We start from the raw sequence: 132,428 nt of genomic DNA, 5'->3' as shown, positions 1-132,428 counted from the left end.
CCTCTAACCCACCTGCTTTCATTTCATTTAAGCCATCAAATAGTTTGCCTTTTCGGCCAAAAGCCTTTCAATTTGTTGCCGTTGTTAACTGCTCGAGGCGAATGTTTGTGCCCCACAAAAAAGGAAGGGAAAAGTCGTGGATAATGGCGGGGAAAAATGCTTATACGAGTATATGTACATGCATGTGTATTTTCTATTGCAGACAAACTCTTAAACTTTACAAACAGCAAGCAAACAGAAGCATAATGTAAACAAAAACGTGTGTTTAAAATCAGACAAAACTTAAGTAAAATAAAAACCTGCTCCATGCCGTTGATGTAGTATATCAAAGGAGCTGCTTAATATATATATAAATATTTACCGACAAAAAAAATACAACAACGAACCATCAACGATGGAAACTTTATTAATTGCCAGCAAGTTTCCAACTCTTCTCTGGAATTTTTGGTTTGTTTAGGTAATTTAAATTATGACCGTGCGTTCTTTACTTTTGATTAACACAGTTTTATGTTGTTTTGTTTTCATTTAAGTTAGTTTTGCTTCGCTAGAGCAATTAAAGCAGTTTTATGTAATCCCCATCCCAATTTAGCATGGCAACTTCGCGGCCGAGGGCCTAATTCATTCCCTATTCCCAGAATCGACTTACATAAGAAGGAACTCGGACCCAAAGCAGGGCATCTGGCCAACAGAAAAGCAAAGCAAAGCTATTGCCATAGCCATAGCATTTGGCCACTCGAGCAGCTGAGCAGCCCAGCATATGTGACTGTGTCCTGGATTGACACAATTGTCGACCAATGTCAATGCCTACGAGTTTGTGCACAGTGGTTCAAGGTTCGTAAAAAGCCAAGCTTATTTTCCCAACCAACACACGGTGTATACAATCTTACAATTGACTTTGTTGACTTTTTTTTTTACCTTTTTATCGTTTTATTTCAGCCATGTTTTGTATTTGAGTTGCCTTTATCGGCGTTTACTACTGGACCATTTTACATTAAAAAATATTCTTTATTGGTCATTAAGAATGATTTATTTTGTGGAAAGCTTACAACTTGAAGTCAGTGTGCCTCTTTTGTAATCCTGCCGCTTAGATTGTCCTGCCGGCCCGGCCCATTCTCTCTGCCACCGCCCACTGCGCAGGCGTTTCGCCCTCTCTTTCTCTCCGGCGCTTTCTTTGTATTTGTATGTGAGTTCCGCTCAAATGAACTCACTCAACTTTTCTCAGCCCGCTCTGGTCCTTCACCGTTATTTGCTTCGTTCGTTGCCCTTGTAACGGCGGGCTTCTCAGCTCCAGCCGCCTTTGCACTGAGAAAAATAATACTCATATGAAACAGGCAAGCAAACCTGTATTTTTCTCATCTGTATGACATTCTTCGATTGGCCAACACAAATACATATTTTGGTCCAAGCTCGGAAAATCATGGCTAGCAAATCTCTTACTTAAATTACCCATTGATTTCTATTTTTCGAAAAAGAAACGTGAAAATTAAGAAAAATGATGCAAAAACTAGTAGAAAAATGTGTTGATTCAACTTTGCTGTCCTTCTGTGTCCTTTTCTCGGTGTTCTTTCGTTGTGTTGCTTTTATGTAATTACATACAGAAGAGAGCAATTTTCCGTCCATTTTTGTTTTTTACTTTTGCCATTTTGACCCCATTCGACTGCCGCTTACCTTTTCGTAACTCATACATTCTTGTTGTTGCCCCACCGGCAAACTTGAAGCATCCATAAATTGTAATTAAAGCAAAATAGAGTCCAGGAAAGGGCTGATTAAAATGGGGTTGGCGCCAAAATTCGCTAGGCGTGACATTATTAAAAAACAAGTTGCAACAAACTTTTAATTAGATTACTCAACGCCAACGTCAGCTGTTGCATGTGTTTATACTTTTTTCCTATACTATTTTCTTGTTTGTTTATTGTTTTTTTTTTTTTTTTCGTGGGCAGGGTGGTGGCAGCTCCGAAAAGGGGAATGGCTCCATATTCTGTGCATCCCACACACATTCCTTGGAAAACTTTTACTTCGACTTGCACTTGTCTAGCTTGCGAAAGTTTTCGAGCTCTGTTTTCCAAACTTTAAAATTGCTGTCATCACAGCAGGATATTGGGCAGCGTACCGAAATCTGACGGCTGCGACACTTAATAGCGGGAAAATCAAGGAAAATTAAGTATTAAGGCTTTAAAATTGTAATTAAAACTTGCGGATAAACTTTTATTGAGTTTGCACAATATGTGATAACCAAATCATAAAATGCACAGTTTGGCAAAGACTTAAACAATTAAAACTGAAAACAATTGAATTGAAACAACATTAAATTGTTTTGCTGAACGTTGATATGCTACACTAACTAAGTATGGTTTCGAATGCATTCGAAATGAAGATATAAAGTTGAGCGAAATATTGCGTAACCTTTGATAACCCATAACGACTGAAGTGGATGCGAATTGTGGGTTGCCTGGCGTCAGTGCGAAGGAATTTGGCATAAATTCACTCTATTCGCCCGTCTATTTCGCTATATTCCCGCTGCTGTCAACCAGCCAGCGCTGCTTTGGGGCAATGGCATTGGGGAAGGTAGAAAATGTGGGGAAACTGGTTGGGAAAAGCGGAGTGGAAGCGGGTGAGAAAGCGGACATTGAAAGCTACATCGAAAGCGGATGCCACTTTTATTATTTTTTTCTTTTTGCTGGCCCCTTGGGCGGGAATCAACAGTTTGATTGCTACACTCGCATTCTATCACTCACACTGATACTCACACACACACACTCGCATAACCGTCCTCCAAGGAACTCACGAACATACATACATACACATTCCTTTCGCTTAGAGCTACATTTCAGTTCGTTAGCATCGAAGTTTAATGGGCGACACTTCGGCCACAAATTAAATCAATTCATTTTGCCATTCAATAACTGGAGCAACGAATCCATTCACATGGATGACTGAAGTGCGATTGTTGACTTGCTCAGCAACAAAACAAAAAATATGGTTGAGTTAATAGCAATCAACCAGACTCGGAGTGAATCGACTGTGGTGATTCGTAATGGATCAATTTAATCAGTTAAGTGAGGAATTTCTAATAACATCTAACTACAATGTCGTTTTTTGCTCTTCCAATTAAATAATGTGTTTTAATGTCTACCTTAGCTGCCAGCTACGGTTGAGAAAATCACAAATATTTATAAGCTCGCTTAAAACGAGGGGAGTGCAAAAAAAAATTTAAATAAAATTCACTCTCAGCTAACTTGGGCTAAAATAAACTCGCATTTCATTCAATTATCTGTGATCAAGCGAATTTGCCAGCTGATGGTATATCAAATTTCCTTATCTGCCTCATATTTTTTTACTTGGGTGGCAAAAAGGTCAACTTTCCTGTAGCTAACATTTGCGTTGGGTCGCGTATACTTATGTAGAATAATAATTCGCATTTCTTCCGAGAAACTCTTTAAAAATTGAACACGAAAATGGGCCAGGACCCTTTTTCGTTTTTCATACATATGTATATGTATATATTTTAGTATTTTTTCTCATGGAAACCCGTACAAGCAGACTGACAGTCAGACTGGCATATTTATATCTGTTAGTTATGCAAGGCGTTCGCCGCTATGGGCGTGGCAGAGTCAGGGGGCGGAGCCCAGACAACAGCCCATAAAGGCAACAGAAAGAAAATCTGGCGAAATAAAGGAAAGCAATGTAGCAAAGGCGGAATGCTAAAAAGTAAAGTGCAATCGAACATTTTGTTAATATACTTTATGAGTTTTTGGCCCTGACGACGACGTGTTGCTGCCAAACAAGAAAAGTTCGAAAAGGGAATGACTAAAATATGGCAAACCTTATTTTCTATATAACCAATGCGCAACTTTAATGCTCTCTACTAACTTATTATGTCTTGCAATTGTATACGAGTAGAAAATATAACGTACCAATAACATAGACTTTGAACAAATATTTAAAATAATATTTGATTCGTTCGTTTAACTGCTTTAAAACATTTCTTGTGTGTATGGTCTTTCATTGCACCGAAAAGAGCATGCACAAGTCACTTTCCCGTTTGGCAAACTCGATTTCTGACTGACAGCCGTCCATATGGACGTGGGCCTGCCACGTAAGCCCCATATCATCCCTTCTATGCTCTTCCATTTTTTATACTTTTTTATTCCATTCACCTGAAGCCACTGGGACGTTTTGCCCCCAAAGAGATTTGCGTTGGTCTGGGAAAATAAAGGAAAAACGGAGGAAGAAGGAACGTCGAGGAAGGCCAAGGAAAAATAGCAACAAGCTTTTTCAAGACATTTTCTCCCATCCACGATCCGTTGATATTATTTTTTATTTATTTATTTCAGCCCACCATGTGCAGAGTCCTTCGATTCCATTTCCCACTTTATGTTAATGGCAAGGCGAACCGCAAAGGGCTTTCCTTTTTTCGGTATGTTTGTGTGCGGAAAAATAGGAAAATTCCGCTTTGTTATTTGGGGAATTGAAAGTAAATAACGGATGACGAGCCGAAAAACCCTTTTCACGTCTCGAAACTTGTTGGGTCTTCGAGAAAAAAAGGACTTCTTTTGCTAATTGGTCATGCGATATGACCCTTAGGTGAGCGCAGGCCTGGGAGGCGGTCGTGGTGAAAGCATGGGGGCGTGGCATCCATTTCCTTGGAGTGTTCTTCCTTTCGGGTTCTGCGACTTGCAGCTTCGTGTCAATGGATTTTCCTCCTTTTAACCCATTTTCATGCTGCACAAATCAACGGATATTGTGCACTGACAATTTCCGCCCTTTTCTCTGTGCTGTCGGGGAAAATTTCAAAAACACGCCAGCAAAACTTTTTATACAAAGTGACAGCACTTCCGACTTCTTCTGCTCATTTTCCATCTTGCTACACTGGCGCGAAATTGTCGAAAGCTTAAAAATATATTTCTTTGAGCACAATTTTATCCTGGAGTTCTTAGAAACGTTTATTGTAGAAAAATTAATTATGATATTTTTTTAATTAAAAACACTTGTAGAATTTATAATTTGCACATGCCGTAGCATTTCTCGCAGTGTATGCATACAATCCAGAGCACTCACAGGATCAGAATCCACTGGGAATGGGCGTTGAATGTCAAGCGTGAGTTGTGGGCGAGGCCGTGTCATGAGCACGTCTATCTGTTAGCCCCAAGAAAAGTGGGCCACCATAAACTTGCGCATAATGAAGAATGAAGCTGCTAGTTGCCGCCTGGTAAAACATCGCTAATTGCAATGAAAACACTTGTTGGTAGCGGTGAATTCCACACGGCAAATAGTGGTTTTCAAGACATAGCCCTCACAATTTTACTCTAACGCTGAAAACAATTGAAATTTCCCACACTTGCTGTTACTTACCATGATATTGTATTTTTCAAGAACATTTGCTGTTGAAAACTTTTCCCAAACAAAATTTGCGTGGGAGCTTCACAGCAGATGATACCTTTCCTTAAAAAGAGATTGACTTGTTTAAAGTTGATAGGTTGGTAAAGATATAATGAAAATAATGTTATTTTTGCATTGTTTATATTTTGTTGCATAGCACAACTTGTTGGACAACAGAAATCCTTGTTCAGTCCGATTATCTCTGCTTAAATGCAGTTCCCTTCCAAATCCGATTTGCATTGTCAGCTAGATGTTACCCCGCACCCTTAATTCACTGTAGCCCTTAATTCCCTGGCTTCTCCGATTTCATTTCCGAAAGCATTTTACTCACTCAAAGCATCTGTGGACTGTGCACTTAAATTTGCATTTTCATTGCCGTATCAATAGAATCGATTTACAGCTGCGGACACAGATGTGTTCTAATCTCAATTAAATCAATTGCGTTCACATTTGTATATATGTGTACATTGTTCTAGTCTAGTAATTTTTTTTTGAAGCAACTCATTATACGGCAACTGAACTGATGAATCCAAAAGCGGTCATTGGGGTAAAATTTACCAAAAATCCCCAGAGCTTGCAAAACAAAAAAGTAGAAGGGAATCGAACATGAAAATACACATGGCTACATATGTCTAACGGTTAACCAACATCTCCCATCAGACACATCAATAGACCAGCTGGAGAAAATACACTTTCGCTGTGGTATAGCCTCACTTTTGTGAAGCAAGGCCAACGGCAAAAAGCTCTCAGAGTATTATCAGCTTCGTCGTGGACAGAAGATGGGAAGATGCCCTTTCGTTTGACGACTTAACAGCTCCCCGGTTGGCAATAAACGAAATTTTAATGCCAGCAAAGTAGCCAATGTAGGCAAAGTAACTAAAGTGGCCGACAGTTCCAGTTCTCGTTCCCTTTCCCGTTCCCGTTCGAAATTAGACTTTCAGATACAATATGATAAGCCTTTTCTCGGCGGCAGCAGCAGCAGAGGCAGAAGATTATTTGTTTTGGTCTTGGGACAGGCTCAAAGGGAATTTTCTATCAGTTGGGCTGCCATTGTTCCTGCAATCGATACGTGTATATAGCCGCATATATTCGAGGCATTAAAAAAGCACAATAACAGCCATAAAGTAGCTCTGAATGGAGGCAATGGAGTGGGCGATAAATACAACGGAGAATGGTCAAAGAGTTTTGTTTGAGTCTTGTCTGCAAATATTTAAAGAATGCTTCAAAGAGCCAGCTTGTCGTATACGTATTTAAATGTGTATACGCACAGTTGCCGGGCGAAAAAAGTAGTGGGCCAAATTAAGGGATATTCCATTGTAAATAATAAGACACGGAATAGTTTGGAGTGTATAATGTCAACGAAATATATGAGAATTCGTGGATATTAAAATGAAAATAAATTATTAATCCTAAATATCTGAAACTTTGTCAGCTGGTCTAACATAAATGTGAAATTTATGATGCGCACACTGTCTGGAATCATCTGCTGCCAAAACACATTATATGTATATGATCGTTTCGCTTGAAACGATAAACACTTTTTGAAAAATTTTCCATCAAAAATCTTTTTGACGTTTTTCCACACCTCTCCTCATTTTTCTCGGCCATTCCTCAAAAGCATAAAGTACTAAATTTAGTTTCGCCTCTGGATATTTCTTCAAGTTGGTTGTTTGGCTTTTGACATGGCCAGATGGTTCCATCGAGCAGTGGGCCAAGGTCACCGGAAATTGTTCCAGTGAAATTGTTCAACGCAATTGCAAATAGTTTCTTATCAGAATACAAAATCAGCATTGTAATGCGCATTTATCTCCTTATGGATCTATAGTGCTGCCATCATCATGACTTTGAGCTCTGTTCTACAGCTCTTTTTGCAGTAATTACAATACAATTAAACGGAAATTTTTTGGCGCTGTTTAAAAAGTCGGCATTTGATAGAAATCCTAATGTTATTGGGTTTTATGTAAAAAGTGAATAAAGTACTAAATAAGGACTCTAAAAGCATTTTGCTTCGAATAGTTACGAGTACAATTTACTTTGCCTAGATACAAAATTATTACTTTGAACGTGGTTGTATATCTGTGCTAGTTTCTTTCATTACGTTAATTCGTTTGTAAATATTTTCCTTAACTTTTTGCCGGGCTCTTGTCCTCTTGTTTATTTACCGATTTTCCATGTTTCCCCCTCTCCCTCTTCACCCCGCAAAACGGCGAATTTTCCGGGTGAAATTGGAAGGCGTGAGCGGGCGGGGCGGGCATGCCCCAAACAAGCCACTGAACGCTCAATTTCATTTATTTTGTTTGTCGTTCATGGCACAGTGAAATCTGTACGGGGAGGAGGATGTACTGGAGGATGTACTGTAGATATCCATTGAGAAAATTATATAATTGTCTCAGCGGGGAAACAAAAGCATCGCCCGCCCACTGTTACCAATCAAAGAACGTAAGTGATTTTGCAGCTGACTATGGAGATTTCATCTTTGAACCATTTATATTGTGTTTGGCTGACATAAGCTATTTTTAACAATTCACCTGAAGTTGTATAATTTCTGCACTACTTATGCTTGCTTGTATCATTTATTGCCATTATGATAAATATATATATATAATATATATGTATCTATTGTAACTTTCTCCTCGAGTCCCACTGTCATTTTTAGTTGTTTCGTTTTTGTTTTCCCTATGATTTAAACGTATTTACATGCCACATCGAACTCTGACCCTATCAGTCGTCGTATTTCCTGGACATCGGTATTTGCATTGACCCGCTGGCAAATTGCAATTCTTGAATTCTTATATTTTGTTTTTATTGAAGCGACGATTCCGTACATGTAGTACTAGTACTATAACATTGCAATTAAACATATAAATAATATGACCAATACCTCTCACTTATCGCGGGAGGATTTACAACAAAATGAAAAAAAGTAAAAATAGTTTTAGCAAAAGTGCAATATTTACGATTGATATTTTTGGTATAAATTGGCTAAAAATGGTCAGAAAGTTAAAAGAATAACATTTTTGTACTCCTAATTACCAATACTAACCAACCAAATCACTTTTTGACCGACTCTGTGACAATAATTTTTGGCCAAATTTTCGCAATTTTCCTAAGGGGTAACATCATCAAAAATTGCAAAAAATGTGAAAAAAATAGAATTTTATTTTGAAAACACAGTTTGATAGGAAATTTTATTACGAATTCAACGAGGTATAACATTCCATATTTGGACCAATATTTTGAATGTTCTGATCAAAAAACTGATATTTATAGTCGCAAACGATTATCGGCCAATATTCAAAAATCACCATTAAAAATTATAAAAAATATCACAAAAATTTAATTCTTTTTTTGAAAACACAGTTCGATTGGAAATTTAATTACGAACTCAAAGAGGTATGGCAAAGTGAAATTAAATTAACTCGCATTAAGTGCAGGCTAGGGCGTTTCCATTATGGGCAGTGGAAGAAGTGGCGAGTGTCTGATTTATATAAATTGGCCAAGACGCTCGGCAGCAGCAGGTCTCCTGCACATTTTTACCGTAACTTTTCCCTTCGCGAATGACGTCATAGCAGATGAGAGAGCACAAACAATAACGACGACGAATTTATTGCATTTAATTTGCATGTAAATTTGTGCAGCGAACTGCGCTTTTGCCCAGATAAGTATGCAGCGGTTTATTTCTTTCTGTCTCAAAGTCGCGGTGAAGAATTGCCAGAAAAGGAGCAAATGTTAGAAAAATGTTTACTCTCAAGGTATGAAAATAAATACCCTACATGAGGATAACTCCAGACAGACGCAAATTTTTAAATGTGTTATACCAACTACACTAAAGTTTTTAATTAAACTTATAGAAGTTATTATATAAGAATATTTTATAACTGGCATTCTTTACAATAGCGAAAGATTCGTAGGGGGATCATTAGAAATGACAAACTAACCAGTCGCATTTATTAGGCAATTCCTCAAGAAAGTCTGGACTCTCAAGCTTGCCTTCAGCTTTTCCGACTTGTTTTTCACAGCTTTTCCCGGACTATTCGATATTGGGCATGCAAAGGGGGTAGAAGAGCGGGGGATCGACTATTTATTTGCTACTTCATTATAGCGGAAGGTGGCCGAAGGACGACTAACTTCAAGTTGGTAACTGGCAGCTGTAACATTAATTTGAAATGCTGTGGACGGGCAGTGAAGTGTTTTCTTGTGGCAAGCGGGTATTTTGCATTAAGAATTTAAAAGAAAATTTTTAAGCAGATTCCGATTGTCGCGGTCCCAGCTGGAAAACCAAATGGAAAATATGGGGAAACCAGAGGACGAGATAAATATTCAAGTGCTGAATAATACAGAAATTGGTAACCGAATAAATATGTAAATTGCAAACTAAAAAATTCAGTGGCATCTACCGAAAGTACTCATAGCCAACAGAAATAATCGATTGTCCCTAAATACCTGATTTTTATTGTTTAAATGCTAGCGTTTATAAATTTATAGGTATTTTAAAGTATTTGTTCGAAACAATCCTTTTTTTTCCAAAAAACTGGCCTCGGACAGTAAATTTTCTCATAATTGTTTGTGGGAAAATGATGCGTTTCCTTTTTTTAATTAAGGCAGTGAAAGTGTAAAAAGAAGAAATCTAATTAGCAGGTAGGGAGAATAACATTTTAAGCACGAGGCCTTTTGCTTTCGTATACTTAATAAGTTGAGCATACGCCACGTGGGCTGAAAAGGAAAAATATTAATAAATTAATTGTTGGCAGCTGAGCGAGGAAAAGCAGCACACACCCATACACATAATCCTGGGCATCCTTTCGGAATCCTGTTTTACCGGTCTTGTCGCCTTTGTTCCAAGCCAACCACAAACCTGCCCATCACACTAAAAATAACAATTTCCGCTCTAATAAACATTTCCGCTTCGTGAAATTTAACATTTTACAATAAATTAAGTGAGAAGGAATAAACATAATAATATATATGTATATATATATATATATATATATATGTATATATACACCCATGCCCCTCTAACCACATGCACACATATCTTTGTGCTTTTGGGTAACTTTCTTATCGATAAAATTACGCTTCTTTGCCTTTTGGGGCATTTAAAAATGATTTCGGTTTGCCAGGGTCTTAAAAATAAAGCTCAGCTTATTGTTCGCCTTTGGGACGCATCAATTCTAAACTAAAAATGTATATTTTCGTAAGAAGAATAAATTATCTTTTACTTTGTAAAAGCAGATAGTAGTAAGGTGAGAATTATCTTTTACTTTGTAAAAGCAGATAGTAGTAAGGTGAGATATTAACTTTTTAAACTTGTTAATGCATTAATTAAAAAAAAATTTGCTTATTATTGTAAAGTAAGGCAACCATATGAGCAATTATTAAATTTAGCTTCGGCATTAAAATCAAAAAAAAACGTGGAAACCGAGCTCCCCGTTATTCAATTGGTTGGAAAAATCAATGGAAATTGCCATTCCACCGCCCTTCAAGGCACAGAGAAAATTAACATTCAACTTTAAGCATTTTGTTTCCATTTCATTTGCTCGTGCTTCGTTGCTCCTTTTGCGATTTGAGATTTGAGATTTTCCGCAAATTTGTCACTTAATGTGCCAACGTGACTTTCGACTAAGGTGCGAAAGGGAGATCCAGTCGAGACTCCAAACTGTCACGCACTTGCTAAATTAAAAACGATTACTTATTCAAAATCAAAAAGTGGAGAACAAACTCGGGGCCCTGTGCACTTAATTTAAATCGTTATTGTTATTATTTCTATATAAAGTCGTTCCGCGGTTTCGCTCTCAGCCGCTGGCTTTTACTGGGTTTTCAATTAAAAGGCTATGCGCCCAGGATTTCTGTCGGGAACACAAGAACGCGGGGACTCACTTGAGTGCCGCTGACACAAAAATGAAATTCAAAAATAATACAAAGCGAACGGGCCGAGAAAACCCAAGACAAACTCCTTGTAACACAAATGGACAAAAATGGAAAATAAAATGCAAAACTTAGCAGGAAAAAACAAAGCGATTTCGGCATAATTCGGCGCAAAAGAAAATTAAGCCCCTGCCAAAAAGATGGCAACAAAGTCAAAGACAAAGGGAAATAACCGCAGTTTATAAATTGTGTTGGACCATGAAATTGCTTTTCTTTAATAATAATGTGACATTTAAAGGAATGTAACTGTAAAGCTAACTGAGTGAGCTAATCTTACACTCATTGATCTAAATAAATAGTAAGGCGTATTATGTTGAATTACAAATTTACCAAAAATAAGGTGTGTACAAGCATCCAAGAAAAACTTTCGTTATCATTTATTACGTTATTATTATTACGATCTCATTTTTTGCTCGTATTACATTTTATGGGTAGAAAGGGTAGGGTCTTCAACTGTGACGTCATTGCGAAGTAAATGGAAAGTTCTTTCGGCTGTATTACGTTTTTCCGCTTTTTCTGTAATAAAAATTGTGGTTTGTCATGCGATTTGGGTCTCCGCATTAAATTCGCTGGGGAGCAAAAGAAAACCTCAAATAACCTTAACCCTTTTACCCATTTTCTTTACCATTTCCCCTAATAATCAGCTACATTACTGATTACAATCTTAATCAAAGGCGAGATTTTAAGTGAAAGTTTCGGTAGTTTCGAAAACTTTTCACCGACTCTTGGGTTCAAAGCAACTCTTTTAATTGTTAATTTAATTTGAGTGGAACTTTGCTTGGCAAGACTTTTAATTCAAAACAAGATTTCCAAAATGTTTTTTGTTTTTGAAATAAATGGGGAAAAATAGATTTTCTTAAGCTATCATCTTAAGATTTAATTTGGGATTTTCTAAAATATCAAAAATTGTATTTTTAATTCAATTTTCATATGAATGCCATTTGCTGTGCGGCAATGGCGAATTGTAAAAACGATATCACTTTAATCAGCGCATAGTACACGCGTTTTATTTATTTATTATCGGCGTTCATTGAGCGAAATGAGCTTTTGTCGCCCGATTGAATCGAATGTCAATTTTGCGGTCGGAAAAGCTGTCATTAATTTTCAATTTCAACTTGTTACGTGGATGCAATTAAATGTTGACATTCGAGTGCATCATTTGTCAAGGCGCGGGGCTTTAACCCCCCAATCACCCAGCCACGTATTTAGGGTTAATCGGCCGCCGACACGTTCGAATTTCATTTAGTTAATTCCACAAAGGGTTAAAGTCCATCTCTGGGGGTTGTTTTCAGTCGATGCAAAAAAAAGGAAAGGGAAAGCTAACAACGAAACGTGACTGAAAATGTGGAATGTGGGGCTATTTTCTCGGGGGCTGACTTTTCCAGACTGCCGTCGATTGTGAAGTCATCCCCAGGTAACAACACGCACAATGTCTGAATTCAAACTGAAAATTGTTTTTGAAAAAAAAACCAAGTGGGCAGTATAAATAATTTAATATCTTTTCGCTCATGTTGACTTTAATGTAGCCATTTTCCACTCAGCGCCCAACTACTTTCGTATTCGTTTAATTTTCTTGATCTTTGGACACTTTAAAAATTTATGCCATTTTATCATCTGCTGAATTGTTGACATCCAGTTCTTCCTGGCCGCTCTTGTATTTTGCTGATTTCTGCGCTGGAGAATGCAAAGTGAAGCTGAATAATAATCCGGGGCTATTGCATTCCCTGACGGATAGATGGGAAACTTACGAAAAAGGAATATTAAAAAATTCTCGAATCGCTTTTGACAATTTAAACCCTCGGAGCTGCACCCGCCAGTCCGTTTTCTTCTGCTAAAGGGGTTGCATAACCATATTGCGTATACGCAGCGTTTTCCCAAATAATAAATGCACAAAAAAGCAACAGGCCAGTGCTACCAATGTCCAGGCCCGGCAAACCGAAGGTCAAACCACAGGATATGGCCCCCGTTAGGCCCCTCTAAAACTTCAACCTATTCCCTTGGTTTTCCACCCCGTTTTCCACCCGGTTTTCCACCATTTCCTTGCATTTCCCCCGGTTGCTCGTGGCTTTGTTTTGACCGCAACCTTCATTCAACTGCCGCTCCATGTATGCCACCGACAGTTAATAGCCCCCCTTATATAACAAGTCGGAAAATTATTATACATGAAATGGGATTGGCGTGCGGAAATTATAAAGCGAAATATAAAGTATCCCTGCCAATTAGCCGCATTAAAATGCACCATTAGAAATTATTTAAGTGCCCATCATCAAGAGTTGAATTATGCATTTGCTCGTTTTCTGTAACTGATGTTTTTTCTTGTCTTTTCAGGTATGTTGGTCCCATTCAGTGGCGAATAAAAATTAATAATGGTATGATATACATTTTAAAAGTCTAATATCAAATGGATATAATGTAAAATATTAGTTAAAAAAAACCCATTTTAGCAAGAAAAAATATAAAAGTCTTTACGAACCAGAAAAACTTGGTAACTTACAATTTTCAAATGACTATTGAAAATTTTTTAAAATGTTTTGTTTAATTTTCAAGACTATCCAGGAGTTTTTCCCAGCAGGCAATAAATTAATGAGTATCCCTCGCGCTCCGCGAAATTAATTAATTTCCGTGGATACTTCCACCCACTCCACAAACATTCATTTAATTTGCGTTTTTCTCCCTATTCTGTGGGCGAAATAGCAGGGAGGGGAAAAGACAATAAAATGGCCACAGAAAAGTGTAAATCATATAACATCAATTTTCATTAGATCTCTGGCAGGCGAATGGGCAGTTTTCGGGACTTTGGTGGCCACTTAGTTGATTTGACCCAAAGGCATCGTCAATGTGAAAATACACTGAACTGCGGCGAAAACAAAAATATAATCCGTTTTGTAATTTGGTTTCTTTTTATCACGTTGTACAAAAATAAGTATAATTATTTTATTTTATGTCAAATGCATTTCATATGCTCCTGCGAATATATAATAATTACAAGTCCCCATTTTGGTATTTTCCGCAGCCATTAATGTTGATCACCCCCTAAACCACGACTCTGGGGGTTTTTTTTTTGTTTTCTTGGTTTGTATAAATTTTGTTTTGTCTTGGCTAAGAGGCACAACAAAATTAATTGCATACAAATAGGCGTCAGCAGTTGCGTTCTAGGTAAATAAATTAGTTTTAGGAGCTGTTGCGGAGATGTATAGCTTTTGAGGGGGAGCGGGGCGGACTGCGACCGTCAGGTGGGGTGGTGGGTGCCGGTTTTTCCGGCACATGCCTAAAAGCGACAGGCAAACAAAAAGTTAAAGCTTTAACGGATGCGACCGCATTGGGTGGAAAATGCGGGGCAAACCAGCTGGGAAATGGGTGGTGAATGTAAGTGAGTACGCACTTGGAAAATCTTTTCGGGCAGATGCGCCTCGAAAAATGTCATTAAGTGGTGAAGGGCCCCAGATAAGCTAACTGGCATATTGCCATGAGGTAAAAGGTAAAATATAAAATGATATTGATAGGATAGACAGTGAAAAATCCGTACATCAGGTATATAGCTTTAAATGGAATAAATTAGTCTTTTCTTAATTCAATCAAAAATATAACTCATATTTTATGAACATGTTTACATTGTAAGGGCTATTTTAGCCGCTCCATTTTCCTGGCTGGCCAATTAGCAGGCACTCTACTTGCCCAGGTTTTATGCAATTTAGCTGTTTCAGGCAAGTGCAACAAAGTTTTCCATCACGCTCTAGAGCATTTCGAGTTCGTTAAACTTTGTTTTGAAGTTTTTCGCCTGACTTTTGTGTCAATGTCGCCAATGCTGAGATTAAAGAGCAGCTGAACTGAAACATGAAAATGATACTGGTACTGAAAGCTATGAAAGGAAAGAAACGAAGATGGAAAAGCCAGAATGTCTCTGTCATCGCTCGCCCCACTTTCCTCATTTATTTCATTTCATTCCATTTTAATTTCGCGCTCATTTCATGCATATGATTTTAATTTTAGCTAAACAGATGTATGAGTGCAAGGACATTGGCATGGTTTTCCTTGCCCCTGCCCAGATTTTCCCGCACATTTTGATTGGCTTGTAATTGAATTCGTTCTGTCGAGAAGTGAAAATGGAATTGCCAGCCCGGCAAAATGACTGTATCTGCTCATATATCAGCTAGCTTATACACTGAAAACAAGTATGAACAGGTTTTTAAAGTTACGAAATCAAAGTTTTTTTTTTTTAATTATTAATTATTTAAGTATTATTTTCTTATTGTCCATGGAAAGTAAGAGCATTATTTTGTTTTCATTTGTATTAATGACATAGTTGACTAAAATTTATTAATTGGTTGGAAAACCTGGCTGGTCTTTCTCGCGGTGCATCTCTATTTATCCGGCTACGTGTGAGCGGACATATGGACTCCCAGTGACAGCTGTCAAGCGGCAGGTGGACTCGACCCGCTCCTCAACCCAAGTCAACCAACGAAGTTGGAAGCCAACAAATCATAAATGCCATTACAAGAAGGAACATAGACGGTGTGGTCAGAACAATGGGCGGTGAATTGGAGCGGGGAAGGTGGGGGAATGTAAGAAAAGTGCCGAAAGGAGCAGCAAGGACATCGTGTTGTTGTGGCAGACTGTTGCACAAAATACCATTGCACACTTTTGCGGACAGAAGTCCAGTTCCGGCGGAATGTCGGAATCCGGACAATTCGTAAGTCCACAAAAGCGGGGCAAAAATAATTACCTAAACAAAGTAGGAAAAGAGTTTGCGGATTTTCAAAATATTTTCATTTACAAATGCTATAAATCGGTTACTTATAGAAACAATCTGCTGCACGCATTTTATATATATATATATATCTATTTGCAACAAACAGTTTTAGATTTATTTTATTCAGTTTAGTTCGGGGTTTTTACTTTTTCAGGTTTTGTTTTGCCAGTGTCTTTTTGTGATGAGAACAGGAAAACATCTTGAGAGCCGTTCCCCTAGTTGAGCAGCTAGCAGGATAATCAAGCTTAGCCAGGAGCGGGAAGAATTTACGACTGTTGACAATGTGTACGAAAGTTGCGTCACTTTTTACAGCTGCCCAGAAATGAAACGACGTGTGAAAGTTACTGACAGGGTACAGGGAAGATGGGGATATACTCGTATGTTTACATAGGGAGTGGGATACTGGGGAATTCAGAGCTCCGGAGATCCGGATCCCCACTAAATTTATGCAGACTACTTGGGAATTTACAACTATTTTTATGAAGCCAAGCGGGTGTCCTTGGACGAAACTTGAACAACTTTACGACAGCAACACGCCCGAATATCCTGAAAGGATAACTACAGCAGGAGCACCCACACATACAAATATAAAACTTGAAAGAACGGCGTACCAAGAAACGAGCTGGAACCATTGCGTTCGTCCTAAAAAGGATTAGGAAATTGATTTCGAAATCAATCAATGTGCATAAGCAGGAAATATTTTGCCAGCTGACAATTTTATTAAAACTTTTATAGGTATGTCAGAGCTACAAATTCGTTTGGTGCAAAGAAAAACGAACAGTCTAATAGCTTGGCAGTAAGTTCAAATGCAAAAAAATTCCCCAAAAAGTTATACACATAAGAGAGATGATTCTGACCCTTAAAAATAAAAGAGTTCAGGCAGCTTTTCAAATCGTATCCGTTACTTGTTTATTTAATTTGCAGAATTCATTTATTTAATTTGCAAGTGTCTGGACGCAATTTCTCGTCCTCTGTTATATTTCATCATATTATCTCTGATTTTTGCTTTCTACTCGGCATAAAAGCGATTGGATTGCCCATAAAAAAATACACCACATCGGCAAATAAAAACAAGTACTGGAATATGGGTTTCTGGTACAAAAAGTGGTTTAAGAAGATCTGGGCCACTCACATACTGCCATTTGCCAATCCCCAATCCCCGAAAAAATTTGTACACATTTAGACACGCATGCAAATGGCAAATTCGCCAGTTCGTCAAATTAAGCCATTTGTATGCCCGGCCAGGCTCTGACTCCGTTTCCATTTTCCCACCATTTCAACAGGCTTTTCAAAACACGAAAACCCTGCACTCGAAAAAACTCTCGATGTGGCAAAAACATGTAGATGTTTTTTTTCATCTGTAGGCTGACTATCATTATTGTCGAATACAGCACTCCAGCATTATAATATATTTTTTTTATATTTTTTACGAGTGTAATGATTGCCCCGCACTAGACGCGTTTTTGTTTCCATAACCTGGTCATTTGTGACAGCCTCTGGGAGACAAGATCCAGTGACATTATGATTAGGCCAAGTCAGAGTCGAAAGATGTCAAAATTTACCTCGTAAGGATGGGCAATCTGTGGGCCAAAGCAGTTGGAACATAACTCGTTTTGATTATCTTGAAAAAAATTTTATAAGGTTTGGCAGTTAGGCAGCCAGTGGAACTAAAAATATCATTTGGATGGGAACTGTGAAAATAAATTGCATTCTCAGAATCAATAACTTTCTGCAGCAACGTTGGGAAATATTTTTTATCGAAGAGTGCACTTCAAGTGCTTCAACTTGAATAACAATGATGCATCCACTCAAAATGGTAGCAATCCAGCAGTGGTAGTACTCTCTGTTACTTAGGAAAATCCCTAAAATGCAGCCCAAAGCCGCTATAATTGTGTTTCATGGGCCATGAGGGTTGGGCAAAAGGCCATTAATTTCGACCCAAAAACATGGCCAGAAGAGAGCAGTCGCATCAGCTCGATCTATTAATAGAGGGTGAGGCTTGGGCTATTGATTTTCAGTCAGCCATAAACAAATGTGGTTTACCTGGGTAAAAAACAAAAAAAAAAACACAAAAAACAAAGGAAAGAGATGGAAATTGTTTGCCTCGTGTGTGGGTTTGCGCACTAAAATAGACCAACGGTCAGGGGGTAAATGTGTGGGCGGGCAGGTGTTAATTTTAAATTATTGACCAAAATGTCGGGCTTAGCTTCTCAATTAAAAAATCGTTAAAAGGTAAATCCTTCTAGCAAACGCATGACATTGCATTTAATTGCGCATTAAGCGACATTAAATATTTAATTAAATAATTAAATCTAAATAATGCACGTGGCGCCGACTAAAGATATTGAAACAAGTTAATTATTCATTCAGGGTCGACTTGCCTACACAACGGTGGCCTTGGGGCTCGCTTAATAGATTAATTCAATAATAATTATCAATCATTAGCTGGCGTAGATTTCAATAGGACCTCTTAGGCGCGGTACTACATACTACTAAATGCTGGATATAAGTACAATATTATGCATTAATTAGCTAATTAATTGGTAAATTAATAAATATTATATATGCCACAATTTAAAATAGATAATAACTCTATTTTAAAGTTATAATTTTTCTTATTCGTTGTTTGCGAGCAGTCTAATTATACGTACACTTAAACATAGTCAACTACAATTGTTTAACGAAATGACTGGATTTTCAAGTTCCCATTTCGTATCTCCAAATTTAAACTCATTTCTGTAAATCAGAATGTGGTTTGTTTGTGGAAAAATGTCTGAGGAGCTGGGAAAATGAGGAAATAAAAGGGAGGAGCTGCCAATTTCACCTACAACTGTTGCCATCTTCCACGCAATAATACGTAGTCTTGTCAGCGAAGTTGCGTCCATTTAAAATGCTCCAAAAACTATACTACATTTTACTATAGAAGAATACAAAAGAACAAAGGAAACAACTTTGTTTGCGGTGCTTCATGCACCTTGCGGTGTTGTTGTCGTTGAAGGTCCAACTAACCCATGACCCCGGCCACGCTTACTTGTCAAAGCATTAAGTGCTTGGCATACTGACCCATCAACGTGTAAGGAAAAAGTGCCGGAAAAGCGGAAGTAAAAAGGATTGACGGATTGGCACATAATGCTATTAAAATTAATTTTATTGCTATGAAAGGAGGCCTTTAAACGGGCAATATATAGAAATACACCTGGATAAATAATTAAATATTCCATTTAAGCCTCCTGCGATAAGTTGTTGTCGAATTCCATTAAATGTGGCAGAGATTAGCCGGGGCTAAATCCACTGATGATGAACAGTTGTAAATGTCGCAATCGCTGTCAAATTGCTGGGGAAACCGAAAGATTGATGATGTTGACTGAGAGAACGGCGGTGATAAAGGGGGGAACTGGAAAATATTTAGCCCAGCTGAAAGTTATTCAACCTCTTTTTATCTTCCCCAGAATTCGGGACATGCCGTAGTCCTATTGAATTGAAGCCAAGTCAGTGTGGATAGCCCGGAAAATTGATCCTTATTGTATTGGGAGTCGGCTTATTGGGTCTGCATTTGATTGATGCATAGGCGAGGAGCTGTGCTAATTGATTGATTGATTGACATCGATTGAAATGCCACGTTAATTGGAGTCACCTTACCCAGAATTTCGAAATTTGGCGACAAATAATCGGGGCGAGAATGAAATTCTCAGTGGGTGTCTCTGGCCAAAAGACGTAAGGTTGGTTATAGAAACACAAACACACACTGAGTGGCACAATTAGGACGCAATTCAAACAGCCGGCAGACATGTCAAAAGTTCCCTTATTGGTTTAGCACATTCAGGAGATGGCAAAGGCAATGCCAGCAAAATAACATAATAAAACAGGACTAGAAAAAAAAGAAGGAAATCCTGGCAAAAAATAACTAGAACTGAACTAAGTTAAGGGTGTATTCATAGGTTGGCCAAGTAGATATTTGAGAAATGGCATTTGGGCTTAGAAATTGTTAATAAATCTATTTGCAAGAACATACTATCATTTAATTTACAGATGCAGCATTACATATAAATTACCAAGTTTCTCAGAACTGAAAACATTATTAACATTCTATTCCAAATGTTGAAGGGTATTGAAAATTTCCGAAAACCAAAGGAGGTCAGAGGAAATTTATCTACCCATCTCCTATTCTCCACTTTCGTGCCCCCATTTCCCTATTTTACCCCTCCATATCCGAATGTCTGTCTATCTGTCTATTTGTCTGTCTGCGTGTCTTTTGCCTGTCTGTGTTGGCATGTACACAACATGCGGGCTCTGAGTCTGCACCGTGAGAAATTAATCGAGGTTGCAGTGATAATTTTCATCTTTGATTTATAACGTACATTTGACTGTCACCCAATAGACTACTAACGCGCTTCGATATATCAAGAGAAATAGTTTTCTTCAACCAATATATGTACAAACATCTATTTGAGCGCTTGATTGTGAACTAATTTTCTTCGAGTGCAGAGATGCCGATGTCGTGTCCGCCTGTCTGTTTTCTGTCTTGGCCAGCACGCAGAGCCCTGACCACACCTACGACCTGACCACGCCCACCACAAACGCCCTCCTTTAGGTTGGCAAAAAGCAGAAGGACGAAGCCAGGAAAACCAAAAGAAAAACAACATTCTGCCAACTGATTTAATTTATGCGCCCTTTGCATACGAATTCGGAAGGCAAGCCAGAGAAAAAACCAAATTAGCCAAAGCAATTTGGCCAGAAGTACAAGGGTAGTGGAACGAGCTAAACTAATTGTTTATCGCAGGACCTTTTTTTAGACGACTTTAAGCAGCCTCAAGTGTAACTGAACTTGAGACAACAGTACTTCAGTAGGATTTCCAATAAAAATGGTCTTAAACTTTAGTTAATAAGCGAAATAAGGGCAGAACCATAATCTTTTTGTTTTGATTTTGAACTGCAATGTATATAAGCAATGTTTATAATATTTCAACATCTCCTGGAATTTCTACAAAGAAAGAACTGCTAAGTATTCAGTTGACTTTTGCATTATCCGTCCCAGCCGCACACTTGTTGACTTAAGACCCCCCTTTTCACTTATTTCCCCCCCACTAAGTCACTTATCTCTCGTCAGCTCTCAAATTTAAGCTTCACAGCTGGCAGCCATTGTGAGGACAAAAAAAATTAAATCTGGGGAGCTGAAGAACATAAAATTATCCACCATATCCACGGAGCTTATAGTGTGTTCAAATTCCGCGTGGGCACGCTGGTGGCCTCAAGTATTTGCAAAATAATAAGCAGTAAGCTGAATTTCAAAAGAATTGGGCGCTGATACAATAACAATAATAAGAGAGCAGAAATCCACGACAAAACCATAAAAAGTACAGAAAAACCGACATGAAAAAACAAGAAGTAATTGTATGCCCGTCTCTTTCTCCGCCCACATAGCCGTCCCTCTCTCTGGTGGGTGGTTTATGGGCGAAACACATTTATTCGTATTATTCGTGTGCATGTGCGTATGTACGTACGTACAACATACATGAGTCACGTCGAGCATATCAACATCAATGGTTGCAAAGTGCATCATATCAATATACATAAGTACAGTTTGTCCTCGGGAAAATGGACAGGATGTCCGCAAAATGAAGCAACGCAATAAATAACTTTGGTCTAGCTATATTTGAGATTATGCCAGCAATGTCAAGCCATTACCCTAAGCGCACTAATGTTTCTGACGACTCCAAAAAAGGGAAAGTTTTTAATGTATCAAACAAGTTTTGTACACTGCAGTTGCCTTTTTGCAACCACTGTGTCTAGTCCCCATCTCGCTTGCACGCATGTGGGTTTTGCGACCCTTATATTTCTGTCTCGTTTTAATGCTCCTTTATTTGCCAGAAGACGAATGTCACCATCACAATTATTCCTCTTCATTCTTCTTTCTTTCACTGCCGCTTTTTGTGCCTCCCTTTTAATACGATGAAGAACGCGGGGAGGGGGAAGAACAGCAGCAGCAGCAACAATGTTGCCCATACTCAGACACTTTCCATTTCCAAGGATATGTGTACATATGTGTGAGAATTTAAAAAAACTGAAAGTCTTCAAAACAATATAGGTGGTGTCTAAAAGTATGCGCCACATAGTATCGCCGTATTGCTTTGCAAAACGATAAACTTCTAAAGTGTATGGCGGCACAATAAGGAAAGATCGCCATAGTCGAGTTGCTCGCCTATCGGGTACCTGTTACTCGAATGGTGGGAGTGACCACGCCTGGGTCATAACCATTTATATGCGCTCGAATTGCTGATGGGGTTTCGGTGGTCGAGGTCTCCGATTCGGATTGGCAATGGGAATGAGTAGTACTGCAAATGAAAAGGGACTTCCAAGGAGGCAGCTTGTTGGCTTTTGCCTTTTGCTTGCGTGGTCTTTTAACTTGTTGCTTTTTATTGCAGGCCATGGTTGGTGGTTGGGTGGTTGGGTATGGAGTTGATTTCAGGGCGTAACTTCACCCTTTTACCCTTGGAGCAGCAACAAAAGCAATCAAGAAAACCGATTCAGTGTACTCGAATTGTGGCGTTAAATTAAAGCCTTCCTCCGAATTTCGTTGCTACCAAACACCAAATAAATATAAAGCACTTTTGAATATTTTTCATGCAATTGCTATAGACGGGAATATATTAAATTGCCGATCCGAAGATCAACAGAGAGAGAGTTTTGGAAAAAAAAATGTTGGAAGTCCAGTCCATGCCGGAATGGATTCCAGCGGATTCTCCCCTTATCAGCTTCCAGTCTAACCCCGGTTACGGGTACGTCTGTTACGCTTCCTTCTCGCCGCCCTTCTCCTGGCCCTTCTCTTGGCCCTTCTCCTGGCGGCAGCCTTCTTCTTCTTAGAGGACGAGCTGCTGGAGCTGGAGGATGAGCTAGAACTGGTGGCCGAATCGCTGCTGCTGCTGCTGGCCTCGGTGGTGTCCGAGGACGAGGACGAGGAGGCAGTGGTGGTGCTGGTGCTGGTGCTGGAATCAGTTGTTGTGGTGGTGGTGCTGGTGGTAGTGGTGCCCGAAGTGGTGTACAGGGCACAGATCAGTACGACTGCAAATAGCAGCCAGTGGAGCTTCATATTGAGTCAAAGCTATTCGTAAGACTGGATGATCTATTGCAGCCTACGCTTACCCTATTTATAGCTGCCAATGGAGCTCCTTGCGTCATTGAGGCCTAACAATGTTAACAAAACAACATACGTTAGAATAAAAACGGAGTTTTTGTTTTTTTTTTTTAAATTTTTTTATTATCATCTCGGTGACACTTGATCTGCAAAAGTTATTTGCACACATGCCGACTATTTACGCAGCCTAAAGTCGCAATTAAATTAGGCAATCGTGCGCCAACATATTTCGCGGTTTTGTTTACTAAATTTGTTTTACGGGGAATCTTCATTCATCGATTTCCCAGCCATGTTCATTGATCAAATTTCATTTGTGCATCTGCCAAAGTTGGGCCTGACCAAAAATAAAAACAAAATAAGTAAAACAAGGCGTTATGAAAAAAGGTTAATTTACGCGGCATTGAATGTGAACTTTGTTTGGAAGCAAACAATGTTATATTAGAAGAATGGAACGTTTGGAAGTGCCACATATGTTTTAAAGTTCTTCTGAATGTGTGCTTTATAAATATTGGTATATAAATATTTTAATCCACAAACATCCCAACACCAATATAATCCAATAATCGTACTAAAAAAATCAACAGAACAACATATTTCAGAAACTTTAAAGGTTACTTGCTCGCAATTCAATTAAGCTGATGAAAAATATTCGCCATTTTTTCCCAGACTTACAAATTCTTCCGAAGTAAGCAATTAAATATTTAGCTGCAGCTTCGTTCGCTTTTTGTTTTCTGTGCACATTTATGCGCTCTAACTTGTTGTTCCTTGCAAAAATGGTGGAAACGGAAGTGAAAGCATGGTCAAAATTGGAAAATGGTATTAGATATTCCCTGTACTCAACTTAGCAATGCACTTTAACTTTAACGTGTGGCCAACAACTTTGAACGTCTCAATAACGAGCTGTGGTTGCTGGGGCTGCTGACTTTCCATCTATTAGAATCAATCAATCAACCTGCATAATTAAACTGCTCATTAGGCCCAAACTAACGCCGGCAATCCATAGGCGGTCTCAAATTCCACTGACGGCTCGAAAATCAAGTGAAATTGCCACATGGCACTGCCTGGATAAATCAAACTAACTGCCACTGCCACTGCCAAGCCGACACCATATGGGTCCACGTGTCGCATTTTCCTCCTCCATGCAAGTTGGTTTTCATTCTCGTATTTGCGTATTTAATTGGCCCAAACAAACGGAGTAACTTTGCATGCAGCATGAATACACATAAAAAATCATAGATACATACCCACCATACATTTTTTTTGTATTGTATATTTTAATTATAAACAATATTTATCCCTACCTATATGTATAGTTGAATATATAAATTTGACCAATGAAACATATTCAATTCTTCAAATGACTTAACTACTACTAAATTAGGTCTATTGTAACGAATTTGTCTACCCGGCCCCTGGGTATTAGAAGTCGCCAAGCAAGACCCGAACACACACACACACACACACACTAGAAGGCAAAGGTCGGTGGGGAATTTCGAGGATGTGGCAAAAGGATACGCAGGATGTGGGCCATCGATGCCCCAATGCGTATGGCTGCATTCCCGGAGCAGATCTCGAATTATTTGCCATCAAAACGCTATTGATTTATTAATGCCGGTCATCATTCGACAAGTCGGGAAAGTTTCCCGAGTGGAAATACCCACCCGCATCATTAATTTTGCAAATGTCTCAATAAAAATCAATAACAAATATACGTACATTCTCTGCTTTATGGCTCAATCGGGCGGACTGTGTAACAAAAAAGCTCGTTTGAGGACTAGTCTTTCGATTTGTTGAAATTGCGGGCTGAGTTTTTCTGATTTAAGATATCTTTTCATGATTTCATGATTAAGCCAAAAATTTTTGTGCTAATTTTCATATGTAATTTGATATTTTGAAGTCTGTCCATTTTTTTTTTTTTTTGAGTTTTGGGGGACTACAGTTTCTTAGTATTTTAGAATGGATGCAAAATGGATGTGAGTTTATTCTTGCATATCCAAAAGGCTTCTTTTTCAGTTAGTCCGCAAACTATGCTTTAGTATCAAGACAATTATTAATTTCGGAATGGCAACTCTAAAGAGTTTAACTCGAGTGGAGTTTTATCTGCCTGTTTGCTCAGTGGTCTTCATGCTCCAAATATTTTGGCCACCACCTGACGCCTCTTTCGTTAGGAAATTCGTGGCTGTTGTTTTCGGTTTTTTCTCTTAATGTTTTTTCTCGTACATATGTACATATGTGTGTGAGTGTGCGGTATCTATGGCAACAGCTTTTCGAATTTCCCCCTTCACTTTTTTGGGCTGAAAAGTTTTTGCTTACGAGTATTTTGCCGTTTGCAAAATGTTTCTTTTGGGGCTTTTGCGGGCTTCCCCGAGTTCGGTTTTTTGCTAATGGATTTCAATGGAAACGCCACTTTAAGGCCCAGAGAAACCTTGGCGAATAAATGTTTAATGCTCGTCTGCATTTTAATCAACTTATTTAAAAGGACTTCAGATTTTGTACTGACATTTAGACGTTCATGTAAATAAAATGCTTGGACCTCAAAATAATATCGAAATATTTTCACCAATATTAATAATAAATCGCTAACTGAAATTGATGTTAAAAATAATAAAAAAGAAGAACTTACACATTGATGCACATCATATAGTTATTTATAAAGTAAAGGCATCTCGAATGTTTGAACAATTGTGCAAAAACAAGTAGTTGCTAATTTTTGTTTAGCCAATAATGGCTTCCTTGTTTGCGCTGACACAATTTGACAGAAGAGCAAAAACCCAGGTGCGAAATTTTCCTATAAAAGCTGGCTTGCGATCTTCAAACTACCATCAGTTGCAAGGCATCCAGCATTTGCTCAACATGAAGATCACCCTAGTACTCGTAATCCTCGCCACCTTCCTCGGCTGTGCGATGATCCACCAGTCGGAGGCGGCCTCATCCCCCACGACCACTTCTGCCACGGCCACCACCACTACTTCCGCCTCGGCCACCACCACTACTTCCGCCGCGGCCACCACCACTACTTCCGCTTCGGCCACCACCACAACTGCAGCCTCATCCAGCAGTGAAAAAAAGAAGAAGACTGTCAGGCACACTAGGAAGAAGACCAAGAAGTCCGATAAAATAACGAAAGTCAGGAGGAGAAGGGGTCTCAAGAGTCGCAGCAGTAGGAACCGCAGATCGAAAGAATAAGCGATCCAGGAACAATCCACGGCAATCCCGATGCTGAACCCCATGACCGAAATGTTTTTTTAGTTTATAAGCTTAATACTTTTATATGTCATCTGCAAGTCAATTAAAAAATCATAAAAAAAAATATTGCCTAGACATTGGGAAAGAAAACGCAGGATACGATGGTGTTGGTAATCAAGACGAACCGGTTTTGGTTTATTAACGTTCTTTTAAATGTTTTTGTGACTCTTTTAAGTCTCTCGTTTCCCGTGACAGTGATCAAAGATCACGAGCCTATTCAAGGAAAAATTCGATACTTATCGATAAGATAAAAGTGTATTTGAACATGTTACACAATTTGGTAACATCTAGCGTACCTGAATCTATATAACATGGTGTTCGCAGTAAAAACGTATTTGAGTACATAGTTGCACACTCTAAATATAAATTTAATATTTACATATATAATTATAACCATTATTATTAGATTTTTAAGGATGTCTTGTTTTATATATACCAATCTACTAATAAATTTCCTTAATGCATTATGGGTATAACGATTTCAATGAACGCTTAAATGGAATCACATTGAAAAAAAATAAAATATATATTTTATTTGACTGTCGCCTTGCAACTTGGGTATAATTTCATTTTCGTTACTTATAACTCCATAAATATAACCATAATCAGTGTCATTTTCTTGAAAAAAAGTTAAATCTTTTTATATTATTTTTTATATTTGCTTTTTTTATAAACAATACTTCTAATCTTATAAACTATGAAAACAGTTGGATCGACGTCATTGGCTTGGATTTGAATTGGCGTGTGTTCCTTGTTGGTCCGGGATTGCTTATTCTTCCGATCCGCGGTTCCTACTGCTGCGACTCTTGAGACCCCTTCTCCTTTTGATTATCTTGACCTTTTTGCCATGCTTGGTTTTTCGCTTAGTGTGCCTGACAGTCTTCTTTTTTTTTCACTGCTGGATGAGGCTGCAGTTGTGGTGGTGGCCGAGGCGGAAGTAGTGGTGGTGGCCGAGGCGGAAGTAGTGGTGGTGGCCGTGGCAGAAGTGGTCGTGGGGGATGAGGCCGCCTCCGACTGGTGGATCACCGCACAGCCGAGGAAGGTGGCGAGAATTACGAGTACTAGGGTGATCTTCATGGTGAGCAAATGCTGGATGCCTTGCAACTGATGGTAGTTTGAAGATCGCAAGCCAGCTTTTATAGTCAACTTCTCCAACGGGCCTATCGTCTTCGGCCAAACTGTGTCAGCCAAAGCAAAGTACATATTTTGGCCAAACAAAATTTGCTATTTTTCGTATTGGTACAATTGCTTAAACAGATTAATTTGCATACGTAGAAGAGTCATGTTAATCTACTTTTATATGAAGCTTGTTCTTTTTTTTTAAATAAAGTCGTCTCTATTTTCATTAGTTATGCCACTAACGTCAACGTAATTCCAGGTTTGTCAATGATGATGATATTTATTCGATAAAATTAAACTTCATATTCTGTCATTTAATTATTTACCCTAAGAAGTATACTATGACTTTCAAAACACGAAACAATCCAGCTTTAATCAAATTCACTTAAGCCAATAATAAAAAAATGTTAACCAATTAAAATGATTTTGCCATAAATTTGTTGCCTTCTTTTGTAGCTTGCCTGAACTTTTTACACGTACGAATTTAATATTTTGAACAAAAACTGTATAAGTAGTTTAGTAAATCGTACTTAAAAATACTTAAAATTACAATACATAGTATTTATTTTAGGAGCATGCTATGTATGCTTTTATGTATGTTTTTTTAAGTCAAATTTTAAATGGTTAAATAAGAAGTGGTATAATAACGACATAGCGACGCCTTTTCAAACGATTTCATCTAAATTATTTCTTTTTGCTTGTGCTTTGGGTGGTATTGAAAAGCAGAGTGAACTAATATGGATATTATTCAGTTTATTTGCCTTAAGTGTTTTGAACGGAAAAAACAAAAAAAAAATTATAAGTTTTCATAGAGGTCAGAATCAGATCAGTTGGCTCGGTTGCCCAATTTTTTCAATTCTACAGACGCCAGGCACGTCGGGATCTTCTGCGGCTGCTCCGACTGTTGACACTGCTACGGCTTCTGCGGCTACTGGTGCTGCCACTGCTGCTGCTGCTGCTGCGGCGACGACGACGGTTGCGTGTGCTGGTGCGATCGTCGGAGCTATCTCCGTCGGAATGGTGCCTATGGATAATGCGTTTCTTATTTCCTCTACGTATAATAGTGTTATGGCGTCTTATCCTCCTCTTTTTTTTTTTCTTTGTGGAGGAGGACGTGGTGGTTGTGGTCGCAGCTGTGGTAGTGGTTGTGGTGGCCGCGGTGGTAGTGGTGGCCGAGGCGGAAGTGGTGGTGGTAGCAGCAGTGGTAGTGGTGGTGGTGGCGCTAATCTGTGGGATCAACAGACAACAGGCAACGGTGGCCAGAAGCAAAAGGACACAGGAGTACCGCATGATGGATGGCCAGTGACTGGACAACTGATGTCTGCAGACAGAAAGCCGTGGTCTTTTATACTAATTATCACAGCTATACAATTACGTAACAAAATTACTCAAATCTTGTACGTAAAAATATAATTTGGACATTCCATAAAAGTCATATTATATATTTGCACTTCTCAAACTTGGCTGTTTGAACAATTGGGCACAATGAGCAATAGAAAATGATTCGTGGTTTTTGTCTTGCCTTAAACGTTCTCTTTGTTTTGGCCAAAACTGCTGACATAATTTGGCAAAAAAGTATTTGTGTATTTTTAGGAATTTTTGCAATTGTATTATTTTTTACTCCAGTATAATTTTCCATGTAGAAAAATGAATAAACCATTTTAAACATGAGGAACTTTGTTCATTTATAAAACGAAAGATCCAATAAACAATCTCCCCGCAAAAGTGTGCTATAAAAAGCTGCTGAAGTGCTCTGTATTATTGCTCCACATTATTCTCTTGAATAAACCAAAATAAAGATCAACGCAGTACATATCAGGCATAATTTGTTTACCTTAGTTTGTTGTAATATTCGTGTTTGAACTAAGCAAATATCCAAATGCAACAATTTGGCAAGCTGTTGCTGGAGTATAAAGATTTCGTTTTCGAGGTCGACTGCTTTCGTTTACAAATGAATACTCCATTTGGAACATTGCAAATGGGTTTTTTGTCAATTGTTTAAATATTTGATTTTATTTTGCGCGATTTTATTTTAATGCAAAAATGAATGCGAACTTTCTCGTCACTTGTTCAAAGATGCTTTGGCTTTATGGCGCAGTATAAATTTAGCTGGTCTGAAAAATTATTTACGTTAATAGACTAGTCAAAAACTACTTTGGCCTTTTCCACAAGGCTGTTTAAATATTAATAGACTGATAATAATTTTTTATACAATATATTCGTTAATATTTACCCTTTAAATATGTCATCAATTTGGTTGCTTAGCTTAAGATTTTTCCAGTTGATCGCAAACCAAACTTAAGCAAAATTATGTTTTTCATCATGACCTTCCAATCTTTTGCCTGATTTGATTATTACAGACTGAATTAATGAAAAATTCGCTGAAGAATTATTTAAAATACACAACGCTTTATTAAAGACTGTTTAACATACAAAAAAATAAACAAAAATGAAACACTAGCATACTTTCAATACTGAAAGTAGTCATGCTTCTGGAAGTCGGTAAAGGAGTCGATGTAGTCCTCCGGATGATAGTCGATGCTTTGGTAAACGACATCAGGCTCCGTAAAGTCCTCGACCTTATAAAAAACCTTGCTGACAAGCAGCCACGGCAGGACTATCAGCAGCAGTTTCCATTCCATTATCTCTCGCCCAAAATAACAGCGGCTTCTCCGATGACCGACGAGGTACTAATTAAGGGGAAACTAAAGTGGATAAAGCTGTCATATAACTATATAGCCATATATAGTAGTATAGTAATATAGCCACATAGCCAGGATGTGGGTCAGTTTGTGCAGCTGGCGTCTGTCCCTGTGCAAACTCAAATATGTGACTAACCCACTTTCATCCGCATAGCCAGCCAGGTGGAATACTTTCAGGCGGGAGAACAAGTCGAAAATGGGGGAAAGTAAGTGGCCTTTTTGGGGGGGACCGTGTAGCTTATGGCCAAGTCGAAATGCGAATTCATACGCTAATTAACACAGAAGTGCGTCGGGGAATGTCAAACCTAAAGGAATGTTAATCAAAAATGCCATGTAGAAAATATTAGAGAGGTAATTGCAGTTAAGCAAGTGGATACATGTACATATATAGATGTACATTACTAAAGGCTTTGTTAAATATTGTCGCCAAATAAGTAAATACTTTGTGCTGAATATTATATAGGAATATGGTATTTATCCTTTATTGATTTTTTCTAATTCGCTGTTTTCTCATTTGTTTCCTTACAGAACTCGGCTTGATAAAAAATAATGTTTTCGCGATACAGATAGCTCCCAATCGAAGTGGGAATGATGCGATTGGCTCGTTTTACGCAGGGTTTCTCGCGTAACAAGAATGTGGCCAAGGTGGAGGGGAAATAGGATTAACAACAGCCCTATGCTCTATTTTATTTTAAAAGTTTGGTTATCGCTACAAAATATACAAGAGAACACTTGTAAATTAAATCATTAAACAAGTTTCCATTTGATTTAATAATTGTATATTTTGTGACCAAACCACTCTTCAAAATGTTAAAAGCAAAACAAAGGTATTGATATTGGATTCGGTCTTATTGCATTTTTAGCATCGCGGCAGTGGCAGTAGCAACGGCACCGGAAACGGAAGCGGGACCGGAAACGGCCAGGGATTAGGTGGCAGCTGCAGTGCCAACGGCCTGGCAGCCAGTGGCGGCGTTGGAGGGGGCGGTGGGAGTGGCAGCGGCGGCGGTGGGTGTGGCAGCGGGAGTGGCAGTGGGAGTGGCAAGCGGAAATCAAAGGCAAGAACAAAGTGCTTCGGTGGCACAGTGTTTCGGTGTTGCCTCCCTTGTCGCGGGGGCGGCTCCGCAGCCCCCGCCACAAGTCCGCCCCAAACACCAGCCCAGACGCCGGACGAGCTCAAGGTCATTCCGGAGGATAGTAATCTGGATAAGGCCGCGGAGCAAAAGCGCGATTTGCAGGAGCGGAACAAGAAGGAGGAGGACGATCTTCTGAACCGCACCGGATCCGGATCTGGATCTCAGCTGGATCTTTACGGCGGCATCGGCGGCGGAACGAAGAAGCATTCGCTGGCTGACACCATTGATACATCGGTGACCACCCCGATCTCCCTAAAGACCCTGATCAACGACGTCGACGAGGAGCTGGACCAGCAGCTGAGTGCGGCGGATATAGCAGCCGCCAGTTTGGCCAGCGGTCTGGTTGCCCGCCGAGCGGAACCAGAAACACTGAGCGACGCCAGTGTCTCACCCACCGCGGTGGTGCAGCAGCAGCTGCAGCAACCACTCTTGCAATCACAACCACATTTTGTGCCCAGTAGCGGCAACATCCTCAGCCAGGTCACCCTGTACAGCGGCAGCAATCCCTCTACGAATCCCTGCCCGAGTGTAGTGCAAAATCAAGGCCAAAACTCCAATCCCAATCCCAATCAAAATCCGAACTCAAATCCGAACCAGAATCAGCAGCGTTGCAGTTGCCAACCGCAGACTTCACCGTTGCCGCATATCAAGGAGGAGGAGGAGTCCGATCAGGCCAACTTTAAACACCAGTCGAGCCTGAAGGACAATCAGCCTCTGCCGCCGCCAATCACCATACCCAGTGGCTACTGTGGCAGCTGCGAAAGCGTCCATCACTCATCGGCCACTTCGTCATCGGCGGGTGCAGTGCCCACTGGGGGTCAGCAAGCTCAGGAGTACATTGCAGGTAGGTCGGCGGTCAACAGAGGGTGCTAACTACACAGAAGAGAATTTAGTTGCAATATTTCAATTCACAAACCACACTAAATGTCATTTATTAATGCCGTGATTAATGTACATATTTCAATTGCCAATAGGTACCTCCTCGACGCCCTCGCCGCGCATCAAACTAAAGTTCCGCAAGCCGCACAAGTCCTGCTGGTCGCGAATCGTCCTTGCGCCCATTGGATCGGCGGGTGGCTCCTCATCGGCCACCACTGTTATCGGCAGCAACTCGAACGAGACCTTGGCCTCAAGCAGCACCACCGGCGGCACCGCGACCACCACCCAGAACAGCAGCAGCGCCAGCGTTGCCGCACACCACCGGCTGACCTCGTCGTCTGCATCCGCCCTCGCCACCTCGCACCCCAGCAACTCGCAGCTACTGCCCACCAGCAAGATGCAGGCGGAGCAGGGGTCCATCGGCGACCTGCAGAAGTACCACAGTCGGTACCTCAAGAATCGTCGTCACACTCTGGCCAACGTTCGGTGAGTACTGATATATATTACCCCCAATTGGGCCCGTTTACATGCCTACAACAGGAAATGATAGTGATTAAATGATTAATGATAGTGTTAAAAGGATTTTCAATAAATTTTAATAAAACCCGTATTTTCAGTGGAATATGATCTGCTTGTAGTGCTATAAATTTCATGTCTACATTATATATTATATACATGCTCGTGCTTGTCATTCAAAGCTTACTTTATTTTACAAGTATTGAAGTAGAATTAAAAACTAGAAAACCTTTCAACTACCACGCATTTAATACACTCTCAGCCCTTTGAAGCTCTTAATCTTTAAAATAAAATAAAAACTTGTTGAATCTTAATCATTAAAATAAAATAAAAACTTTTTGAACGGGGAAATAGAAAACAGTCGACCTTCAAGTGGGTTGTCAGCAAAGTGAATTAGAGCGAAAGCCGCAACAAAAAATACATTTTGGCGAGCCTGGAGAGCGGAGCCCAACTAATTATTTCGCTGTTTCGCAATGTTTGTACAACTGTTTGGCCAAAATAACGTATTAAAACCCCGTCGTGACCCATGCGTCATACAATATCGACTAGTGGCAACCAATTTTAAGCGGACCAACTTAAAAGTTAGGTCAATGAAGTCGGCCAATTAGCGACTTACAATGAAATCAATTTGCAGTTAGTCAACTTAATCGAATTAGAAAAGTTAGAGTGACAGAAACTTTGAGTCACCGCAGGAAGTTGGCCAACGGAGAAAAGCTGTTGATTTTCATTTTCCCAGGACCGAAGTGTGCGTGTGTATATGTGTGCTTGTGTGTGTGTTTGTGTCAGTTAAGCCTGAATAACTTATATAGCCTGGATAATTGAGTAGATTGTGGACGGTTTGAAGGCTCTAGCTTGAAAGCCAGCCATCGATAAGTCATCGACACCTGTTGAGATTTTGACAGGCATTTTCCTTCACAGCACACCACGCCACATCACAACACACCACTACACACAACACATTGTTATAAAAATATTGTTGCCTAGTTTGCGGCACATTCTATGTGCATTGTGTCCATAATATTTTGTGATTTCAAATTGAAGCTCGTCGATGGACACCTTTTGTTCTCGCTTAGAGTGCAACACATATTTGTTTTGGTTTTTATGTCTGCCTTTGTTAAAAGTGCTTGTGTTGGCAGACGTATTGTTACACTTTAAATGTATCTCTTTAAAATGAAGGCATAGTCATAGTTTTTCCCACGAACTTTTTGTGTTTACCCACACGATTCGTTCAACCAGATTGCATTTGTTAATTTCAACCGAATTGGGTTTCCTCGCCTTTTTTCCCAACCGCTTTTTTAAGCATCTCCCAAAAAAATACAGTGTTTTTTGTGTACTTTTCGAATCAGACCAATGCACCAATCAATTATTGAATCATGAAAAAAAAAAATGTATTATGCACATAGTCCTCATGTTGTTGTTTCTTCAACCATTTTCGCTCTAACCACGCCTCCTGGCGTTGTTGTTCCTGCGCCTGTTGTTGTTAGACGTTTTCTTTTTGTTGTTGCTGGATGCCCTCCTTTTGCGATTGTTGTTGCTGGCCTTCCTGTTGTTGCTGGCCTTCTTCTTGTTGTTGCTAGCACGTTTCTTGTTGTTGGCCTTCTTTTTATTGGCTTTCTTCTTTATCACTGGAGCTGTAGTAGCGGTGTCGTCATCCGTATCGGATCCGGAATCGGAATCATCCGCGGAACCATCGTCCACATCGGAGCTACTGCCAGTATCATCATCCGATGAACTGGAACTCTCCGTGGCACTGGAATCCGCGGTTGAGGTTGCTGTGGATCCGGTTGTATTCTCATCGGAATCAGCGACCGAATCCAAGTCCGTATCGGCACTCACCGCCAGGGTTACGAAAATCCCCAGGCACACGAGGAGCAGCATTAACTTTGTCAACTTCATTTCGACACTATCTCCTATCTAACTCTGAGGGATCCGAAAATGCCGTGTCAATTTATAGTAGAAGCTCTAGACCACGTTTTATTTACCCAAGCGAAGGCCAAAATAAAGTCAAATATAAAATCGCTCGGAACAAAAAACGCTGATAACAATAGAGCCGGTGATTGGTCTCTCTGCTGACGGCATTTGAATGGTAAAATATGAACTTAAATGGCAATTGGCTTATACTCTGGAAATCCTACTTAAAGTATGAGCAACAATCTTCTCCTATGCTAACTAACAAAACGATTCAGGAAAAATTTGATTTTGCACACACAAATAGCACACGTTATTCGATATTTTTCCAAAATTTGATTCAGGCCAAAAAAAAAATAAAAACAAAACTACGATCAATATGGAAGACTCGAACAGCTGCGGTTAAGCAAACTCAAGTTGGTGCTCATATTAAGTTGGTTTAAGACAGCCCGACGGGCCAAAAATGGAAAACAGACCTTTCTATCCTGTAAATATTTGTGGAAGACAAGTTCGAGGCACCCGTACTGCCATACACTCCCCAAAATATTTATAATAATTATTGATTGGATATATTGGATTGAATTTATTTCAATTTGTTCATAAAACAAATGGGCTTTAATTACAATTTGCAAGCTGAAGTATAGCTGAAGTATATTTGTACATAATTTTAGTTACCTCATATTAAACCAAAGTAATTGGTAATTTTGTTGAGTGCATCTTAAATTGTTGGAATCGTCGATGGCAAAATGCATTGGGTATATAAAGAGCATCAAGCGGCATTGGATGTCAAAATCAAGATGCGCTTTGTATTGTTGGTTGCGTTATTGGTCGGCTTGGCTGCACTTACCCCGCCATGTTCCACATGTACTTGCCATACCAATCCACCAACTTGCAAGACTGAGCCACCCGCTTGCAGGACTACGACACCAACTTGCAGGACTAAGCCTCCATGCACCACTGTGCCACCAACTTGCAAGACTGAACCACCAACCTGCAAGACTAAGCCTCCATGCACCACTGTGCCACCAACTTGCAAGACTAAGCCTCCATGCACCACTGTGCCACCAACTTGCAAGACTAAGCCACCATGCACCACTGTGCCACCAACTTGCAAGACTGAACCACCAACCTGCAAGACTAAGCCTCCATGCACCACTGTGCCACCAACTTGCAAGACTAAGCCTCCATGCACCACTGTGCCACCAACTTGCAAGACTGAACCACCAACCTGCAAGACTAAGCCTCCATGCACCACTGTGCCACCAACTTGCAAGACTGAACCACCAACCTGCAAGACTAAGCCTCCATGCACCACTGTGCCACCAACTTGCAAGACTAAGCCACCTCCATGCCCCACCACTGTGCCACCTCAGTGCACCCCCACTGAGCCAACCGCTGCACCATCTACGGTTCCCTGTGAAAAGTCCACTGTTAAACCACGCTGTACAAAGCGCACCAGGCGACCGCATGGTGGGAAGACAACCAAGTCTCGTTCGAGTAGGAAAACCAGCAGACGATCACCGTCCCGATGCACCAAAAAGATAGTTCATCGTCATCATCATCATCATTATCATCCGGCAACGAAATCAGGATCGGGATGTGGATGTGGGTCAAAAAATGAATCGGGTGGTGGAGGAATCGGGTGTATTTTGAAGGATCTGCTAACACCAAAGTGCCCCAACTCCGAACCGAAGCCTCAGGTGCCGTGCAAGCCTGCACCCAAATGTAACCCCAAACCAAAACCAAAAGCCACATCTAAACCAAAGCCAAAGCCAAACCCAAAGCCTTGTGAATCCTCCAAGAAGCCCGGAAAAGCGCAGCCAAAACCATGTGCCACCACCAAGAAAGCACGGAAGCCACAGCCACCGAAAAAAGGTTGCTAAAAACAGCAAACCTGTTCCAAATGTTGTTGAATATGAATATAGTTAAAAACCTTTTTTTTAATAGTATTAAAAAAACATCGTTTGTATGGGAGTCGCGAGAAATGGAACCTGAAACTTTAAGCGAAACGCTAGGCCTTTAGTGGCTGCAATATAGGGTGGAGCAGTTTATTGTCTGCTTTATTGTGCGAATCGCTCGCCATTTCTGCTTGGGATTCCAGAGTTTCACCTGAAATTCTTTTGTTCGGCCCACTAAACGGGGTGGTGATGGGGAGGGGGGCATGTAATTTATTTCCAGCCCACTAAACACAAATTACACATGCAATTGTCGCTGTCCAAACTCCCTCAATGCTGACAATCCCACAGATCCCGTTGAACCATGTCCACATCCACATCCCACATCGCGTGCGTTTATGTTGCCCATCAACGAGAGCACATATCTGCGTCTCTTTCTCGCCGGCGCCGGGTCTCTCTCTCCCTCTTGCACCCATTGTTTTTGCATTTTGCACGCCATTTTGTGTGGCCACAGCGGAAATGAACTTGCTGACAATGCAGTCAACGGGACACAAAGAAAATTTTTCAAAGAACTAAAAGATTTTGAAAGAACATCCTCAAAACACTGTTAGGAATATAAAAGGTGTTATAACTTTTATCTACAACCTTACGCCTTAGCTTTTTTTTGAAAATCAATCGTTGTATTTGCAAGGCTCTGATCCTTTTCATGCAGTGTACTAGGCCATCCATATGCACTTGTAGGCACTTTGTGTGTACCAGTGAGTGGAAAATGGTGTAATAATTTATCACAAGAGAACCCTTGAGGTGACTCGTACTCAATCATTCCATGCGAATTCAAAAGAACATATTTTTAATTTTATTAAAATTATGGCATTAAAAACAAACAACTATTAGGTACCTGAGAGCAACCTCTTGCAAAATTAAAAAAAAATACTATATATTTCAAAAAAATGTTATACAAAATACATATTTTAAACCAAACTTCCGGTAAAGTCGGAATATTTTCGTCTTTTTAATGTCTTTTTTCCACTTTACGCGTATTATGTCAATTAGGAAGCAATGATTCGAAAATACATAATTACTTGGCATTTTGCCAAGACCCCCAATTGCATACATGTGCATAAATTTTCCCCCATTTTAATTGCTTCCATTTGATGGCAAATTCTTCTACTACAAATTGATTTACATAATCTTCCCCGATAGCAATCAACTGTTGCGCGCACAACCCTATGACCGCAACCTCCAACCCCCAGGCATGCATTATCCAACTCTTTTGTGAATTGGTATTGGGATTGAGGATTAGGATGGGGATGGGCTCTCTCACAATAATTCACGCCTGAGTGGAGCTGTGCTGTTGCTAGTCATTGAACTTCAGCGAAATGTGGGCAGTTGTGTGTTGGGTGAATATTATTTATAAATATGGGAGAGGCCTCGAGTCTGGCCATCTTAAAATAACTCGCAATTAATCAATACACAAGCAAGACTTGAGTGTTGGTCATTTTTCGGCAATTGAACATTGTATGCTATTAAAAGGGTAAATTTGGGTAAAGGGTAAATTACCAAATAATTTAAAAAATTAAATTTAAAAAGTTTCTGTGCTGTTGCCCGTCATTACTTTAAGGGCATTAAAAACTGTAAAAAGCGTTAATTTTTATGTATAAAACATATTGTATTTCAAATAAGTTAAGCTCATAAATATACAAATAACGTATACAATCCTGCCCGCAAGACGGAACATCACGTATACGCCATGTTGAAATGTACAAAAAAAGCTTTAGTATAAAAGCAACGCCACGAACTTTTTAAAAGCTTGATAAAAGTTGCATTAGAATACTCACCATTATGAAAGCAAAACTTTGACTCAAAATAAGCTTTCACCATGATGCTTGTAGCAAGTAATTCAACCCATAATAAGCTGTTTTTTCAAATAGCCAACTATATCCTGTGATCCCCTGACGATTCCCGAGAATCGAAAGGAAGTTGCCCTTGACATTTGCCGTATACTTAAGCTCAGCGCAATCCCTGCACTTGACATCTCTGGCTGCAATAAGACATATCTAAAGAGCTCGAGGTTCCTTTCTTAGCCGTCGACCACGAAGCCTGTCAGGAAAATAGAATCTTGCCTGGAAATGGTACACAGTTGTGTGCGAATAAATAGGAGTAATAGAACTTTGGGAATACCACAAATAAATCTATAATTTTCGTGTCATCTTTAAGCTAAATCTAACAAAATACTTGCTTGTGAGATGCTAAAAAATAGTTTTGTATTTCCTACAATTTCAGTCAATATGCACCACATCTGCACCACAATATCCACCACATTCTGTTTGTTAAATATAAAGAACTTTTGATTCAAGAGTATGTTTTCAAAACATTAAATTTGATCCAAGTCTAATACTTTAGGCACTGCTGTTCCCGTACCCACAGGGCCCACTCGGTCTCGACCAAAGGTTACTCACGGGTGGTTGCTCAAGTGTGGGATATTTTACTCCGTTTGTGCCCACTTTTTGAGTGGACAGTGAGCTCTGCGGTTGTCAGCTGCCAGGTAACTTGGCTAGTACAGGATATTGTGGTCGGTAGCACCACCTACCAACAATTATTTTACGAAATCAAGTTCAAGTCTAACTTAACAGTTGCCTTGCACTTTCAGTAAACGGAGAAAGTGTACTTGCATCAACAGCCGGAAATTGTTGCTGCTCATGTTTTATGTTAATCTGAAGAACAATTATACTTAAATCTTTTTGAAGTTGAAGCGTAGGGGTACGCCGTAAGCGTGCACTCTAAATATATAAGACAAGTTTACTTACAAAACCAATTTTGCGTTGCACTGATGAAAATAAAAATTTTGCAAATAAAATATGGGCGTTTTCAAGATTTGCAAAGTCATGACTTCTATGCAAATTTCTGTGAGTATGCGAATATATCATTCATGACTCAATTATCTACCATTTCAATTTGTTTATCATAACTTTACATACGTGATGAAGTCTGAAGGTGGAGAAAATATATTTTTCGTGTTCCATATGAATTTCTTAAGAAATTCTTGAATGTACGTTACCTCGCCAACTGAATTAATAGCAATTATTTTCTTTCTTTTATTTCAGGTGAGTTTTTCATGTTTTGACAGCATTTTAATATCTAAAATGCGCTGTATAAATCGTAAGTAAGCGAAATTACAAATAGTTGTCACATCTGCGTAAACAATTTATTGCAGTTTTATGAGCTAGCCCATGTTTTATTTATATACTTTAAGAAACAACTTGACGTGGTTATGGTTATTATATAGGTTAGCTATTAACTATTTAACAATCAATGTTGTTGTTGTGTCCTTTATCAAGCACAAAGTACTAAGTGAAAATTTGTCATTTACCGTACAAAAAAAGGAAAACGAGGACATTTGCTGTGTTCATCAGGGACTCGCTGACTCTGCTTTAAATTTTCCTAGCACCTTTGCATTTCTCCCGATTCCCACGTGAACATCGCTGAACTGTCAGTCCGTCAATAATTGAGAGCAGGCAGGGATAATGCCGGCAAATAGGCGTGGATGGGGTTAAAGGTCCTTTCTCGACATGTTCAATCAATTTAACTGGCATTTTCTATCGCCCTCCTCCGCGTCTACTTATGAGTATGCAGTAGTGCATATAACCCATAAAAGAAAGCAATTATATCAAAAATGGTTCATTTTGCTGCGCCTGCAAAAACTAAATAATGCATGGGACGGTGAAACATTCCTTTTCCTTTGTTTAAAACATAACTAAGCCAATCAACAGAAGTGCAATTGCAATCAATGAAGATGAAGCGAATCAGACAAGTTATGCATATAAAACAGATCCATGCAAGGTTTCACTGAGCAGATACAACGAAATTTTTGGCATATTGGATTTTCAGGTTTTTGTTATTTTTTTATGACAACAAAGAATTTTTTTTTTGAATGCTGGTAAATAGTTTTCTCAAATATTGGTGTTGCTCGATGTACATATATACAAGTGCAATTTATCCAATTTTAAAACTAATAGTCTTTCAAAACGAACTAGAATTATGGATTTCACACATTTAAAGAGCGTTGTGTCTATGCTTATGTTAAATATCACAATAAGCTTGCATAATCGCTCAAGCTAGCTTAAGTTCATTACGAAACAGCCCAACTGGCCAAGTTAATTGCCATTTAACAAAACGAAACACTTGCACAAACTCAATTGAAATGGAAATAAAAGAAATGTAAGGAACAAAGAGCCAACAAAGAAGGCAAACAATTTCGAGTGGTGAAACAAACTGCATAACTTTAACTCCATAATGGAAGGTGGAAAATTGAAGGCGGAAGTGGGCCAGAGGCTGTGACAAACACACTTTCAATTTTTCCCTGGCTTGCAAACTGTATTATTTGATTTTAGATTCCCTGTTGCGGCTGCTAAATGTTTGCTAAGTTCGTTAATCATACGCCGCGTTGCCCATCTTCACAAAGCGAAGCAAAACCAATGTTCGGTCCATTGTTGTCTGTCGATGCCCGGGGGGGAATCCTTTCCACGGCCAGGAATTAGGAGGCACTTCTCCATCATAACACGAATCCCATTACCATTTGCAGTTCCAACTGCAGTTTCGGCCGCATTTCTGGTCTCTGTTCCCCCATTTTTCCGAGTTTTCCGTGTGATTTGAAAGCCCAGCTGGCGAACATGTTAGCCTAGTTCATTGCCAACCAACCAGCCGACAACATGTTGGCTCGGTCCCGGGCTATTTAATCGGGCACAGTGCGCCAGGGCACAGGTAAATTAAAGAAAAAATTGGAAAAAAATTGTGTACTGTTAGCGAAACCAGTAAAAATGTACTTTTAAAATATGAAAACAAAAAACCGGTAATTATCTAAATGGGAATCTACATATATGGTTATTTACATGTAGTTTCTTAAAAGAATTAAAAGATTTTTACACTATGTGATTTAGTTTGGAGTTCTCAAAATATAATCGTTAGGTCCCACTACTGTGTAAGACTATCGCCTCGCTTTGCTTTGGTTTATTTGTTTGATTGCCCTCACTCACACATTGCCTGCAATGGCCAATTTTTGGCCACCGGATCGGTAATATTTCCCGCTCTTGTCCGCAACAAGTTTGAATCGAACCACCACCACGTTTGGTGGTGCGGTGGTTCGTGGCGCAGCCGATTGCCCGTCAGAAGCGGCTTATCGCGTCGCCAGTTGCCAGTTGCGAATCAGACGTCTGAGCAGCAACAACAGCACAGCGGCAAGAGCAAAACATCGCAACATCGTAGCAGCAGTGGCAGCAGCAGCAGCAACAGCAACATCACTGTGGCAACCGCAACAGCGCAGCAGCAACATCAGCAGCACGTGTGCCCTGTGCCCCAAAGTGCGTTTCCATTTGCAAAGAGCAAAGTTTTTCTTTTTTTTTACAAGTGTTACTTTTTGTTAGTGTGTGCACCCAAAGTGCTCGAGAAAACGTAAGAATCGTAAGAATAAATACAAAATAATTGCGAAAATAATGCCGTACCACACGAAAAATAGTAAAAGCAAATCAAAGTGCACAACTGTTAAGTGAAGTGAAGTGATCGCCGTAGAAACACTTGAGACTTGAGACTCGGACTATAACTAAACCAGACTGCTTGCTGCAGGGCCCCATAAAACCTAAAAAGGTATCTCCGGAAAACAAATAATAAAAGTACGGGGGCGTCGAGTTTGTCAAATCCAGATCAAGAATAGCCAAATGACAAATTCCATAAATGGCCATCCTATGGAAATAAGAAATAAAATTAATCGCTTTTCGAGATAGTTATCATCGGTTTTCGTATAAGCGATTCGCTGATTATTCGGCTCCAAGTATTTGTTGTTAAAATCTAAAAGAAGTGTTCGGTGATTAACAATACTTGAAGGGCTAGGGGAAAATCTCTAAATGCGGCATTCCCCGAGGAAGATTTGAAGATCAAAGGGTGAGGTAGATGGGGAAGGAATAGGAAATGCAGTGGAAGAAAAGTAAATCGCGAGAGATTTCACAACACAGAAATACAAATCTGTGATGTACTTCTTAAACATTTCTATACATATCAGATATTTACCTTGTGAATCATAATTCGCTTACGATAAAGACATTTCTATACACAAAACTGTATAGCTTTAGGACCACTAAAGGAAAGTTCTTTGATCCCTTAAGTTCGATCAAAAGTTTCGATGACTCAAAAACAAATCACAATTGCTAAAAAGCAAACAAAAGACAAGAAACTAGTCAAAGTTTTGATATCACTTGCTATCGTGCGCAAACAGCAACAACAATTAGCGTAATAAACGTATAAACTGTATAAAAAATGTGTCGAATACCCGGATACCACAGAGGGTAAATCTGAAGGGGGAAAACACATATTTTAACTGAGAAGTCCACTTCTGGCAGCTTCTGTGTGTCGTTTCTCTTTAATTTGTTTTAGTTGTTTTATTCTTTGTCTTTTTCTCTTTATTATTATATTTCACTTACTTTGCCCTCACTTAGTCAGCCGAACGAAAGGCGAAATGCGGCCGTCTGTCTAAGAATTTTTGGCAGCAATCAAAATTATTAGACGTCGTCCACATAGAAAGCCCCCGATGGCAACAACTGTGCCACACAATGGGCTATGAAAATTAACACATTTTGACGAACTTATGTGCGGCTGGCAAAACAATTTAAAAATATGTCTTTTCTTTTCCTTCCCCGAGATCAAGAAAACTAAATGGGACACACCTGCAATTGAACGAATTTTAGGAATTAGGAGCTTTCTCTAACATATTATCTTCTCTAAGCTAAAAGGCCCAACTAAATAAATATTAAAGTGGTCTATAGGAAACAGAGAGATGCTGTCAAATTCCCCAAAAAATCACCCCAGAGAATTATGAAAAAGAAAGTTTTTTGCTAATCCAGTATAAAAGCCAAGATGCCCCAAGCAAAAAGGAAAAACCCAAAAAAAAAAAAAAATAATAAAATAAATGAAAACAGACAGGGAGCCAGAGGAATTCGTCAAAATTGAAATGCTTGTGGGTTTGCTGTCTAAGTGCTCGTCTCGCATAATTAACGCATTCCCTGGTGCAATAAATGCTGTATGGCAATGAGGTATCTGGTATCTCGTATCTTGAAGATATATTCCTGAGGATGTGGATGTGAATGTGGATGAGGATAAGGATGGGGGTCACATAATCACCATGTTAGCTGGGCTTAAAATTCATTTCGCTGGCAACAAAATAGCGGCGAACACAAGACCGAAAACACAGAACTTATTTATAAAACTGAGCAGTCGAGTGGATGAATATGCCGCTCCTTCCGCCCGCTCCCGTACTTTATTTATTTTGTTTGTTATTTTTTTCGTTGCGTTTGGGCCCTGAAACGAACGGAACGATAAAAATAAACCAAAAACCAAACTGCGGACGAGACAAAACTGTATTTCACCAAAAAAAAACAAAAAAAAAGAAAAGCAACCAAAAACACGAAAAGTCGCAAAGGTGTAAAATATATATTGAAAATGTTGAATTTCCCCTTTGTTTGCATTGCGCGTTAATTTCCACAGCAGCAGAGATAAATACATAAAACGCCGAGAAATTCAAGAGAAAAGGCAGAAAAAAGTTAAGGCTAAAAAGCAATTAAAACAAATTGTGCCGTAAGTCAAGTCGGTGGGCTTACAGCCCAGTCCCCCGCAAAAAAAAACAAAGAAAACTGAAAAAAAAAACTCCGAAATACACAAGGAACCACCGCAGGATCCACAGGACACAGTACCACCCACCGATCCCAAAAGGTAATCTGGAATTATTTAGTTAATATTTCATACGAAAAAGAATCTTGCCTCATTGCCGCATACTTTTGGTTCCCCGAAAACCCAGATATACAAGCCCATGTATAAATGTATACATATATTCCCCTTGAAGCGTATATTATTTTGCAGTCGATTGCATTTGATTCAAATTGCGGTTCAAATGTTGCGCAAAAATACAACTGTGTTTAAGTTAATAGTCGTACTCTCCGATTCCTGGGCAAAGAAGAAAAATACACATTAGTATACTGTATTAATAAAAGTCATTTCTTACAATTTTTAATGAATTCTCATATAAATGTTAAATCAGATTTGCCGCCACACCTATTGTGTTTCACACAGTTGTGTAAATGCCGGCGGAACATTGTTTTTGGCACGCTCCGTTGGTTTTTGGCCACAATATTGCCGGAATTGAATGCGTATTTAAATACGGTTTGACTTTTTAGGGTTGCTCGTTTCGAATCACTGCAATTTATTTTATACAAAGCCAAACTCAAAGCCAAAACTTGTTGAGCGTGATTTTATTTATTTATTTTCTCAAGAGTGGACTGGACATAATAAATGCATTTCAACGGATGAGTTGCAGCTGCGAATTTTCACAGAAGCTCGCCAATTAATTCAACATACTAGTCTTTCTCAGTAATTCATAATTAATGGCGGCGATTTTTCAACATTTGTTCGTAATTTCCCTGGTTTACAAGGAGTTGCTGGAAATCAAATGAATTACACCGTTTTTGAAGGGCACAACGAGTGTAGGGTTTGTTTTATAAAGGTCATACTTATACCTACAATTGGTTAAACTTTATTAATGTCTGCATAAAATGTGCATCATAATCTTGATAACAATGAATATTCGTTGTAGGTTAAGGATCAATTGCAAATTAAAACTAATAATACGAAAAAGGATTCAAAACAAATATAGTTTGTTAAGTGTAAATAATAACCAATCAATTAGTCTAAGGCCAGGTGTTTATTTCGCCCCGCTTTAATCAGCCATTATTCATGGTTAGTTTAATTAATATTTATTGCCGAGCTAAAGCAAACGGCTCATAGGCAAACGGCAAAGAGAGCTGTAATTAATATTTGTTAAATTTCCTTAAGGATGCTGAATCCTTAAAATTCCTTTGTCCTACACTATTTAATTAGGCATTTATGCTGCCATATCTGCTGCCAGTTCATCAATATTAACGCTCATCTGCCTGTGGGCCACACGCCAGACGCCAGACTTCGTTTTAATTGGCCGAATATATACTGTTCATTCGAACGGATCCACTCGTCTGAATGTGCCACTCTACGAGTGGCTCTTGAGGCACACCATACCGCTGCCACGCCCCTTCGCAATGGTAACCGCATCGCCGCCCCCCCGAAGGCCTATCTGAGAAATGCATCTGCTGCAATGTCTGGTATCTGGTATTCGAGGAAAGATTGAATCTTGCAGCACACTTGCAGCCTTCCCAAAAACCTGACATTCCTGAAAGGGTTTCCGCATCTCAGGGGCTTCCATTTGAATTGGGCTTAGGGCTTTTTATCAAAAGTCAGTTTTTGTTTTATTAATCAAGAATAAACCACAATAAAAATGAAAAATATAGAATAAGGAAGCGAAGACTTTCAGCGCCGAATGTGTTTCGCATCGCTTTTTCGAAATTATTCACTTGCTGATTGGCGTAGCTTATTTTTAATTCTGCCATTGCCTCGCCGCGGCAATTTTATTCAAAATTAATCACGAAACAGAAATGAGAAATGTTTCATAATGGATCGGTGGATAGGTGGTTGGATGGATGGGGGTGGTCGCTGGCCAGTCGATAAGATAAGCCCAAATGCGATAGAGACCCGACGACTTAAGGCTTGAAGTAGGTATTCCGGGGACAAGAGCTTTACAAGCCCCAAAAAAAAGAAGAGAATTATACAATTCAAACTGTAGATAGATAACGCAAAGGTTTATTCGAGCGTGTGACATAACCGGGTGTCCACTGTAGTTCGACCAAAAACTGATTGACGTGTGACTGTTCCCTGGCGACGTTGCGACTGCGAAAACCATTGGAATTTACCTACCTTATTCATATGAAAGAACCCATAAAAATCTTGACGAATAGATTGATAAGATTTGATTCTTTAGCTTTAGATATTGATTACTTGTTACTATTTCTGCTTTCACTGAAAGGGTTGCTTTCTTACCGCCTAAACCAGAGAAAAAATAGTTATTAATGTAATTGGAAAATTAAGGATATTTTGTGTACAAAAATCCATGTCTGCGACAAAAAAACAACAGGATAATTGCACAGAAAGGAAAATAAATGATATAACCCAAGGGGCTACCACATGTGTCTCCAATTTACATTTAAATGGAACAAAGTGGAAATGTTCGATCCGAACTTCTTTATGCGTCTTGGCTTTTATGAATCACATTTGCAAGGCAAATATACCAGCAAGCTATTCATTTATTTGCAGTTGGATGAAAATGCTTTCCAAATAAATTACTCACGGAATGCCAGAATCGGCGAACTCAGGGTTTTTAAAAAGCCCAATGAGTGCTCGGGTACTACTGTTAGCTGATTGTCAAAGCTGTTCAGTTTCTACATATTTTCCTATAGAATATCTACTGATACTACTCCAATTGATTGAAATGTAATTGACAGGTCCCCCCTAAGTAGCACCCCCCACTTTCACTTCTTTTCCCCCCAGTTAAGCCCCCATTCGCCATCTCCTAACCCATTTTACATCGAAACACCCACAGATATCCACGATACAAGTCGCAGCTGTTAATGCAAGGCTAGTCATGTGCTTCGATTTATCGACAGCATTTCTATTTGTACTTTTGCCACAAAATATTTACACAATTGACAGCTGCTTCTGTTCAGTGCCCATTTCCCCCGCCCCCCACCCTCCACTTGCCCACTTTCCCTCCCCTTCTCACTTTCCCCCCTGATTTCATCCCTTGGATATGTGCTGGTGAGGCAGCTTCATGTGCTTCTCTTGGCAAATGAATTATCTAAGCTTATTGTCACATAATCTCTGTCAACATGACGGGGGGAACTTGAAATACCCTCCGCGGAATGCTAAGCTTTTATTCCTTGGTTTATGGACCGGGGAAACCTGGTTTTGGGTGACATTTTAATAGGGTTTTCAGCAGAAAATTCCCAATTTAAGTTGATGAACGTGTGAACTCCAGCAATGCAAATTAAATACATACAGATTTTTTTTGGTACACTGCTTGCATAAAAATCCCTTTAAAATTGAATAGAAAAACAGGAAGGACAAAAATTTGTATATACTTGAGGAAAATGAAAAAGAATTGTTTTGTAATGTTGTTTGGATCTAAGAATGTATTGTGTATATGGTGCGTATACGTTATGTTTCAAAACACTCACAGGCTGTTCAACTATAAATACTTACGATAAACTAAAAGGACTTTTTCGTTTGGAAAAGAGTATTCTTGTTTCTTAATTAAATAATTTTTCAATTTCTCTGCCCTCTCAGTGTGTGTGCAATTGTGCGTATCCGTAATATTTCAATTTACACTTATTTCAGCGCTCGCCCCAGCGTTTTTTCCCAATTTCCCCCCGACTTTCCGTTGCTTTTATTTGTGTGCGATTATTAAGCACGCCAGGGGAATTTCATTACAGCTCTGCATTTTTTTTAAGTTGTACTTTCCACACAGAGAAGTTCGCAAAGACCGTTGCCTAACTTCAAATCAGTTGAAAAGTTTTGTAATTAAATAGCAATACAAAAGCGTTGATAAGAGCCACTTGGAGACAAGTTCAATCAATCATTGACATTCATATTCAATGTACAATTGCCGTTTTTTTTCTGTTTTCCGTTGGCCAAAACAACGGACTGTGTACCATACCTCGATGAGCAAATTTGCATCGCATGTCAAGAACAAATCGAAATTGACAAATTGTCGAACGCCACTTCCGTTTTGGCTCTGGCTAATGGTGTAAATTCTGGCCGAAATTTCTGTCAACTGGTCAGAGGCACTGAAAAATTTTGCGATTAGCATGATGGATGCCATTTAGGCTGGCAAAAGTCAAGTCCTTTATTAAAGAGTTTTAAAGATTTCATAAATCTTGGTGCGAAATAATCACTTGCCAGAGCTATTCACAATAAAAAAGTTGTGAATTACCTTTATATTTTCAATTACTTTTCTAGATTTTTCACTTCTTCATTTACACATTCTAGTACTAACATAAACATCTATAAACAATTAAGGCTTTCATCTTTTGCGTATAACCAAACATAAACAGTCATTAATAAAAAAAAATTGTGTCGAATAATCAGCACTTTATTTTAAACAATTCTGAGCCTTTTTTATTGGCCACTTAGTTTGTGTATTTCACGTTTAAAAAGTGGTTATTAAAATAAATATGGCTTACAATGGAATCCACATTTTATAAAATTCAGAAAGTCTTAAAAATGTGCATAAAGAGATTTTGAGAGGCTATTTTATCTGCCACGAAAGTGGCCATCCATCAAATGTTTATCGAGTGTTTTCCGTTTTGATTGCTAGCTGATATTGCGCATACGACCTGTTATCTGCTCGAATTAACGAAATAATTGAGTTCGATTGTTTGATTTTCCAGCTGCTATTCAATGGCGATTTTTACACCCAGCCAGAACACAGAATCTTCACCATCGATTTCTCAACGTGAAAATTGTTTGAGTTTCTTTATTTTTCTTTATTTTTCTGCCAGCCATGTCCCCCCTCTACCCCCTCACAATCCCCCCGCGCTTACTGGAAAATCGCCCCTCAGCGATTCGCTTTCCACTTGAGCCATCGATTTTCAATTTTCCAGCTGCTGGGCCTCAGTATTCCCTCGTTCCCATTTGGCTAGCCTTCCTCGCCTTTTTTTTTTGGGGTCGCTTAAAACAAATAGAAGAAATAAAAGTGGGGTATGCAGGTCATGTCACTGGTCTCTGTCTCGATTTTAATGATTAACAACCGAAAATGAAGCCAAAATAAAAATTTCTTCCATCATAAAAGTGTGCAAATTCATTTTCCTCGAGTACACAAAGGCTGCAAGTTGTTTGAGAACCAGTTTTAATAAATAACTAAATTAGAAACATTAATATTACGAAAGGTAGCGCTATACTTTATTTAAAATACGTTTATTTCGTTTAATTGTTTCCTTTTGATCACCAATTTAAAATCAATGTTGAAGGCGGTTACGTGAGGAAAGACAATGCGACACACGCAGGTTCATCAAATTTACATTAGGATTCGTCGCCCAGATTCGCATTTTGGATTTTTGTGGCTTTTGGGGCAGTGGTGCCCGCTGGTCGATTCCAAATTAAAAGGTCTTTGATTGGGCACGGTTTCTGGGCTGTTGGATTGGGGCAGCCGCGCCTAATCATATCGTTTGGGGAGAAAACCCGTCCAGAAACATGTGCAGTTGTCAGTCGATATTAATAATCGAACCTGGGAGCATGAAAACGGACCACAGCTGTCGCATGGAGCACACATTGGACCAATTGTGGCCTGATTTTGTGGCCAAAATAATTTGCGTTTATGCAACGCAATTTGCAACGCATCAAGATTCCAATTTAGCCTTAGAGTCTTAGACTTCCCCTTTTGCATGTGGCAGTTGACCTAAGCACACAAAGTCCTAATTGAATTCGAAACGAGCCTAGTTATGCCCGTTTAAAACCTCAATAATTACGATGTTGATGTGTCAATAACTCAGATGTCAATCGACGGGCATTCCAATAGAATTCAATTAATGTTTCATGTCAAGGAGTTCACTAATCGAAAGATCCCGGCCTTCAATTTTTCATTTAAAAATGTATTGGTTTGCTTTTAAAATTATTGTATTGTAATAACTTACTTTCATGTTGGGGCAAAAGGTGTGTGCAGAAAATCTTTAAAAGTATCTTAATGCCGTCCCCTGTTTTGCATAAACTTGGGACCCTTACATTCGCAAATGGCTGAAGGAAAGCGCTGTTTTTCCCTCTGTTTTGCCCACTCTGAATTCATTTTGTTTTCTGGATGAAATTTGTCAACCCTTTCCATTTAGCCGGCTGGATTTTGATTTGGCTTTCACTCAGCCTATATATATATATCAGCCTATATATATATATTTTTTCTACCTGTTGGGTATAAATTTTGAATGAGTTTTTGATTAGCTTTCGACATCCGTAAGCCAGAGACTGTAATAGAATGCAAAAGTTTTTGCTTACCACAGACTGTGTGCCAACTTTGCTTTTGGTCAGCTGCGCTGGTGGATATATGCGAAAAGATACACATGTATCATGCATATTGCAGAGTTGGACAAAGTTGTGATAATAATTAATTAGGTTGGAGTTGGTCTGTGAAAACTTTATTCTGCGGAAAAACCAACCACAGCAACAAGAGTAGGGTAAATACAATTTTATAGCGCTTAAAAGAGATTCAACGAATAGCCAACAGAAATGATGTTTTGTTAACACAACCGAGTTTACAGTGGCAAACTGCAAAATAATACGCATTTATTTAGGCAGATAGGGAACAGAAATGAATATTTCATATAAATAACTAACAGGGCAGTACAGTTGACTTTATTCTGCAAAATATTTAGTAATTTAGATTGTGTACAGTAAATATTTGAACAAATATTAAAAGAGCTGTAAACTAAACATGTGAAATGTGTCAGCAATAACACAATTTCAGGGATCTTACTCTTGGCATTATGGCGACAAAATCAGAATGAAATCCAAAGCCAAACTGGAAATGAATTATAGAAGAGATAATGCCGCACTACAGCTAATCCAGTAAGAGTTATCGCCCTCGCATTTTTGGCCTATATGCGATAGCCAGTTGATGTGCATGTTTTATTATTATTTCCCGCGTCGTTTCAGTTTTTTCTTCGGCTGCTCTCCAAATAAGCTGATAAGCAGATAAGAGCTGTACAAAAAATAAAACCAAAAACGAAACAGCAACTGCAAAAGAAGCAACGAGTACAAATAACTTGTTAACATGACTTTGATTGTGATTTATAGGACACAGACCATAAACTTATCGCAGCTAGACTGTGAAAAAAAAAGAAGAGCTAAATAAAGTAATTGTAAACTAATCGGAAACGTGTCAGCATTGACAATTGCCTATGCATATTTTTTGGGAGATATCTAAACAGTTGTTGCTTTCATTTCAAAGGTTATTGATTACAGATATAGTAACGTCAAATATAATAATTATTGACAATGTGTTTATACACACCATCGCCTGTTCTCCAACACCTTGAGCTGATTGCATTCTTTTCTTTATCTACGAATCGAGAACCAATTGGAAGCTTTAAAGGATCGGGTATTTCAGTTATTAAGTTTATTCGAGCAAAATAAAACGTTTCCCTTTTGGAAAACAATTTAATTGCACAGCACCAAAGATCGGGCCGAAATCCTTATTTATCCTTTCAATCAATCGATGAGGCGCATCCTTTCAGCTGTCTCCGCATTCTGCCACGCCCACGCAGGAGATGGCAAGTGGTGGACGTAAGTCTCGACTTTGTGATGCAAATAATAGCTAAGTTTTAGCCGCAAACAAGCATTCCGAGTACTGAAAATGCAACAAAGTCGAGTGCAACTTTCCTGCCCTAATTGAATTAAGCGAAAGTTTTGAATTATCGGGAGGGGGGAGAGGGTTGCAGTGTGAAAAGTGCCAATGGAAAATAGAAAATGAAAAAGTTGCCACTGAGTTGCCGGTGACAACAACATTACACACCGTCCATGTAATTAAGTCAGCCACTGACCAGATTCAACCAACTGTGCAACCTTTTGGTGGCACCCATAAGTAAATGCTCTATGAAATATAAACAAATTAAAACGTAAATTGCAATGCTATTTTGGGTACTTATGCGAAGAATCCTCGCAAAACATAGAAAAACGATTTTCGGCCAATATTTAAACATAATTATCAAAAATTAAAAAAAAAGTGAAAAAATTAGAATTTTTTTTGAAAACACAGTTTGATAGGAAAATTAATTACGAGCTCAACAAGGTATGACATTCCATATTTGGACCACTATTTCGAATGCTGTGATCAAATTACTGATAATAATAGTCGCAAAAAACAGAAAAACAATTTTCTCAAAATTTCAATATATATACATATGTATGAATAACTTTATTTTAATTTTAATCATTTAATATGTAGTTTTATTAATTTTTGTTTTGAGAATAAATACGTAGCCTGCATCAAAGCACACGAGAACATTAACATATAATTTAATAAACTACCTTTTAAGTTTGGAACATACCTGGTTAGGTCCATGATGCACTGCATCCAGAGTGACGACGAGTGGGTATCCACATGGCCTCTGGAACCACTATCACACACACCGACACACAAACTACTACTTTTACTATCACATCATAACTTCCGGTCAACTGATTTATGAGCTGTCAGAGCGGCTATCCTATGAGGATTGAGTCAGAACCGATTGGGAATTATAAGTACTGGTGAACGAAATTTTTTTTACATTACATTAATTATGTAAATTAAGTAAATTACAATGTATACAAAATAACTTTTGATATGTTTAATGTTTTGCGTTGAATGTTACCTATGTTTCAATGTTGCAAATTCTTTGTTGAACATTCAATGTGGCAAATTCAATGTTGCAAATCCAATGGTGCAAATTCAATGTTGCAAATTCAATGTTGCAAATTCAATGTTGCAAATTCAATATTTCATGTTCAATGTTACTTGTCACATATGTACATATGTATATATATTACTATTTGATAAATACTGCTGTTGTTTGTTGCAGTGTTGAATGTAGCAAGTCGCAAATTTTTTGTAAAATGTTGACTTTCCTTTGTTGAATATTTGTTGTTCATAGATAATTATTGAATGTAGCTATTGAATAATCGTGGGGGTGGACAACAAGCACGCAAATAAATTCGATTGCAGTTCTTTTTTTCGTACACCCGTACGGGGTTACACACATTGTTGCGATTACGAGTAAAGCACTCGGCAGATAAGAGCGCCTGAGAGCCAAGTGATAAGCATCGGAGGGCGACATCTCTGAGAACATTAATCAGATTTGTACATTCACTTAGCTTCGCCACAATATGTACATTTATTTATATATTCAGCACATCTTTAAAATCAATGTGATCTAGACAAAACCAAGTACTTAATATACGATGTTTTTTTTTTCTTGTTGAATGTATGCCTTTCACATGGCTACGTGCTAGGACGAAAGCCAATTATGAGCAGTAGCTTGGGTCTCGAGCAATTTTCCAGCGTTCATTTGCAGACAGCTGGTGGTGCTGTGGGTGTTGCTGTGGGTGGTACTGTAGGTGGAGCCTCAACCACACGTCCACAATTCCACTCAGCTGTAGTAGCTTCGCTTAGCCCGGCTTTTGGCCCTGTTTACGTGTCAATCGAAAGCAGCGGTCTGGGTTAACGGTGGTCGCAAGAGCCCCATTGTTTCGCTGGCCTTTTGCATGTTACGTTATGATTACTTTGCCACCAACCAACGTGCCACCCACCGCAACCTGCCACGCCTCCCTTTGGCAACTATAATTTCGAGGCGAGAAGAGTTTAAATGGGGAACTCTAATCAAATTCGATAATCGACTTTCACTGGTTCTTTTGAGTGAACTCGATTTCATTTCATTTTCGAGAACGGCGTAATCAGCGGGTCCTTGAATTCCGACGTTATTTCCCTTTTTAGGGGGTAGCATTAAAGGCTCCGTTCGGCTTCTATTAAATTGTTGCACAATTCGGTGGAAAATAAAGATGTTCATTTAAGCACATTTTTACATTTTACAGAGTCAAAAATAGTTTTAAACAGCTTTTAGTTAGCGTTTAAACAACGAGCGCGGCTACACTTCATATTTTCCATTAAGCAACAACTCAAATACGTTGCGCAAATGCTGTGGATTCTTCCCCTATGATAAATGAACTGCATTTGCAACTTCTTGAAAACAAAACTTTCACAAGCCGCAAATTACTTTTAGTTTCCCTGATTCTAATGGCAAAGAGCGAAGGGCTGTTAAAAAATGCATTTGCTGTATTCTTTTTTCTCTTAACGAAAGCCGAAATAAAAGTTTCCAGCAAGTGTAATTGCATTGGATTCACCTCATCGATCATTACTGGAAAGTGCAGAAAAGGTGGAAATGGAGAAAATGAATGCGTGTCAATTTGATTTAATAATGAATGGCACTTGCAGAAGTTGCGCCAAAGAGGTGAAAACTTTCCTCTGCCTAGATTTTCAATTTCGCATTTTCAATGCCGCTCTGCTCATTGGCTCACCACCGCCTCTCGTTTGTTGATTTGTGAAGCTTTTATGCCTTTTCTGTCGACATATTATTGGGCTTTCTCTCAACAAGTATACGCAACGTGGCCCGCAGGTCTTTCATCATTTTTATTCGGTTTCGTGCGGGGCATACCCCGATTCTCGTTTATTTTATTTTTGGCTGCCCGTAGCGTATTCAAAAATTTATCAATTCTTTCGGGGAGCCAAGCTATACATTACCTTTAGAGTGAAAAATCTTGTGGTATTTTTATACCCGTTACTCGTAGAGTAAAAGGGTATACTAGATTCGTTGAAAAGTATGTAACAGGCAGAAGGAAGCGTTTCCGACCATATAAAGTATATATATTCTTGATCAGGATCAATAGCCGAGTCGATTTGGCCATCTCCGTCTGTCCGTCCGTCTGTCCGTCTGTCTGTCCGTCCGTATGAACGTCGAGATCTCAGGAACTACAAAAGCTAGAAAGTTGAGATTAGGCATACAGACTCCAGGGACATAGACGCAGCGCAAGTTTGTCGATTCATGTTGCCACGCCCACTCTAACGCCCACAAACCGCCCAAAGCTGCCACGCCCACACTTTTGAGAAATGTTTTGATATTTTTTTATTTTTGTATTAGTCTTGTAAATGTCTATCTATTCGCCAAAAAACTTTTGGCCACGCCCACAAACCGCCAAAAACTGTCCTTTGCACTTACACTAGCTGAGTAACGGGTATCAGATAGTCGGGGAACTCGACTATAGCGTTCTCTCTTGTTTTTTCTTATAAACAACCATACAAGGCTTACATTGAATGCTGTAATACTCTTTATACGGCTTATGAATTTTTGACACTCCATTTTTTCGTATTCTACACTTTTATGTTAAAGAGAGAAGCTTGTTTTTCTTACATGATTAATGGTGTGTGTTCAGCTCCTGGAAAAGTTGAATTTTTCCTACCCTCTGCGGCGACATAATGAGCACTGTCATTAACTTGTTTTATGTCGCCTAATCAAGTTGCTTTTTGCCTGACCAGTGGGAGAGTAAAGCCATCACCACGGTTTTTGTAGCCTTGGGTTTGCGTTCAGCAAACAAATTAACCGGGCATGAAAGAAAAACTAAGAAAATGCGGTGGAAAATCCGGGGAAAGCTGTGCTGAATGGGCACCGTTTGTGGCTCGAGTATCGGCAATTAAAGGCACACGAAACGCCTAGCCAAATTGTACTTAACTAGCTGGGTTTTTCCAGTGACCAAATGGTAGAAAACTAACCATATATTTCTATTCAATAATGTTACTGCATAGATAGAACCAATACCCTTAAAAAAACTAATAGCAAAATAAATATATATTTTTCACTTCGCAGCAAACTTTGTTTACACACCTGGCCAACCCGAGTGCAAACAAAGCATAAGTGATTAAGATAGTAAAAACCAGGCAGCAATAAGCATATTTATTGTTTCCGGGGCGCACAGTGCGTATGAGCGATGTCCAAACAACTCGTGCACTCTTATTTATTTTCATCGTACCGAAGTGCTCCTCGTTGCTTTGCCCAGCTAAGTCCTTTCCCGGGGTCTCCTTAAGTGTCCACTTCCTAGCTGGGATCACCAAGCTCCTCGACTCTTATGCGATGTCCTTGCTGACTGTTGCCCGGAGTTTCTGAGCTGCCGGGCTACCGCCGAGCTTCTCAGTTTCTGAGCTTCTGCTGGAGCCATTAACGTTGATGCGCTTAATGCCAACGCACACATGGCCACATCCTCGCGCAGATACCAACACAGACTGGCGCACGCGGCAATCCTTTGGCCGTATTATATTTATGTGTGTGCTTATTATCCTTATCACATATTTCGTAAGAAGCTAGTGAGTGTGAGAGTGAGTGTGTTCGCCGCGTATGGCTGGCAAATGTCAAGCTACTCCAATGAAGCTACACTTACAAAAAATGGCAGACACACACACTTAAAGTAGACCAAAATCAGAATAATAATTGCGCTTGTATTGTCGCTAGCTCAGCTGCAATATACGAATACTGTTAGTGTACTCTGGTTTTTGCCTTTCGCTTTCAGTCTTCAAATGATAGCGATTGACAGAAAGTCGACAGTTTGGATGGCTGTCACTGGTTGGTCCCTCGTTCGCTGTCCTCCCCTTGGCTGCTTTTGGTTCCGTTCAATTCCAGTTCCTGTTTTGTCCTCCAGTTGGTTGTAGTTTATGCAAAATATTTGGCCTCCGCCCCACAGTCTCCCACTTTGTTGCCATGTTGACAACTTAATATCGGAGCAACAAACAAACAAAAAAAATATATAGAAAAAATACAGGAAAAAAACAAATAAAAATACTCATTCGACGACCGGAAAATCCTCAACAAAGAAAGGAAAGTGGGCGTGGAAGGAAAATGCCATTGGGTGCACTACTCGTTTGATGAGATTACATATGTCTTCGGATTCAAAAGGCCGTGAAAATGTTTTCATACTGCAACTTTAGTCTGCCAATCACTAGTTTTCCGAGAACCAAATTAAAACGTGGGCTTAAAAAGAGAAAATTTGTGAGGAATTTTTAATTTAATTTGCGACTTGTTCATAGTTGTCATGCAGTGTTCTGGATGTAACTCATTCCAAATGTCTCCTTCAACAAGCTCACTTTTTCACATTTTATTGTTGATAAAGTCCTCGAAAGAGTCGTCCAACCAGTGCAACTAGACCAAGTGCTCTAGGCTCAATTGCTGCCTCTGCATTCTGGCAGCTAATCAAGTTTACACGCTTGTTTCGGGGGTCAGGGGTTAAAAGACGGGCGGTAAATGGAGGGGATTGGCTGGTTTTCCGCGCAAGGGAAAATTGTTGACAGGAATTCTTTTACGGCTGCATGTTACGGTTACAGTTACGGCAAGGTGGGCAGATGAGAACTTTAAAAACAAAAAAAATTTTATTGAATGTAAAAAAAATTGCTTGAACCGAGGGTGATGGCTGGAATTTAAGTGGAAAATCAGAAGAAGAATATTCATGCATGTTACTCAAACTATTTTTTATGAAGAGTCAAGTATGCTGGTAAACACTTTCTTCCGCTTTTTTCGTTTTTCAGGTCCTTTCTTACTTAACTTACTTTACATACTTCATTGTAATTTGAACTCGTGTTGGAAAAAAGTATGAAAATGTAATGTGTTGCCATATTAGCTTTTGAGACATTATTCATAACGACCTATGATTCCGGGCTATACTCGAATAATCTTTTCCCTCTTACTTCACCTTAGGGTACTTTCATCCATCAGAATCTCTTTTATGTTTTTTCTAGCCATCATATTGATTTCGAAAGGAAATTGCTTCAAATAAATTGTGATGGCGGTGTTTATATATAAAATGAACAAGATGCTTCTGCAGTTTTTGTCAACAGGTTGTCTTCTGACAGCCGCCAGCATATTTGGCTTACATAAAACCTTTGTAAGTTGGCATAAAGACGGTGGTAAACACGTCCACTGTAAAAAAAAAACATTTGCTTCTCCATTTTATTTGTTCTTTTTTGCTAACTATTTTCTTTAAACAATAATTTATTTTTTACTCCAACGTTCATATGTCCCAGTTCGAAATTAAAATATTAAATTATGTTATTATTGCAAGTATGTATATGACAAGTTCGACTTAACACCTGTAGATCATATTTTCTGTGAGCCATTAAGCCGGTAGTAAACTCTTCATATTTCCTTATAATATAACCAAAAGCCGGAAAAATTCTTTATGTTTGCCTTCCTTGCGTTTTCCCGAGCACACAATAACTTTTTAATGAACATCGTTAACAATAACGAGCTCAAATCAGTTTTCATATTGTCGAATCGCCCCTGGGTTTTTAACCTGTTTTCCCTGGGTTCCACTTTCCATTTCCATTTTCCACAAGCCACCCTTACCCATCTAATGGGTCCGTTTGCTGACCCTCGAGCGTGTGTGTGTGTGTGAATTTAATTTGCCTCCTAATTTGTATGAATATTTTGTTTTTTGTTTGTGTGTGTTTTTGGGAGTGCCGCACGAGCTCTGCTCCACCCACCCCACTTTGTGCAACCCTTGCCACTTCCCCTAACAATGCTCAAACAGCTTCCGTTTCCGCTTTTTCCTGGTTATTTGTTGTTTACCTCCTGCGGAGGGAAAGTCTGGTGTATAAGTTTTCCCAGCTCGCTGAGCACACGAGCCACAGCAACTACGGAGACATAGAAAGAAATTTAGAGCTCTAACCAAAGTAATTGTTCGTTTTTTATGTTTTATAAATGGGGGAATAAAATAGGAAAAACTTTCGCCAACTTTTTAAGCGTTCCAGTTGTATAGGAATTCAAAATTTTCCTTTTTTTTTTACAAAGAAAAGTGCACTTATTTTGCTCGCCTGACATTGACACGCCGCTAAACTAGTGGTTCCGACGTGGAGGGCTGGTTAAATGTGGCAAAAAACACTTCATAATTTAATTAGTGCTGGCAGCCTCGTTCCCATTTACCAAGTAGCGCTTGCAGTTGAAGGAGCAGGCGGAAAGATGCGAAAGACACGGGGGCAAAGTCAAAGGAAGGTATCTTTTGGGATTCAGGCTTCAGGCCATATTTCTACGATTCCTGCCAGCCGACTGCGATTCGTTTTTTTCCTTTTGCACCACGTACTGTCAAGAAAAAATGAACAATTAATAATTCCAATATAAAAAATCCCGCTCACGTTCAACTGAAGCACGCACAAAACATAAAGAGCAAACAAAGAAAGCCATTCCCCTCAAGGGTTGAAGAGGAGTTCGGGGGAAATAGGGGCGTGACCAAAAAGCAAATGAAAATTCCGCTCACTGACACAGAAACATAAGCAGAAGATGGGAAAAGCAACAGAAGACCGCATAGCGCAGGAATATGAAATGTTGTCAGAGAGAAGAGTCGAGCAACAAAATGAAAGTTTGAGGCGAGGAAAATGGAAAAGCGGATTGAATGAAGCAAAATCTTATAAAAAGTACGAGTTCGAAAAAAAAAACCCAGAAAGGTAAATCATTTCACACACTTCTAATGCGAATAGTGTGGCACAAAATATCACAAAGTAAATAATAGGAAAATGTTAGATTCCAGTTAAAATAGAAGGCGGTCTTAAAAATAACGAAAATATAAACCTCAAGTGTTCCGATTTTACAGACAACTGAAAGTAAACAAACAATCTTTTTGCTGTTTTACGAATGAACAAATAAAAGCTTATTTTTTACACAAGCTGTCCATGTTTCCTTTATAATTGCTCAATTTTCCGCTTGATGGAACTTCTTAGATGTTTTTTGTTTTTGAAGGGCAGCTGTTGAGCTGTCACTGGTCGTCAAAATAAATAAATAAATACACCTACAAATGGGTGGCTACAATCTTTTATGAATACGCTCGTAGATGTAGAAAGTATTTGGGAAATCTGAGCATCTTCAATGAAGAATCTTTAACTGGGACAATTACTTTTAAGCTGAGCTGCCAATGAAACATGAGTGGCCACAAAAAAAAAACAAAAAACGAACAAAGAACAGTATCAGTTCCGCAAGTTGTACTTGAATCATAAGCCAAACGCTTCGAGTGAAACAAAAAGTGAACAAATGCGCCGGCACAGGAAAAACAGCAGCACAGGAGCAAACTTTGCCTCAGCTTTCAGCTTTCACCTTTTCCCCGTGACAGCGTTCTTCCGTCTCGTTCTTTGTCTTCGCTTTTTCTTTCATCTCGCCCGACCGCTTGTCATTCGCCTTTTTTTTTTTGGCCATCAGAGCATGCATCTTGAGCTTGCTGTGTGTGTTTGGAGTGGGAAAATGCTGGCGAATGGGAAAACTCCGTCCATCACCTGCGCATTTTCCAGCAGTATTGTTCCATATTTTCGTCAATTTCATATTTATATTTGCTGTACTCCTTGTTATTCATTGAATTACTATATGTAATTGCCTCCTGCGGGGAGCAGGACCCCCCGGGTATGCCAACGCACAATATTAAATCGCCTTAAAAAAATGTGAGCGAGATGGCAAACAATTTATCGGGTTGGTCATGTGTGAGCTTGAAGTGCCTATAAATATTTTGATAGCAGTAACTGGAAAAATGAGCAAAGCCAACGGCAGACACTCACCTGTCCATTCTCCCAGTCGTCAACCAGCCACCTGATAAGGGCACCACAGGCGGCCCTCGCTAAAAAACATTGCCTATTTATGGGGTGCCATAAATGTTGTCTATGGGAATATTGACAGCTGTCCGGTCATCGGGATGATGGAAAACAAAAAAAACGCTGGGGTTTTAAGTCTCTTGTGAATGTTTGCAAAACCGAAAATTTTGAAATTCCTTTCCGGCTTTTTTGTGGTGTCTACTGTACCTGTCCTAACCGAACAATTTGCCACAATAGCTCAGCCCCTTACTCCTGCTCATTCTTCAAGGCAAATGTTTGACTGCTTCGCTTGCATGTGTGTGCCCAGTGTGTGTGAGAGTGCTGTGTGGAGTGTTTGGAGGCGAGTGTATGTGTGTGTGTCATAGATACCAGATGCCCGCGCCCTTAGCCCTCAGACATGCCTCTTTTTGTGGAAAAGATCAACACATGCCCCCAGCGAACTTGAACCACTCGACTCTTTAAAGCTCTCTTGTTCAGGGTAAATTTCCCCAATCGATTTTGCATTTTGCTCGGCACTTTTCTGTCCCACACCCTCACCGGAGAAAAATCGCCTTTTTTTGGGGTCAGCTTTTGTGAACCCAGTGTTATTCTTTTCCCAATTGTTAACCTCCTTGCCGAAAAATGTTGCATGCCATGTTGTGACCCAACTCTCGTTCACCTACTTTTTTAAGGCAAAACTCGAAAGAACTCAATGGGGCGGGGATGAGTGACTGAATGCCTGAATGGCTGAATCACTGATTGATTAGGGGCGTGGTCGGCGAGGGGCGAAAGTTGCGTGCGAAGAAGTTGTTTTGGTTATTCCCCACAATTCCCTAAAATGTTTATATTATGGAAATTAATGGCGACCATCATGCAAGTGGCAAGTGGGTTAAAGATCGATTGGCAGACAGCAAATGGTTTAAAATAAATTTAAATTATTGCACACTTAAACCAGCATTCAATGGCACTAATTCTAAGCTACATCAATAAAATGATCATTTCGAGTGCCTGAATATTAATTAAAATAACGCCCTATACTTAATGTTTGCTGCAAAGCTCAGCATTTCCCTGATAAATAATCCTTGAACAAACACAAAAGACCACGAGGCAAATAAAGGGTAACTCGCATCGCTGTTGGGTAAATTCAAATGTGTATAAGCTGGAAAAAGAGCAATAAATAGTGGTCGAAAGGGCAGTTTTTCATGCTGACCAAAAACCAAAACTTAACCGCATCCGAGTGGCTTTAATATATTCATTGTCACTCACTAAATGGAAAAAGCACGCTGCCCCTTTTATTTACGGCATTCCGATATTGCAAATTGAACTTTGAACTTTCGCTTTTCACTAACAGCCGTAGCCGAAAGTATTCTGTACTGAGAACACTCAAACCTCGAACTCTCCGCGACCCCGTAATTTCGAAATTCCTAACCTATTTACTGCCATCAAGTGATGCTGACCTTAAAGCAACCCCAAGTCAGAATATATACCAATATACCCATACCCATTGTAATCATCAAATTGGTTTTGTGGCTTTGTGGTTCGGCGGCTCAGAGGGTCGCAAACTTCAGCTCATTGTCTTCGACCTTCCAATTTAGCGATTTTAAAGCGACGGCACGCACAAATAAATTAAGCAAATTTATGGCCGGCCGACCGACCTGCGAACTCACCCAGTCGAAAAACGCACCTAGCGAAAACCGAAAACCGAATACCTCTCGTTAACCCACCACCGCATCTTGGTCCTGTCATTTTGTGTGCTCGAAAAAGCCTTGGGCCTTGTTTGTTGTGCTTACACTAGGATGCTGTGGAAATATTACCCTGAAAGCATGATGCGTATTCTTAGAACACTGAGTAACCCCTTTGGCCAGAAGTTATGAAATTAGATGGGAAATTTTAAGAGGTATGCTCGATTCATAGCATAGAAACCTCGACGAGCTTTACGCAAAACTTTTGTTAATTTCTTGTGCTGCGAGTTGATTTTTATTTGGCTCAAGCTCTTAAAGGAAAACCACCTTGCCTTACTTGCAACTTTTCTGTTTCTCCGCTCGGCTTTTCCGCCTTTAGTTAGTTTCGTTATTGGCTTTGGATTCGGCCTTCTGTTTTGTGTCTTTGATTGTCGTCGTACTGCCCTGGGCCACGCCCCCCTGCCTACCGTACCTGCAGCTTAAATAGGCTTAAGTAATGTAGCCGGAAGTGGGCGGTAAAGGGGGTGGTTGGGTTGGAGGTGGTGGGGAAAATGGAAAATGCTTAAAGCTTCTAACATTTCAGTTTTCTTTCACTCGCATTCTATTATTAATGGAAGTTTGATTGAATTGCCGGCACAAAGTAGCCTCTGCGACCTTTTCCGACTGCCAATTTACATCGTCCCCCGTTTTTGTATTTTTTTCCCCCGCTTTATTACCCTTTTGCACATTTCACACAAAACAAAAAATTCCCATTTTTTTGACAAATTCACACAAATTAGCCGTTGAGCGTAGTGCATCCGTTTCGGCATCCATATTTTCCACCTGCGCCTCCTCGGCAAATTTGATTTTCCGCTAGGCTAGAGATGGCAAACCCGTGCCATCCATCCATCGCTATGTGGAAAATGCATTAAAATTCTCTTACACCAGCCAAATTCACTTAGCCCGGCATGATGAGCACACAATGATGCAATAAGCCCGCGAGGGCGGGGCGGGAAAACCCGGAAAAGTGGGCGGAAAATGCCGGAAAAGTGGGCGGAAAAGATGAAACACGAATTGTGATCGCAATTTGACTCGACTAACTTGACGACCAAAAGGGGTACCCATTTCAAACTAGTTTTTAAATTAATTATGTTATGTTGTTTATTTTTTAGAACTTTAACACAATTTCCAAACCATCCAGGTTGTTATGATTTTCCCCGGCGCTTAATTGTCTATAAGCAATATAACATTTTCACCGTTTTATAATTTTCACATAGTCCATGGGAAAGAACGTTGGGCCATTACATTAATTCGATTTGATTTGATTCGATCCAATTTGATCATAACAACCAATCCGTATCAATTACGCCAGTGGGAAATTGTTGCAATCATAGTGCATTATTGACGACGCTAATTGAGTTGGTTGGTTGGTTGGTTGGATAGATGGAGGATTTTCCATTTACCGTTTCCCAATGAGTATGCAATGAATCTAGAAAGGTCAGCGGTGGTTTTTTATCGTTTTTCGTTTGCTACATTATAATGCACTTTTCCGCTTGACGCCGCCGCTATCAAAGTCAATTTGAAGTACATTTCTTTTTAATGCATGTCAGCACCGACGTCCTTGGCCGTGAATTGGTTTTGATTGCAAGTACAAGTGTGTGGTTGTGTGTGGAAATTTATTTGGTAAATATAAGCTGTGCAGCCCCTAGGCCCACTGCCCAGTTTTCTTTCCATCCAACGCCTAAAATGTGAAGGGAAAAGCCAAGCCATCAGGTTGAAGGTTAATTTATTTCCCTTTCATTCGACAGCTCTTGCATAATCCTTGAAGGGAAAGGATGGCGCAGTGAATTAAATGTTTCAGCCCTTGGAAATTGCACAACATAAAATGGATCTTAGGCCTAATTCTTTTTATTAACTTAATCTAAGCGAGGGCTTTGGGCTTTATCTTTATGATAAACGAATGGAATGCTGGAAGGCGGGGCATTGTAAAAAGTGTGATTAGTTGGCTTAGATTGTAACAAATCTCTTTAGATATTTGTAAATTTAAATCCAGTTTACGCCGTCTTTCAACATGCGTTCCAAAGTCAAGAAGTCGTAAATTCTGGAAATTTTCAAGTCATAAGCCTGCCTTTTTAGCACGCCGCCCGTTAAGGAAATTCATTGGGCAGGCATTGAAAGTGAAGTTGATATATGGCTAATGATGTTGCCATGTGTATGGGTATGGGTATGGGTATGGGTATGGGTATGGGTATGGATATAGGTATCGGGGCCGCGGAGGAAAGGCTTTGTTAACTATGCCACACACACACACTGATACACTCATATACTCATACATGTGTAGCCACAAAACGAGGGCGGCGAGGGCGTGGCAATCAACACATGAAGCTTATTGCTTTCGCCTTGTTTGCCGTAAATGCAAATTGGTTTTGTTGCCGTTGTTGTTCCCCTTGCCTCGCAATTGTTTGTTGGCGGAAAGGAAAACGAGCGAAGCGGGCAAATCAAATCAAATATGCACTCTATACAGTCAAGGTGTAATAAATAACGCTGCAAATGAACAATCTAGGTAATGTGCAATCGCATCGATTGCAAAAGTATTATTATCATAGGAAATTTCTGGTGCAACTCAACCACGATTGCAGGCAATTGAGTATTGAGTTGATCGAATCAGGGTAACTAAACTCAGTTTTCTGCACGAATGGCAATTACTTTGAGTGCCAGGACTCCAAAAAAAAGCCAAATAGGCAAAGTGTCAACGGAATGCACAAAGAGATAAGTTGGGAAAAGGAATCCTGGCTGGCGAGCCTTCAGTTGGTGGTAAATTCCTATTTTACACTGAGCGAAACCAAGCCGTTCCAAGGATTTTGCATGCAGCACACGTAAATGCAGCACATTTTATCCATTCCAGCCCATTTTCTTCTCTTCTAGCTCCCAATTGCCGTTGTTATTTCCGTTCATATATTTTAGAACCGTAACGTGTTTTCTTCAGGTGTATATTGTCGTCATTGTCGTTTCCTTTCGCCGGCAACAAAGCGAGCAAAAGGTACCCATTTGCATAAAACGGCAGTAACATCCTTTCGTCCACTGTGTGTGTGTATGTGTGTGTGTGTGAGTTGCAAGCGAATTGGCCATGTGTGCGTGACTGTTGCACAAGATGTTGGTTGTTGTCCCCTACTGTTGCCCTTTTTGTTGCCATGTGACAGTCATTGCAACCTAACGAGTCCTGACCTTCAATTTTCCGACAATTTGGGTGACTTGCCGAAATAGTGAAAGGAGTTACGCAAATCGTTGACCAAATGAAATTTAAGTGGAAATGAAATTTATTATTGTTATTGTGAAGATTTTATTAAATTTATTTTAAATAGATGTTTAGTGGAAAAAAAGAACAAGAATTCTAATCGCACTCAAACTTGAAGCACACGGCCCGTTTAAAAGTAAAAGTTGTAACTAGAGAAATACTTGCGTTTTTGAATGGATTAATAGATTAAATCACATGTTCGATGACCTGTAATAATTTTTCTTTGACCGTAAGCTTCCTTTTAAATGCATTTACGCTAATGAAATCAAGTTGCATCTGATTGGTTTTCTCCGGTAAATATTGAAAAGCGGCAAGAGAACAGAAAAGAAAAAAGGAAAGGGAAAGGGAAAAGGAAATCGGAAAAGGAAAAGGACCTCAGACATTCGCGCAGAAATCCCCTGAAAAATTGCGTTTGATGCCTGTTTCCCCATTTCCTGCTTTTCATTTCTGTTTCACTGCAATCCAAATCGCAGAGAGTTGCAAACGGAATGGGGGGAAGTGAGCAGATGCCCGAATATGAAGTCGGAAAAACAAAGTCACGGCTGTAATCAATGTCAACTAATAAAGTATGCTCTGCACCAAATGACAAGGTGTGGTAAAATTCAAGCTCGAGCGCATTTCCGTTTGTTTTTGCAAAATTAAAAGCATATTGTTGTTAGTTAGCTAGGGTCACCCAAAATAATTCTTTTTTCCACGTGCACTGGTCGCTTGGAGCGTGAAGCTGGGAGCGTGGAGCTTAACAGGGGATGACCGCGACGCAGGGGCGGCGAAATTGGGGGGGGGGTGGCTCAGAGTCATGGTCACGGTTCACAGGTTAATTATGCAGCTTGTTAAGGCACACCAGCGAAAAAAGCCACGCTCCAAAAAGAACGCAAAAAACCGAACGCACGCTCGACAAAAAACAAAAAAAAAATGAGAAAACGAAAATGTTGCTGCAAAAAAATCTGAAAGAAAGAAGGTGAAAACAAGAAAATTTCGCCGACGGCAAAGGGGGATGGAACATTTTTGGGGGATGGTGAAAAAGCGAGAAAAAGCGGGGGGCACTACATGTTGCGTTCGAGTTCGAAGCCAACTTTGGCCATTCGGGAAATGCTCCACGAACTTTGCTAATGAGGTTTAACGAAATGATTTTATGCAGGAATGTGTGAAAATTGCTGCAAAGTTAAGGCCTTTGACTCTGGACAGCTAATAATGCTTTTATTATATGAGCTTTATGCTGCTGAAAAACTGGTAGAAAAGTCCTTTCCTTGGACTTCAAATACTGCACGGACTTGGTTTTGTGTTTTATAGATAATATAACTATAATGAAACATAAAGCTTTCTAATTGAATATTCTCTACACTTCTGCACTTGCAAATTCGTGCTATATTTTCAATGGAATTTAGTTGCTTAATTAAACATCACCTCCTTCATGCGGTGCCTTTGGTTGGTGGGTCAGGGGAGAACCCTGAAAAAATAACATTTTTTGCGACAGACGGAGATTCCGCTTGTGCCATTCAATTAACCCAGCTCCAAACGACCCTTAACCCAAACTATTCACCCGTGACCCCAAAAAGTATGCAATGCATTGAGGCAAGAGTGAGAGTAAGAGTTTGTCACACGCGCAGGGAAAATTAAAAGCATAAATTCTGTTCCCCAGAAGCGTACGCGAAAAACGTGAAATAAAAGGAAACCATGTCCCAGGAGAGTAATGGTGGCCAAGCAGCATCAGGAGGAGGTGGCGGAGGAGTAGGAGGCGGTGGAACTGGAGCTGGAGCAGCAGCACCACCACAATACATAATAACCACACCCAGCGAGGTGGATCCCGACGAAGTGCGCTCCATGGCCGATTTGGAGCTGGGATCCCCCGAAAAGCAGGTGCAGGTACAGAGCCAAAAGTTCTCCAGCACATCGAGCACCACCAAGGTGGCCACGCACTCCTTTTCGATGAGCAGTAGTGCCGGCACTACTGTGCAACAAAGCAAACAGGATAGCGCCCAGCAAATCCAGCAGATTCAACAGCTTCAGCAACTCCAGCAGCAGCAGCAATCCCAGAGAATCATATCCAGCTCGACGAGGAGTCAGAGCCTGCAGTCCAGCACGATTGTGGGCGAGGCCACCACCATTTCGAGCGGAGCCGCCCAGATGCTCAGTTCCTCGGCGGCGGCTTCGCTGGCCCAGCAGCTGAAGGCCCAGAGCTCCACCTCGATCATCACCAGCAGCGAGCAGAGGACCAGCACGAGCACCAGCAGCAGCAGCAGCACCCGCTACATAGCCAGCGGCTCCAGCAACCTGGCCGGCGGCAACTCCAACTCGGCCAGCAGTAAGACTCGCTTCCAGAGTTTCCTCCAGCAGCCGGAGGGTGCCCACGGATTTCTGACGGCCCACCAGAAGCACGTACGCCAGTTTGTGCGCTCCACATCGGCGCACTCGGAGGCGGCAGCCGGAATGGCTGGAACACGGCCTGAGAAGTGCATCCGAAGCGCCTCCACCCAGATCGATGATGCCAGTGTGGTTGGCGGTGTGGAATCGGCCGGCAACTTGACTGACAGCTCCGCCACCGGTGGATCCATGCAGCTGTCGATGAGCAAGCTGGGCCTGCAGCAGTCCTCCTCCATTCTGATCTCCAAGTCGGCGGAAACGATCGAGATGAAGAGCTCGTCGGCGGGCATGCGCACCCAGTTGACCTTGAGCGGTGGCTTCTTGGCGCCGCCGGGCAGTCGCAAAATTACCATCTTGAGTCCCATACACGCGCCGCCCGGTCTGCACGATATGCTCAAGCGGGCCCAAGGACGATCGCCACTCTCGCCCAGGATCAGCTTCCCCGGCAGCGATTCGGACCTCTTTGGGTGAGTTCGATGATTGAATCACATACATATAATATCCCTCTAAGTTTATGCACAGTTTTGACCATTTGAATAGTTTTACTGCGGCTCCGTCTTAATGACAGCCACACATTTCGCAGAATATTAATTTGATAGAAAGTCATTTTCCAAAAGGAAAAATACAATAAATTCATTTTCTATGCAAGTCCGCCAGCTCGTCCTCTGAATTCTGCGTAAAGCCTGCTTTAAATTTGGCCATTGTGCTGCCTTGAATTCAGTGGGGCAAAAGACTCGCTCCAGACCCTCGCTCTTAGTTTCCCCCTTTGCTAATGAACCTGTTTATATATCCTTGCCCGTGTCCTGTACTCTGATGGCACATTGAACCCGCTGCTAATTGTTGACTTGCTGTTGCAAGTTGTCGGGCAGGGGGCGTGGCTGTAGGGGGCGGCATGGCCTTTCATCAGAACGGGAATTTCTAAAGAGACGAGAAGCCTCTACGCCCGAAAACGTTGTCAAAATGCCAAAATTGTTTGTCATAGTCGTATAATTAAATTTAAATGTTTTTTATTTTTCACATCCCCTCTACATCCATCGCATCTTTGCCTGTTTCTGTTTCTCGTTCTGGCAGCGACAGCACGTATACATAGATATATATAAATATGTTAATACCAGCAGGCACGGAAAAAAATAATTTGAAAATAAAGAGAATAATTTTAATGAACCCCGAAAGAGATGAGACGCGAGACGAAGGCAGTGGCGGGTGGCGGGGTAATTGAAGCTGCCAGGCCATGAAATTTTAAAGCGCAAAGGAAATTGAGAAAGGGAAACTTAAACAATTATTGGAATTACATCCATTAAATGTATTTAAATATAATGGCAGGTGACGAAAACGAAATGCAAATAGGGCCAAGGGAAAAATGAGTTTGTATTCCGAAAATAAATCGGTATTGAAACATAATACGCGCTAATGGTTAAACACAAAGTAACTGAAGCGTAAGGAAAACGAGGGAGGGTTGTCATCAGGGGGGATTAACCAGTTGACAGTTGTTGCTCAATATTGGCATATTTGTTCTTGAAACGCAAACAAAAGTCAGTCTTGAAGTAATCTTGTTCCTTCGCCCAAATTGCAGAGATGTCCTCATCCCCAAGTTTAAACATTTAAACTACAGCCCAAAGTTATTTGGGAGGACAGCATCCCAAGTCCGTAAATAAAATCTAATAATCGTACGGATAACATGCCATTTTGCGGTGGCCTCTTATCAGTAGGCCAACAAGTCGGCCGCCCACTTTAGTCATAACATTAATTCCCAACTCAAAAATTCTCTTTGGAATTAGCCAAAAAGCGAAGTTATATAGTGGAGAAGCCAAGGAATTTTGGCTGTTTTTGTTTTTTTTTTTTTTTGAAGGGAAAGGGTGCTTTAAAAATCCACACAGATTCGCCAGCAGGCCGCAACATTTGCATAGCTTTGGCCACAAGGCACGGGGAGTATAGCTCCTGACCCCCGTTTCCCTCTACCATTCAGAGCCTGGCCCACAAGCTCTGACCCCCGACACCCCTCATAAATCCGGGGCTGAAGCTCAGGGCTCAACTTTCGGCCGGTCTCTCGGTATGCGTGACTTATGTTTACAGTTTATTTATTATTAAAAACACACAAACAAATGGTCCGAGAAGAAATGTTTATTATTGTTTCTGTTTGCCTCAGTCAAACAGGCCGAAAAAATAACAAAAAAGAAAATAACATAGCACAAAAATGTATACAGCTCTCCGGGATTTTCGGAGGTTAGAGTAGGGGCAGGACGAGAAGTCCTGGAGGGTGCTCCTCATTTATATGCCATGTCAAAGTCGGCGGTTTGGCTGGCAATGAATTGACGATGAATTTCGACGCCCCAAGCCGGCGAGCTAATGTCTATATAAATTATACTCCAATCTTTAAGCCATCAGGGGATCGGCTCGGTGACGCAGCCCGCATTTTTAACAACTTTAAAAAGGGGTATTCCCCCAAGGAAATCCGGCAATTTGGGATTGCCGTCTTGTTTGTCGTGGGTTAAAAGGCATTCAGGGATTTTCATAGCGACACAAGCTGGAACCAAAAAGATTTAAGTGGACAAAAGTTTCACAACATTTGAAGTGCGATAATTGTCGCGGCTGGAACTTCAAGAAAGATTTTAGAAAGATTTAATGTGTGAAACTTTTTACGCCCACAATATGATAAATTGTCCCTTTTATTTACTTTTTTTGCAATTGCCCCTATTTTTGGAAATTAAACAAAGTCCTTAGGGCGATTCAACGTTGTTAGCCAATATCTAGGTCAATGGGAGGGTGAAATTTCCCGTTAATATACCAAACACTTTGCCAATAGCTTTTGGGTCTTGTATCCTTGAAGCCAGGACTCAAATTTGTTGTTGTTTTGAATTTCTGTCAATCAATCAGCCCACGAAATTTGTTAATTAAGCCATTGAACTCTCGTCGACTAACCCACTAGTTAAACCTTTGGGCCATGTCCTTCCCCCAAGTACAAATTCTGAAAATCATCGAGGTATCTTCATACAATATTTTAGATACATAACTTCAAGCTACTACAGCATATTTTTCTCGTGCGTGTACGGGTCATCTAACAGTCGTTTCCCTGTGGAACTTCAAAAGTTTCCCTTTTCCAAAAATGTGAAAGATGCAGGCAGTTGGTTTTCCCACGGGAGAAAGTGTCGACAAAAAGATGTTAAAGGGGATTTAGAGGGTTAGGATACGAGTATGACTGGTTCGTCTTTAAAAACATGCCGTTGTTTGCATATTTTATTTTGAAACTCTTCGTCCAACCCACCGGTGAATATTCAGCCGAGTGCTGCCTACCTTAAGGCGCTAATGAAGGTATGTTTACGAAACAAAAGAGGAGTGCCAGAGAGCCGCCAGGACCTTCATTACTGTCAGAATATTAGTTAAAGTCCGTAAGCAGCTCATTACTTTAGACAGTTCCGATATTTAATACACAAGTTCGATGCGGCCTTCGATTTTCGAACTCATTTAGTTGAGCTTAAGCATCTTAACTCAGCCTACAGCTTACAGCTTACAGCAGTTTAATTAGGTACAAGAAACATTATTCTCATCTGTCGCAATTAAAAACTTTATGACACGTTTTTTCAAAGCTTCTAAAGCGCAATTTAGTTGTGTGATATATTTTTTGTGTCAAATTGTTTTCCCCAGAACTTTAGACGCGGGCGTATTATTAAAAAGCCCGAATTAGAAGGCATTAGATAAAGTATTAATTACGCCTCCTTGCTTCACATTCCATGTTAATTTATGACATAGCTTTGGCACATTTCAATGTTACTATTTGGGCATTGCATGAAATGAAATTCGAGCTGAGCCAATAATTAGCAAACATCATGCATTACTGTGCTCATTACCATACAGCTATTTAAATTGTTATGTTGTCTGGCAGGTTTCGCTTTCACTGCTAACATTATATAATAGCATGAATAATATTATGCATACGACACGTGTGACTTTTGCAAGTCCATTTTTAAAGGGGGAAAGGATGGCAACGGCATCTCGAATGGCCATTTGAAGTATATCCCTAAAATAAAGGCAATCCGAGATGGGAAAATGTCAGGCATGAGCGAGAAACAAAAGCAGGCAGAAAAGGTGAGCCCTCGGATGCCAAGAAATGGTAATAAACTCAAAACCATTAAAAACAAAGGAACCACGACGAAAGAGTTAAGGAATTTAATATATTTGTACTGCAAGCGGAATGAAAAAGCCAATTGAAAGGCTGTTTATATTCGGTGCAAGAAATTGACAATGCACAACATCTGTGCCCACCTTATACAATATTATTAAATTTTGCGCACCTTTTACAAGAGGTTATTTAATTTGATTTCCTAAGCAGCTTGTTCTTAATTAAACTCTGTTTGTTTTCTACATTTTCCCTTAAAATTTCTCTTTTTTTTTTTGCTAAAATACCGTGGATTGCCCAAAGGGGTAAGATTTTGGCTTTGACTGCTTTTTTTCCAGCTTTGCAGTGACTTTTGTAACAGTTCCCTTTTTCATTTTCCTCGTTTCCCTGGAGCTGCTCACCAGCTGAGCTTTAAAATCCCTGCTGCACTTTGACAAAAAGCTTCAGGATGCTAAAGGATTGTTAGTCTGTTTGAAAAATGTAATTAGTTTATTGCATTCTTGTTTACGGCAATTTTCTAGGGGAATTCCCAAAAAAAAAGCATGCAAGAGGTTAACAAAATCAAACAAATTTATTTTCTTTGAATTAGGCATTGATCTTAGCAACAATACAGGGCATGAAAAGCTCAATAGCAATGCGGCGAACCCAGAGCTTCGGAAAATTGCTCAGAACTTTTCCCACAGCTTTTCAACACACTTGAATTTTCTGAAAAAGTTGTCCAAAGCTTCGAAAGCTAAATAAAACGTGCTTAATACTATTTTTATTGCTTAAGGTCAGGATCTCAAAATAAATCTGAAAAACTTTATCCTCGAAATACAACCAAATTAAAACACGCTTGCCAAGCTCTACATTTAATATAAGAATAGAATAGTTTGATACCTATTTCATGAAATGTACTCGTCAGTAGCTATAAACCATTAATAAACCATTATAAACCACTCAAGTCGCATTTAAACTCACTAATTAAACATTTTGCTTCTTTCTCGTTACAGGTAAGTCAATTGAATGCATTTGATACGGTTTCTGATTAATGAAGCGACTTGGGTAAGCTCGATAGCATCTGATTTTTCGGTCATGGAGTATATATTTAAATTTTAAACGCTCGACAAAAAAGCTCTGGTCTTTGTGCGAGCGAATATTGCGTATACGCAGCGTGCAACTGGTTGGTGGGCGTGTCGGTCCGCCCTCTTTTCAAACGTTCACCCCCTTTCCCCCTGCCGATCCCTTTGCCAACGTCGTTTTAACAATTTGACACCCAGGAGAAAAAACAATCAGCAACACGTTGAACCTTGGCATTTTCACTCGGCGTTTTTATGATTAACTTTTCGGTATGTGCAGTGGCTAGACAAGGAAACCAAGCTGACGCACTGAAAAAACAATTTATGCCACAAAAGCAATTGGCAGCATAATAATTCTCTTTTGGATTGTAAAGTTTTGTGACAACAAATCGTTTATATTATGTGGATATAAACATGACATAATTAATTTGTATTTTAAAGTCAGTTAAGAATATTTCTCGACAATCAAAATCTTTTTTGTATATGTATGGCTTCGTTAGACGGGGCGGTGCGTTTCGCGTGGGCGTGGCAGACTGCCCACCTGGCGCTGCTGCAAGTGCAACTGTAAATGCATCAGGCAACTAAAATGGGAAATGAGAAATGAGAGACACATGCAATTTGTTTGTCCACCGGCCACGCCCACCATCCCATCGCCCAGCGCCCACGGCCCATCAGCCGCCCGCTGGCAGTACCGTTGACTGTGCGTCAATCGGGCGGCGTGGTCGTGGGCGTGGCTGTTGGTTTTGGGTACACACGCTCAGCGGGCGGGGCCAAAAATCTCTAGCGAAAGCGGGGCTCAAAGAGCAGGAAATTGAAAAATATTAAGCACGAACCAAATCGGAGCTGGAAAATAATGAAAAATGTTTTTCGGTTTTCAAACTAGCTTGCGTACGTGTGTTTAAAGTTCTCGCCAATCTATGGCAAATATGTTCAAGTTCCAAAGCCAAAGCAACCATACGACACCTTGTCTATGGCACGCAGGAATATTCTTATGTTTGTGCATCAGATGCCGACATTTATCATTTCCTACAACGAGCGCAGGTCTTTAATGCCACGCATTAATTGAACCAATAAGAGAAAGTATACAAAACACACAACAATTCAGGTAATTTAGCCCTCTCGTGAAGCCTCATGAAATTCCAGTCTCAGGCGACGAGAAACACAAAACCAGCTTTTTTATCACAAATATTTGACTCACGGCCAACGCCAAAAAATCTCGCCAATAAACAACGAACTGAGCGCCCTCCCCGGGTGTTATATATGCGTTTATATTTATATATATATATACGTATGTATATGCATATGTATAGGTATATGTATGTATATCTCCCAGATGCCCAGATAGCCAGGACCCCTGCCACGCCCCTGCCGGCTATCTCTAAAGCCAGCCCCCTTGGGTGCCATTGCCCATCCATTAGTTTTCTGCTTTTTTCCCCCGCCCCTGCATTTTTTGTTCCTTTTTTTATTGTTGCGGCTGTTTGTCAAAGCAAAAGTCGACACAGGCCAGCGGGGAAATAGATTAAGGGGGCTGCTTGACACAGGGGGTATTAATAACGTTTTTGTGAAATAGAGTTGACAGAGAGCGAGGTGCAAATAGATTAAATATCACCTTCGAATATTATAATTGACAGCACTTCTCGGATTCAACAGGAGTTAATACCCTGTATGCCTATGCCTTATCTACTATTTGTCTAAGTAAATGCTTAAATTGTTTATCAATTTAGCTGTAGGTGACCAGCTAAAACTCTGAAATCAACCCTCGTTGGTACACTAAGTTCCATTTTGGATGGATCTTCTGTACGCCGTTAATGCAAAGGACCGTAGATCTGCGATACCATCTGGTTTGGCGGCGGTCATAACCATAACGCCAAAAAGAAGGCGAAAGCTGCGCTCGTGCTCCACCTGTTCTTCCTTTTGCCGGCAAACCTTTGGAAAACCCCATCCATCGAGTTCCCGAGCAGAATGGCAGCAAAGTTTTTCATTAGAATGAGTGGCGAGCGGCATTTTTGATGGATAACTCTCGCAGGATAATTGCACTTCGAGCCCGGGGCTCATTTCAGGCCACTTTCACCGTCGCCGGCAGAAATTTGAAACTTTTAGATGGCCCCCGACCCCGGGTTCTCCTTTTTGTTTGTGCGTGCAGCACCTTGTGGCACCTTGAGGCACCTGGGCCAGTTTAAGTGCCTAATGCTGGAATGCTGGAATGGCGAAATGACGAAATGCCGGAATGCCGGCAGTGAGTAGTGCAGCTCGGGGTGTGTTTCCGTTTGCTAACCGGAGAGTTTGGGCTCAGGGGTGGGGTCAAGTCAGGGGGTCATCTAATCTGGAAATCAAAGCCGCCTCGGGTTCTCATCAGCCAAGTGTAAGTAGCTATTTCCACTTTTCACGCAAGCCCCAAAACGCGTAGTCTAGTGTTAGTGAAGACGTCAACCACTTGAGTTCGCCGTCGAACGCTGCAATTGCCCCTCTGCCGGCGTCGCTGTCACCGCGCCCATCACTTCACCACAGATTAGTTATCATTATTATTATTATTATTATTATTAATTATTTATAATTATTTATAAATTACAAAAGAGAAAAGATGCGTGAATAAAGTTTTCAAGTGCAGTGCGCAACAACAGCAAAAAGACAACAGCTAACGGGCAGCGACGTCGACGGCGCGGTTCTGATAAGAATGCACGGCGGCAGAGCAGAGGGCTGATTGGAATCAAGAGCGCGCAGCTTTCTGCGCAAAAGAGAATTTCGAAATTTCCGCTCTCTCCTGCAAACAGTAAATAATAGTTAATAGTCGAAGATAAACAATAATAATTGATGGCCAACCAAGTTTTCCTCTGTCGAAATGAGACGGAGAAATGCAATTCCTTGAAAGACTAATTACTGAGGAAAGTCTTTTAGTTGGTCCATACTTGGGATTCCGATAATGATGCTCTCTCTGCTACTATTTTGCGCACTTCATTCAGTAGAAAAGTCGGGCCATAGTCGCACCGCACCTTAAATACTCTGCAATCAGTGAGTGAGCATTAGAGAAAATCAATTGCGCATTTTGCACTATGATATATGATAGTACAATATTAATATTGCAGTTGAATACAATTGATAGATTAACCCATCTATCAAACTTGGGGAATGAAACATATTCTTAATTTAATTTAGCGGCTACTATTTTGATGAACGCGTATTTATATGCAACACTAGACAAAATAGATTCCTTCTCTTCTTACGCGCACGCGTTCATTTTGTTCATCTTCTTTTTGCTCTCTTTCGCTCTCGCTCTCGGCGGACCGAAGTCGCCGTCGCTGCCGGCGCAATTCGCCGCCACTCGGTCGCCGTTCGCTGCTCCCACTGCTTCTGCTTTTTCGCTGCCTTTCTCTGCTTTTCCGTTGCTTTTTGCGGCAGTGTAGTGCGGTCGCTGCAGCAGAGAGCATCGCATCGGCATCGCAACGCATATCGCATTTCGTGTGTGTGTGTGCGTGTGGGTGCGTGTGTGTGCGCGCGCGCCGCCTAAAAAATAATAAAATAAAGAAGCACCACATCCCATAATCATACCTAATAATAATAATAATAATAAACAATAAATACGCGTAGTGGTCGCAAGTGCTAAATATACGTTTAACCAAACAGCATTGCCCGTGAATTTTTTGTTCTTGTGCTTTACCTTTTTTTAAGTGCTCCTCGCACGTGTGTGCAAAACAACAACAAAAAGCAGAAGAAGTGGACAGAAAGAGAAGCTGTAAATTACATAAAAGAAGCAGCAGAAGTTAAGATAACAGTGTGGAATGATAAGCGGCAGAAAATAAAGCTACACAATAATACACCAAAAATATGACCAGTAATTACGGAAAATATATGCAAAAGTCGTTTAAAAGTTAGTGCAAAATAAACAAAACAAAAATCAAACAAAGGGCGGCATCAAAAAATGGAAAAAGCGTGCTAACAAAGCAAATGAACTCTAAAAACTGATAGCAACAAAAAAAACGAAATACTTGAAAACTACCAAAACTCTTCCAACTAAAATCTTAAAGCCAAGAAAATTGCCAAAGTTGCAAAAATAATAATAACTATACCAATAATCAAAACTTCGATATGTGTTGCAATAAAAACCCTCAGTGAAAATACAATAAATCAAAGTACTCCATCAAAATCCAATATAACCAAACTAATAAGTAACGAACAGTAATAACAAAGACAATACAAGAGTCACAACCGAAAATCTAAGTGTAGACTAATAAACAAAATAATACACAAAAAACAGAAAATTGTATTAGATAAACTAGACCTTTATTCAAAAGAAAAATCGAAAACACGATAACAGTAAATGCGAGTGAGTATTCAACAAAAGTTATTAATCAAAGCAAATATATTAGATTCTCAAAAAATAGGTAAAATTCCATATTGGAACTAAAGATCAAATGCAATAGTGGTAGCGACCAAAAAAATACTAAAATTCTTACAGAATAACAACAGTTGAAAAACATCGTTGAATCTATAAAGGAAGTTGACCCGATATGAAGTAAATATGTGAAAATTCGAATTACAAAACCAATATAATAAACATAAACCACCGCAAAAACTGATCTTAATATGTGTATAACGAAACCAATTTAAATTAGTGAAAGATCATGGGCCATTTGTTACAAATGTTATAATACCAAAAATAAAAAAAACAGACCGAATAACTTTGATATTCAGTTTAATATTAACGAAACTATTTAACTTTTATTAATGAAACTTTTAACAACGTTCGTAGGAGTGTGTAATTGAGCTAGAAAATATATATTTTTAGGAAAAACAAAGAACAATTTAGAAACCTAAGTATGTAAAAATAAAAATCGTTTACCACACGAATTTAATAAGCTAAAACTACCAAGAAATAAACAAAACCAAATTTCGAAAATCCCTAATGTCTTCTTAAATATAAGAGCATTCAATTAATAAATTTAAAGTTCAAATATCAAAAAATCTTAATACAAATTCGCCTGATATAACAAAAGTATCAAAAATCCGTTGTCTCTATAAAAACCAAACTTTCGTAAAATTCTAGAATGCCGCCGCCGCGACGTCGACGCAGCGCTCTGCCTGCGTGATTGTGTGCGTGCGCCTAATACCCATGTGTGTGTCCGTGTGAGCTTCTGATTCTGAACTGGCGGCCAAAAGTGACGACGCCGTCGCTGCCTCTGCCTCAGCCGCAGTCGCCGCCTCCGCAGCAACAACAACAACAACAACAACATCGAGCAGAGCCACAACAACCACACCAATTGCAACAACAGCAACACTAACAGCGCTAACAACAACATATAGATCGCGGAATCTGCTGAAAGCCACCGCCAAGGTGAAGAAGAAGAAAAAGTGGAAGCAAATCTCCTTCGTCGACGATCAGCAACGCTTGAAGCAAGCAGCGACGTCGGCGGAGCGCAAACGTTCCACCAGCAGCGCCCCGCCCGCCCTCGAAAGCAACACACCTGCTGCTGCACCACCGCACCTGGGACGCTTTCTGCGGCAAAAGAGCAGCGAAACCAGCAGCGCTGCAACGTCAGCTGCAATAGCAGCTGGACGTCGCAAATCGTCGGCGGCATCGATCATCGCAGCGGCAGCGGGCGCTGCTGGCTTGCACAACAACAACAGCAGCAGCTGCGCAGCGACCGCCAGCGAGCAGAATTCGAGCGGTACGCTCACAGGCAGCGGCATCGGCGTCAGCGGCAGCAGCGGTAATACTTCGACGTCGACGTGGTGCGGCAGCATCAACTTCCTGGTGTATATGGTGTGCTCGTTTTGCTGCTGTTGCTACAACTTCCGAAATTCTCCGTCTAGGTGAGAAGCCGCGCCTATCGATAAGTTATCGCGATTACCGAAGTTTTTGATCTGGGAACATACTCGTTTGCATTTCCATCAAAGATGCAATATCGATAACTTATCGAAATTTTAGCGACTAGTTTCAGAGATGGTGTTGTACACATCAATTGAATAAGACAGCAAGCTGTTATCAAATGCATTCACCTTATATAAGTATACTTTTCTGTTGACACTCGACACTGCGACCAATAATTTGCGAATGCTTTTTATGGCAGATTCTGTGCTGACACTACCCCCATGATTCCATACCATTCTCCCTGGGGATCTCTCTCCAGCGATATCTATAATTACGTTGTTAGAATTCTATTCATAAACTATACATCTACCCGCGAGTTGTGCCATTTGTTTAATAAAGCATGACCCGGTCCCCATTCAAAGCGAAGCTTATCTAACAGCAAAAAAGAAAACAAAAGCGAACAGAAACAGAAATCAGCAAAGAGTAACAAACTACGCTCAAATTGCAGGCAATTTTGATAGCTCACGATCTGCTGGCACATGCGATGCAGATCAGATCACACGTTTAGATTAATAACCAAAGAGGATCAATTAGAGCATGTGATGTTCATTAGTTGGGCAATGCATGATTTAAATACCATTTTTAGACCATTGAAAAGGCCACTGGAAGGAGTTATCAAACTTCAGTCCGGATCACTATCGACTTTTTGGCATCTCTAGTGCTTGCACTGGCGATGTGAAGGGTTAGAAGTTAAGCGATTATCGAATGAATGCCGAATGAATATGTGAATTAATGAACTAACTCAATTACGAGTAGATTTGCCATCAAATACTTGACTCAAGGCATTCCAATCAGGCGGATAATAATATCCTGCTGGCCATTATCCTCGATGATTCGACCACTCACATCGCCCACCTCCCATTTCCCGTTTTCGGTTTCCTGCCCGTTTTCTGCAATCGGTAAGCTGCTTGCTGCGAAACCCACTTGGGACTAATTATTACTCGGCCATCCTGCCATATATCCTTCAGAAATCAAAGGAAAGAGTCGGCAAGAGAGAGTGAGAGAGCGAGCGAGAGAGAGGGAAGATGTGGCCTCTGCTCAGGTGGCGTTGCTGTGGCGCCGGCAGAGCGAGGCGAATAGAGAGGCGTCTTTCTTTCTTTATTTTATTTTATTTTCCTTTCTTTGTTTTTTTTACGGTTTTGGTGTTGCGAGCAATCAAATTTTAGGCCCAGATTAGAATGCTGCGAGGTCAAAGTTCAAGGTTGCACACCCCCTTATTAAAAAAAAACGGTGGGGTTGATTTACCAACACCCAGAGTCGCCCTTTCCCTATTTTGCCGTCATCTGTTTCACATTTGGCAATTAGCATTTAAGGCCCGTTATTTTCCCTTCGTATTAATTGCGTAAAATGTTAATCTGCTCAACTTATCACCAAAATAAAGTAAAGCCCAACAAAGGCAAACAAAAACCTCAAACGCCCAAACCCCAAAATAAGCAAAAGGAGTTGGTTAACCAATTGAAAGCTGAGTGTATCGTTTCCACCTCCTCAAGTTCAACCACTTCAAAGGTCGTCAATGATGCACAGTGGTTCCGCGAAATCCCTTCTCTATAAATCAACATTTATCTATATTATTATTATTATATACATATATCATCAACAATGACCCCAACACTGTTAAATGGCTCTTGCCATTTTAAAATATATTATAATATAAAGCATTTGCAATTTCTAAACCCTGGTAATTGATTATTTATTTCACTTTTCTCTTTACAGGTAAGTCGATTGCAATTGAAAATCTTTGGTAAGCCTCTTTCTTCGGAAAATCAAAGCAAAGTAAATGGAAGCTAAATATTGCGCATACGCCATGTGAAACGGGAAATTCCACGATAATGGTAATTCAGTAGCAATGAACTACAAAATGCGGCATAAACGTAACCAGCCTTCTTAAAACTAGCTTTAATGTCCACTATTTTCGCTCCATATATTTGTTTGTTTCTTTCTTTATATTTGAAGGGGGCCGGTCTGCATTGTTAGTGCTTTTCTTTTCTTCGCCTTTATTTTTTGTTGTTGCTATTTTTATGATAAGAGCTCGGTTGGGACAGTTGTTGTTGTTGCGAACTGATAAGGGTCCAAAGAGTCGGCACGCTTTGTAGAATCCACCGAAAGCCCCAGAAAAGCAAATAAATTCGGGGCTATTGTCGATTTTATTTTTTATCACATGTGATAAATGAATTTGGGAAAGCAGTCAAGCGATTAACAAACCTACAGAATAAACCGCTTAGAATTTTACTTTTTGTTTTAACTTCTTTTTCATAACTAGACCACTGATCAAAACTAAGGCTATGATGAAAACTAAGGGATATTACTTTTTTTTATATACTTTGTGTGTAATTATTTGCTAATTTCAAAAACAGTGGCTTTTGCCAGTCAATTAATTTGAAAAAATAGCCATTAAATTGATTGCGCATTTGACTTGATTGCAGGAAGCAGAAAATGGCTTAATTTATTAAGCTGGCAAAGTATGACACCGAATTTATGGCTGCATAAATCACACATGTGTACTTACATGTGTATGCAGATTATACATGTGTCTGAATTTGAATTCCCCAAACAACAATTGAAAAGTCCCCTCTTTTTTCTATACATCTACGTATCTACATATATACATACATATTTATATATGTTCTCGCTAGACTTTTTTGCACCACCCCAATTTTTCCGGCACTTTTTTGAGTCTTTGTGCAAGAAGTTAAAAAAAGGAAAAGTAATGAAAAAAGCTACGACGACGCTATGTCTGCCCGATTTGCTTATAATTGGATTTCCGCCGTGTGCTGAAGGGAGAGGGCATTACTAGAGGGAGAGGGTGCTACTACTGTGCGAGTGAGAGGCCACTAGGCGGCGGCAGCTGTTTGATGATGAATCTCAAGTCGCTGTCTTATTACAACTTTCAATTTCAATAGCTTCTTTTGCTTCTATTCGCCCTCTCGTTTTCGCATTATGCTTAGCATCTACGCTCTCACGCATGGCTCTTATTTTAGGCTACACTGCGAATAACTTGTGTTTTACACGACTTTAAAATATCTTTCTATGCGCCTTTAATTGCCGCCTATAGTTAGCTTATATTAGGATATGTTTGCATAGGTATGGGAATATAGAAAGACGGCATACTATGTAGTTCAACAAGTATTTCTCTCAGTGCAATAGGCCCCTCTCGCTCGCACTCTCAGCTGTTGGCGCCTGGCTCGCCTTCGCCTCAATTCGAATTCGTTATTCGCCTCGCTTCGTTCGTTTTTCGCCGCCAACTGCTCTGCCCGCGGCGACAGCGACGCCGGCGCAGGTCTCGTTTTCGCTTTCGCTTCGCATCGTTTTCATCGTCTCCGTCATATAACAACGTTCGCCGTTCGCTCCGCACACACAATTTGCGTTTAAAAAATTCCGCAAAAACGCAATTCGCGAAAATTGTGCACAATTCGTAAAACGCTAAAAAATCGGTCGAATACCGCGGATTAATCTGGAAAATCAACAAAATAAAACGGGCGAAAACGAAGTGTGTGCATAATATTAAGGCGAAGAAGAACAAGAGAAAGAGAGATAGAGGACGAAGTGCAAAAGGAGGGAAACTGGGATGAAAAGCACAGTTCCAAAAGGCGAAAACAAGTGAAACAGACAAATAAACAAAACAGCAAGGAAGAGGAAGAGAGGCAAGGGAGAAAGAGAGAATTGCAGGAAGAGAGAGAAAGAGACAGAGAGAAAGCAAAAGAGCAAACTAATGCATAAGAAACAAAAACAACTCTAAATTAGTTGAAATAACACAAAAATCAAAATTAAACAAATAAAATTAATCAAATCCAAATAAATTAGAAATTAAAGAACATCAAATTATTAACATTTTTAAAAGGATAAAACTATGTAGGTAACAAAGTAAACCAAATAGAAAGGAATTAATTAGGAAAATGTAAAAGCTCAAGGTAAAGCAAACAGAAAAAAACTTAATTAATTGGAAAAAGCAAAATGTCAAAAAAAAAAAACGCTGCAAATAGAAACAAAATCGCAGAAAAACAAAAAAGGCCACCCAACCTCATACAAATTTTAATGTTTTTAATTAATTGCTGCGGCCCAGTTTAAAAGTTGCGATAAAAAACCAAAAGCACCAAAAACAAACAAAAAAGAAAAAAAATTTTTTTCGCCGGCCGCATAAAACGGCTCTGACGTCGGCGTAGCCGTCGACGTCGGCCGAGCAGCGACTGTTGATTTTTATCAGCGCAACAACTGCGAACCGAAAAGAACACAACACGCACACAAGTAAATGCAAGAAAACGTTGTTAGGCGCATACGAACATGTGTTTATGTTTTGCTCTTTTTTTTTTTTTTGTTTTTGTTATTTTTTTATTATGGGTATATGTACATATGTGCTCATTATTACTTGTATAACTTGGATAGCATTGCAAGGATTATTGGCCAAGTATGTATTCCAAGTCTTAAGAGATGGCTCTATGTGCGTTGCTCCCTCCTCAGAATTTGTGACCTTGAACTCGCCCCGTTGACATGGGGCAAAATGATCAAGTTGTATGGATCGGTTTTTAGTAACTTGCCTAGAATGTAATCTCACGTGAATCGTTTGATTTCCATTGATTATACCATAGTACTTATCTTTTGCCCGTCTCGAGTCCTTGATTTTGATTTTATTGCCTTATTCAACTAATTTGATATCATCTTATTCTTCTTCTCCACTTCAGTTGTGCATTCAAACGAAAACGAGAACGAAAATCAAATCAAATCAAATTGAATTTTCAGCTCCCGTTTTCCACTGAATGGGATCCTTCAGACGCCATCCGCCCACCGCCCACTTTTCGCTCTTTTCCGCTCAATCCCCATCCCTCTTCCGCCTGCGACGTTGCCACTTTTCAATGCGAAAAGTCTAACTCCATCGGCCATCGCGCGTTGATTTCTTAAATGTAATTTACCACGGGTCCGGCGTTTGGATCCGTTTTTGCCTCCCGCGTCCCGATTGGCCGATTTTGCCGCTTTCCTGGTTTTCCCGACCTTCAAGGCCCACGCCCCCAACATTTATCCTATTTATTTGCAAGGCAAAATTCTATTTGCTGCTTGGCTTGGTCGAAGCAAATCGAAATCAAAGCGAATATTGTAAACAAACGGGTGGCTGAAAATCCGAAGTAAACATTCTGTTTAGCATAAAGTCCAACCACTCTCGGCTTAAGCAAAAAGTTTCCAGTTGAAACCGAGAGGAATTACAAAATTACAAAATCCCAAATCCTTGGGACCCTTCGTTCCCACACTCGCCGCAGTAGAAGAGAAAATAATCAAGAGTCGCGTTTAAAATTTTTTCAATAATTCAGTTCCATGTTTGAGAGATATAGCTCACAAATCGACTTGCTCTACCATTATAATTAACTTTCATCAACATCAGCCTTAGAATATGGAGCTGGAGTCAGGATGTGCAGGATGTTGGATGTGTTTTAGAAAGCCATGTACCTAACTCCCTTTCTGTGGCCTTTCTCTGCTCCACAACAGAACGTTGAATAACATTCTGTCTTGTCACACACGAAATGGGCAGTAATTTCGAGTCGTACTTCTAGTCACGTATCGGCTATTAATAAACCCCCGAGACAACCCACGGAATTCCAAAGCGTCTTTGTGGTGCCCAACACACTCACCACTCACTCACCTTTTATGCAGCCTCGTTGATCGTGCAGTGGTTGTATTTTTATGGCCATGGCTGTGCGCTTATCTGACACTTTTATGCAGTTGCTTTAGCTCATCAAAAATCTTATGAAGCCATTGAAGTCTATAAATAGTTACAGTTTGGGCTGATTGCATTTTTATGTTCTGAATGCACTGCGCAAATAATAAAATATAACTGCTTCGATGTATTTAAATGGGTTGTTTAATACTCGGGAATATATAGATTTGTGACCATCACTGTGAACTACACTACTCAGTCGCATGGTTGGAAAAACAAAAGGGCAAAGTTCAAGTGATCGGCTTTGGATCAGATGCGATCTGATTTTGATTCCATTCGATTCCATTTGATTGGATTGGATCGCTTGAATCGCTTTGTTTTGTTTGGCGCCGTCTGAGTCTCTTCAGACTTGCCAAGATAATCAGCGGTGTTTCTTAGCTTTTATGGCTTACTGTGCCGGCCAATTGTTGCTGTAGCCGTGGCTTTCCATTAGCATTTAAATATTGATTTATGGCCGCGAATGTTATACAGATTTATGGCTAATATGTGTCCCAGCGATTGTTTTGGTAGCTCCAAGTTTTCGGCCTTAAGAGGTTAATCTATTGCTATCTCGTTTTAGACATAAATCATGCTGAAGTGTGCGCTTAGTGGGTTAAGCAAAAAACAGAGAAGAAAAAAATAAACTGCAAAAAACGGTAAAGGAAGGGGTGTGAGCGAGCTACTTTCGTCACTAAAATTGCTCTGACGATAAGCCATTATCTAATTGATAGCAAATTGCTGACTGATGTAAACGATTGAGGGCCGCTCGGTGTCGGACATTTATTTGATTGATTAATTGATTGATGGCTGGATGCACTCAGCTGTGATTGACTAAGCTTGGGGGGTGTTAGTTGTGCACGGAGAGAAATAATCTGGGCAGTTCGATTATGGCAAGCTGTGTAGATTCGTGAACTACGACATAACTAAATTAATCGATTTTAATGGAACTGCATTTTGTTAAATATCAAATTTCAACAGGATTATTTACTTTAAAAGAGCATATTTCATTGGCCAACTAGAAAGATTGCTATAGTATTTTCAATGCATTTTCACTTCCCTGCAGGTGGAGCTCTGCGCCAGTGTGTGTGTGCCGACTTTTTAATGTAGTTTTATGCGATGATTTATTGGCCAATTGCATTATCATGCCGTCCTCTTTTTGCACGCACTGCGTGGCTGCAGATTTATCGATTTTGTTTGGCGGTTTTGCAGTTTGGTTCTAAAAGCCTGACTTCCCCCTCCCCCACCGCAAACGAGTTGCCGTCTCTTTCTGCAAAGTGTGCGTGAGTTAATTTAAGCCTCTTTCTTTTATTTTTTATTTTTTTGCCCCCCTCCACCCCCCTCTTACGAACCATAAATTTTGTATTTATTGATTTTCATTTATGCTTGCCTTCCTGCTAAACAGCTGCTACACTTTACGACCCATCCGCCGCCCAATTCGCATCTTCAATCTATATAACGGTAAGCAATGGGCATCTGTATACCCGTTGCTTTCTAGCGCCCATGTGCCATGTGCCCGTCTCTTTTCCGTCGAGCAATTACGTGTTGTATGAAGTTCACCGCAAGCACTCGCCCCTCTCTTTCTACCCCTCTCGTTGGCTCGTTTCTCATTTTTATGATTCTCATTCCATCGACAAATAGGGGAATCCGATTGGGGGCGACGAGGGGTTAAGAGGTTTGAGGTGATGTTATGGGCTAGGTGATAAACTTTTCGACGCGCGCTAATTGGATAACTCAAAAGTTTTGATTAATTCGACGCGATAGCTGCTAGCAAAAGGTCGCAGGGGAAACAAAAAAAAAAAGTTTAAAATTAAAAGTAAAAGTAAAAGCAAAAGGCATCAGAAACAGCAAATGTTTCGAAAGGTCAAAACTATTTTCGGACCAACAGATTAGGAAAAACCGATATACAAATATTAATTATTAAGATTTAGGCCGAAAGTTGGTAAGGCCGCTTAAATTTCTACATATATATGATCCTATATAATTCAACTAATTAATTGCTGCCCTACCGATTTTGTTCCATATCATTGCGTTGTTCTCTGAACTCTCAAGCTTTGAAGCACTATTTACATTAAAAATTCCTGTGCATGTAGAATGTATCCCAACATTCTTCGAACAGACGCAGCAGGAGCAATAATTGCAAAATGCCAGGGAAAACCGTTAAGGAAAATGCGAAAGAAAATGTGGGGTTCCAACCATGTGTGTGTTTGTGAATTCATAAGCGGGGTAAAATAAGTGGGCGTCTGCCTATTGCCATGCAGCACAAATAATTAAGCCTAATCAAATCGAAAATATCTGGGAAAATGTTTAGTCCTTTCTTTTTAAGCGATTTGGCAAAAATGCTTCCTGTTGCTTTTTAAAAAATTAACGAAAAATAATGCTCGGGAAAAACTAGGTCGCCTGCTCCAAGCAGCTCTACTTTTTCACATTCCCCACATCCTTGGCGGAATGAGAAATTTATGCTGCTTGCAGCTCAGGTGGAAAAGAAAGTTAGCTTTTTTCCGCTTTTTGCGTGTGTGTGCTTCTGCTGGGGAGCCATAAAACTGTTTGCGAAATGAGAAAAATTCGCTCGGGGGCATAAAAAAGAAAGATCATTTGGCAGCGGGGCGGTATTAAAGGAATATTTAAAGAGCAACCCGGAAAGTCTTTAATCGCGTTCAAGGGCCTATTGTTAATTAAACCGGATTTAAACCGGATATAGTCTAGAAGTATTATGGTATATCCTTGCAGTTGGAGGTATGCATTTTAATTTCCGCTTCGCGTCACATGTTCCCTGTGGCCTGTTGCCTCAAAAAATCCACATCAACGTCAAAGATTTCTGCTCTATCCATAGGATGTGTCTTTGTCTCTGAAAGACATTGATTTCAATAGCAAAATAAATGCGTAAATGTCACGTCATATCTATCCGATATAAACAAACTGTTGTGGGATCCATTGACCTACACATTTCTTTGCTACCGAATCCATAAAACTAGATTTTGATAAATTTCCTTGTTTGCCATTCCATTACAAAGCCATTTTTTTCCCCGTTTTCATGATCGTTATAAAATTGGTTACCCTCATATCTGGCAATCAATAACGCTGGACTTTTACAATCTAGAGAATGAAAATGAACTTCGCCAGACAAGCGACGCAATTTACAGAACCCCATTTATGAACCTGGTCTGAGTTTTATGATTGCGGAAAAACCATATCATAAGCCCCCTTATAAATTCTATTTATAAGGTCTGGTTTTCGAGAGAGTTTTTCGATGCCCCAGTCACATTATGAATGTGATTTGCTTCGTGTTATGAAATCTATATGGTTCTGCGATGTTTTAAAACCTTAATGACATGTTTTCCATATTTTATCATGCGATATCTACACTCTTATAGCATCAATGTACAAATTGTTTGTTTAGAGCTGATATAATAACTTCTCACCATTTTGCTATTGTTTATGCACCCAAAGCCACCATTTTAAGGCAAAATTTGTTTACTAACTGCCTGCGAGGCACGATTACGATTATTGTTGAACCAATTTTGCGAAGGCCCAATTAGCCGGGCTCATCGGCTGCCGTTTTACGATCCGATCCGACTTAATTGCCCGATCTTTATGGTTTAATGACCGATCATTTCAGCTATATATCTGTGGCCCAATATACAATTATCGATATGGCGTGGCGCGATGCAATTTTGTGCTCGCCCACAAGGTGTCTTGACCCTTTTTAGCGCAACTGTACCATTTCGGGGGAACATCACGGGGAAGGAAAACACATTTCCATTTGCCATTTCCCTCGTACTCTTGTTTTCTTTGGCCCTCTGTCTCCTCTTTTTTTTTGCCGCTGCCAGTACTTTTGTCTTTGAGCCAAAGTTGTTTGGCAAAACTTTTGCACAGCAGCCAAAGCAAAGTTCCCCATTTTGCCCCTCGCCACTGTTTTTTCTCTTCCTGGGTCAGGAAGTATTTCGAAATTGCATAAAGTCACTTTCAGAGCAAAGATTTCAATTAAAGTTGTTTCTTTGCCATTTTTTTGTTTCTGTTTTTTAGCAGCAGCAGAGCTGGAAATTCGATTGGTACCAAAGTGGCATGATGAAACTGTCATGGTTTGGGATTCCTTTGCGCAATTATTGCGCACGTTAAAACGCTCGTAAATTAATATAAATTGTATTACTACATATTTCATATCCTTTCCTTAGCAGCGTTTGAACTTATTGAAAAGCCAACATAATTTCCTCTTCGCTGTACATTTTACCACCTTCAAATCCTTACTTTGCCATCATATCTGGTCCAGTGGGACAAAAGCAGCCGATGAAAGAAAGACAAGAGATCTAAGTAAATAAAAACGTGGACTGCATTACATTAAAGTTGATCTAATGACCGGATACGTGATCTGACTTATGAAAAGGTGGAATGGAAAAGAGACGGGGCCGTGACCATTAATAGCCGCAAAGCGAATTAGCTAAAAAAAAATACTTCAAATACTGCAAATATATAGAAAAAGCGGAAAATTTTCTTTGAAAAGCGAAATTCAAGTCGTAAATGCAGCGATAAGCCAAATTACATATATTCAAATCGAATTATTACATAAAATCCACGAGCCGAAGAAGCGTAACCCGATTCATCTCCCAAATAAAATTAAAGCACTTACAACATTTTTATTGCATACATTTTGGGGCAGTGCGGTGGTATTGGGTTCGGTGGGCTAGCGTTATGAGCTCTCTGACGTAAAAGCTCTCACACAGATACGCAGATTGTCGGCAGCATCGCATAAATATTAATAAAGACATAAAGAATTGATTGAATCGAAAGCGAACGCACTCGTGAGCATTACGTGAGGCTTAGAGATGGGCGCGTGACAGTCGCACAAATTAGGGATCGGTATTACTTGGAAATCCATAAATTGGAATGCCACAAGTGTGGTTCAAAGTTGTGAATACTTGCACTTTGATTGCAAACATAAATATTATTTTTAGTACCCTTATTTGCATAACTTAAGATGTGAGTTATCGTTTTAAGTTTGCATTTTTAGGCAAAAGTTTAGCTTATTTGTACACATTATTTGTCAAAGAGTGTCTACCTAAGAACTCGGGTAACTCGCTCGTTTTCATCCCGAATTATTTTGGCCCTTTTTAATGTTATAATTTTGAGGGTTTACAAGTTGTCTTCTAATGAGTTTTGTGTGCTCAAATTGAAAATTTCAGCGTGAGCAAATACAGAACACACACACACACAGCACTTAAGTGGGAGCTTCGACGGGGATGAAAAGCTGTAAATTGTGCGGTCGGCGTTTCGGGATCTCGAGTTCTTGATTATGCGATGCTTCTCTTGATAAACTTGCCCGAAAATCCCCCTTCTGTCCGCCAAGCCCACACATTTTGTTTTTCGTGTGGAAAATGTTCCCTCTTCTCTTTTTGGGTGTTGAAAACTTTTTGGCACAAATATTTTTATGTAAATTGTTCCTGGCGTTTATTCATTTATATGTATGTGTGGGTGGTGGTCTCCGGGCGACACATATACACATGTACATTGTTCTTGACATTTTCATAATTTAACTTTACTTTCCCGAAAAAGAAGGGGATATAAAAACATATGCATATAGAATACAAAACTTGACTTGCAGTTCATTTGAAAGTTGATTAGTGAGAGAACTTGTCTTTCATTTTCATTCCTTTATTCTCTTCTCTTCCCTGATTTTCTTATATTCTTCTCGAGACATTCTTCGTTTATTCTCAAGAGACTTTTTTGAGATGAGAGAGACTCAAGCACGTTTGTTGCCGTTTTTTCCCCTTCAACATGATGCTTTTATTTTCTTTGCGCATTTTTGTAATGAGCTGTTGGATAATGAAGGCAAAAGGTAGACGAAGTGGATAAAGTTTTGAGTTTTTCTTGGCAACAAAACTGCGGAATGCTCTTATTGTTCCAAATAATTATTTTTGCTTAAAAGGTTTTTCTTTTTTTTTTTTTGTTAATGGGGTTGGAAGAGAAACATAAAGACCTAATAAAATAATACAATTACGTTTTTGTGCATACAAACTGACACCTATAAACTATAAATAATTTTCATTAATTGTTTTACAGCCTTTAGCTGTCTTCTTTTAAATTAGTTTTTCTTAAACTAATTCCATTTAGTCTTGACAGATTTAAGTTGAGTATATGTAGGCCCCAAGTGTCCGCAGGACGTTGACAGCTAACGAAACTTGTGCAAAAATGGCACATAAGAAGCAGATTTTCAGGTAGCCGGGGGTTTCCAAGGGGCTCAAGAAGAATAAAAGGAGGCACGACAAAAAAAGCAACGACAACACTTAATGTTGCATACTTTTCGAGGTCCTTGTGCCAGTAACGTTTCCGTTCATTCTACTTTTACGCTTGCTTTGACTGTGTGCGTCCACATGGACACACATGGACAGCTGGAAAAGCGCGAGCAGAAATCACACGAACACACACACAGGCTTACTTGTACCTTTTGATTTGTATGCCTACTTTGAATTTTCTACTGAATTATCCACACACCACACTCCGCACCCCGCACCCAGCACCCCGCAGCACTACGACAAATAACCAACTGCCCCTGGTACGTACGGAACTCCACACTTCATAAGGACCTCAATCTCTACACAGTTAAGGAACAAATTGGGAGACACACAAGTCGATACACTGACAGACTACTGAGTCACAGCAGCCTTCTTGCAAGACGTCTTATCCCCGCTCGACCTCTGAGACGACTCAAAAGGCAAGGCTTTGCCAAGACATTTGGACGGCAGTAAAAACTGCTATGTATATATGCTCATACTTCACTAATATGTATATAGTGTTTGGTTACCCCTAGGATATTGCTCCCCTGTGATGTTAAGATACAATATTATGATGTACGGATTCTTCACTTAATAAATAAATGTAAAAAAAAAATTTTTAAAAATTTAGTAATCGCCGTAGATCTTAGAAATAAATTCAGAAAAAGCTAGAATAAACTTCAAGGCTTGCTTATTTAGTTAATGCTTATTTTTGTTTTCGAAAGTTTCGAAAGAGGTGTTTCGCCCCATGGCGAAATAATTTTAACTCTGGTTTTCAAAATGTTGTTTCCAGACTTTCATATTTCGTATTCCATTAGCTCGTCTTGTATCGCGCGCTCTCGTGAATTTCCATCTGCTTTGCATCCGCTCAATTCAATTCATCTCACATTTCACCTTTTTCCGGATCTTTTATGTTTTTTTTTTTCACCCGACTTTCCCTTTGCTTTTCCCTTTAACAACTCGTGACACTTCTTACACTTGACTTTTCTTGTTTCGCATTGTTCTTATCTCACTTGACTCTGGGCTCTATCTGTGCTTTTTGCACTTTTGCACTTTATTACACTTCCGCTTTTCCGATTTCAGCGTGTTTCTTTTGCTTCTTCTTCCGCTTTTCTGCATTTCTGGGTTTTTCCACATGCAGTTGGCTGCTGCCTCTGCGGTTGTGTGTATTATGTATTTTATTTTTCATATTGTTGAGTGGATTGGATTGCGACTGCCACTTTACTGGCGGGCCTTAGGTTTTCCACTTCTCATCTTTTTCAAAGCCTGCAGCCGCGTTTCATTGTCTTTGTCTTCTGCTTCTTTGTCTGGTTAAATGCCAGACAGAGAAAAACTGAAAGAAAGCTGCGAAATGTTATCAACAAAATGCATGGGAAGATGTTTGAAATTTAAATTTCTACAGAAGCGATTCTTTGGTTGGTTTGTGGTAGTATAACTTTAATTTCATTCGATGAACTAGTTGGAAATAGATTTTTCAACCATTTGAAACGAAATCGTCAACTTTGTTCCACATATATTTGGTAGTCACGTCGTAAAAGGAAATGTATGTGGGTGGTAAACCCTTTCATGAAAGTGAGTGCGCCGTCAAACAGAAATATATATTAATATACCTCAATGTGACCGCATTTATATACGTCTTACTGTCTTCCTGTCTCCCTCCCACTCGCTGGGCACTTCGTCCGCTTTCACCCATCGCTCACATCGCCTGTCAAGCTGTCTCTTTTGCTCCTTTTACGTATTTGCATTTGTAGTAAAAACGCTTAAAGTGGAATTTTATTTCCTGTTTCGCCCTTTTAACAGCCTCTATTGGCCCTTTTTGTTTGGCTTCTCCGTTTATTGCTGCGTCCCTCGCTTTTTGTATTTCTAATGCCATTTTCATACGCATTTCCTTCGCTCTCCTTTTGGCGGCTGAAATATTTTTATGCGATATTTTTTATATGGCCAAACAAAATTGCGATGATGTGAATGTGAATGGGAAAGCGAAATCGATTTGGAGTAAAAAGCGTCTCTGCCAGGAAATAATGAAGATTCAAATATTTTTAAGCATCATTTTTCGTGCTATGTGTACGTACTTTCACATATTAATATATATTTTAAAATATTATTATTATTAAGAATTATGTGAATAAATACATCTGCTACTACTACTTTCCTGCGCCCTTTTGGCGCAGACTGTACTGGCTGTGCTGTGCTGTGTGTCTGCCCTGTTTTGTGTTTCTGTGTGTGGTGGCAACTCTTTTATGTTTGCGTCGAAATCCTGCAGGGATTTCACCTACTTATCGGGGAGGAGGCCCAGTCCACTTACTCCACTCCACTCGCACTCATCATATCATTCTGCTCTGCTGCTCGCCGGGCATTTTCAATTTCTTTTCATTTTGCCGTTTTTATTTTCGTTATTTGGTATTATTTTTTTTTTCATTGCCTTTTCCGTTTTTTGCCCAGCAATCAACGTACTATGAAAGGCCATAAGCAGGATGAAGCAAGTGGATATTGTGTAATGGTAATGGTGTATTGTGTCTGTTAACGGATTTTGTGAGATTGCCACTGGCCCACTTTTAGACGTCACTCCCTTGCTGCTTTTAATTTTAATAAATGCTCAGCGGCTTACACAAATCATCGCGCTCTCGCTTTTAAAGCAGACTTTGGGGCTTTGGCCACACTATAGTGTTGATATAACGATCAATTAAGGGCGTTAAGACACATCCCCACATCGCCACATCCCACACATGCGTGTGTGCATTAAATATGTAATCGCCTGGCCGGAGATAATTATGCCCAAAGGTAAAAGGCAATTGACTTGGCTTACTTCCTTCACCCGCCTTGAGCCGCCAGCTTTACACACTTTTACCTGGATTTTCCCTGCCCTCCATATTTTTCGCCGCCAAGGTCGTCATCATCATCGCTTTTTAAACATTTAATTTTAATTTAATTTATGCGCACACTGACAAGCAAGCACTACCATCACATCCACCTTGTGAAAGTGCTCGACGCATCTCAGTTTACCGCACACCACGCACAGCAAAAACCAGCCATTCACTTGCCCATACGAACCCCGGAAACCACCCATCCACCCACTCAAACCGACTGGGCAGGTGTATTAAATGATTATCAACTCATTAAGTCGCCTGGATCAGCGATCAGTTGCCTGAACGGCAAAGGGCTCAAAACGGTTTCAATTTCGTTGCATTTCCACGTAATGAACAAATTGTAGTTCTTTGGGGGCGAACAAATTAGTGAATAGGGCGAGTTGAAATTCTTTTAAACTTCACTTTTGCCAAGTGGAGTTGTGTTTTCAACATTAGTTTTTCCGTTTCCGTATGCTCCGTTTCACGAACATTGTTATTTTCCGCCTTTTCCAAGGCTCTAACTACTTGCAGTTTATAACGCCTCACAAGTGCCATTAATGTGCTCACACAGATACCGAAACACGCGCACACACAAACACAACGAAGTCCACAGATTCGCACGCACACAAAAAAGGCTTTGGCTTTGAGGCTGACTTGAGTGCTTATGCATTTTTGTTGCTCTGGCACTAGTACAAACACACACTCAGACAACGGACAGACAGCACATCCAAACAAGTTCATACAGAGACATTCGCAGAGACAGATGCAGATACAGATACAGATACATAGACAGATACAGCTACAGAAACTAAGGCAGATACAGATACAGATACTGACGGGAACACAGATACACACATAGGCAGTCGATTGTAGCTACAAGCATAATCGTTGCTTATTGGCAGCTGCTGCCTGGCATCGTCGAGCGATAAAGATGAAAACGATGATGGCGCAACTGTGCGATAGAGACGACGGCGTCGGAAGGGCGGTAGAAAAGGAGAGCAGATATTTTCAACATCTCCACTTTAACGAAAGTCAAAAGGGAAAACTCCACCCGAATACGGGAGTACTTTAAGAGCAGTTAAGGGTTTTCGCAGAAGTTTATTATGCTTAAATAAATCTTCCTAGATGAACACTAAATTTAAGCAAAACTTTGCTTTGTTGAACACTTTCCCCAGTCTATCTTTATAGAGTGCTGTTTCCAAAGCTGAAAGGTGACACTTTGGACGCTTGATGAAATAAGAGCAAATTTCGCTGATGGAACGCCACTCGCGCTCGCACACACAGACACACTCACACACACACCTGACTTTTTGAAGCCTCCCCTTTCATGCTCATCAGATCCCCTGCCCTTAACATAAAGCATACTTTTAGGCAGCGTTTTCACTGTCACATTTAATTGAGTTTCCCTTGCCTGGCGCTAAAAGCAACGTCGTTTACAGCACCCTCGTCCGTGGATCCGATGAGCATTTTTAAGATTCCTCAGCTGCGCCTCTGCTGTGCCGCTTTTCCCACCATCCTTCCCTTCACTCCATTTCCTTCATTGTTCTCGTTGGCATCATTTAATTGTCATAAGACTTCATTCCTTTTGCCAGGGGATGTCCCAGAAAAGGAGGGTGATATATGCTGCGATCCCAGCAATTTTTCTGACTAATGTCAAAACAACAAGCACAGCTATCTGTTCAACTTCTCTAAAAGAAGCGACTACAATTGAACGCCTAGCTAGGAATAAAAAAAACGCTAGTGTCTTTTAGGTTTAAATAAGAAGACACCGCAAATTCTTTAGCATTGTCGGAAATAATATTATAATGTGTAGTTCAAATTATTATATTGGCACAGCTTCTTATAAATATGAAGAGGGTAATATAAAGTCAGCTGTCTGGCAATAAACTTCACAGCGAGAGTGGAAAAAACTCAAGAAATGTGCGAGGAGTCCGCTTTGACGTCATCAGTTTGCTATTCAATTTGCAGCTACAAAGGAAAGTACGGCTCATAAAGCGAGATGAAAGGCAATCGATGATGGGTAAAAGTGGTTTGGGTTAGCTTGTAATTCTATTGAGTTTCGTATTTAGCTTTAATGTAATAAATATCTCAGAAACTTTCTTGGCCTCCGGCTAAATCAGCTTAAAAGTAGGCAACACAATTTTGCAGCCAAACTAAACACACATACACAGGCACACACACATTTGTGCATTGCTAACCCGATTTGCCAACACTTTTAGTCTTAATTATATTTCTACATAATTTAATTGCAATCTCTTCTGCTACTTTTTATTTTCCTATAGTATATGATGAGGTGGTGTGTGTGTGTATTTTCCTTAAAGTGCTAAATAAATTTTTCGTGAATTATGCAAGGGAAAGGGGCGCGTAGGTTACGTGCGGCAAGTGGGGCGTGGCAAGTGGGTTAAGTGTGTTAGCTGGGCCAACAAACTGACACATCTAAGACTCGGCCGGAATGCGAACAGGAAATGATGCAGCCCATGTGGCCCATCCAAGGGTTAAGGCAAGTGGGAGATGCAGGGAAGTGGAGTAAAGTGAAGTGAAGTAAAGTGGGAGCCAGGGCCATTTAATCTTGGCCATTCTGAGGCTCGTTGGCTGGCCAAAAAGACTGGGCGCTGAAAGTCTGAGAATAAACGGGGCGCATAAATACTAGGATGCTATGACCATCGAACAAATATTATTATTTCTTGCTAAATTCGATATCAAAGCGTTGTTATTAGAAATTATCTGAATAAATATTGTTCTGCTGCATTTGTTCTAGTTTTTGCTTCTTCGACAGTCACATTATTGCAACACAAAGCAATTAGGAACCAGATTAAATGGAAACGAAAAATCTACAGAAATAACTAAATCTATTACGTGCGTTTTATTCATATTTATTATTTTCTTCTCCAGTTGTATTTCATATCCATAACGGAAATCTCTCGATTTCGTTGCACATTCTTCGTTTAATTATATTTTATTGGATCTTTTTTTAAATATTCCGACTGCAAGTGTAGGTGAAATGTGTAAGGAGTCGTGGCTTCTCATTTTTTTTTCTTGAAAAATTCTTTGTATGGCTGGAAAATCATCTCATGTGAAAAGTGCGTAATGAATGCAATTCCTGTAATTTTCCCAAAGGAATCCAGATACGCAGAGAGAGAGAGAGAGAGAGCGACAAAGAGAGAGAGAGGGAGAGGGGGAGAGTTATGCTTGTTTGCTGCATGAAATTGTACTATTTCGCAAGCAAATCCGAAACGCAATCATTGAAGTTTGAAGGTTCTTCCATGCACATTAAGCATACGCAGCGTTGCGTTGGAATAGCTCTTCACCCCCGATTTTAAATGCTTGCCAAATATTTTATCCATTACGCCATGCATTTTGGCCTTGTCCCCCGTCCCTCGTTCCTCCCGCGCCCAAAACCTATGCGCATATTTTGAAAGATGTTTTGCATTAAGAGGGGTAGCATTATTTATGACGTCGCTGGCAGCGGATATTAGGGCTGATGATAATGATGATGGCCATGGCGACTATGATTATGATTACTATGGCTCTGTGCTGCGCTGCGCTGATGATGTTGTTAATGGAAGGCACTGCACTCCCCATTCCTTTCCAACCCTTCCCTTCCCTTCTCTTCCCTTGCCGTCACTTCAGTTCCACTTCTACACACACTTTGAAGTGCCAAGTAGTTTGAACTAAATTTCGAGTGATGGATGCTGGTTTATGGGGGGCTTCGAGTGGGGCCTTAAGGGCTTAATGGGGTTCAAGTAGAGTGCAGCTTTTGGGATGAGTAATTTTGAATCAATTTGACTTAGCTATTTTCGACTTAACTAACTTGAGCTGCGAACCAAATCTCTGCGCATTTGACTATGCCTCAGTCCATTTTAATTTAATCTTTATTATTATGGCGCATTCTCCGGTAGTATTACACTGTTTCCAGTGTTCCGCTTTAGTTCTGAAGTTTTATTTTATTTTTTCCACTGTCTGCGTCGATTTGGTCAACTTTTATGCTCGGTTTCCCCCTATTTTTTTTGTCTTTGTTTCTATGTGGAGTGTTGGCGCCGTGCAGTCTGAAAGTTTTTCTTGTTGTCTGACGAGATTCGTATTTCGATTTGTCCCTTTTTTGGGACAGAGGCAGCATTTTTATTAATGAAACACTGTGTCAACACTCTGCGAGGGAGCGAGAAGGCGATTGGAGAGCGACAGAGAGGCAAGAGGGCTGCGCACACAAGTACAATGTATAAATATTATGTAAACACGCAAACAATGAAGTGATTTGTTGCTACTTAAATTTAGCCCCCGAGAGGGATCCACCAACAACAAGCTGGAGGAGGTGCCTGATAATAGGGGGAGGGGATGCTGCACACACACACACACACTCACACAAAAAAGCAGCGGCACTCATACACTCATACAGTTGCGGGCAGACCAATAGAATTACCTAAAAGAAAAGAATAACACATCTTGAGTTTAAACAAACACCAAACAAATTTTTCGGCGTTGACTCTCTTTAAAAAGTAACTAAAAGCATATTAACGCGTACGTTTAAAGACTTTTTGAAATGTTCAAAATCGATGGCACTTTTAATTTTGAGAATCTGGCATCTGAACTATTGACTGCTGCTGTAGAAGTATGCGCCTAGCCAGAGTGGAATTAGTTGCAAAGGAAAAGCAGAAAAAGCAACAGAGAGCTGGAAAAAAGAATTGAAAGGAAATATTTGTGTGGGTGTCTGTATTTGTGTTTGTGTGTAGACCACTGCCAGAGTGTGTGTGTGTGTGTGTGTGTGTGTGTGTGTCTGAACAGGCGCAGTCGCTGTGAAAGTAGCAAACAGGGCCCAAGGCATTCCTTGAAAAGGGGCTGATGTTCGCTGGAAAGGAGAAAGCGCGGCCCTGTTTCCAGCTTGTTTAGCAACACTTAGAAAAAAGGGGGCCACAAGAGATGAGCAGATGGAAGGAGGTTGAGGAGGGACTGGAGGGCATGTGGTGGAAGCCAAGGATTCGAAGGATATTGCAGTGCCACCTGTGACGCAGTGCTCTCACGCTAGATGGCGCTGCAATGCCAAATGGAAACCAGCGGATCGAAGTATGTGGCACTTGTAAATGCTGCAGGATCCTAGAACAGTCTGCTTAACCTACGACGTCCGTAGTTTTAAATTTTTAAATTTGCATTAAAAACAGTCTAGTCTCTAATAATTTGCTTATTTATGCAACAAGCTGGCTTAATATTTTATGCCATTTAAAGTTTTCTTACGTAAAGTTAGGATTATTTATTAATTAAATGGAAATATTTTCCAAGCTCTCCTTGGACATCTCTCACTGGTATTTAGAAATAGGAATAAGAGACGTGTTCTTGCTGCGCTTAATTCACTTTGGATGCCCATCCTTCCCGCTTTTCCTTTTGCCTTTTGCCCCTTCGTGTCAAGTTTTCCCAGCCGCTATTCCTAGGTTTTACCTCTCGGGTTTTTCTTTTTTAATGCAATTTAAACAAATTAAAAAGTAGTGCGTGCCATAAAGGGGAAACTGCACGGGGGTTTCACCAGCAGCAGCAGCTTCATTAACTTCTGCCTCCATTAAGATTCGTTATGCTTCTTGAGCTCGTAGCCTTATGACAACTTTAATTAATCGCAATTAAGTTAGGCTAATATTGGCTGTAAAAATTCCAGCTTTTAAGAATTGACTCTCTTCTTTGCGATGGTGTTTTGAGGGAAAAGTTTAAGGCTGTATATGTGGTAAAATGCGTTTTATTTTTATTGAATATCAAAGAAGTTGGCACGTGAAACCTTCCAGTCCGGAAATCTGAAAACCCATCTAATCCCTCATCCTTAGCTTCCCTGCTGCCCAGCTCCCCTTCCCCCGTTGCTGCACTGCCGGCTCATTGTTAAATCATTTCAATTATGGTTGAACTAAAAAGTAGCTAGTTTAGGTCAACGGGGCAGGGTTGTGTGTGAGTGTGTGTGGGTGTGCGTGCAGGATGATGGAGAAGATACTGAGATAGCAGTAAGGAGCATCATCAGTTGGGTAAGCCGCTCAGGCAACAGCAGCAGCAACAACAACGACGAATGCGTCCTTTAGGGGTCCTTAATGCCCCCCTCCCCCCACCATCCTGGCCCCCGTTGTCGTTGTTGTTGGTGTTATCCTGTGCTTCTCCATACAACTTGGACAACAATTTTTGTTGTCTTCCTAACAAGGCAAAAAGAAAAACGAGAAGTAGGAACCTTTACAAAGCGAAAACGCTACTCGAGAAGAATGAAAAAAAAAAAGGAGAAAAGAGAAAAGAAAGGAAAAGTTGCACTGCACTTAGAGTCCTTTATGCGCTATATCCTATGTCCCGGTGTCCTGGAGTGTGCATGTGTGTGTGTAATAATTGTGCATTGATTATCATAATATGCTCGTAGCGCCATCAAAATTGCGCATAAAATTCATTCGCAGCCAGATAGACAGATAGACGTCCATCCAGCAGTTTATCCACCAGTTTGTCAGTCACGGAACGAACGAAACTCGCACAAGGATGCGCTATCTGTACTTTAATAAATATATATATATATATTACTGTATATCAGTATAAAGCAGTGGCAAACAGATAAACAAGAAGCAAATGAAGCGTGGATCAGAAAACGGCAAACACGCAGAAAGTGGAAAATGTATTTTCAGTCCGGTAACGTAACAACAAACAATTTACAATTTTCGAGTGGTTTTGGGTTTTCCCTCTTGAACGAATCATAATATTAAGTCAGTGTTTTTTTTTTGGATAACTTTAAGAAAAATACAATTAAATATGTGCGCGAGAACAGCAAACACAAAATCTATGCGCAGTTTAGTGATATTTTGCATTGTTTTCACATCTAATTTAAAACATCATTATTAGTGCCTGGACACGTGTTTCTCTTCCCTGTTTTTCCGTCATTTTCCTGGGCTGTCAGCGCTGACCGTTGATCCATCATTCGGGCCACGTGTCTGTCAACTGCAGACCCATTTTTCCCCACCACCTCTTTCTGTCTCGTCTCGTCTCGCCTCGCCTCGCCTCGCATCTTACTCTTTCTCATTCTGAAAAATAGAAAACCGAAATCGAACTTAGTTAAAGTAAGAGCAAGTGCAAAAACTAAATCGACATAAGTGATATTAGAAAATTGGAAATCCAACGACGAAATCAAAATGGCCAAAGATGTGCGTGCCATTTCCTAGAGAACGAAATAGCCCCTTGGGAAAGTAGTAGAGATTTTGTGCCAAGATGATAGCCACGTTGTTCATCATCTTTGCATTTATTCGGGCCTTTCCGTGGAGCCGAAAACGAGGTCGACCCGCCTTGGCCTTGACCCTGATGCCGGAGGGCGGCGAGGATCATCGCGGCGATCTGAATCAAAAGGGTGAGAACAACAATCGACCGAGACCATCGATTTCGCTGGGGAACAACGGCGACGGGATGGGCCCGAGGACCCGCCGGAAATCCTCGAAATTCCACGAGGTCACCTTCAGCGGAAGCGTGGGCGGTGGCGACAGCGATGGTGGCGGCGAGGTCACCAATGGTGGTACCTTGGAAGTAAGCCCCAGCAAACGACACTCCTTGAGCACCACCAGCAACTCCAGCTCGGCACCCTATCGCTATCTGAGTGGGAGCAGTAGATCCCGGGGCTCCCGAGGAGATTGCCACGAGTACTACCAACTGCAACAGCAATCGTCGTCCCAATCGAATGGCAATCGTGGAAATCGGGCACTGAGCCAGAGGAGCGACACAATGGCCACTGAGGCCGAGGGCGAGGAGTTCGACGTGGATCCCATGGACGAGGACGATGAGGACGAGACCTACGACCGGGAGACCGAGGAGTTCTACAGCAATATCCAGGATGCCACGGGCACCGGTTCATCGAGTCGCAGCAAGAGGTCCTCGCTCTTCTCCAGATCGGATAGTTCCGCCACCACCACATCGTCGAGCGGCGGAGGCACCTTTACGGGCGGGAAGCGCAGATCGGCTGCCTCGATTCTGTCCTCATCCATGTGTTCCGATCTGATGACCAGCGATCGCCGGAGCTCCACAGCCACGGAGTACAGCGTCAAGTCGGTGACCACCGGGAATACCTCGCAGCGCAGGTCGAGCGGACGGATCCGGAGATTTGTCTCCCGGATGACGATCGCCGGGGCCAGGAGACGCACCACGGGCAGGTAACAAATGAGGGGTTTTCATGTGCAACATATACACGATATACAAGACATATTTTAAAGCATGGGTCACAAGAACACACGTATACCATTGCCCAAGTTATTGGCTATACACGATTAGTTTTGCCACACAGTTCTGCAAGCATAAAAAAGCATGATATAAGTCATTAAACGCGTTTATATGTTTTATTGTAGTTAAAAAAAATGTATACTAAATAGATGGTGTTAGGAAATATATATTGAGCCCGAGGAGTAAACAGAAAGATAGTCCAGCCTAGGAGCCGTTTTCCAGCTGCCACTGCTCGTGCTTGGCCAACAGCTTCTGGCCCAAAGGCCGCACTTGCCGGAAGGCCTTCTCCACATTGGCCTCGATGTCTGCCGGGGATTCCTTATGTATGCCGGCGGCTCGGTCCCCAATCTTGGTGGCACAACGCACCCGATGCATGCTGATCTCCTTGCAAGCCAGTCGTATTTCGTCACCGGTAAACTGATCGGAGATCTCCACTAGCTGCTCGAGAAGTCGATGATTAAGGGATATGCTGCTGCCTAGAAGTCGGGTAATCAGGCAACTTCTCTCCGCCGCATTGGGCAGTTGAACCAGCAGTTTCTTCTCGAAGCGCCGCAAAAAGGCCTCATCAATGTCCCAGGGCAAGTTGGTGCTGGCCAAGACGAAAACGCCGTTCAGAGCGTGCTCCATGCCGTCCAAAAGCTGCAAGAGTTCGTTCTTAAAGCGCTTCGAACTCTCGTGATCTGTGGCCCTGTCCCTTTTCGAGGTCAAGCTCTCGATTTCATCGAAGAAAATCACCGACGGTGCCCTTTTTGCTGCCATGTGGAAGAGCACTCGCAGGATCTTCTCGGATTCTCCCCGCCACTTGCTGACCATTATGCTGGCAGTTATATTGAAGAAGGTCACCTGACCGTGTGTCTCGGAATACAAAGCCTTGGCCAGTAGGGTTTTCCCACTGCCCGGTGGTCCGTGGAGGAGCAAGGATCTCCATGGTTTCAGGCCATGTGCGAATAGTTGGGGGAACTCTATTGGCGTTAGCACAGCTTCCTTGATCAACTCAATTGCTCGATGATTTCCACAGACATCCGACCATTTGATCTTTATATTCTCCTGCAATATAGAAGTCTTGACCAATTCTGCCAGCGATTGCCAGTCCATGGAGGAGAACAGTACATCATCACCGCCCAAATGACCATGTTCGATTTCACAAGCATTCGACTCCTGGCCATTCGATTCCGTTGCCGTTTCCATTTTCTTTATCTGCAACGGCTGTTCGTTGCTCAAAGCAGCCTGTGTGGCTGCTCCGACACCAATGTGCCAATTGGCCAGAGAAGCGTCCGTTGGAGGAGCTTTCTTAGGCAATTCCTTGGCCGCTGGCTTTTCCTGCGCCTTTCCACCCACGTCCACCTTGATTTTGGCTCCCATTCTTTTAAGGATTTTCGGGTATTTACCAAATTTCATGTTGTAAAAGCTGGCATACTCCAGGTACATGGCATCCAGATCTATATTGTCGCACAGTTCGTACTCGTCGGAAAGACGTCCTTCGGTTTTCAAGGACTCGGCACTCGCATAGTATCCGTTCTCTACCAGATATCGGTGCATTAGGTAGAGAATATTGCGGCGTCGTGTGCTAAAATTTCTCACATCCTCGCAAAGAACTTGGGCAGCCGCCGTGGCCGTCACTCCATATTTTCCCTGAGTCTTCATTTGAGGCTTTTCCGCGAAAACTGCGCGTACAACGGGAATGTGCTCTGGGTTGTTTTGAGCCTCGGCAATTTGATCAACTATCTGGCGCTGATATCCTGGCAGTCTGTGCTTCTCAGAAATAGTTAGTATTTGCATGAAAACGAAACACTGGGTTGTCATAACGAATGACAGAGGTTGCCATGTTACGCTTTAGAGGCTTACATTTATTTTATTACATTTTCCTAGGCAACCACTGGATATAACAAAGCTGAAAAACTGTGGGGCTTTAGGACTTCATGTATGATTATGCATGTAACTAATTAAAAATGCAGGGAAAGCAGGAAAACCATTAAAATCTCATACTTGCAGTGACTTGTGGTTTGCTCATTGTCATGCTACCTTAGTTCAAACAGCTTAAACTGTGAAATGAACAGATGGAGATTTTCAAAATAAAAGGAAAACTAAACTTAACCAATGGTATATTATTTGATTCATAGTACTTATTCGTTTAATGCCCTAAGTCGCGCTTGTAGTGTTTACCAAACAAATCGTGAACTAATCCAATTCCATGGCACGAAAATTGCCAGATCAGTTAGCCGCAATTGAGTCCTCTCAATTGGTTAGTGCACTTAATTGTTCGTGGTGCATTTTCAACAGCCCTCGTTTTCCCTTGATACACGTTTTTTCCCGCTATTCCATTTCATTTCGCATTTCTCTCGCTTTTCCTACGAAAATGGTTGCCAAGAGCTGGCAACATGCTCAATTTGGCGAGAGATGACGGCGCCAGATGGTTAATCAAATGCACAACGCAATGAAATGAAAATCAGCGTATCCTGACACACAACACACACAAACACACATACATATAAACATACACATACACGTACACGTACGTACGAGACACGCCCTGTCAGGTGAAATTATTCAACATGCACATGCAACATCCACCCACCGCCCATCGCCCTCATTTTCCATTTGCAGCCCATCCATCCATTTCACCTCGACTTTAAAAAACATTATCACACGGTGCAAAAACCATCGCCATTTTTGCTTGAGTCAAGACTTGTTGGTAACTGTATTCATATGATTCTGATGTTACATTTACGATGTAATACGATTTACGAGACTAGTGTCAATAGTATTTATAACATCAAACTGAGTTTGTTTACATTAGGCACTTGAGAACTTTTTCTCTGTGGAAAAAGTGATGCTACATGGGTGGCTGTCCCCATTTTATTTTGCTTCGCAATAAAAATTTGGTTTTTTTTTTTTTCCACCACCCCTTCTGTCCTCCATCATCGTCCAACCTCATGGCAGTCTGTATCAGGCTTTGTTAATGGCCTTGTGACAGTTTTCTTTCCTCTCACGAGCCTCCCATCCACCACCCATCTTTTCGCACCAACAGTTGCATTCGGTGCACTGTCTCGTTCGCCAGCATTTTCCTTTCAGGCTCTGCACTTTGCTTTGGTTTTTGAATTTTTGGTTATTTTATTTTCGAATTCTTTTCGGGCTTCCATTTCCTCTCAAGGTCCTTCGACTGGCGTTATTTTGGTGCATGTGCTGTGGAAGTGAGAGCCCACTTACCACTTGCCTCGGTGGCCGTGTGGCTGTGTGTTGTGTGTGGCGGCTAAGTAGGATGCCTCAAGATTCAAAGAGAACCTACTATATTCAATATGAACAGCACAAAATCTAGTCATTTTAATGGTATGAAAAACGGCATTAATTCTTGTTTGTTAACATAGTTTATTACTGCAAGAACACAAGAAATAAACAATGTTCCTTTATAAATCATCTGCTGTTGTTGAAAATGCTCCTGTTTTCCTTTGTTTTCCCGGACTGGCGCGTCATTTTTCCTGCCAAAGGGCTCTCACAGACACCCTTTAAGTGCATTTGTGTGTGTGTGTGAGAGCTGCGAGTTTAACAAACTAATTAAGTTGGCGCTTGGCGTTGAGCTTAACGCTCTTTTTTATTTGAAAGAGCCAACCTTTTGTCTTTGGCAAACATCTATGAAACACACACACACACACATGCATAGAGCTGTGTATAAACACGGACCCTAAACACACAGATGCCTGTTCACTCGCACACACTCGTTCACAGGCACACTAACACTCACACTCACACCGACACCAACACCCACGCACACACCCACACAATCAGTATGCGTCGTTCATTTATTTGCACATATAATTAGGCACATGAAGAGCTGCCGTCGGGCACACTTCCGTTTCTCCCGACTCCTCCACCCTACCACTTCCTGTTCGTCCTGCTCTCCCTTCTATTCTCCCGGTTTCTCCAGCTCATCCGCGCCATTTCCCCCGCCTGCCCCCGCACTACCCCGGCACAACAACAATGCCAATCTTCCGCCAGCCAGCTACTTTCGCCTTCATCCGGCTTGAGTGCGACTGTGTGGCTCGAAGCACGTCACGGCTTAAGCGAAGGAAAACCCTACCACTCGACCACCAAAAAAAAAAAAGAAAAAGAGAGAAAGAAATTGCCCAACAGCACCAACCACCCACACACCCACCCACCCTCTCGTACGTAATTGTGTTTGGGTGCGCCTGCAAGTATGCAATTATAAATAAAGAAAGTCTGCGAGTTGCTCAAAGGATAAAGATGTATGTGTCCCAGCTCGGCAATGGGCTTCTATCGGTAAATAGTGGATAGCTCAACCCAAATTCCCAAAGCTATTGTGAATGCTACTGAGTTGATTCCCAGGGATATATTTTCTGCATGAATGTTAATCGGTCAAAGTAACTCTTAAGATCTCTAGCTAGCCGTAGTAACTAGTTTAAATAGCTTTAACTAGTGTACCGAGCTTAAATTTTCTCCGTGTTTCGGATACTTTAAATTACGTTTCTCCAAGAGCTGAACAGTTTGGACGATGGTGATTTATTTCAATATTATCGTCTCTTTCACTGGCCAAGCTGGACCTCTCTTTCGCGCGCAGAGTAATTGTCTTGCTCGCCCATCTTTTGTTTTCTATCTGGCCTTTCTTCACGCCTTGCTCGCATTTTTTGTTTGGTTTATCTGCGTTTTTTGTCCGCTGCCTGTGACAGGACGCTTTATGAGCTTGAGTGTTGTTCTTCAGTGTTTGTCTCCATGTTGTGCGAGTTCTTTCCGAGTGCTACGACAGTCCTTGGAACGTCAGGATAAGCAGGCGCCAAGTATTCGGCGACTTCGAAGGGAATGAATGCTGCCTGCATTCATGGTGCGAATTAATGCACGAGTGCATTACAAAGTAACTAAATAAATATTGGGCATGGAGGGGAACAAAAACAGGAAAACAAGCATAGTTCACAAGAGGGAATCGCGGGGAAGAGTACAAGAAATTCATTGAGAAACGACTATACTGGCTTAAAATTAAATCAATAGAAATGGTACGCGAGTCCAAATACTTTTAAGATTTTTACTACTCAACTCATTGTTTAAAATCCAACGCGTATTTGGATACTGATATTAATAATCGCAAAAAAAAGGGAAAACGATTTTTAGCAAAAATTCAATATTTACGATTGATATTTTCGGTAAACCTTGGCTAAAAATGGTCAGAAAGTTAAAAGAATTACATTTTTGTACTGCTAATTACAAATACTAACCTACCAAATCACTTTTTGACCGACTTTGTTAAAATAATTTTTTTCCAAATTTTCGCATTTTTTGTAAGGGGTAACATCATCAAAAATTGCAAAAAATGCGAAAAAAAATAGAAATTTTTTTTGAAAACACAGTTTGATAGAAAATTTTATTACGAATTCAACGAGGTATGACATTCCATATTTGGACCACTATTTCGAATGCTGTGATCAAAATACTAATAATAATTTACGCAAAAAAACAGAAAATCTATTTTCGCAAAAATTCCAAAATCATCATCAAAAATTGAAAAAAATGTGAAAAAATAGAATTTTTATTAACAAAAAATAACTCGCTATTCCATGCTGCACAGAAAAACAATAAATTTGTATCTTATGAAAATACATTTCTATTTCGTCTTTCGAACAAATAAAAAAAGAAAACCAGTTGAAAACCAAATCAATGCAGAGCATCAATAAAGATTGCTTATAGCAACATTAAAAATACAAAAACTGACAAAAAGAATGACGGGAAAGTGTATGCCCGAATCTGGAAACTGAAACTAACCTAAAAACAGTTTGTCGCCGCTGCTGCTGTTGCCATAACTTTTGCGGGAAAGCGGCACAAAGTATGCCAGGGAATCTGGCGACATTGTTGCTCTCTCCCCCACGCCACTCCCCTTTTTCCAACATTTTCCCAGCACTTTCCACCTTCCCGCCCCTCACAAAAAAACAAAAAAGGAAAAAAAACCAAACAGTGGCAGTAGCAACAAGCGGCAACAACTTTGTGCCAAGTTTACTTAATGACCCCGGTATAAATTTTACTTAAAACATCATTTTTCTTTACGACTTTTCCTCAGCCTTGCGAGGAAAATGAAAGGGAGGTGTTTGGAAAGCTCAAAAAGTGGGGTGGGCTTCTCAGCAGTATAAAACAAGAAAGTTGCGAGTAAGTGTCGGAAGCATACGAATTGATATTCTTCAGTTAGCATTTCGGCTAGTTTTCACTCCAGTTGAATATAAGTCTGCTGCCTGTCTTCTTGATAGAGTATCCGGACTGTAGTTAGTCACGTTTATCTATGATAAACTAATGACTTCTAGTATCGTTCTGCTTTACAATTGTTTATACACTACGTATGGTTTCATATTATGTCAAATTTAGCTTGTAGATGTCAGATTAAATTGGCATTGATAAAAGACGGCTTAGACGAGCCTGATTATAAGTTTTAAGCGACCACCTAGCGGCAAATTGAAGTACGCCCTTTTTGGTCAAGATGACCCGGCAGTTTCAAGGGAGTTTCTTTTATTTCATTTTTTTTTTTTTCTTTTTTTAATATCTTCGCCGAAACTCGGGGACTTGCCCCAGAATTGACTAAACTTTTCTTTAACATTTTCTGGCGGACCGTACTGACTTTCGCATCAGTTTTTTTGTGCTTTTATTGGGAGGACGACGGACTTGTTACGAGAATTCTGCCAGCCAGAAAAACTTTATGCCGCAGACAAGTGAGCTGAACAAAAAGAAAAGGAAGCGCAAGAAGAGATGGCTAACGAAATGAAACTTTAAATGTGCCTTGTTAGGCGTGCTTCCGTTTCCGGTGGCTTTGCGCTCACATTTCAGGTCCATCTCGCTCTGAAAAACGATTTTGTGTCACGGGTATGTGGCAATTCATAAGCCATCTACAAATGTACAATTAATTGACATAGAAAAATGCATGCTAATTTTCTCAACCCTATCGTTTCAGCTTCGATGTAGAAAATGGCCAGGGCGCTCGATCACCGCTCGAGGGCGGCTCTCCCAGCGCCGGTTTGGTACTACAGAATTTGCCGCAGCGCCGCGAATCGTTTCTATATCGCTCAGATTCGGACTTTGAGATGTCGCCAAAGTCCATGTCCCGAAACTCAAGCATCGCTAGCGAAAGGTAAGTGCCTTACAAAGTTACATTGAACAGCACTCGTTTTCCCGCATTCCCCCCATTTATACATATATAATTCATTATTGCATAAGTTGGATATTTAAGCTGATTTTTCTCCTCTTATTATTTGTTGTGAATGCCAACCGCAAACATTCACCTGTCCAATTGGAGCTCAGATAATGATGATGCTGGCCATTTTCGACACCTTTTCCATGTTTGTGGCTGCTCCCTTCCCCGAAACGGCTTTGATTACGGCTTTGATTATCGTTTTTCGTTATGGTTCCTTTGCTTTGCTGGTCCATTTTTCGGATACGATTACATTGAGTCCGTTTATTGTTGTTTTCTGTGGTGTTTATCTACACTGTTACCACTGTTACCTATACAATTCGTTATTATTATTCGTTTTGAGGGGGGTTCCCTCTTATCTTCTCTTCTTCTCTCTTCTCTATTGGCATTCTTTCTCTGCTGTACTTGGTCTTAAACAGCCCCATTTAATCGTTTATGCCTGTACTCTCCTTTCTGTCTATTTAAAAAAGGTTTCCCACTATTCTGTACATGTCTTGTTTCTTTCTCGACTCTACCAGCACTCTAACTATATAGAAAATATTTCTTTTAATGATAGCTTTGCTTCTCTATTATTCCTACTAAACCTACCTGCTTTAAAAGATATACGGTTTAGGCTTTCCTTTCGGTTTTGTATTTTATTATTTTCACTTCAGCAATTATGAAATAAGTTTTTTTAATAAACACTGCTTTAATACGTATTCAGTTCCCAAAACTTTAACGCTGTGTGTTTAAAGGATTTTTACCCGTTTCCGCTTGGAGCACACATGAACTTGAAGAGAGATATTTGAATACAGAAAGCCCAGCCATATGGAGGGATATGTATAAGGTGCGAAGCTGACTGGGGGCACTGGGAGTAGCTCTCTATGAAGAGTCAGCAAAATTCCAGACGCACACAGGCGAAAATTGCAAAAACTTTGCTGGCATTTTAAGGCTCCGATGCTTGCTGTCCACTTTTCCCGTCGTATTTTCCCCACCACATCTCCACTTTTTCTCTTCGACAGTCTGTGGGATTTCTGTGACTTGGCTGGTCTGCCGACCTCTTCGTTATTACCTTACGTTACGTTCGTTACGTTACCTTACAACATTAAATTTAATCTCCATGTAAATGCATTTTTTCGCACTGCAACAGCTGCCTGATGCTGGACATATTTTGTGCACAGCTTTTTACAGCGCCTAAGGCCTGAACTTCAATTAGTTAGTCACAGTGCCACAGTTTCCTCTCCCAAAAATCCAGTCATTACACATGCATGGCCAAAATAGCGTTATGCAACACTGAGGCCGGAAATGCACTTTTTTTACTTCCGTTTTTGTTCTTGAATGTGTTTCACAGCGAGTGTCAGTTTTTTTTTTTTGGCAAGCATTCTGGCTGCTGTATTTTTGAGTGCACCCCCTGCAGTCTTACTGTTTTTTTTTCCGTTTTGGCAGCGGCAATGCAGCCACGCAAACACAGACAAAAGAGAAATTCCCTCACACACACACACTGAAACCTACACCTACCGATGTGATATGCACAAAAATAATAACCCCTAATTACACATGCAGCTGCAATAACAAGAACAACAAAAGTGGGAGGCGGTTAATGATCACCACGAAAAGATGGGAAAAGGCTGAAAAGCGGGAAAAACCGCGAGGAAAGGCTGGCAAAATATTTACATTTTCACAGCGCCAAAAGTGAGCTTGCCCTGTGCTTTTCTTTGAATATATGGCGCAAATTATGGCTGTAAAATTACAAAAGCAAAAATATTTGGCTCGATAAAACACTTAAACGCAGAGCGGAAAACATCTTGAATCCCCGAGTAGCGAGCACATTTACGATCAAAAGAAATACTCAATCACACAATAATATGGCTAATAAGATGTATCTATAAAAAAACAACACTGCTAATAAAAAAGGTTATATTTAGTGCTGAAATTTCAAGTTTTACACTGTAAATTACATTTGAAGTTTGTGTAGCCCTTGTAGTATCTGTTGTGAAATTCTTCTAAGTAAAGGCAATTCAATTTTAGTTGAAATAGGCGTTTGGTGCTCCCCAGTCGTTCGACCTTCTTGGCCATCCTCATTGTTGGTGCTGTGGTTGGTTTTCCTCACGTGTTGTTGTAGTTTTCCCTTTACGGTCAAATGTTTTTGGCAGGCGACAGCAACGCAATTTGCATTTGTTTTCTATGTGGCATGGAAGCCGAAAACTTTTGTCTGCCTTCAAAGTTGTTCGGCCTGCCAAACTGTCCCTCTTTTTCGCCTTTTCCGCCCCAAGGGAAAGAGTCGTGGGAAAACCAGAGAAGGAAACTTGTGGGTGAAAAGAGAAGGGGAGGGGGAAGGGAGTGGCAATCTTCACCTTTCAACGCACGCTGCGTTTGCTTTCAATCAAGTTGGAATATTTCTAGGGGCTGCCACTTTCAAACAATGTTCCTGATGAGCTGTCAATTACACACACGTATTTATGGATGGAATGGGAATCCTGAGCTGAGCGAAAACCATACATCGCCATGCACAAGTACTGAAACCATTGACTGACGACCAAGTTTCATAAAGATTTCAACACTAATAACAAATAATTAGCCGACTGTCCGATATTCTGTCTTGCATGCCACCCACATACAGCCTACAGCCCAGCCGCCCATTTGGCGATTTTGTTATGTTCCGTGTAAATGTCAAGGTCGTCATTTGAACAAAACAGCTCACAATTAGTCATAATATTTTGTTGTCGGCATATCGGGATGTTCCATCTCACATTTTCGGACAGCCAGTCCGAAAAACGAGAAAATAATCATGGCAACAATAATAATAGATGCAGTTAAGTGGAATTGTTTTCAGCAAATGGACGAAAACAATTCTTGTAGTGGGGTAGGATTTCCAAGACTTGTTCGCTACAAAAACAAAAAGTAGCGTACTAGAAAATCAAAGTAATTTAAATACATCTAAAGCAAGACAGAGGATGGAATGCTAATAGATTCAACAGAGCATTTCTTCTACGCGGGAAAGTCCTCGGGCTCGTGGATATCCAATCCTTCCCCCGCATGGCAAATCTTAAATTCTGGCCCTAATTTATCCCCAAAAACTGACTGACTCAGGTGACTTGGGCCCCCTCGCAAAAGTTTTTGTCCAACCAACCATGCAAATTCCTTTTGAAATTCATCCTGTTGGCTGCAACTTGCGTTGCCATTAACTTTATAATTTGATGGAAAAACTAGTGAGAGATGGCAAAATGGAAACCGAATTGGAATAAGAGTTTTAAGGAATTGCAGGAAAAGGATGTGAAATCCTTTTCGTTGCGTTGCCAAAGGAACTTGTATTTCGGCTTCTGTTTGTGGGTTAGTTTCGGGTTAACTGCGGTGAACTGAGGTGCTAGAAATCGAAATAAGTTAAACGATTTTATATATTTGCTTCAATTCAGCTTTGAATGCGGTGAATGTAATATTATAAATTTAATAGTATGCAACGTTCAAACGAGCGAATGTCGTACCTAATAAATCCTACGAGCTTTCACAATTGCCAAACAAAACAAAGTTAGATAACGTAATGTCGCCAAAGGTCCGATTATTTGACCTCCTAATTATGTAAAGGGCCTTTGCACTGCCCGCCCCTTTATTTGCGCCCAATGACATTTGTACACACAATTCTAAATGCAGGAGACAAATGGGCGGCCAAGTCGGCTGCCAAAAGGGGCGGGCCTGGTGGTTGGTGGCTAGCGGTCCTTTTGGCCATGTGCTTAAATGTCAACACTTCAACTTCGACTTTTGTGCAGTCTCAGCGCAGCGCAGCTCCTTCTCGGCTCCCCACATTCTGTTTGTCTGTTAGTTAGTTTGTTTGTTGTGACGTGTTGGAATGACGTCATTACGCTGGATTTGCACTGATCTATGCGGCGGGGTCATTGTCTGCGTCAGCGAAAGTCGTCGGGAATCGCCGCCCCACTTTTCCGCCCGCTTTTAACCCCCGGTTTTTGCCGCTCGCTCACTTAGCATTTGGCTACACGTGACGCATCAATTGGTCTATTGGGGAAAATACACGCAGAGAAAACGCACAAACGTTTGAGTGTATGCGTAATTTGTATAACACTATAACTATTTCTGGGAGAAAATTAACTTCCTACTTGAATTTAAGACATCTAGTTTAAACAAGTGTGATGCATAGTTTCAATATTTAAATGTAACATTAATGTATCCGAAATTAAGTTGTTTTTTCAGTGTATGAATTGTTTGTTTTTTCGTTTTTGTTGTGGGTTCGAAACATGAACAGTTTTGGCTAAAGCTGGATGCAATTCAAATTATTACACGGGTGTGCACAGACTTTTTCACTGACTTCTGGTAACAACAATATTGAACAACGTAAACTTTGTTTCCATTTGTATCCATGTGTAACCCAAAGAGCTCAACAGTTTCACATTCCCTGTAGAATGAAGTACTCTCGAGTTATATGTTTAATTAAAAGTTTCAAGAGTATTTGTATTTTTATTTGTATATTTGATTTTACCTTCTTCGTATTTTACCGCCTACTTATCCCTTCGTTCATTGTTGGCTACATTTGTCCCTAGTTTCCTCTTATTTCACCCCTGGTTTCCCCTATACTCCCGCTATTTCCTTCACTAAACTTAGTACAATTCTTATGATTGTTGTCTGTATTATCGTTGTTTATTAAGATTGTAACCCTTTTTCCAGGTTTAAAGAACAGGAAGCCTCTATACTCGTTGACCGATCGTACGTATGCCGAGAGAACTGATCTACCTATATCGCTCTCTCTCTCTCTCTCTCTTTCTCCGTCTCTCTCTATCTATCTATCTATCTCTATTGTTATGTCTTGCCCGCCTTTGCATTTGATGTTTGTATGTTTGTTGTCGTTTTCATTCTGCCATTGTCGTCCTGCATTTTGTGATTTGCATGTGGTTTTTGTTTCACTGCCTGATTACCCAAATACCCAATAATAACATATAATTATATTGCAAAATTCTATTTGCGGACCTATTAAGGGTAATTTGTAGCTATTCTAACATGGATTTCCATTGTTTTCCACGGTCCTGACCATTTTTTCTTTTTTGTTTACTTTGCTTGCTTGCAATTATTGATAGATTAAATCATAGTGTTTTGGGTTCGTTCAATGTATGCTTAAGCAATAATGGTAATGTATAAATATAAAGTCTAGTTTTTAAAAGAATGTAAAATAAGGAATATATGTACATTTTTTCAATTTGAAATTCCTTGTATTCTATTTTTATTAAGCAGAAAATGTCATACTTTGTAGTAGGCTTTGCACATATTTCTTTTTGGCTAACAACATGCTCCTAGCCATTCCTTGGTTCAATGAACTTTGAACTTTGCCCGTCTTTAAATCGAATTGTTCGCCGCTTAATAACGCTCACATGTTGGCCATGTCCGTCCGTATTGTTGAGTCATTGCGATTTGTATTCGGCAGTCACGAGTTGCAGAGGAATTTCGCACATCGTATGATGCGGACATCTGGCATATTATTGAGTGCAGGCCAGGCTAATTTAAATATGAAAAACATTTCCTATTTCCTGTCCCCAAGTGTCGAAGCACAAAAAAACAAGAGAAATGTATATAGAGAAAATAAATAAAACGGAATAATGGCTGACAGAAGTCAATCAGGGGGAACTCTCTCTCGAAAGTCACCCGCTGTGGTCGCAGTCTAGTTGCCACATGCAGTGCCGGACCACCGGGCGTATACGTATCGCGCTTCCGTTCCTCACATTATTCATACGCAGCGTGACACCGAAGACACTGACGCTGGCACACTAAACAAGACCAAAACCACAGCGCGAACCCCATAAAATATGGCCCAAGATGAGGCAGCATCAGCATCTTCATCTTCAACTAAATAAAATACATTTTTCCCGTGCATTAAATTCGCTCTGCCGCCAGTGCCTCAATTGCCTCAAAAAAAAAGAAAATCAACTGTGAGTGCCTGAATATGATTCGTGAGTGCTCGTGATTGCGGGCGCATAATTTTAGCTTTAATATACATACATATGTGAGAGGCTATATACGCACACAGTTATATACAAATATATATATTGAGTATATATGTGCGGGAAAAATGCATTGCACATTGCAGATTTGTCATTCACACCCAGCGGCGAAAAAAATAGAAATTCCTTTTTATAGCTGCGTGTGTGTGTGGCATGGAAATGGCAGGCTGGCTGGCTGGGGAAAACGGAAAATGGAAAATGGCTGTGCTGAGCTGAGCCAAAAGTGAAATGCAAATTAAGTGCTTTAATATCGCCAGCTCGGTATGCATTCTTCCATGATATAGCCAAAACGAATAAGGGCCAAATATAAAATATTTCCCCGATCGACAGGCATTTTGAACCTCCACCGAGGCATTCATTTATTTATATAGGTGCATTGGTACGACGTTTTTTAGCTCGTAAAAAAGCTATTTGTTCTATTTCAGAAATTTCAGAACACAAAAATATCATTTCGCTACAGCCCTGTAAAGTGCAAAATCAAGCACAAAATATTTTGAGTGTATGGCCAGAAGCGCACTCAACACATTTAGAGCAGCAAAGTATTATATAAATAAATGGACATTTGAAACGGTTATAGTTTTAGTTGACTAGTTTTCAAGGCAGCTAAATGTGAAATGTGAAATGTGGTCAGAAACTGTTTGATTGCATAAATCTCTGTAAGTCTCTGGCATCAGGCAGATTAAGACAAATGCCCGAAGATATTCCCCCGAGAATGTTTATTCGAATTGCTCAGGCACTCGAGTGGAGTGAGATTTTGTTTATGAGTGCACTGCAGAAAAATTGGATCAAATTCGAATTATATCTTCAGTGCAATATCTTTATTACTAACGAAATCAAAGCTTTTACGATAATTCATTTTAAGTTGTGGTGTAAATATATAAGCATTTAAATTTGATTTATTCTGTGCATTATGAATCATTTCACAGATTTTCAATGTGTATAGATAGACGTCGTTGAAGTCTTGTAATGACTGCAATCATTCGCTCAGTCAATGCAATAAATGCAAAGCCATTCAAAAGCCCATTTCGGTGCACGGTGCGCATGAGTAATGTGGTCCTCATTACCCAGTTATCAGTTATCAGCTTAAGTGCTGCGCAGGCAAAAAAAAAATTTAAAAGTCGCTCATTGAAAGTGTATTATTAGAATTCTTTTAACATTATTCTCTACTGCTATTTATTTTATTTCAATTTTTTTAGCGCGGCCTCGTTTTCTTCTTTCTTTAATACATTTTCCCCTATCATGCGAAAGATATTAAAATCATTGCCGTATTTAAAAATGAATGTGGACGCTGTTTCGATTTTTTTTTCGTTGCTCCCGCTAATGAGCGTTAATCAAATGCCAACAGCTGCAGAGGCAAAAACAACAAGAATATTAATACTATTAATATTAAGCAGCGATTGAAGCCAACAACAGCGAAAATAGAGAGGGGGAATTTATTAAGCATTAGCGTAGGTAAGTGCGATGGGAAAAGCGCTGGTAGCAGAGAAGGGTAGGGAAGGGAATGAAAAGAGGAGGGGGGAGGCACTGCAAATGAAAATTAAATTATTTGAGCGTAGCTATCTTTTCTCATTCCGAATGTTCGTCATGATTTTAGTTGCGTTGCCTATGGACGACGCCGCTGATAATAATGATGAAGTGCCAGAGAAGGACGTATTCCCAAAAACAGGGTGTCTCGTTGAAGTCTATACCAAACAGTCCAAGCAGTTCTCTACTCATTTTTGCATTCAATTATTATTTGGTTATCATTTGCTTTACAAACGGATTTAAAAGTATGGCATTTATCAAATTTATATACACCCTGTATCCCCATAATTGAGCAACTGCTGCACTGTTCGCCTGATGAAGATGAAAAGCAAGCTGAAATCTTAAGCGAGATGAAAATACGAAAAAAAACACTCTCACGAGCGACAAGTAGAAATATTTTTTTTCTTTTTTCCTTTTTTATAAGTTGAATATAATTTGTGCGCTCTGCTCTCGCGAGACTCGTCTACGATAATTTTTCTTTTACGTGTGTTTGGCCACTGTGTTTTCTGATTTCTGTATTTTTCTGCCGCGGGACGCGCTTCATTCTCGTTTTGCGGTTGCTCGTGGAAATTTCGAAAAAATCTGAAACTAGCCGCGGAAATCTCAAACACGAAAATCCAAGCGATTGCTTCAATCACAGAAGAACTAAACAATAACAGGCGACTTACAAGACTTTAATCAAGCGAGAAAAAAAATATCAGACTAGTGGGCCCATGGGGGCCAAAAGTGATTGTTAATCTCGTTTCATCTATAAACATCGCGTTTATTTTATTTAATTTTTTGTTTGGTTTTAATTTGTGCAAAAATCTAGCAAAATGCTAAACAAAAACTCAGCATCGTCGCAGTCTCTGCCGCGAGTGCATAGTTTCTTCAACATGATACCCTCGATAATGCAGGACGATTTGGCTGTGACCATTCTCAACGATCGGGACAACATGTTCTCCATCAAGTCACAGCGCAGGTACATAAATATCAAGGGATATACTGGATATAGACTGGCCCGATCAGGGCCATTTATGGCCAGCTCTCAAAATAGTTTTGCCTTTTCTATAGATATACGTACACGTATTTCTTGAAATACGTATTTATCGAAAAATACAGCCAATTTCAATTTTAATGACATCCAACAGGCCGCGTGTCTTCTATATGTGCCTCCATTAATTATGATCTTTGGCTCGCGTTTATTTCTATGCCAATATGTTGGCTGAGCTTTAGATTTTCTATATACTCTTTCTGATATATTAATTTTTCATTTTCATTTTAATTTACATTTTATTGTCACAGACATTGCTTTTCTGCGAACTGCGGGGAATTCCCTTCCTCAATATGACAAAAAGCGTTTGGCTAAAGACTTTGTATTTCAATTTGAGTAAATGTCATTGCGTTTCAAAGATATATTCTCCCACGAATTCCCAGAAATGATGCGTATTTCTGTATCCCTTTGTCATTAGGCTTTTAGTGGATGTCAATATAAGAAATATGAGTTAAGCTGTCCAATTTCCAAGAATCCGTTTGGATTTCCCATTTTGCTTCAAATAGTTGACTTGCAACAAAAGATACTGGTTACAATTTAGTTATTTACATCGTTTTTCTTTTATTATTATTATCTATTATACTTTTGATGAGGCACGCTGTGTTTTTAACTAAAGAGTCGATCTCTGGGGGGGCGTATTGAAAATGCGTCGCAATATAAATACACCGAAATAGCTGGCGAAATGGCACAGAAATAATAAGAAATATTCAGGGGTGGACGCACCCCCAGAATGTCTTTGAACGAAATGACAAATCAGTGTCAACAAAAAAATTAACCATCATGAAAGTTCTTCAAGTACAAAAGCAGACAATCCCATTTGTTTTGAATGCTCGCTCAAATTTCCCGCCGTTTTCCAGAGTTGTTCGGTTGTTCGCTCGTTTCGCTTACCGATGGATAATGTCTGGCCCGATTTTTCTGGCCGATTTCCATGCTAGAGGCGACGTGCCAAAAGTCAGGGAAACCGAACGAAAGTGTGTTAAGCAAATAGCGTGAGACAGGCGATGAGAGAAGGGAAAAAAGTGGTCACAAATGTGAATTGCAATAGGCCGTTTTTGCTGGCTTTTCGTTGTTGTAATTGTGGCCGCAAAGGAGGTCAACTTTTCCATTTTACCACATTAAAATATCACTCAATGGCACTTTGCGAGCTCATTCTTCATTTTACTCATCGCCTTTTTCAATGAAAAATTTTTCGTTTCTGCTAATTGGAAATTGAGGAAATTATTTGAGGCTTAAAAGCGACTTATATGCTTTGGTCTGTCTAGTGATGATCTTTATTTTAATGAGATGATAGCAAATATTACCCATCCCTGACGTTCTGCTTTCAATTAATTTTCATTTAAATTCTTTGGCGCCGTTTCACTGCGTTTAATTTGTCTACCAATTCGTGACGCCACCGAAGTGAACGCCCCCGCAACTTAATACACAATATATACACCTACAAAACTAAACACACATCTGTCCATATGTATTCGCTTTTTATACTTAATTATTTATGCCATTTTTTGTTTGTCAACGTGTTTCGTGTCTCCGTCTCCTTGTTTCTGCCCAATGCGATTCTCGGTATTTCTTCGTACATTGCGGCTTCGGCTTCCTTTTTGTTTTATTTTTGGCACACAGCGCCAAAATCTCAGCCACTTTGCCTAGTGGAAAAGTCCGGCCCATGGGCCACGCCCACGCCTCGAATGTCCTTCGAGTCCCGTTTTATTTCTACATGTTTTCCGCAATTTGCGTGGAATTTTCAGCATAAAAAAGGCGGCGGATAAAAACCGAAACTTGGCCGTCGCCATGGCGTCCCTTTTCGCTGGTCTTTTTTTATTTGAGGACATTCACTGACCTTTTTTAGAGCAACGTTATCGATTTTCACAACATTTTGCCATTTAAATTCTACTCAAAATGAGTGCCAAGCAAATTACATAGTTTCAACAAAATACAGCAAAAACAAAAAAAAAAATAAGAGAGAGAGAAATTTGAATAAATTAGCAAATTTTTCGTTTAAAATTCTTGGTGTTATTTATGGTCTTGTTTTCGCAGCTTTTGGCAATGCATCAAAGAGCCTTAGAATCTTGTACGATGTAAGAGAATTTGGTTGACTAACTTTTATATGTTTCCAAACACATTTTGCAATTATTATGGCAAATTACAGCGTAATGCGGAAAACATCAATAGGTGTTAATATCGCCCTGAAAAATTCTGTTCTCATTCTATTTGCTGAGATATTTAAAGACCAGTTTCTATTATATTATTTATTTTGCAAAATGCAAAGGAAAGCTATGGTACTTAATATCATTATGTTTCATTATGTGCATATACGTAGTATTCTTTACTTCAAAGGAAAATATTCAAATTAGTTAATGCATTTTTATGCACGACATTTTGGTCAAGCAATTCTTGTGCAGAACTGGAAACCTTCTCTTATTATAAGCAAGTTTTTAATTTATTTTAAATGATTAGATATATACTTTGTAATGGGTAATTTAATTGCATGGCTTAACACGGCTTTTCTTTTATTGGGCTTAGCTTATTTTGAGGAATATGATTATACATTTCAATGCAAACTAATAATATTCCACTATTCTCCACACTTTCTTTCACCTTTTTTTGCAGCCACGGCGAGGATCTCATTGTGACGCCTTTCGCCCAAATTTTAGCCAGCTTACGTTCAGTGCGCAACAATTTATTAAGTCTGACAAATGTTCCAGCATCAAACAAGTAAGTGTATTGTGACCTTGACACGCCCCTTTTACCACCCCCCAAACCCCCCTCAACCCCCGGAAGGCATTCAATTTCTTGTGTATTATGTATATGCAATGTACTTGACCCCGAAAAAATATGAAATCTCACACTATTTTAACCCCCACTAACCCCTATGTGTGCTGCCGCCTGTTCTCTGCTCGCCTTAACCTACTCACTCTCCCTCTCTGTCTCTCTCTCCCTCCCTCTCTGGTCTTGGTGTGTGTTTTTTGTCGTCTCACACTTTAATTAATCAAAAGCAGCGACCACAATGACAACAAACAAAATAACACTCGCATCCAACAATAACTTTTGATGGTCGGTCTATAAAAAAGTGCGGAAAAAACAAAAACAAATATAGATTAAATGAAAAAATATAAATAGAACCCTACGAAAGGTTGGCGGTACACACTAACAAACACGGCATTCGATAAAACACCAAACTTTTCACAGATGACGCGAAATGTTCCAAAAATATCGCCAAGTATATCGCCAAGTATATCGCCAAAAACAAGTGGGACAGAAAAACGAATTTTATACGAATATTTTCGTGGAATTTGTATATTCATGGCGCAAACGTAAATTTAGAGAGCATTTCTGTTGAGAAGCTATGAAAAGTCAATTTTCCAAAGAACAATTACTAATTTGTTTGTTCAACCACAAAACAAAAAAAACATGTCTCGTTGTTTGCTGCTTATAAGTTAGTTGTTTTGATACGAGCATACATACATACATATTTGAAGAAATGATATCAACAAATTTATAAACATCATAAACAAATGTTATTTGAATTAAATCAATTTCTTCTAATAGTAACCCCAAAACGTCAATAACACTTTTAATCATATAATTAATTGTAAATAAATCCGTTTGTTTGAAGAGATGCACGCCTTGCAGCAATGGGTTAAAGCACATAACCCAACATCTAACATTAACCCCCTGCAGCCCCCTGGCCCCTACAAACCCCCCCAAACCCCCTGACTTGCAGTGATTGCTGTAAATAGAAAGTTGAACCCCCCAAAAAATGATGAAAATTCACAAATATAAATATTTTTTCTCTTTCTTCCGCTTTCTCTCGCTCTCTCTCTAACTCTCTTTCTGATTTTGCCATTTCCATATGTGTCTATGTGTGTCACCGATACTTTTGCAAAATCACAATTCTAAATGTCGTGTTCTCCTCCTGCCACACCCACACCGTGCAACGTGACATTCCATAACCATCCATGCTCCATGCTCCCAACTCCCTATCCCCTATTTTGATTTTGAACAACTATTGCCAAATTAAATCCACTAAAATTTCATATTTGCTTACCATGCTCCCTTAAATGTTTGTTCGATTGTTTGTTGATTCGTTTGTTTTTTTGTTTGTTTGATGATTATGTTCGTTTGTTGTATCTGCACCCCGAAACCAACCGCCTACCTCCCGCCCATTTCCCAAACCCCTAACCTCTCTCTGTGTGCGTGTGCGTGCGTGTGTGTGTGTGTGGAAACTGTGTATTAATCCATCAAGATCCAGGCGGCCCAACCAATCCTCGTCGGCCTCGCGATCGGGAAACCCCCAAGGAGCCCCGCTGTCCCAGGGCGAGGAGGCCTACACCCGCCTGGCCACCGACACCATCGAGGAGCTAGACTGGTGCCTCGACCAGCTGGAGACCATCCAGACCCATCGCAGCGTCTCCGACATGGCCTCGCTCAAGGTACGATCTCAACTCACTCCCTTCTTCACATTCAAGTTACAGCGAATAGAGATAAATTTAATTTTTATTACATTACCAAATGTTTTGCTATCGAGTAAAGTTTTTCATGCCTTTTAAGTTCGTAGTTAAGTCATAGAAAACGATTGTTAGTCTTAATCTCAGCCTCATTCATATGCATAACATAACTTAATCGAAACTTTTACCGTTTCAGTTCAAACGCATGCTCAACAAGGAGCTGTCGCACTTCAGCGAGTCCAGCAGATCGGGAAATCAGATTTCCGAATATATATGTTCCACTTTTTTGGGTGAGTTTCTTCGATAGTTCTTAAATATATGTATTTAAATTAGATTACTGCGCTCCTGCAAACCCATTATTTCTCTCAAGCTTTCATTCAACTGAAGCAACTTCAACTGAAATCCCACCATCGATCCGTTTCCAGATGGAAACTCATTTCACGGCAAACTTTTTGCAAAACAATCCCAGCGCTCGAATCATTTCCCGTGGATTTCCCATTCTATTTACCCCCCTTAACCCCTTATTTGCGATTCCGCCGCGTCACCGACGCCACAAACTATGACTTAGCCCATAAAAAAACCCCTGAGCCCGCTAATGCCACGCATTCGGGGCCTCAAAGTTATTCAAGATGTTTTGCGGCTTTAGCTTTCGCTAGCTGCAATTTGTTTTTGGCCTGTCTTCGTCTCGCGCCCTATAGTTTTTCGTACTTTTCCGTAGTTTTTCTAGCTGCTCGGCTCACCAAAGTATGCAATAAAATCGCGACGCGAAAGGGCAGAAGAATGGAGCTCAAGTGGCTAAAGCCTAAAGCCTACAGAGGCAACAAAATAGAGCGAAAAAACTAAAAAAAAAATTATACAACTCCATGGTCTAAACCGTCTGAAACCCTTAAACGAGTATTATATCTATTATTTATATTTATTAGTGTTTCTGGGTAGCGCACTTTAGATCTAGACAAGCTTAAAAAAAGCAGCATAGATCGTTTTGATAGATTTTGAGGACAAGTATTCGTTCATTGATTTTAATTAGGGTAAAAAAAAGAAGAAGTCGGTATCGTTATTTGTGTCCCATTTTTCTCGAATTGAAAGTGCAAAATGAAATTATGCAGAGCAGCATAAAAACAGATGAAGTGGAAATTTCATTGTTTAACCTGCGAGCCAATCCCCCAAAGCGGAGACCCATGCACGCGCACTGCCGTTCCTCATTTTCTCCGAAAAGTTTTCCCCATTTTCCCCCGTTCTCCACCCACTTTCCGCTTTTCCCCGTTTGTCCTGCGGAAAGCCACTTTGGTGGCACTTTGTGCGGCAACGGGAATGCAATCGAAGTTTAAAAAGTGACCGCTCGGCGGATACACAGATAACCAATTCAATATGAAACTATTTATTGTTGGCTTTGTGATTTCTAAAAAATCAAGAACCAAAAGAAGAACATTTTCAATGACAGACAATATTCTTGTTTTCCATTTATCAACCTAAAGTAGTTAGCCCTACATATGTCTTTGTATCTTAAATTATTTTCTTTCCGTGCAAAGTGGGCGGTAGGCGTGGCGTTAGCGTGGACAAACAAAGGGGCCGCACCTAGTCAAAAAGCAACGAAAAAGGAGTTAAAAGCGTAGAAGAAAAAAGTGGGAACACAGGGAGCGAAAGGATATCAGGCATATTTGCACATTTGTCCATATTTCTGCTTCACTGAGCAGCCACTGAAAGAGTGGCCAAGGGAGGAGTGGAGGAGGAGGGAACACCAGCAGGGGGATAAAGTGACCTTCTCGGGATCTAAACCTACCTTTTCACTAGAATTTTCAGGCCTAACCCAACTAACTTGTTGTTGGCGTAGTTTATCAAGCATAAAATCGCATTTGGGGGATACACACAGTAAAAAATACCCCACACACACACGGCTGCCTAATGTCCATTTGTAACACTTCATTTGAAACAGAAGCCTCGACCTCGAAAGTCAAAAAAAAATAAAGGAAGAAAGAAAGGAGGAAGGTGGGTAGGGAGATGGCCCAAAAAAATTATGGCGGACCATAACAGATTTCAGCACCTAAAATTCACCCTAGGAACAGAACAATCTCAAAAAGAAAAAAAAATACGAAGAGAAAGTGAGGACAGCAGCATATGCAAAACAAGATCCTGTCACACATATCAGGTGAATAAATTTTCCCTTGAAAGGAAAAAATTTTGGAGCATGCCAAGAAAAAACCCGCAAGGATTGAAAAACCAAAAAAAAACCTTGACTTTAATGCCTTTAAATTGTGCTTTAAGTACGGGCTTGCAACAATTGACCAAATGTGAGAAAACATGGGACACATTAAAAGGACACAATCCTGTCGCTTGCGTCGCTCTATGCTGGCAAATAAAACCCCTCCATGAAAACACCGAAGAGGCAGAAAATGCAACCAATGGGCTTGGTTATTTATGTTTTATGTGTGTAGTTTTAAGTTTTAAGTTTTGTGCCGGCAAACGAAAATTCAACGCAATTTGGAATTTGAAATGAATATTAATTTATGCACAGGCAATTTGAATTTGCTCTCTATGCCACAAACAGCGACAAACACAAAAACAATTGGGCAGCGAGGGGTTAAGGGCTGCGGCCTTCAAAAAGTAGGCAATGGAATTTTGAATGGGAAACTGCAAAAGTTTTGCTTGTTTGCCGTCGAACGCTTGAATATTTATATGGCTATTTAAGCACCGAGTGAGAAGAAAGGCCCTGAGCAATGCGAGTTGAAGGACTTGGATCGCTGCTCCACATCCTTTTGCTTCCACATCCTTCTGCTTGGCCCACATTTCGCTGCCATTCGGTTATGGAAATATGCAGATGTAGGTATAGATCAGCGAACTGCAAGTGTGGCATTTTTTGTGTTGGTGGTAACAAATTACTGAAAAAGGAAATAGATTATGCCCAAAATCTATAGATAGTCCCTTTTTTCTCTTAATTTTACAAAAATTTAAAGAAGACGAAATAGACATTTCTTTTTTATATAATTTATTATTTGCTTCCCATATTTAACTTTATAAATGTATAATTTTTCTTTTTAAAATGATACAAAAAACAAGTAGCCACAGAAGCCGCAGCCAAAAGTCAGGAAGTTAAGCGTCCCTCTCCATTTCCCCCCAGGCACTCACCCCTTTCCTCAAGCTCTTTCCACGTCAGAGCTGATAGCTGGTTGTAGCTCCTGGAAAATAGCTTGCTCAGGCACTTCCTCCAGTAGGTCGAAATCACATTGTTGATATCCTCTGCTGCCACATAAAATCACTGCACTACTCACTCACAATTAGTATTTTTTAAAAATTCATCGAAAAAGTTGTTTGCTTACGTAGAACTTTTGAGAAGCGCAGAGAAGGGCACATATATTTTGGTATTATTTAGTATTAAGTATTTAGTATTATGTAGTATTTAGTGTTATTTAGTATTTAGTATTTAGTATTATTCATTATTTCCTTTTAATGTAACGTAATACTTTCAGCTATCTTACTGATAAGTTTATAATTTCACTTTAAATGCCAGCTGGAGCAATAGAAATAGAATAGTTTTAATTAAGTACAAATAAAAACAAGAGAGAACGCTATAGTCGAGTTCCCCGACTATCTGATACCCGTTACTCAGCTAGTGGAAGTGCAGAGGAGAGTCTTTAACGCTGACAGTGTTTGGTGGTTTGTGGGCGTTAGGGTGGGCGTGGCAAAAAGTTTTTTGGCAAATCGATAGAAATTTACAAGACTAATACAAAAATGAAAAAATATCAAAACATTTTTCAAAAGTGTGGGCGTGGCAGCTTTGGGCGGTTTGTGGGCGTTAGAGTGGGCGTGGCAAAAAGTTTTTTGACAAATCGATACAAATTTACAAGACTAATACAAAAATGAAAAAATATTAAAACATTTTTCAAAAGTGTGGGCGTGGCAGTTTTGGGCGGTTTGTGGGCGTTAGAGTGGGCGTGGCAGCATGATTCGACAAACTTGCGCTGCGTCTATGTCCCTGGAGTCTGTATGCTTAGTCTCAACTTTCTAGCTTTTGTAGTTCCTGAGATCTCGACGTTCATACGGACAGACAGACGGACGGACAGACGGACAGACGGACAGACGGACAGACGGACAGACGGACGGACAGACGGACATGGCCAAATCGACTCGGCTATTGATCCTGATCAAGAATATATATACTTTATATGGTCGGAAACGCTTCCTTCTGCCTGTTACATACTTTTCAACGAATCTAGTATACCCTTTTACTCTACGAGTAACGGGTATAATTATGTATAAATGCTGCAGTTCTCTAGTATAGATCAGCTGCCTGGCACATGTGTGTTTGTGGCAGACGGTTATTCTTGAGTTAGTATGCTCTATACCACACAGCGGGTGTTATTTAAAAAAAATTAATATCATGGAATATCATGAATGGAATAGAATATAAGACTGTAAACTTGATTAACCTATTCAACATGGATTTGTGTACGTTTCGTTTGCAGACAAGCAGCAGGAGTTCGACTTGCCCTCGCTGCGCGTGGAGGATAACCCGGAACTGTTGGCCGCCAACGCAGCCGCTGGTCAGCAGTCCGCCGGACAGTATGCGCGCTCCCGCTCGCCGCGCGGCCCGCCCATGTCGCAGATCAGCGGCGTGAAGAGGCCACTGTCGCACACGAACAGCTTCACCGGCGAACGGCTGCCCACCTTCGGTGTGGAGACACCCAGGGAAAATGAGCTGGGCACCCTGCTCGGCGAACTGGACACCTGGGGCATTCAGATATTCAGCATCGGCGAATTCAGCGTCAATCGACCGCTCACCTGTGTGGCATACACCATATTTCAGGTGCGAAACGAAACGAAAATAGTACCAGTAATGTACTTTTAAAAACTGACTTCTCCTTCTGTTTTTTACTTTTCACCCCACAGAGTAGAGAATTACTGACCAGTCTTATGATACCACCGAAAACTTTTCTTAACTTTATGTCTACTCTGGAGGACCACTACGTCAAAGACAATCCGTTTCACAATTCACTGCATGCCGCCGACGTGACCCAAAGCACCAACGTGCTACTCAACACACCGGCGCTGGAGGGCGTATTCACACCGCTCGAAGTGGGCGGGGCGCTGTTCGCCGCTTGCATCCACGATGTTGATCATCCCGGCTTAACCAATCAGTTCTTGGTTAACTCAAGTGCGTGTTCCTTTAGTTTGTGAGCCATGCCATGCCAATTGGCACATGTCACACAAAATAAGTCCAATAATTACTAAAATTACTAATTATAAAACATGTTCATTTTGCCACAGGTTCCGAACTAGCATTAATGTACAATGACGAATCTGTTTTGGAAAATCATCATTTAGCTGTTGCCTTTAAATTATTACAAAATCAAGGATGTGATATATTCTGTAATATGCAAAAGTGAGTTTATATTATTCAGATGGAAAACTCAATATATAATTGATGTCTTTCGTGTGCAGGAAACAACGCCAAACATTGAGGAAAATGGTTATTGATATTGTGCTGTCTACGGACATGTCCAAGCACATGAGTCTGCTGGCCGACCTTAAGACAATGGTGGAAACCAAGAAGGTGGCCGGCTCCGGCGTACTGCTGTTGGACAACTACACCGATCGCATACAGGTGAGTGGTGCCCCCTTGCCCTTGGGGGTCATGCGTTATGCTAACACTATACCCACTAACACATACCACTCTTTCCCAATAGGTGCTTGAGAATCTGGTGCACTGCGCCGATCTGAGCAATCCCACCAAGCCGCTGCCGCTTTACAAGCGCTGGGTAGCCCTGCTCATGGAGGAGTTCTTCCTACAGGGCGACAAGGAGCGCGAATCGGGCATGGACATCAGTCCCATGTGCGACCGCCACAATGCCACCATCGAGAAGTCGCAGGTGGGCTTCATCGACTACATCGTCCACCCACTTTGGGAGACCTGGGCGGACCTGGTGCACCCGGATGCCCAGGATATACTCGACACGCTTGAAGAGAACAGAGACTACTACCAGAGCATGATACCGCCCTCGCCGCCGCCATCGGGCGTCGATGAGAATCCGCAGGAGGACAGGATACGCTTTCAAGTGAGCATCCTCCTCCTGATAGTACACAACTCAGTTACTGACACGGTAGGGGGCATAGATTTTCCTTTCAAATCCGTGTCAGTTCTGAGTTCAAGTACCAAATGAAACTCAAACTCGTAATAACTGTGTTGCATTTCGTGTTACAAATAGGTAACCCTTGAGGAGTCCGACCAGGAAAACCTCGCCGAGCTGGAGGAGGGCGACGAGAGTGGTGGGGAGAGCACCACCACTGGCACCACCGGAACCACCGCCGCCTCCGCGCTAAGCGGGGCTGGTGGCGGTGGCGGTGCAGGCGGGGGTGTGGCACCTAGAACGGGTGGCTGCCAAAACCAACCGCAACACGGTGGAATGTGACGGAGAGTCGTGGGAATTTATCGCAAATTACAGGAAAAGGCTCACAACTTTTTCCTATTACGTTAGTGACTACTATTAACACAAAAAAAAACCAAACAAAAACCTAAAACAAAAAAAAACAAAGAAAAACTCTTGGAAAAAATGCAAAAAAAAAAATACAAAAAAAAACCAAAAACCCAAGTAAGGAAATATTATACCAATGTTTAAATGCATACAAAAATCCAAACAGCAATAGCAAAACTACCGTTAAACCTTTAAAGTCTAGAGAAAATCGACAAAGGAAAAGAAGTTTACTTAATGGAACCCGAGATTGATGTTAAAAATACACTGAAAAATGGAGGAGGAGGCAGAGCTAACTAAGAAAAATCAATAAGTACATATTGTTAAACACATAGACACACTAAATTCAAGACAAAGCAAAGATAATGAGAAAAAAAATTGATAAGTAATAATAAGACGATACCAAAACTCCCGCCCCAAACCCTAAGAAACCCTCTCTTACCCCTCCCCTTTATATATACAATTTTTGTTGCATGTGTAGGAAAATGATTTTTGTCAAATTCATCTGAAGTAGTATATCAATCAGAGGAAGGCCCGTAGCAGAGTCTCCTCTTTTAATCCATTGACTAAAGTGAAATATTTAACGCAGAGAATCAGGCAAACGAAAAGGAATAATTAATACGACCTAGCTTAAGAGAAGTTATTAAGTTTTTAATGTTTTGCATGCACCAAATAGATTTATTTTACTTGATTGAAAACGCTAGATCTAACTGATAAACTGATAACAGCAGCACATGGAGTTTTTTATAATTTAGACCACAGCGATAGAAGCGAAAGAAAATCAACCATGTAAAGTGTAAAAACCCAGTGAATTAAACCAAAATTGAAAGCCAACCGAGTTGAAACCAATTTAATTCTAAATCCACAACCCAAAACCCTAAAAAACAAAAGAGAATGATGAAAGGAACAGTCTACAGCCAAACTGTAGTTGTATAGTAATATATATGATATAAATATTTTTTTTAATATTATTTGTAAATAATTTAAATGTTGGACTCGAATTTAAATCAAGCGGCTAGCACATGTTGCAGCTAAACTAAAATGAAAACAAAGCCAAAAACACACATAAATAGGGAACTAAGTGGAAAAGGAGGAAAAGGAAAAACGGAAAGAGAATAACTATTGTACAATTAGCTAAAGAATTTCCATTTAAATTTTCAATTTAAATTGCAATTTAATTTGCTTCCAGAAAAAAATGAAAGGAGACAGGATAAAACATAGAGAGATAAACCGAAAATAATTTCAAACGCTGTCTTCGCAAATATTTTTCGCTATATATTACTTATACCATTATTTTACTAGTTACTAAGCTACTTACTGAGCCACACAAATTAAAAACGAAAGAGACAAGACACCAGGACAAAAAAGAAAGAGAAGTAGCTTTCATGAATTTAGTGAACAAACATACATAACTGGCAACTGGCCACTGTGGCAGAGGCCACTTACAATTTACAAAACAAACACCACCAAAAAAAGACTCTTCAAGCACAAAAACTGTTTAGTTAACCAACTGTAAAACCAAAGCAAAGCAAAATAACAACCAACACAAACGATATAATCCCAAAGTCTTTGGCTATAATATGATTACTTAACCTAACCTATACAATATAGATATATATCCTATATGCATATATAAAGTCACGATACTGGCGCTGGTGCGCGGATCGATCAATGTGGCAGGCCAAATTCTAAACGCGCATAATTTAACTATTGTTTATATTATGTTTTATTGTTATTAATTTATTACCTAAAAACATTATTTTTTCAGACCTAGTGCTATATATATTTCTTTTTTGTGTTAAAGCGGGCAGGATCCGCGCATAAAATAGTGTTTTTTTTTATTACAAATATATATATATATATATATATATATATGATATATGATATGTGAATGAAATGTAATGAAATGAAGTGGAACCTTGATGGTCTAAAAATATCATTAAAAGCGAGATGGAAAGTTGAAGAACAAGAGATACTTTATAGCAATTTAAGCAGCATTGTAAATGTGCGCTTTAGAACTACATTTTTTCGAAACTTAATCGACCTTCAGCAAATACAGCAAGATATATTACCTACATACATACACACATATATTATTAATTGAACCATAGTTGCGACAAAAACAAGAATTACGGCAAGTCCATGGCAAACTTAAACAAAAACCTACTTTAACAAATTGAGTGAAATAAATAAAAGAAAGAAAACAAACAAAAAAAAAAAAAAACCATATGACTTTTTTCTCCTCCTACAAAATAACAAAATAAAAACTAAAAAACATAAAAACAGAAAAAATAAACTACTAAGTATTGTATTTGTAATACGAATTTTCCTGCGAGTGGAGTCTTTCCGCAACACCATAAAGCCGGAAAAGAAAACCTACAGAGTTCCGCAGCAACAGCGGCACTGGTACATGTGTAGCTATAGCTATAGCTCTAGCTATACGATTATGTAATTTACCAGAGTATTAACCAAACATTTAAATTTATATGCATATGCAACCAACATATATAGATATACACTAGGAATATATGCAGTAACGGACATTTGATGTATACTCGAGTTGAAACATAACCTAACCAGATGTTGTATGTGTATGTGTAATTCGATGAACTTTAAGTCCAAGCCCATAAACCCATAAGAACAAGCAATTTATAGTGAACAAGTCGAAAAGTATCTAAATGTAATTGTTAGCAAATGTCGAGCAAATCCGAAAGTTACCAGAAAGTTTAAGAGGCATCTATCTTATCCCCCCTCCCCACAACACTCAATTTTTGACTGAAATTGAATCGTCTAGTAGAGGCACTCAATTCGTACTTCACCATCCCCCATCCCCCCTCCCCTATCCATCCCCTTTCCACGACTACTCTATTTTATCCGATTTTTTTCTATTGACGTGCCGCCAATTATATCAGTGTATATAAACTATTTAAAATCACGCATATGTGCACACACAGAGTTTTGTAGCGTCATATGGCATTAAGGATACCCACTTACATATGCATACATATATATGGAGGGACATAAGCAAGTAAAGTAAATTTACATATATGTGTGGGTAAAGAGAGAGATCAGCATTTGTAGCACAGGTTGGCCAAATTTATTGGGAATATCGATTTAAGTTGAGTAAAGCCGAAGAAAAACCAAATGAAAACTGTTTGTTGTGCTGTTAGCCGTAATTGAGAACTTTTTTTTGAGATAACTTAATACCTATATATATAAATATGTATTACAATATATGTATCTATAAATATATAAAACAGGCGACAAACAAATTAAACCAAATATCGGAACAAAAAAACCCAAAAACCAAAAACGAAAAACGAAAAAGAAGAGAGAGAACAAATAATACAAACGATATTGAAATGGCACGTTTTATACTGTAATGAAATGAGGAAACACCAAAGACGAATGCAAAACCAAAATGCAAACACAAAACAAAATATACAAAAAAATATTCTTAAAAATACCATAAATTGTGCGCTGGCGACGACGGTTGTTTGAAAATGAGAAGGAAAAGGACATGCCGCTTGAAATGCCGATCGTAAGCGAGTCCTTTCGCTTAAAATGCAAGTCGGCATTTCAATCGAGTGGAGAATCGGAAGATATTATATACATATAGAACACGTAACGCTGGCGTTACTGGGCAAACAGTTAGGCATTTTTTTTTTTTTTTGGAAATTTATACAATTACATATACAAAAAGCTCATCCACAACAAGGACTACAACTACAGAAGAACAAAATACACACATACATACAAACATTAACGCGTACACGGACAGCGATTTGCGCCAGATCAATATTCTGGGGATTTCGA

At 40.1% G+C, this 132,428-nt stretch overlaps 8 protein-coding genes, 1 long non-coding RNA gene and 1 pseudogene across 21 annotated transcripts; 3 read left to right on the top strand and 7 right to left on the bottom strand.

Annotated features, from left to right (window-relative positions):
• Positions 1–22,667: 22,667 nt before the first annotated feature.
• Positions 22,668–23,186, bottom strand: LOC6524331 (osteocalcin 2). The gene has a single exon (XM_002100153.4). It carries the CDS (start codon positions 23,139–23,141, stop codon positions 22,815–22,817), a length of 327 nt encoding a protein of 108 aa, XP_002100189.1. The 5' UTR covers positions 23,142–23,186; the 3' UTR covers positions 22,668–22,814.
• Positions 23,187–25,995: 2,809 nt separating this feature from the next.
• On the top strand, positions 25,996–26,574 carry LOC6524330 (protein new-glue 2). The gene has a single exon (XM_002100152.4). The coding sequence runs from the start codon at positions 26,040–26,042 to the stop codon at positions 26,370–26,372; it is 333 nt and encodes a 110-aa protein (XP_002100188.3). The 5' UTR covers positions 25,996–26,039; the 3' UTR covers positions 26,373–26,574.
• Positions 26,575–27,151: 577 nt separating this feature from the next.
• On the bottom strand, positions 27,152–27,908 carry LOC6524329 (annotated as a pseudogene).
• A 376-nt stretch (positions 27,909–28,284) lies between these two features.
• On the bottom strand, positions 28,285–28,927 carry LOC122319583 (protein new-glue 3). Its single transcript, XM_043207048.1, has one exon. It carries the CDS (start codon positions 28,839–28,841, stop codon positions 28,410–28,412), a length of 432 nt encoding a protein of 143 aa, XP_043062983.1. The 5' UTR covers positions 28,842–28,927; the 3' UTR covers positions 28,285–28,409.
• Positions 28,928–29,940: 1,013 nt separating this feature from the next.
• LOC6524327 (protein new-glue 4) lies at positions 29,941–30,676 on the bottom strand. The gene has a single exon (XM_039374866.1). The coding sequence runs from the start codon at positions 30,191–30,193 to the stop codon at positions 30,020–30,022; it is 174 nt and encodes a 57-aa protein (XP_039230800.1). The 5' UTR covers positions 30,194–30,676; the 3' UTR covers positions 29,941–30,019.
• A 107-nt stretch (positions 30,677–30,783) lies between these two features.
• On the top strand, positions 30,784–129,446 carry LOC6524324 (cAMP-specific 3',5'-cyclic phosphodiesterase). 13 transcript variants are annotated; one of them, XM_039374801.2, is made up of 14 exons: positions 30,784–30,898; positions 31,117–32,230; positions 32,361–32,751; positions 108,935–109,111; positions 113,825–113,863; positions 120,311–120,415; positions 121,947–122,133; positions 122,345–122,438; positions 126,609–126,949; positions 127,033–127,297; positions 127,411–127,525; positions 127,585–127,747; positions 127,830–128,198; positions 128,349–129,446. In XM_039374801.2, exons 1-14 carry the CDS (start codon positions 30,842–30,844, stop codon positions 128,550–128,552), a joined length of 3,621 nt encoding a protein of 1,206 aa, XP_039230735.1. In that variant the 5' UTR covers positions 30,784–30,841; the 3' UTR covers positions 128,553–129,446. The 13 variants fall into 13 exon arrangements, with proteins under 13 accessions (XP_039230735.1, XP_039230732.1, XP_039230725.1 ...); XM_039374804.2 differs by lacking the exons at positions 30,784–30,898; positions 31,117–32,230; positions 32,361–32,751 and adding exons at positions 41,792–41,941; positions 44,115–44,339; positions 67,247–68,435; XM_039374789.2 differs by lacking the exon at positions 30,784–30,898 and having other exon boundaries at positions 31,155–32,230; positions 121,953–122,133.
• LOC6524326 (pre-intermoult gene 1 protein) lies at positions 34,128–34,712 on the bottom strand. Its single transcript, XM_002100148.4, has one exon. It carries the CDS (start codon positions 34,675–34,677, stop codon positions 34,219–34,221), a length of 459 nt encoding a protein of 152 aa, XP_002100184.1. The 5' UTR covers positions 34,678–34,712; the 3' UTR covers positions 34,128–34,218.
• Positions 35,472–36,582, top strand: LOC26535862 (salivary glue protein Sgs-4). Its single transcript, XM_015190137.3, has one exon. It carries the CDS (start codon positions 35,487–35,489, stop codon positions 36,570–36,572), a length of 1,086 nt encoding a protein of 361 aa, XP_015045623.2. The 5' UTR covers positions 35,472–35,486; the 3' UTR covers positions 36,573–36,582.
• LOC120321617 lies at positions 48,467–52,837 on the bottom strand. Its single transcript, XR_005561334.2, has 2 exons — positions 52,580–52,837; positions 48,467–51,266 (listed from the first exon to the last, which is right to left on the bottom strand). It is a non-coding gene; the product is annotated as an uncharacterized LOC120321617 (long non-coding RNA).
• Positions 102,088–105,057, bottom strand: LOC6524325 (katanin p60 ATPase-containing subunit A-like 2). The gene has a single exon (XM_002100147.3). It carries the CDS (start codon positions 103,798–103,800, stop codon positions 102,202–102,204), a length of 1,599 nt encoding a protein of 532 aa, XP_002100183.3. The 5' UTR covers positions 103,801–105,057; the 3' UTR covers positions 102,088–102,201.
• Positions 129,447–132,428: the final 2,982 nt, after the last annotated feature.

The sequence above is a fragment of the Drosophila yakuba genome, chromosome X (genome assembly GCF_016746365.2).
Source record: "Drosophila yakuba strain Tai18E2 chromosome X, Prin_Dyak_Tai18E2_2.1, whole genome shotgun sequence".
In the NCBI taxonomy this organism is placed as follows: domain Eukaryota; kingdom Metazoa; phylum Arthropoda; class Insecta; order Diptera; family Drosophilidae; genus Drosophila; species Drosophila yakuba.
This window is presented reverse-complemented; position numbering and strand designations above follow the sequence as displayed.

Excerpts from the sequence above, each read along its gene's own strand:
- LOC26535862 (XM_015190137.3), top strand. The coding sequence starts at position 35,487 with ATGCGCTTTGTATTGTTGGTTGCGTTATTGGTCGGCTTGGCTGCACTT.
- LOC6524326 (XM_002100148.4), bottom strand. The coding sequence starts at position 34,677 with ATGAAGTTGACAAAGTTAATGCTGCTCCTCGTGTGCCTGGGGATTTTC.
- LOC6524325 (XM_002100147.3), bottom strand. The coding sequence starts at position 103,800 with ATGACAACCCAGTGTTTCGTTTTCATGCAAATACTAACTATTTCTGAG.
- LOC6524331 (XM_002100153.4), bottom strand. The coding sequence starts at position 23,141 with ATGAAGCTCCACTGGCTGCTATTTGCAGTCGTACTGATCTGTGCCCTG.
- LOC122319583 (XM_043207048.1), bottom strand. The coding sequence starts at position 28,841 with ATGCGGTACTCCTGTGTCCTTTTGCTTCTGGCCACCGTTGCCTGTTGT.
- LOC6524324 (XM_039374801.2), top strand. The coding sequence starts at position 30,842 with ATGATGCGATTGGCTCGTTTTACGCAGGGTTTCTCGCGTAACAAGAAT. Across the intron at positions 30,899-31,116 it reads GTAACAAGAATGTGGCCAAG|CATCGCGGCAGTGGCAGTAG; the intron begins GTGGAGGGGAAA and ends TTGCATTTTTAG. Across the intron at positions 32,231-32,360 it reads AGCTCAGGAGTACATTGCAG|GTACCTCCTCGACGCCCTCG; the intron begins GTAGGTCGGCGG and ends AATTGCCAATAG.
- LOC6524330 (XM_002100152.4), top strand. The coding sequence starts at position 26,040 with ATGAAGATCACCCTAGTACTCGTAATCCTCGCCACCTTCCTCGGCTGT.
- LOC6524327 (XM_039374866.1), bottom strand. The coding sequence starts at position 30,193 with ATGGAATGGAAACTGCTGCTGATAGTCCTGCCGTGGCTGCTTGTCAGC.